Below are 144,179 nucleotides of genomic sequence, written 5' to 3'. Positions count from 1 at the left end.
CTCTTGATAGAAGGCTAATAATTATCTGATTGGAGTTTAATTATGCTCTTGAAACAACAGAAATTGAGCACAAAAATGTCATCTCTACCCACAAAGTGTTAACAGTCATACAAAATGATTATGTTTTCTTAGAAAAAAGTTTTGTGTAAAATTTAAATGTACAGACAAATAATATGGCATAAAATATCAAAAATTTAGCCACTGTCAAGAGAAATATATGTATCTAATTACATTTATTTTACGTTAAATGATGACTGAATATCCTTTCCAGTGACTCCATGCTTAGTAGGTTCTAAAAAATTCATATGCACAAGAGAATTATCCTACTGTCTCCCATCCCACAAAGTGTGTTTAAAATCTATGGCAACTTCAGGATATTTCTCATCATATGGATTGTCAATTTAGAGATGAAATCAAAGATTTGTAGCCTTCAGTTCAATTTAATTTGGTCAATTAAAGTTACTGAGCACACTTTGTGATGCACAATATTGAAAAACTAGAGAAGGTCTCTATGTTACCTATATATGATGGAAAACTTTTATTGAAGTCTCACTAGAAAAAAACTTTCTCTCCTGGGTGCCATCACTTTACCTGTACTAGTTTTGTCTTGTGCATCTCAGAACTTTTGGAGCATCACGGTACTCAGTAACAGCAATTTGATTCATCCTTACCAGACTGGAGTCTACACAGCAGAGAGTGAAGCTACATACCTTTAGTAGGTACAAAAAAGGGACTGGGAAAACTGAACTTTGAACGTTGGAGAAGAAAAGGATGAAATAACATAAAAATGATTTAATACTTTCGGTTCAACAATTTTTAGACTGAGGAGATGCTTCAGAAAATTGAATATCTTCCCAAACATTAACTCCAAAGCAAATAAGGAAGTTACAAAGGAAGACATATCAGCGGAACTATCGCCACCAGAGCCTTCCCCTTCGATATGTCATTCTGATTCTTGAGTCAGATGAAAAGAAGAATAAATTAGAGACAAGACAAGAGATATAAAAGACATAGTAGTATAAATGTAACTTGGCTGCTGGCAAACGAGCCAGTGTAAAAAGCAGAAAATGCACTTCCATGGCTGATATTTCTTTAGCTGCTTATTGTAAAGGTAGCACCATTATTATGATGATAAGTATATCTAGGTGCATCAAAGTTTTTGCAAAGTGAATCATTATGCTTTTATCTTCACAACAATGTCATTTTTTTTTAAACTCCCTTAGCAGTTATCTTACATTTCCTTGATCCCATCTCAATGGTGACATAGAAGAGAGCTGAGAGTTCATCTCTTTCAGCCCAGTCATATACTGTAGGTGCGAAAAATGTCGCCCAGAAAAGACATTCAGCACTTGCTACTCATCTCAGACTTCAGGTCTCCTGGCTCTAAATCCAGTGCTCTAAGGTCATCACCGTGTATGATAGCTTTTTGTTGTCTAGCAATAGGAGCCAATTAAAGGCTACTGGTTCTCTTGCTAATACAGAAAGACACTTGTACTATTTTGTTCACTGAATTCTTCATATTCCCTGATACCCGATTCAAAAACAAAACAATAGCTAGATCACTAAGGAAAAGTAACAGCAGAAGGTGAAGGAGAAGAGAGAAGTAGAGGAAAACCTACAATTATGAAGGCTGATTATTAAGCAAGTCGTGCTGGATTCAGTACCATATGATTTTTTGTATGTAGATAACAAAATTCTAATTTAACCAAAAAGGATCATTTGTTTCTGCTGAGCTTTCCTGCTTGGTTTTAATCTTACTGGATTTTTCCTCTATATTATAGAATCTCTTTATTCATGTAAGGATTCCTAGGTTATCACAATTTCTTCAAAGGTTTGCTGGCATAGAGAAGAAGTATCAATTCCATGGCCTCTGGGTCTAACCCAAAGGATTCTATCTCTGTTTGAGTTTGACAATGCTAGCAAGGAGGGAAGATAATAGGATCTAGATACTGAGAATCTGGGTCACATCATGTTTCTATCACTTCTACTTTTGTGTCCTTACTCAGTAATTTGAGCTTACTTGGTTTCAGATTTCTCAGCTATAAAATGAGGTGTCTTTATCAGCTGACATCCCCTGGTCCAGCCAGCTATAAATTGGTGATTCTATACTCCTTACAAGCCAAATAGCATGTTAGTTGTGATTGAAGTACAATGGAAAAGAACAGAGAGATGGTCCAGAGCCATTTACATGTATTAGCATATATTTACATTAATTGCTTTTATATCTTGATTTTTACCTGACCAGGTTAGGTTCTACCACTTCCCTGGTAAACATGCTGAGGGAAATCTGTTTGTGTGTTTATGTGTATATATGTATATTGGTATATATGTATGCATATATGGTAGATATATATTCTACAAAATCTGCAACTTCAGAATCCTTTGCCAAGTGAATTTTTTCTTTCCTTCAGAACAGACATTGAAGTATTTTTTTAAATTGTGCTTTCAGCAACATTTTGCGTAGTAGTGGAATTTATTTTATGTTTTCTTAATCATTTACCCCCAAACTTTGAATGATTCTAGCAGTATCACAGGATGCTGCTGCCTGAACTTGGTTTATGGGAAAAAACTGCACAAACAAGAAAATATGGTCTAAAAACTGGCAGATAATGGACAAAAGGTAAATTTTCATTGTATTAAAAGTTGTCATGATGATTTCTCAGGTGTGCATTTTCCTATTTGTATTACTAGATGATGAGTCTCCTAGAGGAGACATAATTGTCAACGGGAAGGTTTCAGTTCAATTTAATTTGGCCCATTACAGTTATAGAGCATACATTGGGAAGGAGATTCTGTTTCCCTCTCATCTTGTCCTGCTTTTTCCTTTGTAATAGCCTCAGTTGCTTTAGTATAAATGCATTCCCCTCCAAAGCAATTAATTTTTCCTATATGTGAAAATATATTTTAGAGCAATCTTCTTTCAAAATGCATTCAAAGTATTTCTATTGCCAAAAATAAAGTTTATTTCTGTTGCAAAGAGCTCTTCAAAACTTTCTTATGTGAATGATTGATATGCAGGTGAGAGGAGAAGAGGGTAAGAGAATGGGAGATGTTCTACCAGGCAACCTTAGAAAGCACAATTACAACACACAAATATGGTGTCAAATGTGGAGCTTTGGGAACGAATGATTTCTATGGCTCCTGTGAGCTATGATCTGATCACCTCTGGTGATATTAATGAATTGTATTAAAAGTTTACTCAATTAATATCTATCTTGAATTCTAGCTTTTGGATGATGCCCATCATCCCTTTGGTACCCCAAAGCAGCTGATTTCCCAGTGGACCGAAATGCAAGTTGGCATGTGGTTATCAGAATGTGGAATGAAAAAACAAGTGATGGAATTTGAATTAAAAAATGAACATGTCCTTACACTGGACACTGACCAGCTAAAAGTAAGCTTGAACAATCACTTTTTGTCAGGTGCCATTTCACAATAACATCATGACCCACTGAACGCAACACAGATGTTGCAAATACTGGGATATCTATGTATATTCTCCTCTCTAACCTTTTTTGCTTACCTTTTCTTTCCCAACATCATAATCCCATATCCACGTTTGTAAGGAAACCCTTGTTACCTCCTTCCTAAATGAAGTGCCAAGAAATGCTTATTTTTGAGTACAATTGATTCTAAGCGTTATTTTTACTGGACCTGCCATGTGGTTCATTTCCTTTTACACTGTATAAGTAAACATTGGCAAGTAGACAAACAGTATTCTACTTGTTTCAGAAAGGACGAGAACTGAGGACCAGATCGACTGGCCAACGATCAAATAGATTGAAAGAGAAGGAAATGGGATTGGAAGTAGAGTACACTGACTTTAACTTCTTGCCTCTTCTAAGGTAAGAGGCTATTATAAATTTCTTAGCTTTGTATTCTTTATGGAAATTTCTTCATGATAGATTCAGGGTTGCTCATCTACTTTTGGTGTTCATCTGGCACTCATCTCTCCTTGTGACTCCAAAAACTTCTAGCATGTTCAGTGGCCACACCTTGGCAAACGATCTCAGCAAATGGGCGTGACTAAGTTGAGAGTAACTGACAGGATGCAAAACCACTGATGAATACGGGGAGGGGCTATCCTAAGCACACAAAGAATTCCCAGAGCAGAATGGCTAGACAGGAACAATTTGTTCCAGTGGCCACAAAGGTAGCCGAAGCAAGTGATGTAGAGTATTTAGAACATGGTCAGACAACCAAGATGCCAAGGTCATCCACCGCATCCCAGGCCAGTCATTCTGACTTTTATCTTGTCGCTTTATTTTGATGACTGGAAGGGTGAGGCTGTTCATGTTGCACAGCTCTGCCTCACTTAAAACTAATTCACACGCAAATCAAGACATCATCTTGGGATGGCATTTGTCCACTCTGAAAAATGAGGAGAAACATCTTGAAAACTAAAAATTATCTTTTGATGTGTATTTGTCAAAAGATGAATTCTTGATTATATCAGAAAGGGTGGCAGTGTGGAAGGAAGAGAGAATCTGAAGAATCACTATTAATAGTTTGTTGTCACTAAATGTCAGTTTAAAAATTCCAGATACCACACTCCTCATATAATGATTGCATATCATGGATCACACTTCCACAAAATTTATTTCCATATTTCAAGTTCACTTGTATATGTAGGGTGGTGTTTTTTCATTTGATATAATGGAAGAGAAAATTACACTGATGTAACCTTTCAGAAGCACCAGAGATGCACATTTAAAGAGAGATTTGATGATATTTTTAGAAAGAAAGGAATGAACCCCAAATATGTCGTGCTGTTTTCTGCCACGTACCTGGCCTTCCATGCACTGAAAGTAAAAACCGAAAAAGATAGTGTTTGGTTCAGTGAAAATAGTAGCCAGTCATCTGTATATACTTGTGGGAAGAAAATACCAATTGGGGCAAGAGTTGCTGTTATAAGCAACGTAACTAGCATTCTAGCTGGCATGCAGCAGCAAGCACCCTGACACTTCACAGGTTCTTAAACCTGCTTTACTAAAAGGAAAGCAATTTTTGAGGGATCAACTATCTTCTTTAATCATATATATCAACAGAGAAAATGCAAACAGAGAAATGAAGACAACACACTGGACTTCTGTCTGGCAATAAACGATACATACAGCACAGATCAACAGACAGAATCAACTGTCTGACCATTACATATGTATAATGTTACCGCATAGAGAAACACTAACATCTGAGTTTTCAAAGCTGGGAGAGGGCTGCTTCTTAACATCTTCCCAGATTGTCACCTGGCACACAAACCTCTTCCAAAGAATAAGCCCCCAAAGCAAAACCTCACTCCAGAGTATATACAGAATTTTCATGGTGGAAGTAGAGGCTGCAGGGTGCAGTGGGAGGTCCAGTCATGACCTTTGTGACAAGTGGCTCATTGGAAATTAACAGAAGGTGTAGGCCTTCTTACAAAAAAAGCCTCCCCTAATCAAACTTTCCTTAATGGGCTCCACCTGAAGACAATTAATAGATAGGGAAGATGTTTATCTGTCATTGCCTGTGGTTTTTCACAGTACATTAGCTGGGTGACAAAAATAGGGTGCAGGTTGTTGGGTGTTGTGAATTTGGGCTGGATTTGAAGCTCTTTGTATGCCTGAAGTTATAAAGGCTCAATATTATGAATTCCTGAACACAGTTAGACCCTTTAGGAGTCTTTAAAACCAAGACTCCAAAAGACGAGGAAATATTCTTAAGGAGAATGTGTCACATTCACTTTAAGAGAGATACATAAATTGTTTAGTACAGAACAAAAGGAAAATCCTTCATTACAATATAAAATGCTTTGTTTCTAGCTAGGGATGTTAAATTGTATTTTTTCCCCTTCCTAATCTTTCCTTGTAACCTCCTTTAAAATGTGTAATTGGTGATTTTTTTCAAGTAAATCAAGAAAAGAAAAACTTGGCCATTGGATTCTCTTATTCTTTTTCTTCTTATTATTTTTTTTTTAATTTTAGCAGACTTGGAAATATAATAATAGAGAATGAGAGCTCAGTTTTCTTCTGGTTGTGTCCAAATGGAGTCTATGCATGTCTTCAGACTCCAACAGTCACAGAACCCAGGGACCAACTGTCACATTCTGATCTGACTGGGGAGCCCAGTGGACTTATACCTCCTTCAGCCTGGTCCTTCTGGAGGTCTTCATTTCTGCTAAGTTCTGTGGATGTACCATTCAAGGATATTCTCTCACACAGTATGAAATCTGAGGAAGAGACAGTGAACTGGCAGAGAGAGGGGGCAAGGTGACAAGAACACTAGGCCTCAATACCTAACCATAGCCCATAATTGTTCCATTATCATATATTAGGCACCTGGGTGTGCCTTCAACAAACATCAGGAGCAGATGCAGGACTAGAGTTTCTCAGTCCGGCTACTAATAGGAAAGAAACAGATTTGCCTCATTACCTTATCCATATCATTGGCCCATTGTTACAGAGGGACAACACTGGATGTGGACCACTGGGTCAAAGCTAAAATTTTGAAGATAATACATTCTCACTCCTTGTCTAGGGGATGGTTTCATTATTATGATCTCCTGACCACTGAAGAGGATTATGATTTAGATATGGCCTAAATTTCAATATCTTTAATACCAGAAGTCACAGGGTGCATCTTTAGGAAGTTTGTAGGCTGTTCCCATAGCTAGGCAATCACCTGGTCCTAACAATCAGGTAGCCACAACTGGTCCTTTTACATGGCTTGATCACTGGGCCAGGACTACTTCTGCCTAATTCATCCTGTATAGTCACTTGTAATTCCACCTCATTACTTTGCATAGGCTATAAATCTAGGTAGAAGTGCATACATGTAGAGGTCAATTTTTATTTCAACCTACACTCAATGTAAAAACTCTCAAAGACTCCCAGGACCCTATTAATATATAGTGAAAAAGCCTCAAGCACTCATAACTTCCCTTAGAGGAAACCAAACTTGAGAGTACCTTTAGAATAAGCGGCATTCTGGTGATTTTCTATCTCTCTCATAGGGTCCTAACAGAGTCTTTTCTTAACTCATAGTGCCATCCTGTGCTTTGAATTCCTCCCAAAGGCAGATACTCTTGGGGTATTGAATTCACAATAGGTATTCCATACAGAATAAATGTGGTTGTCTATGAGTATATGACAGTAAAATGAGGAGAGTGCAGATCAGAAAGCCAAAATCCAGAGCTCTGTGGTCAAGAACTAAATACTGTAAGCAGCCAGAAGGAAAGAATTAACATACAATGGTGTCATTTAGGATCACGCAAAATTTAGCAGGTATCATTATAAAAGGACAGAAGGCTCAAAATATGATATTCTGGAAGGCAAAGGTATCTAGGGTTACAACCAGGAATAGCAAAACAGACTCTAATCCTCCAGGGGGAAAATAGCTATTTAATGAAGTAGAGTAATTTTGAGAATCCCTGATTAATGAGTTGAATTCAGCACCAAATAGAAAATTTTACATTCAAGCACAAGACTCAAGAGAAGCATAATAAGGCAAACACTAGTGAGAAATCATAAGGAAGGAACTTATCAAGCTTAAACTGTTTATATTTCTATATGGGAAGATGATATATGCAACCCCCAAGAACTTTATCATTATTAGAACATTTAGAAAAAGTTTGCTTGTACAGAGGGCATGACTGTGAGTATATTAAGTTGAGGTCATGTCAAAAGAAGAATGGAAGGATTAGAAAGAGGGATGCTCTGAGAGAAGGAGAAAGAGAGAGGAAGAATAGAGATAATCATGTTATATAAAAGGAGACACGAGGAAGAGCTTTTACAAAGGAGGAGGAAATGGAGGGAGCAGCAGGAAAACTCTTAAACATCACTCATCTGAACTGGTTCAAGTAGAAATGAAAAAAATAAACGCACACTCGGCTACATACACATACAGTTGGGCACAGAAATTAACCTTATCCAACAGGGAATTAAGCAGGGAAAGGACTAACACAGTTGCTGTTACTGTGTACAGTGTTCTACTAGTTTTACTTACTTTATTTTGCACCAGTTTTTCTAAGTCGTCCCAAGTTTTCTTGAAACCATACTGCTCATCATTTATTACGGCATAATAGTATTCTGTAGCAGTCATGTACCACAATGTGTTCAGGTATTCCCCAGCTGATGGACATCTCTCAATTTTTAATTCTTTGCCACTGCAAAAGAGCTACTATAAGTATTTTTTGCATAGAAGAGCCCATTTTCCTTTTTCTTTGATCTGTTTGGGATACAGATGCAGTTGTGGTGTCACTTGTTCAAAGGGCATACTAAATTTTACGATCAAAGCTCCAAACTTGTCCAAAATAGCTGGACTAGTTTACTACTCCAACAATAATGCATTGATGTTCCAGTTTCCTTTTCGGTCATGTTAGCCAATCTGATAGGCCCCTGAAAGTTGTTTTAATTTGCATTTCTCTAATTTTTGGAGATTTGGAACATTTTTTCATATGACATTTGAGAGCTTTGATTTCTTCATTTGAAATATCTGGTCAGATATTACACTTCCTGAAGATACTTTCTTCCTCCATGAAGGAACTGTCTATCAGTATCAGTTTAGTTTGAAATGTGTCTTCCAGAATTTAAACTCCCCAAGTTAGAACTGCAGATATATATACTTTGTACAAAATATCATGACTCTAATCTGGGGGTATGGGACCTTTGACCTTGAGGACAAATATGGCCTTCTAAGTCCTTGGATGTGTACTTTTGACTGAATCCAAGTTTTACAAAAGAAAAATAATAATTAGTAAGGGGATTTGTTTTGTGAAGTTTGGATTCAGTCAAAGGGCTGCCCTTAAAGCCACAGATTTCCCACCCTGCATCTAACCTACTATATATTCTTGGCATACATTTTTCTTATTGAAATAGGACAATAGTTTGTGGTCTTCACTTCTAGTGCATTATAGTTTGAGCTCTCAAAAACAAAGACTTTCAATAGGATATATAGAAAAGTTCAGTCAGTCGCTATATAACCACTTATGAAGTTCATACTGTGTACAGGTACTTTGCTATGTCCTGGGAAGACGAAGATCAGAAAGAAAGAATGAACCTTCCCTCAGTGAAGTTATAATCAAATGGCTAAAGCCAATGCATTGAGGAAGGTAAGAAACAGAGGAAGAGGATCAAAAATATAAAAACATTTCAAATGGGCCCAACGGGTCCAACAGAGTTTCTAAAACAGTGCTATGTCATTTTCTACTTTCTTAACTTAATAGAATCAAGAAAGGTCTGTGCTCATGTAGCATTCTCTTTGTTTTATTTTCACAAAAAAATGAGAGAATGGCATGGTGGGAGTGGGAGAAGGATCCATCATAGGCAGGATGAAGAAGACCATAGGAGTACAGTAAGGTGGCAGATGAAGGGATCACTAGTCTGAGTGCCCTCCTTACATGGAGATTCTGGAAGGAGTTCAGGAAGAGCCTGTGAATGTTAACCAGGTTTGAGGAGCTTGTGCTGTATTTGTCTGTAAATAAGTCCACACAAATTACAAATTGGGATTCGTGTGACAATGAAGCAAAGGCTTCATCTCACATTCAGCAAACTGATCAAGGGGACAAAAGAAAGGAATAGTAAATATTGAAAAGCACTGTGGAAAGACAGGGCCATCAGCATATTTTTGGTAGAATTGTGAATCAATTCATCAACTTTGGAAAACAATGTACAATTATCCTAATAAAATGACTCAAATGTCCATGCTACTTTACACAGAAAGTGAACTTTGATTGCTTCTATGCCAAAGTGATCATTGTTAATAAAAAAAAAGTTTCCATATACATAATAGCACTTTCTCTGGTAGCACAAAATTGGGAACAAAGGGCAAGCCAAAAAAATTAAGAACCAATTTTGATAAATGTGTGTTATTGAATTTACTTAATTATAAGAATAAATATTAGGAAGAATACAGAGAATTCTGAAAAAATGTATAGGATCAGATGAAGAGTGAAGTAAGCAGAGTCAAGAAAACAATATGCTCAGTGAATACAACAATGGAAATAGAAAAATATAATCATAAAATTTTAAAAGCGCATATTGGAAAATTATAAAGGATGACCATGGTTTCAAAGAAGAAATATGAGAACACTACTACCTTCGCAGATGTTTAGGAAGTCCATGTTTGTGGTATATTATACATATTTTCACTTTTTCCATGAAGCTAAAAAAATACAATTATAACAAATGAAGATGTTCACTATCACTTCTATTATTGGATTATAATGTGTTGGAAATATGTATGATAGCAATAGATAAAAAAAACTGAAGAAACAAGAAGGGAACAAAATTACTTGCCTTTTGCTGATGACATTACGTATTACCTAGAAAAACCTAGTGGGTCAAATAAATATAACTGAAATATTAATCTCACCAAAAAGCAAGATGCAAAGAGCACCCAAATGATCAACATTTCTGTACATTTCCAACAAGATACAAGAGAAAAAATAGAAATTCCATTTAAAAATATTTACTATGTGAAAAATGTTTGGGATGCAATCTATCAAGATAAAGACAAAGACTGTATGCATATAACCAAATACTCTAGAGACGTAAATAAGTGAAAAATATTAATTAAACCTTCAAGTCAAGTAAGTACCATAAAATTGTGATGCAACTTAAATTCATGAACTTAATTGCAATAACAGTTAAATTGGCTTCAAATTAAAATTATTTGTGTAGCTAGAAAAGATAAGAACATAATTCATCCAAAGGAACAAAACGTGAAGAATTTGAAAGGAAATGGGGCAAATACTGAAAGGAAGGAAGGGGGTTTGGCTAAACCAGATCTTAAACGATATTATTTGGTTCTATTTAAGGAATAGAGAAATCAGACAGGGGAACCATTTAGGAATGCAATGTGTAGAAACACATGAGCCTTGTAACCTAGTATTTGATAAATTCAAAGACCTTTGCTGCAAGAGTAAACAAAAATCATTCCTGAAAAAGTTCTGGGACAACTAGACACAGACTGAAATCAGCTTTGGGTAAGATATTTTTTAAGCAGGAGGGCATAGGCCTGAGTGTCTATGGATAGGTAAGAAGGGGTCTGTGACAATGAATGGGAAAAAAAGTGTAGTTTTAGTTTAAATTTAACATTTATTACAATTATTAATTTAAAAGCAAATTCTGAGAAAGGATCTACAGGATAAGATGTTCATGACACAGAAAAGCATTATGAACACCTAGTGTAGGAGATGAGGGACAACTAAAATGAGTTGGGGTACTCTCATGGACAATAGGAGTGGCATAGTTGAAAATTCAACAAAGGAGACTGAGATGTAGCAATAAGAGAGATAGGAGAACCACATGAATACAATATGAAAAATAAAACATCTAGAGAGGAGAATGTGTCCTGGAGAAGATAGTGACCTTCAATATCAGTCAGCATTCCAGCCTGGATATTGTAGCCAGCCCTGAGAGGCCAGAGTGCCAGGAAGAAAACCAAACAAAACAACACAAAGACTTTGAACTTAGAAGCTTTGTGGAACTAGGCTAAACAGGAACCTGAGTTAAGCAGTGAAACAAATCTCTCTCCCCTCCCCAAAGATTCAGCTGGTGAGATGATACCCAGAAAGATTTGTGGAGAACATTGGCATGTTTAACATTTGAAATATATATCACTTTGTACAAACTCATCTAAGTGATTAAATGGAGTAGGGGCACTAGGGGGAACCTTAAATTGATAGGGGAAACATTATTGACAGGGGCTTGAGCCAAAGGTAACCATTCCACCTCTCCAAACCCCACTACTTTCATAGGTAGGGGGAGGGGCAAAATGTAATTTCCCTGACCTATAGGAAATAGGATCACAGTGTCATTGTTATAATTGGATCATACATACAATGAAAGCTAGAAAGGACCTCAGAAGGCATTTAGCTCAACACCCTCAGTTTATATATGAGCAAACTTAAGGCCCAGAGAAGTTAAATTATTTACTTAACCCCAGCTGACACAATTAACAGGCTTCCATGCTCTATGTTTCCTCGGTTTACTCATTAGGACTGTATTGGACTCATAAAAACATTTTGGTAGACTGTTATTTTCTTTCTCCATTTTTTGAAAAAAATGTTGCTTGCTGCTTTAGGTTAGAGGACAGAGAAAAAATTGGAACTCAAAAATCCTTTAAGAGTGAATGTTGAAAGCTATCTTTACATGTAATTGAAAAAAAAATGTGTTGAGCAAAACAACTCATCACAAAACAATCTGATCCTCCTTCCTACCAATATTTCAATATGATTTATGGTTTCCCTATTCTTTTGCCTCAAAGCTCTGTACCTGAATTCTCTTTCATCTCTTGATACTAAGATCCTCAGACAAGATGCTCCACCTCTCAAATGTAGGCATTTTCTGTGGCTATACCCAATGCCTGAAATGTTTTGATATTTCATCTCTGACAAAAGATTCCTGGTTTCCTCCAAGTCGAAGTTAAAAAGACATTTTGTAGAAGGCTTTGGTAAATTGCCCATTTGTGTTGCCTTTCCTTGCTTGATTACTTCACCTATTATCCTGTTGATAACTTATTTACACATAATTGTAAGCATGACAAGTCCTATAACAGACTCTTCAACTCCTTGAGAGTAGAGATTGCCTTGGAAAATCCTTCCTGGTCCAGCTATATAAACAAGGTCCTTGGGCAGTGGGGGCACTTCATAAATATCTGTTGACTTACTGATCAACCTACCCTTTCCTTAGTTGCAAAAACTCACTATGAGCAGATGCTGATGATAAAATCACAGATGACAGAACTGAGATAATCTTCTATTTTCAATTCTCAGTATTTTGGCATAAAACTGTAGAACACCAAGGGCTAATTCGATTTTTGGAAGAACTTTTGTACTTTTATCTTGTCCATTTTTTTATTATCTTTTGGTATTTGATATATTTAAAGAAATTCTATATTTTTTCATTTTCCTTTTTCTCAGTTTGCTTACCTATTAATAAACTTAGATTTCAGGTAAAATTGATTTATAAGAGAATATTTATATGTGTTTATATATATAAACATATATAATGCATGTATATATGTGCATAAATGTGTGTATATATGTGTATGCATATACACATACATATATACGCATACACACATAAATTTTGTTATCTATACAACTCCAGTGGATGTCATACCACAATCTTTGAGCCCCAATCCCAACTGCTGATATGAAGGGTTGCTGACATCATAAAGCATCTGTTCTGGGAGTGTACAGAGCAGTTAAGTAGTGTCAGTCCTGATCTGAGGAGAGCAGAGAAGGAGGTGTAGTTGTTGACCCAAGGGTTTTGAGTTTTAATTTTTGGAAGGTGATATTTAGGTGAACTTTTGTGTCAGACAGCATTCTGGAATTTTCGGTAAGTGTAGCTTTTCTAATATATTATTCATTGTCCCAAAAAGATCTTATATTCAGTAAATCCCAGACTGAATTCCTTGTCTTTTCACACCTCCTCAGAAAAAAAAAAATCTATTAATTTTTTTCTCACTGTTCAGTCATCCGAACTAATAAACTAGTTGCCTTCCATAAATACTAAGAACTTCTTTTCCCTCTCCGTCTAGTCATGTCACAGCCTACCTGTTGATATTACATTATGAAGTCTTTTTCCTTTCCTTCCTCCTTTGTCTTCTGAAGCCTGGATATTTGGGGCACTGGATTATTGTACCTACCAGTGCTTTCTCCACTCACCTGTAAAAGTGATTCTCCAGAAGTAGATCTCAAGTCTGCCTTTTTATTGATAAAATCCTAGTGATTTCCTATCAGACTCCAAGATCAATTCTAAAATATTTTTGGCATTGAAAGCTTTTCAAAAAATCTCTCCTCACTCTTTACACATACATACACAGGCATGCACGCACATTCTCAAACACACACAAACGTACATAAGTCTTTCCAGGATTCTAACAGGATCTGTTCCCCCTTAGCCCTAAGCACTTGTTGTCTATATCTTTTGGAATCCAGGGGCATAGTGTTGTTTGATGTTCCTCAAACTCTGTCAACCAGAGGTGTTCTTCTCATTTTCTCCTCATTTCTGGTATACTCTCCCTTCCCATTTTTGTTTTCAGGTTTCCCTGGCTTTCTTCAAATACAAACTGAAAGCACATTTTCTAGAAGCACCACTTCCAGAATTCTTATCATTACTAGCATTTAAATCTTCTAATTTCTTCAACTTCTACCCCATGTATACATTACTTATACATACTTGTTGGCAAATTGTCTTCCCTGATAGATTGTGATCTCCTTGAGAGTGGCCGTTGTGTTGGACAACCATTCCTGGCCCCAGCACCTAACACAGTGCCTTGCACAGTGAAAACAGTTCATAAATGTCTACTATCTGACTCATTGACCTGCTTCCATATTTATCCAAACACCTTATAAATTCATTTGCAAATGTTGATGGTAAAATCACAGATGACAGAAATGAGGGCTGCTCTCTTTTTAGTTTTTATTGCTTTGATCATGTCACTGTGGAACACTGATTTCATTTTATTTCTCCTCACTTTGTTATAATATTACCTTGTCCATTTCTCTTGATTTTCTTTTGCTATTCCGTGTAGTTAAAGAAATTCTATTTTTAAATTATCCTTTATTTCAGTGAATTTAGCTTTAAGGTCGAATGTTTTCAAAAAAGAATCTCTTTTCCAATTTATTTTCAATTCATTTGCAGTGACACTTAAGTCTTTTTTCCTAGCTCAGAAGTCAACAGAAATATGTCCTTTTAGAAATATGCAGGCTTAGATCTCTTTCTTTAGCATTTAGAATGAATTGTCATTGTTTTCCCGTAAATGAACCTTTCTTCACAGCAGCAATAGCTACTGGATAGGTTTCTGTGGAATATTTTTCTTGTGGGAAGCCTAAGTTCCTCAGAACCAATCTGAGGGAACTTAAATTTTCAGGCACACTTGGATGACCCCCAAAGAAGAAAGTTGCATTTTCAGTTTTATTTGTAAATGAAGTTTTTTCTTCAAACTAAAGAAGTGGTAACAATGTGTATGAAAGAAACATACATCAAGAAATTTAAAAGAAAATTTTGAATCTGGTTTACTCAAAGGGACCCACGTTTCACAATCAGGTCTTGAGTCCCACTCCAAACAGTCAATACGAATTGTTGATGACATCACAAAGTAAATGCTTTTCTTTATCATCATGGGAGCAGGACTGGACCCACTTATCAAAAAGTGGCAATTCTAATCAGAGGACACTTCCAAAATTAACATTTTGGACATTGAGAGACTTTCAGTATCCCACCCATCACTGCCCATGTACTTTTCCTGTTTTCTTCCTTCCTGCTTATCCAGTCCATCCACAAGCCCTTGTCACCCATATTTTCTGTCATTCAGTCATATCATGTCTTATTTCTCAAACAAGGAACTCATTTTTGCCTACAGATCTCCCTGGTAAAAGCATGTGATACAGGATCCCTTTACTGTCCTCCTTATTTCTAGGGCCATCCTGTTGATTTAGCTTCAAATTTATCCCACATATAGATGGTTCATACACAATTGATTGCACGATGTGTCCTCTATTAATCTTTGAGCACGTTCCCTACAGGGATTGCCATTGACCTTTCCTTCCTAGCCCCAGCAACTTAGCACAATGACTGGCAAAAATTAGTAGGTACTTATTCAATGTTTGTTGTTTGGCTAACAAACTTACTAGATTTCTTCTGTACCTCATAACCTTCATGAAACTACTCATTTAGTCAGTCAGGATTTTTGCTGATTTGCCTATAATTTTCTAAGTGATAATATCATCCACAAAGGGGTTCAGGTTATTTTCCTCTCCACTTTGCCCATCTAATGCTTTTTAAGCAATTCTTTTCTTCAGTTAGCTTTTTTACACCTTCTTTTGCATTTGGCTAATCCTAGTGTTTAAAGTGCAGCTTTCTTCAGTGTACTCCCTCCACCCATTTTGTCAACTGTATTTTTAAAGGAATTGTTCATTTTTTCTTCTACTTCTCTTATTTCACTTTTAAAATCCTTCTTGACCTTCTCCAAGAAGGTTTTTGTGCTTGAGACCAGTTGTGAGGTTTCAGATGTAGGTATATTGACAATGTTTCACTTTTCTGAGTTTGTGTTCTGATCTTCCCTGTCACCATAGTAATTCTGAATGGTCAATGTCATTTTTGTTCTTACTCGTCTCATTTGCCTGTTTCCTGGCTTTTAAATTTGAGTTCCCCTGCTGAAGCACAGAGAGAACTTTCCCAAGCTTCTTCTGCTGGGTGCCAGGGTCCTGGTCATTGTCACTGTGTGCTGGGGCCTCAGGGGCTGGCAGTTGGGGGCTGTAGGGACCTGGCAGCTTACCTGGTGTTGAGCCTGGTGTCCTAGTGGTGGTGTTTGTTGAGTGTTGAGACCAGCTGCGGTTTTTCTCCATTTCTCTGGCACACTGAAGAAAGTGGAGGTCTGGACACTGGAGGATGCCTGCCTGCCCTAGGCTGTGCTGAAATCTGGAGGACTGCTGCTGGAGGATCAGAGCATGGGTAGATCTGACCAGTGGGGGATATGTGCCCTCATGGAGTATGCTGGCACATGTTCTGGTCTTCTGAGCTGGAGTCTGCCAGTTCCACTGTGTATGCTAAGGCACATGGGGGGCCAGGGGCCCTGATTTTGACATTTGCCTGCTCCACCACCCTGGGGCTCAGGGTCTCCCACTGGTTTCCTGAGGTGGGGCTTAATGGGAGATAATTAGGGTGCTATCTGTCCTACAATGTGTTCCCCTGTCACCTAAGTGATAATGACCTTTTTGCTGATCTTCCAACTCTCCCAGATTAATAGACTGTTTCACCCTGTCTTTCCACTGGCGCTGCTCTTTCATATTTTTCCTGGGGTATTTTCCCTTTTTTTTTCCCCAGAAGTCAGTGAGTGACTGTGATTTATTGCTTACACTGCCATCTTGGCCTGCCAGAAGTAAAAATTCTACCTGTCGTTTTCAATAAGTAATTGAGTCCCAGTGACAGTGTGGATTAACCTGGTAAAATGTCACTTAACAGCTTTGTACAACTCAAATACAAGCTGATTTAGGACTAATATTTTTTTTTGTTTTCCTCTGATTCCTTAGAATCCCTACAGATGCTTTATCAATATTGGTTAGAGAAAGTGTTAGATTTCAGCTCCCTTTTTCATTGAGAATTAACAATTATTGACTTTATGTTATGCTAACAGATGAGTAACACTTTTGTGTTGGTTAGTGTTCTTTAGGTAACATCACAGTGAGACATCAGTGCAAAAAGAAAGCAAGGAAAGCTTCCACTAATTAATACAATCAACAACTCCTCAGAGACAAATTTTTCTTATGGAATTGCCTGATATTTCTTATTACTCTAAATGATTTGGGGATTCACCTTTGAACTTTCTATCTTACATTTTATTGGAGTTGAAAGTCAGCTAGGTTGCCTAGAGGATAGAGCACTGGCTTTGGAACAGGAAGATTCATCTTCATGAGTTATAATATAGCCTCAGACACTTATTAGCTGTATGCACTGGACAAAGGCATTTTAATCCTGATTGCCTTGGTTCCTCATCTGTAAAATGACCTGGAGAAGGAAACTGAAAATCTTTCCAGTATTTTTGCCATAGCTCAAAATGGATAATACAAAGGTGGAAATGACTGAAAAGACTGGACAACAATGAGAGATCAGGAAAACATTTGTAGATCACCAAGAATAACTGTTATTTATAGCATTCTAGGAACAGATTATAGCTCCTTAAGGCAAATTTTGACTTATATGCTCTGGACCACAAAGCTCTGACATAAAAAGTATTAGGTTTCAACACCTTTTTACATTGGGAATTGGTTGTAATGGACTTACAGTTATGATAACTCATGATTTATCCTTTCCTGTCATTAGTTTTGATCTCTTAGTTAGGGATATTGCCATGAGGAATTCCCAGTAAGAAAAATTCCTCTCTTAATTCATCCACTGCATAACACTTCAAAAAGTTGTTACTTTAGGAATTTTCTTATATTTCAATTTTCTCTAATTGATTTTCTGGATCATATTTAAACCTTTTGTCATTACAGATGATGCTCAAGGGGTTACAAGTATAATTGGTGAATATGAACGGAAAAAAAGATGAAGGAATTGATGAATTCACTGCCCAGGAAAGCCCAAAAGAAAAATATGAATGGTGAGTTTCTAGCTTGTATTTCAACACTTCAAATTGGTTAGAATTTACTTTGTAAAGAGGCCCAAGATAAATACTGCCTAAGGCCAGCATTAAGCAGATTGCAGACACATTTTACAAAAAATTAAAAGAGCAATAACAAAAGTACAAAATGTAGAGTAAGATATGCTATGAATATATTTGGAAAAGCTAAAAAAAAGGTAAGCTATAATAAGTACTTAAAACTCAGTGGTAATTGCTACAATGTAATTTCAAATAAGAACAATCACACTCAATTTTTTAAAGCTCCTTCAAAAGGTGCCTCTACTACTATATTGATCAGTTTTCAGGTCATTTCTACTGTCAGTAAGTTCATAGAATGTACAGGTTCTGAGTCATCATTTTTTTCTGAAGTAACCTGAGTGCTCAATTAACCTTGAGTGCACTGAAGCATCTGCGTCCAATAGGTCTTGAGGTGGAAGGCTTAGGAGACTATCAGTTTCATGCTCCTGAAGCACTTTTCAATTCAAGAACAGGGTGCTGAGTGAAGCACCTGGTTTAGGAAAGGATTTCTTAAAACACGTCAATGAATTTACAGCATTTATATGGTCCAGGCTACGAGCACTGTGAGAAGTTGTCAGAAAGAGCAGAAATGTATTTCATTATCCTCATGAGATGCTCTTGTTTAAGAAAATTTTCTTAGTTCTTTCAAAGAAAATAAAAATAAACCATTCTTGAACTTGGCTCAAAATGTTGAAATTAAAAGAGTCGAAATAAATTTATATTTTAAAGGAGAGATTCTATTTTCTGTTTTTACATCTAAGTCTGAACTTATTTTAGCCCAGTTTCCTTGGCGTCACAGAATTCTTCCTGGATTTTCTATCCTCAAATCTCCTTAGTCCTTTCCCACCTTACTCAGGTTGATGCTTCCTTGTCTCTTCCATGGACTTTGGGCTGAGAAAGTACTAAAGATTTCTGTAGCCTGAGACACAGTTGAAATGGAAGAGAATTCTTCTACAATGTCCTATCAGACATAGTATGTTTGTACTCAATTGGCTTCTCTTTAGTACAGTATATTATAGAAGAAATCATTAGAATTGAACCCTGCAGATCTTAGAGGATCTGGTGGGGATGAGGGCAGTACTTCTTAATAGAATTTAAGTGCTGACCTACATACCCCCTAAAAACAAAAGTGCTTAGCAGGCAGGGAAAAGTTTGTGTAAGAGAATCAGATATGAGAAAAAAAGTTAAAAAGAAAAAAAAGGTTAGGGAATATTGATTGCCTAAGTGTGAGATTTCACTGATATCAGGAACTATCACAGTGAGAAAGTCCTTTTGTCGCAGAATTTGCCTATCTTTTCATCAAACTATAATGATAAATGCCTAAAGCATGTAAAGCTTCAATGAGTTATTCAGTTTTCCAGTAGGAAATACACACGTTAATAAGCTGGAACGTTCCCTCTTCTGCAAGTTACAGAGAGAGGACCCTAACTTTGACTCTCCGTGTGACTTTGGCAGAGAGTGAGAAAACTTTAGTAAGATTCAGTCCTCTTGGCTGCCAATGCAGGGGTCATTTTCAATGGACATATTCTGACTTCTCTTCCAGCAGTAGCACATTCTTTCTTTTTTTCTACCTCTAAAACTCCAAAACTCACCTCACTCTATGACACACCCCTACCTGATAACAGAAACAACTCTTTCTTCTGGTTACCAAGCATATTTTTCAATGGGAAATAGATTTTCCTGGGTTATCTCTATATTGTTAGGTTTTGTAGATTTCTAAAAATCTTCATTTTGCCCATATTTTCAAATTAATGTAGACATCTAGTGATGGAAGTTTTGCCTAGGATACACTGTGAGCTATTAAAAATTAATGATAATATTACATGGTTTCACTTGATACAAGATAACTGTTTTTCCCTGTAGGGGATAGGATAGGTAAGAAAGGATAATTATGAAAAAAATTTATTTTAACAAATAACATTATTGTGTATTTGTCATTATTTTAAAAAAAGGACTTAATATTTACATGACTTTCTGTTCCAGCAAGCAATATGATAATAATGAGTTGCAAAAAACATTGGCCAAGGCCATTGTGGAGATTATGAATTATAATGGTGAGAATAATAAAATTAATTGCTCTTGTATACATTTTATGACATATGTAATCTTTAGAGAGATGGTGAAGATGCAACCATATTTTTACATCACAAAATTCTTGCTAACATGAGATCAATATTCAAAAAGTTTTCATGATAAATTTGAGCAATTCCTCATGTATAGAACTAAATTGAACTTACAATCAGACTTGATTGGGTAAACACATTTTATGTTTACTTATGTAAATATATTCTAGGAAAACAATCCACATGCAGAAATTTCCAAAGGCTGCCCTTATTTATACCAGGAAAATCATCTCCCTTCCTGTAAGGGGAGTTTCTATTGCACCATCCCCAACTCATGCAAATGACCCAAACTTCCAGTACAAGAACTCTCCTTTTAACTACAGTTTGCATAAGCCATACTGTTCAAGGCAACTGTGAATACTCATAGTTATGTGTGGATTAACATTGGTAGATTGGCCTGAGTAACTGCTATCATTCATGCCACTATAAAAGGAAACTCATCAGTTACTTGAGAACGCAGGTTTTGTGCATAATCACTTTACATTTCTTAGCATTTCTGATCAAAAAGATACTTTATCCATTTGGTTATGACTTTAAAATTGATGTCACAGAAAGTTTGAGCTTTCTACCCTTCTGTATATAAGGAATTGCCTAGAATTAACTTTATCCCTATGCTAATTGAAGAATAAATGAATGACTGTTGGAGTGGGGATGATTTCTAAAGAGTCACAATATTCTGAAAAGACATAAATTTTCATGAAATCAACCATGCATCAGATAATTCCGACATTTCTTAATGCTCTAAAAGACTTAGCGGTTCTCATTTCAACTCTCTATTGTAGATTTTATCAGATGTGAGGAAGATTTCAGTGATGAAAGTGAAAATTTTAACACTGCAGGAGACAGGTGTAATCATTGCAGAGGGTGAGCAGCACATTTAGCTCATAGATGCATAAAAATTACCTTTGTACTGAGTGGAAAGTGTCAAGGATAATTTGAGCAGTTTAAGTGCAAAAGAATTAATCCCTTCTCCCTAAATAAAAAATCTGATGGTATATATCTCTATAAATGATCTGGAAAGGTTTACAATATGAGATAATATTAAAATAATATTAGTTTTCAAAATAGAATGAGCCATGGTATAAGGATTGCAGAGAGATGGAACATCCCAACAATTAAATTACTTAGTGGTCTTTTAAAATGGACCTGTCTTTATAGACTGATCAATTCATTATAAGTCTCTGTGAAATCTCACTGTTTTGGCCAGTGTTGCTTCCATAGTTCTGGAGTTCAATGAGAATATGGTATAGTCCTGGCCCTGACTGTGGAGATTGAGTTGATTCCATCCCTTGACAGAAGGTTAATAAGAATCTGTTTGGACTTTAATTATGCTCTTGAAACAAGAGAAAAAGAGCAGAAAGATGTTATCTCTACCAACAATGTGTTAACAGTCATACAAAATGATCATTTGTTTTCTTAGAAAAAGGTTTTGTTTAAAATTTAAATATACTGACAAATAACATGGCATGAAATATCAAAGATTTAGCCACTGTCAGCCGAAATAAAAGTATCTAATTATATTTCTTATATGTCCATGTTCAAGAAACAACTCTGAGTTCCTTCAAAGAAAATACAACACTATTTAAGTTTGCTCCTTAGGCTGAATGATTAAATTGAAAGAAAAAAATTATGATTAATATTTATGCTTGAAAGAGTTCTTCTGTTTTCAGTTATGTGAGAGAATTTAGCCCAGTAACCCATTCAGATTTATCTCCACCCTCGTTTTCTCATTCTTGGCCTTGTGTCATAAAGAGTGATGACTGCAAGTCCTTTCTAATGACTCCATGCTTAGTAGCTACTAAAAATGTATATGCACAAGAGAATTATGCTCCCATCTCCCATCCAAAAAGTGTGTTTAAAACCTATGTCAATTCCCAGATATTTCTCATCATATGGACTGTGCATTTAGAGACAAAATCAAAGACGCCGCTGACTTCTCCACACACTTAAGGTATTGGGAGGAAAGGTAAAATAAATACTAACCTAGGCATCTCCTGTAATAGGGAGGGCTTTTGGTGGGTAGAAAAAGCAAGGATACATTTGAGGTACTCACCTTTTGGAGAGAAAAAGATGTTTGTTATACTGAAGGAAAGTGACATTGCATATACATGAAAAATTCTTCCCAAATTTAAAAGAAAACTTTGTATCATTGAAGTTGATGTTTGGTTATATTCTTGCTGCATCAGAACAGATGTCTAAAGCACATACAATTTTGAAGAATTATTTGGTGTTCCAGGAGCAGATAAGCATGCTTGGGTCAGGAATGCTCACTGTTTTATGAATCTCAGAGATTCAAACTTATATATTCCATATCTAAATAAAACAACAATCAGAAAGGCATAAAATCCAAAGTAGGATACCTCTATAAATATATTTGTAATAAAACGTCACTGCTACAATGATAGTAATAGCACATGATCATCATCCCACCAGATATTTTTGCTTTTTAAATGTTTTCTTGATAATTTTCCTTTTTATATCTCCATGGTTATTCCATGTATTTCTCTCTACCCCTGCCAGAGAGTCACTTCATACAACAAATAGTGCTTCTTAGGGAGAAAAATGAGGGCAATTGATCAATACATTGAAAGATTCTTAAAACATGTGCAATGTATAAGACCTACAGACCCTCCAACTCCAGGGAAGGGTAGATTGGGGTCCTATTGCTTCATTGGGTGGTGCTCCATCTTTATAATTTTGCTACATTCACTTTATTTATTTTTTGGTGTGTGGTTGTTGTCTTTATGGACATTATCGTAATTACTGTGTATATTGTCTTACTGGTTTTATTTACTGCAGTCTGTGTCAGTTCATATATACATATATATATATATATTTCTAAGGTTCTCTGTATTCATTATCCATATCATTTCTACCCATGGAGTAACACACCATTTCATTCATACAACAGAATTTGAGTAGCCACTCACCAATTGATGGTCCTCTACTTACATTCTAATTCCTGGCTACCATAAAAAGTGCTATAAAGAAAAGTGCTATCAACATTTTTCTTGTTATCAATGACTTCCTTGTGGGGAGGGGTACAAATCCAGTAATCAGTCTGAGATTCAAAAGATATGGACAATTTAGTCACTTTATTTTCTTCATTTAATATTGCTTTCCAAAATGCTTATACAATGTCTGAGCTCTACCAATAATGTATTAGTTTGTCTGTCCTTCCACAATCCCTCCAGCACTGATTGTTGCCATGGTTTGGGGGGATGGGTCATTTTTGTCATTTTGCATGGATTGAGGTAAATAAAACCTTCGGATTGTTTTGATTTTCATTTCTGTTATTATTAGTGATTTGAAGCATTCTTTCTGTAATTGGTAATACCTTGTTCCTCTTCTTTTGAGAACTTTGTGTTTATATCCTTATATAAAGGACATATTAAAAAAATATAAAGAGCATATAACCATGCATCCTGTATGTTTATATAAGGATATAAGCATAAAATTCCCAAAAGAAGAAAAGCAAAGTATTGGCAATTACATGAAAGAATGTTTCACATCACTAATAATAAGAGAAATGCAAATGAAATCAATCCTAAGGTTTTGTCTGTATGCATATACATACATGTAGACACACATATATGCATACATAAATTTTATAAAATAACTGAATATTGTTTGTATATGTTGGATACTAAATCTTTACCAGATAAATTTGCTACAAAGATGTGTTTCCCCGTTTGCCAACTTATCATCCTGGTTGCATTAATTTTGTCTGTGGTACATAGTTATCTCCATGTTGTCGTCCCTGTTAGACTCTGAGCTCCTTGAGGGTAGGGGACTGTCTTTTGTCTTGCTTAGTTTCCTTAGAACTGAGCACAGAACCTGTCAGTGGTTAACAAATGTTTATTGATTGATATGATTGAGTAAGCAATGTGGTCCCAACCTCCTTTCCAGGTTTTTGACACACTAGAATTCAGTTAATCTGGCCTTTTTGCACTTCTTCACAACATATATATACTATTTTCTGTCTCTGGGACTTAGTTGCAAATATCCATTGTTCTTAGAATATCTTCCATCCACTTTGCTGCCCAGCTACCTGAAAGGCTCGGATCAAATGTTTCTTCCTTCCTGGAGCATTATCTGATTGCCACAATTGCTAGTGTTTTCATCCTTTCATTACTATTTTGTGTGTTCTCTTACTTGTGACTCCAAGAAGAATGTGTAGTCCCCAGACTCTCGTAAAACCATCTTGGTAGATGGACTAGTCCAGGTTGCAGCAATGTGACAGGCCTCAAACCCTCACTGAGTTAGGGAGATGTCTACCTCAAGCATGCAAGGATTTCCCAGATACAATGGGAGGATGAGAACAATTTGTTCCAATGACAATGAAGGGGGAGCTGGTAGAAGTGCTATAGAGCACTTAGAGCTTAATTAGACATCCAAGACACCTAGGTCTTCCACTGCATCCTGAGACATTATCAAGTATCCTGACTTTGGTCTTGTACTGGACTTCACTGATGATATGTATAGTCAACTGTGGCTAGATGGTAAGCTCCTTGAAGGCAGTGGTCCTTTACTTTCTAATTCATATCCCAGATGCATACCTTCAGTGCTTGTTTGAGCACTTAGAATTACAACATAAAATGATGACTAGGTTACACATTTCTTTTCACAGTTCATTTTCCTGTCAGGTCTAGACAGGATCTCCGTCTGGCTCTTTAAGGCTCTAGGGAGGCCAGTAGTTGATGCCTCCATTCCTGAGGTGACTTTGGTCATTTGGAGTGAGTAGTATGCTGTAGGTCTGGCTTTTAATTGCTTTGTCACCTTCATTTCCAGAGATAGTTCTCTTCTCTGCTGCTCTGCTCTTTGTTAATTGGCTGCCTTGAACTCTCTTGCTCTCTGCAGTAGATTTCTGTTGCCTGTGGTCACTACTGCCCTTGCCTCTCCCACTCACTGCATGTGCACTGCTCTTAATTATCAGTAACTCAGCAGAGGGTCCCAATGGAGAGACGTCATTGGAAGCAAACTTCAGTGGAAGGAACAGAAGCCCACCAAAGGTCTGTGGGCTGTAATTAGTGAGGCAGTGGTAGTAGAAGAGCAGAAGAGGAGGTGGAATAGGAGGAAGAAGAGGAGTAGCCCATTCTCTTTTTTTTGCAAGTGCCTTCAAAGGAACCCTCTACTTTTATGTTGATCAGTTTTCAGGTCATTTCTCCTGTCAGTGTTTGCATTGAAATTACAGTTTTAAGTCAACATATTTTCAAAGTACTCCAAGTGTACCAGAAGGATGCATAAAATTACTGTCACTGACTGAAGTGTTGGGGCTCAATGGGTCTTGTGATGGAAGGCTTAGGAAATAACTGCATTAAAATCATACTTCTGAACCACTATCCAAATCAGGAACCTGGTGACCAGAAAGGACACAAATTCTGCCTGTATGCTTATATTATTAAACCCCATGAAACCTTTGCTATAGGAAAGGGTTGAGATTCCAATAAGTTGATAACACTTAGATAGTTCAGGTTATGAGAACTCAGAGAGGGGGCCACACACAGCAGAAATGATGCTTAGAAGATGTGGATGCTCAAGAAAATTTTCTGACTTTATCCAAAGAAAATAAAATGAAAATAGATTAAAATGGATTATTCTGGAAGTGGCTCTTTAGTTCAAAATGATGAAATTAAGAAAAATAATTGTTTCGAGGTATACTCTTCAGTAGAGGGATTCACATATTGACCTATTTGTTCCCTGGAAAGGGAAGTGCTTGGCAGACAGGTAAGGGCCTAAATATGCATAGGAGCCAGACACCTACCTGACATTAAAAAAAATAGTTTAGGAATGGTAACAGATGACGTGTGATTTCATTGATAGAAGGAAGTCCCCATATAAGGAAGCCTCCCCCAGCACCACTGCATGTTGGCACCACCTTGCCCTCCTCACCACCAATGCAATTTGAGCATATTGCCTGATTATTTTGATAGTTACCTGGCTCACAGAGAGCTTCAATGATCAACATTCAACATTCAAATATATGTTAGATTCAAAAATGTACTCTGCTCTTCCCTACTAAGGTACATCGACTCTTACTCCCCCTGCGAATTTGGTTGGGTTGCTTAAGTTCTCTGGATTCAGTTTTCTAAGGAAGACAATGAGAGTATAAGTCTAGATGGCCTCTTTCTTTCTGTCCCTTCCCAGATCTCTAGCATTTTATTCCCATTCTGTATCTCTCAAACCCTAAATGCGCTCTCCCCACTCTGTGATTGAGTGGGACTTCAAAGTAGAAAAAGAAGCCATTTCATTGGTTCTTGTGGTTTTTCCCTGTTGATTCTTGGATTCATCACAACTCTCTTAACTTCCTTGCATTTGTAAATATCCAGTTAGTTTGTCCACACACCCAAAATCTTACTTACTACAAAAAACTTACTTTAAAATAAATGCTTTACTTACTTAACATTCTCATATGTTTATCAGATAAATTTGCTACAAAAATGTGTTTCCCCATTTGCCTACTTATCATCCTGGTTGCACCTGGTTGCATCCTGTACCACCAGAGGCAGGCTAGACATGTGAGACATACTTTGAATGTGAAAATTATTCTTGGAGATATGGACTGACTCTCCCAGAATGAAGGGGATTCCTCTTCCAAAATCCTTAGATATAAAAAATGATTTTTAGAAAAGTCTTTTGCTCAAATTGGCTGCCATTTTGAAAAAGGGATTTACATTTGTGATGGCAATCATATTAATATTTTTTTGCTGTTTTTGTTTTACTAAAAGTGGCTATGATTGAATAATGTAATTAAAGGTATTTCCTGACAATAGGGTCCCAAGTAGCTTTTGTTTTATTCTATTGAGGCACTGGGTCAGAGGGTTATGCCCTCTGGTTCTGAACAGTGTATAACAACTCTGAGGTGAGGTTTTACTTTGGGGCTTAGATTTTGCAAGAAGCTTTGAGTGCCAGATGAGGTCTCTGAAAAGCTGCTTTAAGGAGCTCAACCTCGCTGCCCCCCCCCCCCCCCCCAGATGCCAGTGCTTCCCTCTCTGGTAACTATGGTAAGACAGTTAGATTGTCTGTTGAATTCAGGCAGAGGAAGCCATGTCTGTTGACTTTGAATTTCTCTGTACTTTCTTTGAAGTTCAGGGTGCTGACTCCCCTGAAGTAGGTGAATGATATGTGTGCTTGGTTAAAGGAATGATGCATGTGCTTGATTAAGGTTTAACCCCTCTAATGTTGCTTTTCCATTTATGAATGCCCATCTGAGAACCTGTGATAGCAGACCCCACTGTGTATGTTGAGGTGCTTACCGATACACTCTTCCTTGTTTTTATTTTCCTGATGAAGGGAGACCCTAATGGGTCAAACAGCCCCCAAAGTGGAACAAGTCTCATCTACTGACAGTGGGGGTAAGTTTCTTCACTTCCTCTTTATTTTTTCTGATTTCAGTACATATGAGATCATTAGAGAACTGTTCAACCTTTTAGTGAAATGAAATCTTAACCAATAAAAACCTAATTCAATGAAGTTTTTCAAAATGACATGTTTTGAAGAATTTCCATCACAAATGAATAATATTTTGTGCTAGTTAGTCTCCAGCTTAGGAATAATTAACAACAACAATCTCTGCAGCATAATATTCAAATTCTATCTCACTCTCAGAACACTAGAGCCTTTTCCTCCCTTTCCCACAAGGATAGGCCAGACATCCCCCAAAGTGGAACAAGACTCATCTACTGAGAGTGGCAGTAAGTTTCTTCATTTCCTCTTTATTTTTTCTGATTTCATTATATGAGATGATTACAGAATTGTTTAACCTTTTAGTGAAATGAATTCTTAGCCAATAGCAACCTAATTCAGTGAAGTTTTTCAAAATGATATGCTTTGAAGAATTCCCACCACAAATGAATAATATTTTATCCTACTTAGTCTCCACTTCAGTAAAAATCAATAATAACAATCTATGTAACATAATATTCAAATTCCATCTCACTCTTATAATGTTAGATTCTTTTCCTCCAGTTAACAACAGAGTTTTTGCTATTCAGTTCTTTCTTTCATGACACTCACCTCTCACCAAACACACTTCGGATGAAATTACCACCAATTAGCTTCCATTGCCCTATCTCCTTTCCCTTTTCATAGGGACCTAGTGCTAAGGGTTAGAGACTAACTCCTGTTAACCTACACAATTAACTGAGTTTACATTTGTGGATTATTGAGATAATTTGTTATTTATGTAATTGAACAAGCAGAATGTTAGCTGCTTGATGATCTGTGTCCTTACCCATCTTTGTTTATATAGTACCCTTGGAAGAGTAGATGTTTTATGCACTTTTCCCAAATTGATTTTAGTTCAGAAAAATAATATGAGAGGTCCAAACAGCTGACAGAAAAAGTTTGAGATTTCAATTCATTCTAACTTTGAGAATATTGAAGCAATTGACTTGTTACTCACTTGCATTGATAATACACGTTATGTGTAATGAAGGCATTCTAAAAATCTGGGTCTGCATCAGTGTAAGGAACTCCCTGTTGTAACCTTTTCCACTGAATCATAAACTCTTCAGAAACTTGGTGCCTTAGAAAATTATCTGGCTTTCTTTTTGATTATCTACTGAAATGGTTTTGTATTTACAGACGAAGGGGGGTTGTGGTTTATAGCTCCTATGACATATCCAGATAATGCTTCTAATAAGCCAGCTCTCACAAGAACTATTGAGAAAGGAGACGCAAGAAGCTACCATCAAGGGTGAGCTTGCATTCTTGCTCAAAACGTTACTAGAATTAGCTCTGCAGGGAGATCCTCGACACCATTCAAAGACATGCATTTTATAAGGAGAGCATCTCTTGGAACGAATCTAAGTAACTTCCAAAACATGGTTCTAAGCAATTCCTATTTAAATTTAAAGGGTGCTGCTACATAAATAGCATTGCCCTATGTTATACACAGCATTTTTGTTTTTAAAAAGTTTTTTACACTGTGTATTTTTACATTGACTGATCTTTGTTGCTTTCAGTAACTCCAAGGAATCTTAAAGTTTCTGCATAAAATTGCTTCTATGGCCCTTCAAATCCAGTGAGAATGTGCGTCACTGCCTTCAGGGAATAAGTCAACTGTGACTTATGAGGAAATGTTTATGAGATGTTGAAGTTTAATTATGCCACTGAAACAGCACACAATTCACAAATAGATTGACCAGAGAGGATGAATCTCTGCCTGCAAGGCATCAATATAAAACAGGAGTAAACAAGTCCTTTAGCAAAGAATTCCACATGAAATTTTACACATTAATTCATATATTTAAGTCTATAATGATTCACAAATTGCCACAGAAAAAATTACAGATCATACCTAATGTCCACATTCAAGAAATACTTTTGAGTCCCTTCAAAGAGAGCAAGTTTGTTTTTGTTTTGAGTTTGCATTCTTAACAACAACACAGAGAAAATAAAATTTTATTATGTGAAACTATTTTCGAAGGAGAGCTATAGTGGTCTATCTCTACATGTGAGAGAGAACTTTTTTTTTAACTCATCTCACTTGGCTGAAAGAAATCATTTCTCTTAATTCCTGGTTTTTGTCCTTTTAGTCCTTTTTCTGCCTCATTCATGCTGGTCACTACATAAGTGAGTGCAGATCTATTATACCCAAGATACGTTTACATAGTAGAAAATTCTCCAAAAGGGTGCTACAACTGAAAATAGGCATGTAATGCCTTTACAACTTCAGGATGTTTTGTCATTAAGCCGTGCAAAAACTATGAGGCTGCAGATTTCTATTATTGTATATAATTATGTTTCTATAACTGTTTTCCCTTCTTCATTATTTCATTTTTTATATTCAATTCATTGCTCTCAGAATGCTGTGACTCCTCATTGGAGTCCATTTTAAGGAGATAAGGAAAAGGGAATTCTAATTATTAATATAGATTGGATCACTTAATGCCTCATTTAATTTCTGTAGGCTCCAGTATCAAACAGGGCAGATAATAAAACAGACAATCTAGTAGATTCTTCTCAGCTCTCTATACCATATATGCCAAGTCTATAATCCAGACTTTCGTTATACTTTGGATATTCTAATAATATTACCTGAAAAAAATCAGAATATGGCTTTTTCTCTCTTGTTCTCTCTGTCCCTGTCTCTCTCTATCTCTCTCTGTCTCTCTGTCTCTCCCATTCTCTTTCTCTCACTCTCTTTCATTCTCACTCTCTCAAATCTCTCCCCAACCACCTTAACTCACCCCAATGCAAAACTACATATATCTCTACATCAATGAACTCCCAATTCCTTCACAATAGTATAGAAATTTTACAGGGTAGATCTAATAAGGTAGTTTTTTCTCTAAGGTAGCTAAAAGATACGAAGCAGAAGAGTGGTAGGTTGAAGTGCACAGAAACAGAAATCCAAGAAAAGAATCAGCAGTGCAACAAAGTGCATCCTTGTTTTTCAGGAAGAAAGGAGTGAGTGATGATCCCAGAGAGGTGGCCCTCTAGGTAATTGATCAGTGTTCCATCAAGTTCTCACCCCTTCACTGCAATGGTCACTCCATTCATCAGGAAGCTCATGAAACCTGATTTAAAATCACAGGAAGATGAGATGTATCACGGGGGAAGGGACAAGCATTTCTCAGGCATGTCTGATTGAATTCCTACCCTCTTATAGTGTAGAAATCAGAAATGACATAAGAAAATAGGTTGTAGGTTCTGATGAAGCAGAATCTTAAAAGTAGAAGCAGTTGACTGGCACAGAAAAAGGGCAAAACGATTGGCCGGAAACAGCCTGTCAGGAAAAGAAATGAAAGGGGGGGGGGGATTAATACAGTGTCTAATCTGTGATCACATGGAAATCACAAACAATCCTTGCCATCGTTCCCACTGTTCTTCGGGATTAGTAGGACTAATTGGTCTATCTCCACAATGGCAACTGCTTGGGTTTCTTAAAATTCCCAGTTTGATATGAACACCCTCCAAATTCTTTTAACATTTAAAATGGAAATGATGACACCTGTGGCAGGTTAGACATTTGAGATATCTTCAGAAAGCTAAAATTATTCTTAAAGACATGTGGTGTGGCTCTTCCATAATCAGCTAGATTCCTCTTCCAAGGGCTTTCCATATGTAAAGAATGATTATGAGAAAAGTCTTTCATATCTACATATTTGTTCTTTTAAAACCAGGATTTCATTTTTAATGGTTTTATTTACTATTCTAGGCAGGTCACTTTAAGCTACAAACCAGAAAGTTTTGAAGATAGCTTGTCTAACGAGAAAGGTGAGTTTCTTCATCTTATTTTTGTTTTTGCTGGTTTCATATTAAAGGCATGGTGAGATTCAACCCTATATTTTTAGGATGGGGCAGAAGTTTATTTTTTTAGCTTTTTTAAGAATTTTATTTTTCCTTGGTTACATATAAAAACACTTTTTAAACATTCATTTTTAGAACTTTGAGTTCCAATTTCTCTCCCTTCCTTGCTTATTGAGGAGGTAAGTAAATTGATATGTTATATATGCATAGTCATGCAAAACATATCCATAATCATCATGTTGTGATAGAAAACATAGATAAGAAATAAAACTCAAGAAAAATGAAGTAAAAAAGTACACTTCAATCTGTATTCAGACACCATCAGTTCTTTTTGTGGGGATAGATAGCATTTTTCATCATAAGTCCTTCAGAGTTCTTTTGGATTGTTTTATTGCTGAGAATAGCTACGTCATTAACAGTTGATCATCTTGCAGTGTTGATGTTACTTTGTACACAATGTATTTCATTTTGCATCAGCCCATAATAGTCTTCCCAGGTTTTTCCTGAGAACATCCTCCTTATTATTTCTTACAGCATAATAGTATTCCATTATTATAATCACATACCACCATTTGTTCAGCCATTACTCAGTTGATGGGCATCCCCTCAACTTTTCTTTACCTCCAGAAAAGAGGCATTATAAATATTTTTGTACGTGTAGGTCCTTTTCCTTTTTTTTCTATCTCTTTTGGGATACAGATCTAGTAGTGGTATTGTTAAATCAAAGGGTATGCACATCTTCATATCCCTTTGGGCATAGTTAGAAAATTGTTCCACAGAATGGTTGAATCAGTTTACAACTCCGCCAACTATGCATTAAAGTCTCTTTTTTCCCACATCCTCTCCAACATTTGTCATTTACCTTTTCTGTCATGTTAAACAATCTAATAGGTTATGAGACAGTATCTTAAAATTATTTTAATTTGCGTTCTCCAATCAATAGTGAGTTGGAATATTTTTTCAAGTGGTTATACATAGCTTTGATTATTTCATCTGAAAACTGATCATATCACTTGATCAAGTATCAATTGGGGAATGACTCTTGTTTTTATAAATCTAAGTCAGTTCTCTATATGTTTGAAAAATTAGGCCTTTCTCAGAGAAATTTGATTCAAAAATTATTTTATGGTTACTATTGCTAATTGTAATTTCCTCAATAATATTCCCCAACTCCATTTATTCTGTTCTTTCTCTCCTTTCATCCTGTCCCTCCTCAACAGTGTTTTGCTACTGGTTACCCCCTCCTCAATCTGACCTCCTTTCCATCAACTCCCATACTTCCTACTTTCCTTCAGGGTAAGATAGATTTCTGTGCCCAATTAAATGTGTGTGTGTGTGTGTGTATGTATGTGTACATGTGTGTCTGTGTGCTATTCACTCTGAACCAATTCTGATGAGAGTAAGATTCACTCACTGCCCTCCACTTTCTCCCTTTCTGCTCCACTCTAAAAGTTTTATCTTGCCTGTCTTATGTGAGATAATTTACTTCATTCTCTCTCTCTCTCTCTCTCTCTCTCTCTCTCTCTCTCTCTCTCTCTCTCTCTCTCACTCTCTCACATTCCCTAATACCTTCCTCTCTCTTGCCTTAATTTTGTTTTTTGATGCCATCCATTCATTTTCAACTCACACCTGAGCCCTCAAGTCTATATATACTCCTTGAAACCACCCTAATAATGAGAAAGGTCTCATGAGTTACGAGTATCATCTTCCCATGTACGAGTGTAAACTGTTTACACTTTTTAGGTCCAATATGATTTCCTGTTCTGTTTGTACTTTTATGTTTATCGTGAGTCTTGTATTTGGAAGTTAAATTTTCTATTCAGCTTTAGTCTTCTCATAAAAAATGCTTGAAAGTCCACTATCTCATTGAATATTCACTTTTTCCATTCAAGGATTATACTCAGTTTTCCTGGGTAGGTGATTCTTGGTTGTAATTCTATCTCCTTGGCCCTCTGGATGATCATATTCCAAGCCCTCCAAACATTTAATATAGAACCTACTAGATCTTAGTTATCCTGACTGTGTCTCTGAAATATCTGACTTGCTTCTTTTGGAGTGCTTGCAATATTTTCTTCTTGAACTGGGAGCTTGGGAATTTGGGTATATTACTTCTAGGAGTTTCCATTTGGAGTCTCAGGAGGAGAGCAGTGGATTCTTTCAATATCTATTTTGTCATTTGGTAAATACCTAAAATCATTTGGTTCTAGAATATCAGGGCAATTTTCCTTGATAATTTTTGGAAAGATTATGTTCAGGCTCTTTATTTTAATATTTATTTATTTTAGTTTTTAACATTTATTTCCACACAATTTTGTGTTCCAAATTTTCTCCCCATTTCTCCCCTCCCCCACTCAATAATGCCTTATATTCTGATTATCTCTTCCCTGAATCTGACCTCCCTTCTATCACACACCTCCCTTCCCTTATCCCCATCTTCTCTCTTTTCTTGTAGGGCGAGATGGGTTTCCATACCCCATTACCTGCATTTCTTATTTCCAAGTTGTATGCAAAAACAGTTCTCAACATACTGTCCTAAGATTTTGAGTTCCAACTTCTCTCCCTTCCTCCCTCCCCACCCATTCCCATTGACAAGTCAAGCAATTCAATATAGGATATGTATGTATAGTTTTGTAAAAGACTTCCATAATAGTCATATTGTATGAGACTAGCTATAACTGCCTCCATCCTATCATGCCCCTGATTTACTCTATTCTCTCTTTTGATATTGACCCTCCTTAAAAGTTTTTACTTCTAATTACTCTCTCCTCCCATTTTCCCTTCCTAGTATCAAAACCCCTACCCTACTTGTACCCTTCTGCCCTACTTTCCTGTAGTGTAAGATAGATTTTCACGCCAAATTGAGTGGGCATGTTATTCCCTCCTTAAGCCAAATGTGAAGAGAGTAAGCTTCACTTTTTCCCTCTCAGCTCCTCCCCTTACTCCTCCATTGAAAAAGTTTTTTCTTGCATCTTTTATGAGAGATAATTTGTCCCATTCCATTTCTCTCTTTCTCCTCCCAATATATTCTTCTCTCACTTCCTAATTTTATTTTTTAGATAAGATGTCTTCTTATTCAACTCACCCTGTGCTTTCTGTATATATATGTGAGTGTGTGTGTGTGTAATCCCTCCAATTACCCAAATACTGAGAAAAGTCTAAAGAGTTACAAATATTATCTTTCCAGGAAGGAATGTAAACAGTTCAACTTTAGAAAGTCCCTTATGATTTCTCTTTCCTTCTTACCTTTTCACGTTTCTGTTGATTTTTGTGTTTCAAAGTCAAATTGTCTATTCAGTTTTGGTCCTTTCATCAAGAATTCTTGAAAGTGGGCGAGGAGCCAAGATGGCAGAGTAGAAAGATACACATGCTAGCTCCTAACCCACAGCCCATAAAATACCTGCAAAGAAGAACTCTCAACAAATTCTGGAGTAGCAGAAGTCACAGAACAATAGAATGGAGGAGATTTATATCCCAGAGAGACCTGAAAGACCAACAGGAAAGGTCTGTTTCACACCAGATGTGGAGCAGAACCCAGCCCTGCCTTGGCCATGCTGCACAGAGAGGAGCAGATCCAAGCAGGCTTCAGGGACAGAATCTCCAGTGGCAGCACAGATTCCCTCAACCAACAGTTGCCAAAGGTCAGTGAAAGGGTCTTTTTGGTTGGCTGGGAGGGGAACGAGGTGTCCCCAGAACTCAGGTCTCCTCAGCAGGCAGCGGTAGAGGCAGCAGTAGATGGGGCTCCCAAAGCAGGCAGTAGCCCCCATCCATTGTTGAAGGTCTCATCATAAACCACCTGAGGGAACTGAACCAGGTGTGTTGGCCCTGCCCCTACCTGAGCAGCTGATCTTAAGCTCACACTGCATAGCAGCCCTGCCCCCACTGAAAGCCTTGAGGCTTGGGAGCAACTCATTTGAATCTCAGCCCCCAGTGCTCGCTTGGCAGAGCTGGAGGCCAGGAGGTTGTGGAGAGGAAACTCAGAAGTCAAGTAACTGGTTGGGAAAATGCCCAAAAAAGGGTGAAAAATAAGACCATAGAAAGTTACTTTCTTGGGAAACAGTTGTCTCCCCCAATCCTTTTGGATGAGGAAGAACAAGGCATACTGTCAGAGGAAGTCAAGGCCTCTGCCTCCAAAGGGAACTTAAAATGGGCTCAGGCAATAGAAGACCTTAAAAATCAAGTTAGCAGCTTACTAAAGGAGAATGAAAAAAAATGCTGAGGAAAATAACAGCTTTAAAAAGAGGCTAACTCAATTGGAAAAAGAGGTCCAAAAAGCCAATGAGGAGAAGGAGGTTTTAAAAAGCAGAATTACCCAAATGGAGGAGAAGGTTCAAAAGCTCACTGAAAAAAATAATTTGTTGAAAGAGAGAATTGAGTTCAGGGAAATGAATGACTATGAGCTAAAGCAAGTAGTTAGTAAACAAAACCAAAAATCTGAAAAAATAGAAGATAATATGAAACAACTCATTAGAAAAATAACTGACCTGGAAAATAGATCCAGGAGAAATAATTTAAAAATTATTGGACTACTTGAAAGCCATGATCAAAAAAAGAGCCTAGACATTGTCTTCCATAAAATTATCAAAGAAAATTGCTCTGATGTTATAGAATCAGAGGGCAAAATGGATATTGAAAGAATTCACCAATCACCCCCTGAAAGAAACCCTAACAGAGAAACTCCTAGAAATATTGTAGCCAAATTTCAGAGTTCTCAGATCAAGGAGAAAATACTGCAAGCAGCTATAAAGAAACAATTTGAGTACTGTGGAAATACAATCAGGATAACACAGGATCTGGCAGCTCCAACATTAATGGATCGAGGGGCTTGGAGTGGGATATTTCAGAAGTCAAAGGAACTGGGACTGAAACCAAGAAACACCTATTCAGCAAATCTGAATATAATACTTCAAGGGAAAAAATGGTCATTCAGTGATATAGACAACTTTCAAGAATTCATGTTGAGGAAAAGACCAGATCTATATTTAAAAATTTGACTTCCCAAGACAAGAATCAAGAGAAACATGAAAAAGTAAACAGAAAAGAAAAATCACAAAAGACTCTCTAAAGCTGAACTGTTTACTACATGGAAAGAAAATATTTTTAACTCTTGAATCTTTTCTCAGTATTTGGGTTGTTGGAGAGATTGTACATACACACACACACACACACACACATACACACAGATAGAGAGTACAGGATGTATTATATCAGAAGAGATGATATCCACACACACAAAAAAGAAATAAAACAAAATAAAAATTAAGGGATGAAGGAGGAAAATTCCGGGAAGAGAAAGGGAGTAATGAAACAGGGCAGGCTATAACTCATAAAAGAGATAAGAAAAATCTTATTCAATGGAGGAGATAAGGGAGAAGGCGAGAGGGGAAAAAATAAAGCTACTCTCCCCACATATGGTTGAAGGAGGGAATAGCATGCTCACTAAATTTGATATGAAAATTTATATCACTCCACAGAAAGTAGGAGAGGAGGCGTCAAGTGGAATGAGGGGAATGTTAGAAGGCAGGGCAAATGGGAGCAGGGAGTCACTAGAAATAAACACTTTTGAGAAGGGACAAGGTCAATTGCAAGGGGGCAGATAAGGGGGGATAGGGTAGGACAGAGGGCAATATAATTAGATTACACAACATAATTATTATTATTGTCTTTTGCAAAATAACTCATATTTAGTCTGTATTGAATAGCTTCCCTTCTTGGTGGCGCTGGGCGGGGGGAAGGGAGAGAAGTTGGAATTCAAAGTATTAGAAATGAATGCTGAGAATTTTTATTGCATATAATTGGGAAATAAGAACTACAGGGAATAGGGTATAGAAATTTATCTTACCCTGCAAGAAAAGAGAGAAGATGGGGATAGGAGAGGGGTGGGGTATGATGGAGGGGAAGGTACGTTGAGAGAAGGAGTAATCAGAATGCAAGGTATTATAAAGAGGGGGGAGGAGGGTGATGGGGAGAAAAATTGGACATGTTACAAAATGAGGCAAAAGCAATTAGTATTAAAATAATAGACAATTAATTACTGAGAATAAATCAATGACATCTTTAGTTTGGAGGAAAGAATTTCGGTCTAAATTTCCTACAGGAAGGTAACCTAGGGTAAAATTTGGCATTGATGGAAAAGTCAAGGTTTTAATGGTAAATTTGATTTTATGATTTTCATTTAAGCAGGAACTAGAACATGTATAGAAAGGCATGTAAGCCACTTAAGACTTGCCTCAAAAGGTGTTCCTTAGCCAAAGTGAAACTGTCATCATATTTGAAACCCGGTTATTGGAACTTACCATTTTTTAGATGCTATAGGACTATTAAGTGACTGTTCTTCTGAGTCTAACTTCAAGTATGGGTAGCAAGAAAGGCGATCTGAGCCTCCAGTCCATGCCAGTAAGCTGATGAGATGCTGGTATGAACTGCATAAGGTGATCTCAAGTGAAGGATGGGAGAGCAGCTGTTCAGCATGGGCTGAGGTGGGATTCTCCTGACTCAATTTCCCCACTGACACCTGGCAGACTTTAAGCCTGACTGAATGCAAGTGGATAATCTAATCCTGCCTGGAACTGACGTGAAGTTGGGGAGATATTGTATTCCTTCAATGTCCCTATTCTTGGTGGCAATTTCCTATAGTCAAAAGATTTATAAGCTTAATACCAGATCTATTCAATTATAAATTATTGGTAGGGGAACATTCAAAGTTGTCTAACAGTAAGCTATTAGGCATAGGATTTTAGACCAACAACGAGTTAGGGTCCTTTAATTCTTAGTAATACTGTGGAGACAATTAGGTCAAGAGCTTGTGAAGTTAGCAACATAAATATTATTTGTGTCTCAGATGGTTAATGTTTTAAAAAAAAATTCTTTTGTGATCCATATTGTAAATGCTTTAAAAAGAAGTATCACCTGATCAAAAGTTTGAATTGCTTTATCTTTTATAAACTGTGTTAAAAATAAAAAAAATAAAAAGAATGCTTGAAAGTCCTCTAAGTCATTCAATGACTCTTTTTCCCCCTGAAGTATTATATTCAGTTTTATTTGGTAGTTGATTCTTGGTTTTAACATTAGTTCCTGTGAATTCTGGAATATCTTATTCCAAGCCTTTCAATCTGTTAATGTAGAACCTGTTACATCTTGTGTTATCCTGAATGTACTTCCACAATACTTGATTTGTTTCTTTCTAGCTGCTTGAATATTTTCTCTTTCAGCTGGGAATTCTGGAATTTGGCTACAATATTGCTAGGAGTTTGTCTTTTCAGATCTCTTTCAGAAGGTGATTGGTGGATACATTCAAAATTTATTTTGCCCTCTGGTTCTAGGATATCAAGGAAGTTGTCTTCAAAAATTTCATGAAAGAGGATGTCTAGGCTCTTTTTTTGATCATGGCTTTCAGCTAGTCCCATAATATTTAAGTTGTCTCTCCCAGATCTACTTTTTAGGTCGGTTTTTCCAATGAGATATTTCACGTTATCTTCTTTTTTTCATTATTTTAGTTTTGTTTTATAATTTCTTTCTTTCTAATAAAGTCATTAGCTTCCATCTCTTCCATTCTAATTTTTAAAGAACTATTTTATTTAGTGAGCTTTTCAACATCTTTTTTCATTTGGCTGGTTCTGCTTTTTAAAACATTCTTCTCATCATCGGATTTTTGTATCTCTTTTACCAATTCAGTTAGCCAGTTTTTAAAGGTGTTGTTTTCTTCACCATTTGCTTTACATGATTTTCTTGAACTGTTCTCATTTCCTTTCCCAATTTTTCCTCCACCTCTCTTACTTGATTTTCAAAATCCTTTTTGTGCTCTTCCATGTCCCAAGTCCATTGCATATTTATTTGGGAGATTTTGGATGCAGAAGCCTTGATTTCATCTGACAGTATGCATTGCTCTTCCTCATCTGAAGGGGTGAAAGAAAATACCTATTCACCAAGAAAGTAACCTTCTATAGTCTTATTTTTCCCTTTTTTGGACATTTTTCCAGCCAATTACTTGACTTTTGAGTCCTTTGTCAAGAGGAGGGTATAGTCTGAAGATCTGTAAGTTCTCAGTTCCTTCAAGACGGCACAATCAAGGGACAGGAGTTTACTCCTCCCTGGCCTATGCACTTGTCTGAGAGCAACCAAAACCTTTTCTGCCCAGAATGTGAGAGTAGAATTCTCTCCCCTCAACAATCTCCAGCTGCACCACACAAGTGCTCTTCCTCACACCAGGGTCAAGCTTAGGGCAGAGAATCAGATCAGGAACTCATATTCCTCTGGAGCTTTAGGCAGAGGGCTCCAAAAATGGATGCTGTGTCTGCAGTGGCTACTGCCAGAGGTCCAGACCATGTTCCCTTATCTGGGATGAAAGAGCTTTCTCACTGACCTTTGAATTAATATTTTCTATATGTAAAAATATATTTTTGAGCAATCTTCTTTCAGAAAGAATTCAAAGTATTTCGATTGCCACAAACAAAGTTTATTTCTGTTGTAAAGTGCTCTTTAAAACTTTTCTTCTTATAAGAATGATTGATATGCTGGTGAGAGGAGAAGAGGGCAAGAGGATGAGAGATGTTCTACCAAGCAGCCTTAGAATGCAAAATTACAGTATACAAATATGCTGTCAAATGTGGGGCTTTGGGATGGAATGATTTCTAAGGCTCCTGTGAGCTTTGATTTGACCTCCTCTGGTGATATTAATGTATTCGAATTAAGGTTTCTCAATACAGTATATCTTGCCGTCCAGGTCTGGATGATGCCTACCATCCCTTTGGGACCCCAAAGCAGCTGATTTCCCAGTGGACAGAAATTCAAGTTGGCATGTGGTTATCAGGATGTGGAATGAAAAAATACATATTACGAGTTGAATTAAAAAAACATAAGAGGTGAATACGTACACTGGACACTGACCAGCTAAAAGTAAGCTTAAACAATCACTTTTTATCAGATACCATTTCACAGTGTTGGATGCAACATAGATATTACAAATATTGGGATACCTGTGTATATTCTGCTCTCTAATCTTTTTTGTTTACCTTTTTTTCAACATCATAATCCCATATCCACATTTTTAAAGAAATCCTTCTTACCTTCTTCTTAAATGAAGTGCCAAGAAGGGCTTATTTTTGAATACTATTGGTTTCAATCCTTATGTTTACTGGACCTGCCATGCAGTTCACTCCCTTTTAGACTGTATAAGCAAACACCGGTAAGTGGACAAACAGTATTATTGTTTTGCATCAATCACATCAGATTTCACTGAAAAACATTTACAATTGTTTTTCTGAAAAACTTCAAAGTCCCATTTCATTGTTAGTAATAAAATTTTTATATTCTTTAAATATGAAGTCCCAGTTAGAAAGATTCTTATGTCAATGGCTACATGTCAATGGCTACCTTGTCAATGGTCAGTGGAACATAATTATTGGTTACACAAAACAAACCAGAAAAAAATTCCACTTGGTTAACTCAGTTCTCACACAACACAATTAACATTCTGGGAGTGTTCAAAGTGTAACTTCCCTTTCAGGATATTTCTAGAATTTCCCTAAGATATATTACTTGATTTGATAAGTCTGATTAAGCTCTGATACCTGACACTCCAGTCTGAAGTCATATGTATCTCATGCAGTATCTGTTGATGAAAATGAAAAAAAAAATTAGACTATTCCACAAGCAATCACATTTGGGCAGTTAGCCTCTACGAAAATCATAACATATAACTGAGAAACTGTATTTACACAGATAATCATGATGTCAGAAATCCCTATTCTCTTTTGAGAATGGTGAGGTACTATGCTAAGTTCTTAATACATATGAGGGTGTACAATGTAATATTCCAGTTCATAAATGCCTAGAAATGTCTAAACATCTACCTGTCCTGACAACCTAAAGCTTGGTCCTATTTCAAGAGGAATGTGGGATGGGGCGGGGGGAGCAGCCTTGTCCCAGCACAGGGAGGTGGAGACTTTTTGCATGCGTTTCTTACCATCAATTGACAAAGTATGGACTTTACAGCTTTTCCTTAATGTTAAAAGGCTTGAGTAGAGACAGAAAAGCAAGGCTGTGTTGTTTCCCTTAATTTTGATTCCCAAAGTGGTCCTCGTTTTTCTTCCTTATGTGCATTGTTTGGCAGTCTGAAAACATTATGAAAATAGCTCAAGAGGTAATATAGACCCTCTATAATTCCCCAAACCTCCAGACAAAAAATTCATTTTTTATTTGGAAGATTGCTTTTTTTGTTTGTTTCCTTTTAGATATGCAATAGGGTCAATAATTTCATCATGTCATTAAAGGAACAAAACTGATCTTTACATGTAGCTCAAAATTCAGTTCCATGATTTTGCTAAACTTTGTGTACAGCATTTTCATCCTCTTATTACATAAGCTTGTCATTTTTAACTGTAATTTTACAGCAAGAGTTTCTTCCTTGGGATCTTTGAACCTGGCTTTTCAAAACCCTGCTGACAGCATTTCACTATAGTTGAATTGCTTCATATTATACAGTGTATTTTCATTCATGAATTTAAAAGCATTACTTTAATAATGGATCCTTTGACAGTCTTCAGGACACTTCCAATGAGGTTTATGACACAAAAAGAGTTAAGAACCCTCAATTAAAGTTGGTGACATCTTGTCTCCTTCATGCTAGCTTCTTATCAAAAAAGGCACATAGAGAAAATAGTTCTTGAAAAGTAGAATTTGGTCTCCAATCTGAGAGTTGGTTAATTTTTTTGTTACTTTTAAATATAAATATGACCCCCATATCCTATATCTTCTCTATGTCACTACTTCATTGTAGGTATGGAAATTCTCTCTGCAATTAGAATGTAAAGTATAAATTGTAGCTTCCTCGGCTTCCTGTCCCCTTTTTTTTAAACCACGGAACAAGATTGTTTTTTCAGCCATAGACAGAGGCCATTTCAGTCATGAAATATTTCCCTCAGGTTATAAAATCTGGCTTCCTCAAGAACGATGAAAAGTTTCATTTTCAGGAGCACCATGTGAAGAATTAGAAACTCTATTTATCTGAATCAGTAAATGTAAAATAACACTTACAATTTTCTTTCCAAAGTGCCTCGGGGTCTCCAACAGAAAAGACCTCAAGAAAATACTGAATATGCTGACACATATTAAGAGATTTCAGATCACAGAAGCAGCTATCCTAAATTTCAATAATGAAATTTATAATAAACAGAGACAACATGAAGAGATGACAAATGGAAAAATATAATCAGCAATGTAATATTTTGTTTTGAATCACCACACTTTCATCCAAATATTGTTATGGCAGAAGATAAGTCATAAGTTGAAAATTGTAGATGTCATTGACAATGTAAACTGTATTGTGCTTCTAAATAAATTTGATTATAACATATTCTCCATATGCTAGACATTTTTTGTGCTTTAATTCTGAAATTTCTTCAGTGTGAATGGAGATAAAAGTAATCCCTCCCCCTCCAACCTAACAGAAGTTGTTGGTGCTTTTGCACCATCTCTGTACTTTGTGACTACGGCTACTGCCTGCTTTAGAAAACTTGCCTTGATCACGAAGTTGTAGCTTGCTTCTAGTCTTAGAGTACTTATTATTTGTCAGATGCAAGACCTGAACCTAAGTCTGCTTCTCAAATCTAATTGTTTCTCCACTTGGCCATGTTAATTGTGCTTCAGAATCCAGAGGTGAACAAGAGGAATAAATGCATTTATCTACACATGTTATAAATCTTTTTAAGATAAAAAGTTACATACATTGTGCAAGAGACCTCCTTTTCCTCATCTCCTTCAATAACTACTTTTACTATCATATTTTCTCCATTTTTTTTTTGAGTGTCTGTGTGTCATGATCTCAATCATGGCTCATGACTTCCTCAGTGTTGCTTTACTTTTATCAGTGTTATAGAATTCAGGTACGATTTTCATCAAACTATTTAATTAAACAAGCTCATAAAATTCACCCCTAAACTTGCAGCTCATTTTCTAATTAATATCTAACCGTTAAGTGTGATAAGTGTGCCCACTCAGGTATTATATATGGGCCATTTGTACATGGGAAATACTTATGGCAAAGCACTCTTTTCAAGATGATGCACATAGAAGGTAAAAGGAGAAGAGAACACATATGTGGAGGGGCAGAGAAGGGCAGAGCAAAAGGATTATCTCCAAAGTATCCTACATAAGGAAAGTGTTGCTCTGTGTGGGGAATCAGTTAGACATACATGATCAGTCTGGATACAATCAGAAAGACAAGAAATGATCATTCCTCGTATATAGTATATATTTTTGATGAGCCACAGTAGTCTCTATTGCACAAAAAAAGGCTTGGCTAAATATCTTTCCATGTATGTGTTTCTTTAGGAAAAGCTATGAAAGGCATATGATTTTCTTCTCTCAAATTCTATGACATTAATATCATATATTAATTTAGATTGTTTTATGGAATACAGTGTTAAATCTTGCTCTTACACATAATGTAAAAAAAGACATAAAAGGTTTAAGAACTAATGATATGAAGATTTGGATGTTTCATCCTATTGGTTTAGAAAACTTATTACCATAGAAATTGTATAGAACATTATGGGTTTTTTAAGGAAGAGGAAGTTTAAGCAATAAATAGCTTATTGACCTCATAATGATATTCTTTCAAAAAGTATCATGAGATCTAATGGAAGTTCTGTAAGCAGCCATTGTAGACAGGCCAATGTAGCAAATTTGCATGCTCTGTATTCTCACATAACAGAAAGGCAAACAGGGGTATCCTGTTTTGTTTTTAATCATCACACTTTCATCCAAATTTTGTTTGGCAGAGGATAGGTCTACGTAAGTTGAAAATTGTAAATAGCATAGGTGTCATTGATAATGCAAACTGTACTGTCTTTCTAAGTAAATTTGATTATAATATACTACCCGTATGCTCTAAACTTTTTTTACATTAATTCTGGAATTTCTTCAGTGTGAGTGAAGATAAAAGCAATCCCTCTAATGCCAATGAAGTTTCCCTGATCTGATTCAGTGAAAATGATAAGTAACTACATGTTCCAACTGGTATGAGTTGGGGTTCTGGGAGAAAGCAAAGCTCTCCATGGCTCTCAGCGAGTTGATTAAATCCATTTCCTACATCCATGGCTTTCACTGGTAGCACCATTTCTCTTTTTACACCTATGTTTTAGTGTGTACTGATATATCCTCCTATATTACTTGTAGTTTTACCCTCACAGTTTAAAAAAACCTCTCATATCCATTTATTCATCTGCCTATCAGTGTATGTGTGTGTGTGTGTGTGTGTGTGTGTGTGTGTGTGTGTATGGAAACAGACAGAGAATGAGAAAGATTTCAATTATGATATGATAAAAAGGATAAATTTAAATTAATTAATTATTCAATAATCATTGTTGTCTGGGACACTGTACACTTTCCCGGATGAATAAGTCTTGCAAAGTCCCAATCAGCCTGCAGGTGAACAAAAATTCACATACAAAATGAAATATTCTTTGTTCTTTGAGAGTTTATAAGTTTCTGTGGGAGGCTGGGGGAGGACACAATATGCATATAAAGATAGAAGTGCACAATGCAATCACCCATAAACATTTGAAGCCCATGATCCAGAATTTTGATTTTCTTCTCTCACACCTTTAATTCTTTTGTCAGTCTCTCTACCTTTCTTAACCGATTCCTTGTTGTGTCACATCTTTCATCGCTGCCCTCTTCCCTTTTCTCCCAGGTCAACATGCCTTCTCTGGATTAACTTTCTTCTTTGAAAGCTTGACTCTGTACTTAATCAGGAAATGTTACATTGTTTCTTCCCTTGCATTCAGGGTACCCCAGAATCTCAACAATGTGAAAAAGGCAAGGAATTATGCAGAAGTCGTCCTGGCCCAGTGATCAAGCCATGTAAAAGGACCAGTTGGGGCTACCTGAGTGTTAGGACTAGGTGATTGCCTAGCTATGGGAACAGCCTACAGGCTCGCTAAAGATGCAGCCCTTGACTTTTGGCATTGAAAATATTGAAATTCCAGCCATATCTAAATCATAATCCTCTTCAGTGGTCAGGAGATCATAATAATGAAATCATCCCCTAGACAAGGAGAATGTAATATCTTCAAAATTTTAGCTTTGACCCAATGGTCCGCATCCAGTGATGTCCCTCCGTAGCAACAGACTAATGGTATGGATAAGATAATGAGGCAAATATGTTTCTTTCCTATTAGTAGCCTGACTGAGAAACTCTAGTCCTGCATCTGCTTCTGATGTTTGCTGAAGGCACACCCAGGTGCCTAAGATATGTTAATGGAACAATTTTGGGCTAAAGTTAGGTTTTCAGGCCTAGTTTTCTTGTCACCTTGCCCCCTCTTTCTGCCAGTTCATTGTCTCTTCCTCACATTTCACACTGTGTGAGAGTACATCCTTGAATGGCACATCCACAGGATTTAGCAGATATGCAGACCTCCCAGAAGGATCAGGTTGAAGGAGATATAAGTCCACTGGGTTCCTCAGTCAGATCAGAATGTGACAGTTGGTCCCTGGGTTCTGTGACTTAGAGTCTGCAGACATGCATAGGCTCCATTTAGACTCAACCAGAAGAAAACTAAGTTCTCATTATCTACTATTACATTTCCAAGTCTGCTAAAATTAAAAAAAAATAAGAAGCAAAAGAAGAAGAGAATCCAATGGCCAGGTTTTTCTTTTCTTGCATTACTCATTCCAGGAGTTTACTGGAGAAATATTATCAATTACACATTTTAAAGGAGGCTGCAAGGAAAGAAAAGGAAGAGAAAGAAATATAATTTTACATCCCTAGGGAGAAACAAAGCATTTTAGGCTGTAACGAAGGATGTTCCTTTTGTTCTAGACTAAAAAATTTATGTATCTCTCAAAGTGAATGTGACACATTCTCCTTAAGAATATTTCCTCATCTTTTGGAGTGTTGGTTTTAAAGACTCCTAAAGGGTCTGTGTTCAGGAGTTCATAATATTGAGCCTTTATAACTTAGGGCAGATAAACAGCTTCAGATCAGGCCCAAATGCACAACACCCCACACTCCACCCCCCATCTTTGACACCCAACTAATGTAATATAAAAAACAACAGGCAATGACAGAGAAACATCTTCCCCATCCATTCACTGGCTTCAGGTGGAGCTCATTAGGGAAGGCTTTTTTTGTAGGAAGGCCTACACATTTTGTTAATTTCTATTGAACCACTTGTCACAAGGGTTGTGATTGGACCTCCCACTTTCCCCTCCAGCCTCTACTTCCACCATAAAGTACCTGAGTTTGTTTTGGCAAGTAGACTTGCAGATATTTTATAGTGTTTACCATCGCTTTAAATGGGATTTCTCTTTCTATCTCTTGCTGGTAGGCTTTGTTAGTAATATACAGAAATGCAGATGGTTTATGCAGGTTTATTTTGTAACCTGCAATGTTGCCAAAGTTGTTTATTATTTCAAGTAGAGTCTCTGGTATTCTCTAAGTATATCATCATATCATCTGCCAAGAGCAATAACTTAGTTTCTTCTTTGCCTATTCTAATTCCTTCTATTTCTTTTTCTTCTCTTATTGCTACAGTTAACATTTCTAATGTGATATTGCATAACAGTAGTCATAATGGATATCCTTGTTTCACCCCTGATCTTATTGGAAGTGTATCTAGCTTATCCCTATGACATAAGATTCTTGCTGATGGTTTTAGGTAGATATTGTGTATTAGTTTAAGTAAGGCTACATTTATTCCTATTTTCTCCAGTGTTTTCAATAGCAATGGGTGTTACATTTTGTTAAAAGCTTTTTCTGCATATATTGAGATAATCATATGGTTTCTTTTACTTTTATTGTTGATATGATCAATAATATTGATATTTTTTCTAATATTGACACAGCCCTGCATTGCTGCTAAAAATCTTACCTGACCATAAGATATTATTCTCATGATAAGTTGCTGTGTTATTTTTGCTAATCTCACACACACACACACACACACACACACACACACACACATATAGCGTGTGCGCGACAGAGAAAGGAGGGGAGGGAGGGAGGGAGGGGGGAAGACAGAGAGCACAAGGTGAGTTGAATAAGAAGGGCTGATACCTAAAACAAGAAAATTAAGGGGTGAGAGAGGAATATATTGGGAAAAGAAAAGAATAAATGGAATGTGGCAAATTATTTTTCATAAAAGAGGCAAGAAAAAACTTTTTCAATGGAGGAGGAAAGAGAGGAGGTGAGAGGAAAAATGTGAATCTTACTCTCTTCACATTTGTCTTAAGGAGGGAATAACATGTTCACTCAATTTGGCATAAAAATCTATCTTACACTACAGGAAAGTAGGGGAGAAGGGGACAAATGGGATGGGGGGATGATAGAAGGAGGGAAAATGGGAAGAAGGTGTAATTAGAAGTAAACACTTTTGGGGAGGGACAAGGTCAAAAGCAAGAATACAATAAATGGGGGGCAAGAGAGTTTGGAGGGAAATATAGTTAGCCTTATAAACCATGAATATTATAATAGTCTTTTGCAAAACTACACATATATAACCTATATTGAATTGTTCACTTTGGCAGGAAGGATAGGTGGGAGGGAGGAAGGGAGAGAAGTTGGAATTCAAAGTATTAGAGTAAATGTTGAGAAGTATTTTTGCATGTAATTGGGAAATAAGAAATACAGGTAATGGGGTATAGAAATCTATCTTGCCCTACAAGAAAAGAGAGAAAATGGAGATAAGGGAAGGGAGGACTGTGATAGAAGGGAGGGCATGTTGATGGAAGGGGTATTCATAATGCAGAGCAATATGGGATGGGGGAGGGGAGAGAGGGAGAAAATTTGGAACTCAATATTTTGTGAAAATGAATATCAATAAGTAAAATTCAATAAATATTTAAAAAAATAAAAATTAGAATGTAGTAAATGGGAGCTAATGACTTATGAGAAACCAAGGAATTACAACACAAAATCAAAAGAATGAAAAAATAGAAGATAATGTGAAATATCTCATTGGAAACACAACTGACTTGGAAAATAGATCCAGGAGAGACAATTTGAAAATTATGGGACTACCTGAAAGCCATGATCAAACAAAGGGCCTAAACATCATCTTTCATGGAATTATCAAGGAAAACTGTCCTGATATTGTAGAACCAGAGGGCAAAATAAATATCAAAAGAATCCACAGATCACCTCCTGAAAGAGATCTGAAAAGAGAAATTCCTAGGAATATTGTTGCCAAATTCCAGAGTTCCCAGTTCAAGGACAAAATATTGCAAGCAGCTAGAAAGAAACAATTCAAGTATTATGGAAATAAAATAAAGATAACACAATCTAGTAGCATCTACATTATGGGATTGAAGGGTTTAGACTATGATATTCCACAAGTCGAAGGAACCAGGATTAAAATCAAGAATCGCCTACCCAGTAGAACTAAGTATAATACTTCAGGGTAAAAAATGGTCATTCAGTGAAATAGAGAACTTTCAACATTATTTAAGAAATGACAAGAGCTGAATAGAAAATCTGACTTTCAAATACAAGAATCAAGAGAAGCAAAAAAATGTAAACGGCAAAGAGAAATCATAATGCACTTACTAAATTTGAACTGTTTACATTCCTACATGGCAAGTTAATATTTATAAGTCTTGAAACTTTTCTCGGTATTTGTGTAGTTGGAGGGATTATATGCACAAACACAAACACACAAACACACATATGTATATGTATATATATATATATATATATATAGAGAGAGAGAGAGAGAGAGAGAGAGAGAGAGAGAGCATAGAGTGAGCTGAAGAGGAAGAAATATCTAAAAAATAAAATTAAGGGATGAGAGTGGAATATATTGGGAGGAGAAAGGGAGAAATGGAATGGGGCAAATTATCTCTCATAAAAGAGGCAAGAAAAAGTTTTTTCAATGGAGGGGAAATGGGAGAAGGTGAGAGAGAAAAAGTAAAGCTTATTTTCATCACATTTGACTCGAGGAAGGAATAACAGACACTCAATTTGGCATGAAAATCTATCTTACACTACAGGAAAGTAGGGGAGAAGGGGACAAATGGGATGGGGGGATGATAGAAGGAGGACAAATGGGAGGAAGGTATAATTAGAAGTAAACACTTTTGGGGAGGGATAAGGTCAAAAGGGAGAATAGAGTGAAAGGGGGCAGGAAAGGATGGAGGGAAATTTGTTTGTACTTCTCATTTGCTTATCATGGATTTTTATAATTTGTCTGTCTGGCCCTGCTCTCTAGACACTAAACTTCCTTTTCTTATTTGAAGACACCCTATCTTATTTCAGTCAATCAGTAAATATTAAATGCCTGTCATGTGTCAGGCACTGTGTTAAACTCTGGAGAATACAAAAAGAGACAAAAAACAGTATCTACCCTCAAAGAGCTAACAACTTGATAATGGAGGAGAAAACAAGCAAATATGTACAAACAAACTATATATGGGATAAACATGAAACAACTGACAGAGGGAAGGCACTAGAATTAAGAGGGATTGGGAAAATGACTTCCTCTAGAACACAGATTCCCAAAGTGGGCGATACTGCCTCCTAGTGGGAATGGAACAATCCAGGAGATGGCAATAATCGGCTCAGGTGCAACTGGGGTGGATGTTGAATAAAAATAAGGGGACAGTGGAAGCACAAGAAAAGAAGAAAAGAAAATTTTAAAAAGTCGTTGCTAAGTGTTTCAGTTGTTGTATAACTGTTAAAGTTATAGTGATTATGTTATTTTCCAAATAAACACAGAAAATGCAAGTTATAACTGGTCAGTGGTCAAGTCTGCTGACAGGTCTTAACAAGCAAGTGTTGGCAGGTGAGTGTGTCAGGAAGTCCAGTATGTCTCAGGAGGAATATGTGCATGTAAGTAATGACTTATTTACAATATGATATTGTACATTTGCATGACATGATATTGCATCATCAAAATTTCAATGCAGGAAAACTCCACAAATTAACAATTAATTATTAAATTTAATATGCATTGTTTAAAAAAATTATATATTTTTTAAATGATGCAAATTAAAAACCTGTTTAAGAGCTCAAGAAAGTAGTTTTCCAGGGAGTGACTGTGAATTTTTATTTTTTTTTTTTTTGTTAAAGAGGCAGTAGGCGCAATAAGTGTGGGAGCCTCTGCTCTAGAAGGTGGGATTTTACGGGACTTGAAGCCTGGGAGGTTTATAATTCTCACAGTGTCCATCACAGTTCTTGTTCAGTGTTTATTGATGATTAGAATTAGTAATGGATTCTAGGCTGACATCTGGGTTCTTGGATGCCTTGCCCTTCCAGGCCCATCACTTATCTGAGGCGAGGTTCAGAGTTCTGGGGCTTCAGAGCTTTCTAATTGAAGCATCTCATTTTAGACCTGAGGAAGCTGTGGCCTGGAGAAGGAAGTCAAAGAACTCTTCCAGTTGGTTAACGATTTTTCTCAGTTAATCTTGTAGCTGCAACTTTGTCGAACTTTTTTCTTGGCTTTTTCATTATAAGATAGTTGGATTTGCTGGATATATTGATATCTTCAAATAATAATTTGACCTCTAGATATTATTGCTTCTTATGTTTCTTATCTCAATGCAGCTGTTACATTTTTGATATTGTGTCTAATAGAAATGTGGAAAAAGTATATCCATTTTTTAAGAGTGTGTGTGTGTGTGAGAGAGAGAGAGAGAGAAAGTGAGAGAGAGAGAGAGAGAGAGAGAGAGAGAGAGAGATTGCCAATTATTCTTTGTTGTGTATTGTGTTGGCTTTTGGCCTAGAGTAGATAGTTTTGATTCTTTGAGGAGGATTTGTGTAGTATGTACTAATTGTTCCTTAAAAATTAGGTAAAATTTTTCTGCAAGTCCATCAGGACTGGGCACTTGGGGGTTTTTTTGGTGGGGGGAGGGAAGGGTACTTTCTTTATGGCTACATCTTCTTACTTTTCTGAAATCTCTATCTGGTTCTCTGTCGGTTTGGATATTTGGCATATTCTTGATATATCTGTGATCTCTACTTTTTAGCGTTCTCACTTAACATAGGAATGTGTCCTGATCATTTTTATTCTGGTTTTGCTGTGATTTCACCTTTTGTACTTCATTAATTTGTTTTTCTGCCCTCTTAAGCAAATTGGCTAAAGTTGTATCAATTTTATGTCTTAAAAAATAACTTTTAGTTTCATTTATCTTTTCTATAGGTTTTTTCAGTTTATTTCTCATTTATTTTCAATAGCTGCTTTTGCCTATTTTAGGCTTGTTTATTATTGACTTTCTAATTCTTTTCAATATATGAATTTGTTAATCCTTTTGTTTTTCAATAAAGAATGTTTTTAGGGATATGATTTTTACTCTAAGGATTGCTTTAGCCACTTCCTAGAAATTTTGGTACATTGTTTAAATCTTTGTCATTCTATTGTTTCTATGATTTGTACTTTGACCCACTCATTATTTATATAAATGTATATGTTTGTATATAAATATTTTTATGTGTAGAAATTTATGTGTAGAAATATATCAACATGTATCCTATTTCTCCCTTTTTACATCTGTTTGCAATATTTCCATGCTAACACTTGGTTGGTTCTATATAGTGCTGAGATAGTGTATATGTGCATAAATGTATAATTACATATTAATGTATTCCTTTGCAGTCTCTTTAGAAATTCTTTAGTCCCTTCCCCAAACCTTAAACCTACTGCACTCTAAAGCCCATGCATTGGACAACACGAGGCCCCTGCCCAAGCTCCACTTAAGAGCTGTTTTCTGGACTCTCCAGGCTTAAGAATGATTATCAGTTATAACTGTTGCTGTTTCCCTCCCAGCCTGATGCAGTTATTTTTCTTTGCCTCATTAAGGGTGGGCGCTACCTCACCCTAAGCGAGTACCTGAATAGATTGTGGCCAAAAGAGGCCAAGGTCTCCCATTGCATCCTGGGCCATCTCCAGTTGTCAGATGGTTCTGGAGGAGAAGTGAGGGTGGTGACCTTGCACAGCCTCCCTGGCTCCAGACAAAGTCAAGTGCTAGTCATGTCATCATTTCTCTGGTGGCATGGTCTTCTTTAGATGGTGCAATCATATATCTTAGCTCTAGTTATTTCAACAATTTGTTCAGTTCTATATTTTCCTCTTTGTTTATTAATTTCGGTTAGACTTATCCAAAAGTGAGAGAGGGCCATTGACATTTCCTGCCACTATTGTGTTACTTTGTATGTCTTCTTGTAGTTCAGTTAATGGTTCTTTTCTGATTTTAGATATTAAACTATTTGGAGCATGTAATTTGCATATAATATTGAATTGATTTATTGTCTATGGTTCCCTTGAAGATAAAGTAGTTTCCTTGTTTATCTCATTTTCTTTTTTGAATATTTGTTCTTGTTTGTCTGATAGCATTATAGATTTCATTATATTGGATTGGCTTGATGTATAGCAAATTTTTTTCCCAGCCGCTAGTTTTTATGTGGTGAATGTTTTTATTTTTAAAGTGTGCTTCTTATAAGCAACAGATTGTGAGGTTTCTTTTCTCTTATCCAATCCATCACTCTTGTTGGATTTTTAATCCATTCACATTGAAAGTGATTAGATTTATGAGATGACTTCGAATCTCCATTTGTCTATAATATTTTTTTCAAACTCATATTTTTCCCTCTTCCTGTAAACATAGCATTCAATCCCTTCAGTTATTTTAGCTTAATCTATTTTAAAGCAACCATGTTCCTATTTGCTATCTTCCTCTAATCCTTAAACTTCCCCTTCTGTTTGTTATCACTTTCCCTATTTTGGGAATTTTGATGTTATTAGTTCCTTTTTCTTGTTTGCTTTTATCTAGTTCTTTGTTTTTCCCCTCCCAGCCAGGTAATCCAGTAGAACCCCCATCCTCTCTTCTCCTTCACTTTGTTTTGATAGTTTAAGACGTTATGGCTTTCTGCACTTTTCTCTACCAGCTCTGGAACAGCGTGTTGTGGTTCCATGTTCTTCTCAAAATTCGCAGTGTTCTCTGTATCATCAGGTGTTGATTCATTTTCCTGTGTCTTGCAGTATTGTTCATAGATGCCTGAATTCTTTTACTTGATCTGGAGGACATTTTCCTTTCTGTTTTTAATGTCTGTCCAGTTGATTTATCTCCTGATATTTATGGGTCTTTAAATGAACTATCTTCCTCCTGAGATTTTGGATAATTTCAGTCTTTGTAGTTTATTTCCCCCTACACTCAGGTTCTTACCCCTCTCCTTTGATGGGCCTTTTCTCTCAGACCTAATGGAATGCCACAAGACCTCCCCCACCCCCACCCCATGTATCCTGCTCCACTTCTGTTCCTCAGTTCCCTGGCTCAGCTCTATAGAAAGCTGCCACTCTTTGCTACCCTCATCACCTGAGCATTATTTCTGCTGTTTGGATCTACAGGTCTCTAAGAGGGAGTGGGGGATGGGTGTGGAGTCTGATGTAGGGGCCATGGGTCAGTTTGTGAAGCTCCACTATGAGAGATGTAGAGGTTGGTGGTGGAGGGGAGGTGTTTAGCGATGAGGTGAAGCATTAACTTTCTCCACTCTACCTTGAGTTTTTACCTTATTTGGGTTCTTGGTGTCTTGGACTGTGGAGACTGCTGAAACTGCTTTATTTCTGGCTTAGAATTCCTTTTTGAAGGAGGTTTGAAAGGTCATGAGGAATGGAGAAAATATCTGATTTTCCATCGTGTTGGTCACATGACCCAGAAATCCCTGCTCTGATTTTTTGTGGTGGTGGGCATCTTTTCCGTTTATTCATCTTTCTAGTCTTAACTCCTGAATTGGAGTTGTTTTTTTGTTTTTTGCCAGAGCCAGGCTTTTAACCAGCCTACTTTTGGGGTGGGGTATATAAACACCTTTTTAAGTGACTGCTGAAAGTTTCTTTTGAGAACCATTGGAAAACTGTTGCTTCGTACTCTGGCGATTTTTGTCGTTTATACATTTTTCAATTTTTTTCAATTTCTTTTTTATTTTTGGAGGACTGTCTTTTGTTAGATATTTAATCCGAAGACCATCCTCCTCCCACCTTCTTTCTAGTTTTTCTTATTCTTGATATGTTACTTTTAGTTGTACTAAAGCTTTTTGTTTCTCTATTCAGACTTGTCTTATGTTATCCAAATGATGGATGGTTAGGAATTTTTCCCTTATATTTCTGAAAAATGCAGTCTTCTCTTAGCCTTTTCAATGGTATGACTTTTACATTTGTACTGTTGATCTTTTAGGAATTTATGCTGTCTGATTTAAAAACCCAGAGATTTTAATCTTTCACTTTCTTGTCTTTAAAAGCAAAATTTGTAATATTTTTCAAGCAGTTTTGTTGATTAACATATTCCTTTCCAAGTCATTTGTATTTTGGGATATGTTGAACACTAGATTACTAAGTACATTTGGTTATAAATCTTTTCTCCTTCACTGTTTGACTTTTCTGTCGTTTTTCTGGTAACGTCTAATTTTGATCGTTATTGCTTTATGCCATAACTTGAGATTCAACAGTGCCTCAATCCTTTCCTAACTTAACCTTTTTTCATGATTTCTTTTGGTATTAGATGTTTTGTTCTTTCATATTAATTTTATTATTTTCTCTAGAAAGTGTAACCCATTAGAATTTTGACATAGCATTAAACGTGTAGATTATTTGTTGTATTGTTATCTGAACATACACTTGTATGACCCACTTATGCACATGGAGTACCTCTTAATGTATATTTAGTTTTTTTTATTTCCACAAAGTTCCTTTTCTAATTGCATGCTCACTCCTAATTATTTGTTACATTTTATTGTTTTTTAAAATGGTATTTCTCCTTTCAGTTTTTCTTAGTTATATGTGTGGCAAGTGTGTATGGAGAGTTCATTTGAGTGAGGAAGCTCTCTGGAGCCTGGGAGATGTGAATTCAAGTCCTCCATCCAGCCCAGGATGGCTGAATGGGCCACTTCACATGTTCTTTGAGCTCTAAGCAGCTTTCTAAGATCTTCAGTTTCAGAGAAGGTAGCAGCCTGTATGAACAGTGGACATTTCCTCTAGCCATGAAATCTGAGACTGAATCTCTCTTCCTATATATCTTTTCATTAGCACATGCATCAGAGAATCATAGAAGGGGAGAGTTGAAAAGGATCTCAGTGGCAGTTTAATGCAGGCCACAGAGGAAAGGAATCTTCCCTGTATCATACCTGACACATGGATTGTGTAGCCTCTGCTTGAAGACCTTGAGCGTGGAGTTCCAACCATTCCACTTTTGGGCGGTTCTCATCATTAGCAGATGTTTCTTGTCATCCAACTGAAATTTGTCTGTGTGTAACTTGTCCCCATTTCTCCTGGTCCTGCCTTGAGCCAAACTGAACAAGTCTGGCCCTCCTCTGTATGAGTCATTTAAATGGTAGAAGACAGCTATCATTTCTCCCTTAAGTCCTCTTCTCCAGATTAAACACATCCATTTCCTTCCATCAGTCTTCACGTGATGTAGACTTGGGCTCCTTAACGTTCCTGATGTCTTTGACCGCTTCTGGCTTGTCAATGTTGCTCTTTAGCTGTGGTGTCCAGAACTGAATATGATTCTCCAGATGAGGTCTGATGATGGCTGAGTACAAAGGGACTCTTACCTCCTTATTCCTGAAAGCTAGTTCCCTTAATGTGGCCCAGAATCCCAGTCCTTTTTGACTGCCACCTCACACTACTGACTTATGCTAACCCCTGGATCTTTTGAGGAGTTACTTGCTATCAGTCTCTTGTCTCTCCATTTTCCATTTGGGTAGTTGGTTTTTTTGTACCCAAGTTTAACTCTTTGGTACATTTATCTGTCTTAAATTTCATCTTACTAAATTCATTCCCATGCTCTTTCTTGTCACAATCTTTTTTGGATCCTCACTCAGTGGTTCAGTGGGTGAGCTGACTATTTGAGCTTTGTGTCATCTGAAGAATTAATGAGGATATCCAGGTCTTTATCCAAGTCTTTGGTAACAATGCCAAGCACATGTCCCTGGGCCATGACACTCCTGCAGCACTGATCCTGAACCATTAACAAATTCTTTTTGAGGATCCATCCAACCAGTTCTGGGTTTATCTAATTGTATTATCATATATTGCACATTTCTACTTTTATCCACAAGAATATCATGAGTTATTTTATCAAAGGCTTTCCTAGAATTCTAAGTAAATTATTTCCCTGGCATTCCTCATTTACTAGTTAAGTAATCCTGTCAGAATGGAAAAGAGTTCCCTCTGGCATGCCATGTTCCTTACCGTCTGCACTCCCCTCTTTTGTTTCTGGGAGAAAAGCTCTGCAGCTGAAAATGTCGTTGTTGGTGTTCTCCTTCCCCAGCCTAAGCATGCCCAATGTGACTTTTACAGGCCCATGTGTGTGCCCATATTTGTCCTCTATCTGCTGACCTGGCCGCCATCTTCAGCACATTTCTTTGAAACATCTAAATGGCTTAGTAAATTTCCCTGTGTCTACATCTCCCTTTTTAGACATGTTTCATTTTTCTCCACAGTGGAATGTCTCCTCTTTTTGTCCTTAGAGTTTTCTTATTGAGCATTTTTCCCATTCCTCCTAGACTGATTTCCTTGAGGCAGTCTAGTCCCATGAGACTCCACCTATCTTTTCTCTCTTTGAAATATATTTCCCAAAGTCTAGGATTCAAGTCAGATGATAGCCATGTCTTCTCCTTCTCCTTCACAAATGTCTTCCCAGAGTTGACATCATATCTATTCTGGCAACCACTTAGAGCTAACATAGCAAATAGCTGACATTTATATAGCCTTGTATGCTGGGCACCATGCTAAGTGCTCTACAGTGATCCCGTTTGTTCTTCACAAGAACCCTGGGAAGTAGTGTGGTTATTATCCTAATTTTACAGATGGGAAGAATGGGGTAAATAGAGGTTAAAACATGACTTGCCCAGAGTCATGCAGTGTTGGAGGCCACATTTGAATTCAGGTCTTCCTGACTCCGGACCCAGAGCTCTACTGACTCTGCCACCTGGCTGTCCACTTACTCCATATTAGTGAAAATCCTGTCTATAGTAGAGCTTCCTCTTGTTGGTGCCTTTATATTTTGAAGGATGAAATGATTACTGAGGCACATAAAGTTATTAGCTGCTCTGTTTTTGGCAAAGAGGGAAAGCTCCAGCAGATGCCTGGATCCTTGAAGTGTCCCTTTCCTACTATATCCTGTGTCTTTGCCCTGCTTGTTATCTCTCTCCCAAAGTCTCCATCTCTTTGCTCTTTCTGTCAAGGTAAACTCTAAGGTAATCTTCAAACTCTAATTGTAATGTTCAATGGGGAGTTATAGCAAATGACTTCTAAAGTACCCATCTCTTCTAACATTTTAGGCTTCTAGGACAATATGTGGCATGACAAGTTTGTTCTAAGATGGTATGACATTGTTCAACCCATTGACTTATAATTTGCAGCAGGTAACATTCTTTTCTGTGATCTTTATGATGAGTTATCAGCATCTATTCCTAAATTGTACCTCTTGGATGAGAAATACTGGCTCATTTTTATCACATTATACCAAAACAGAAAAAAAAACAAAAGGAAAAAGCAGCATTCAGAGATTTCCATGTGATCCAAATCAGCAATTGTCAGAATTTGAGTATAGCTGTGGTGACTGAATGTTTCCAGATCTGTTCTCTCTTAGAATAGCCTCTGTAGTCCCAGGCAGTCCTCAATCTCAGACATATATTGATCTCATCAATTAAAGTTACATATTACTCTTTTTAAATTAAAATTAAATTAGCTTTTAGAGTTCTTCAAAAGTAATCTCCATGAAGTACCTGCTTTTCAGAAATGAATGAGAAATTCTATTTAGAATTTTGAATTACCACATAAAGAGCCCTCATCATATTCTGGAATTTGGAGAGTCCTTGATTTAGCTATTTAGGGAAATTAGAAATAGAAAACTTTCTGTCTCTTCCCTTTGAGAACTATACATAGTTAATCCTCTTCCTGCCCTATTCCTGACAAATGGAGCCCAGTGAAACTCATGGATGGGAAATGATCAGGACAGCAGTTGTTATCCCTGTGAAGACGAGATGGAGAGACACTCTGAATATTTTGTTATCCTTCTCTCAAATTTGGCAGATTTGGGGGTGGGCATCAACAAAAGTGACAATACTGGCTAGATGAACATGGTCCTACTTCTTTTTCCTATGATTTTCAAAGCTGCCACAATTTGGTTCCGATACAGATTTTCTCAAAACTGAAAGCCTGTACTTAAGGAGTTCCAGAGAAAATGTCATTCCTCATTGCTACTGAAACTGCCCTTCCAACAAAGTGTTGCTTATTTGGGGAATTTTATCCTGAGTCATTGATTCAGCATGGGACTGAAGGTGAATGTCACATCGGACTTCATGACTAAGTCTTATTACTTTGCCACTCTCTGTATGTGGCAGGTGAACTCTTTCAACCTATTGTTAGCTAACTTATAGAAAAGCCAGAAGCATCCTAATTCTTTCCTCTCCACCTGGCATTTTAACTGTACTTAATTATCACTGAAGGCACTTAGGTCTTTTCTAAAATCTGACTTGCTTCTTCCCAATGATTAATTGTAGAAACCTGTTCTTTGAAAGAGAAGTAATTGGTGCTCTCCTTAATCATTTTAATCCTATTGCTTTAGAAACATCTCCATGTACACATTTTCTTCTCTTGGTAATCAATCTTTCCAATAAATTATCATTATTGTTGCACATCATATTTTCTCATCAGCAGTTCCCAGATCAGTTCCTATCTAGAATATATTTTTCCTGATGGAAAAGTTGATTTCATCCACGTATGATGCTAATAAAAAAGTTTCATTTTTGTATTTGATATGTGAAATTGAAAAGACTATATCTGACTCAAGTAGAAAATAACTCTTTTAATTTTCTTTCCAAAGAAATTAGTCTTCAGAAATGCCAAGAAAAAGAAGGTTTTCCTCAAGGAGATAAAAAACTCAAAAGATATTACCAGATCCCAGGTGTCCTGTCCTGGCCAATAATGCTGAACACCTTACAAGGACTTTGGGGTGTGTACCCTTGGATTTTTAGAATCTGCTTCTCCATTTTCATTGCCACACAGCCCAGGATCTCTAATTTAAAAAAGGTCGAAGTGTGGATTGTGTGGAAGTGTCCTCTGGATCCTTAAGATGGGAAGAGTGCCTCATGCCTGGTAAGGTCACCTACAACATGAACTCATTGACCAGTTATCAAAGGAGACAGTTTATACAGCAATCTTTGGATTGGGATTCTAGATAACCGAATATAGGTAATAGAATAGATTATAGAATAGACCCAGACTAGCTGATTGCCACTACTGGGAGTGTATGTGCTCTAGCAAATGCATTACCAACTCTGGGCAGGTAGAGATCCATACTAAACATATTTTGGAAAAGACTAGCTGGATGCAAGTAATCCATAATAATCTCAGTGTCCTTAAATCATCAAAGGAAGTGGCATGGGTGGAGGGTCTATGAGAATCGATTGGCATCTAAATGTAGTAGAAGAAGCTAAATGAATTACAATGTTCCAGAGATGGAACAGATGACCATCTGTGCCAACTAGAGAAAGGGAAACAAATACCAGTCTAAGAAGCACAAACTCTAAGGCAAATTAATTCACCAAATTGATCTTTAAAAAAAAGTTTCAGGATAAAGAAAAATCTAAACAAAACGTCACTGAGAAGAAACATCTGAAAAATTAGGACTTATTTCAATTGAAAATCTGAAAAAAACATATCCTATGTAGGAAGTGAGATTCCCCATCTATACCAGAAAAGTAGCATGCATTTAGACAAAGCATAATGGTTGACAGATAAACAAGAACACTGCATTTTGCTTAAAAATAACAGAAGCAGTGAAAAAGCATCAATGTTCAACAAATATGCTCCAACATATAAAGTTTCTAAACGTATAAGGGGAAAATGAACTGTTACCCCATGGCCCAAAATGTTTAAACCACCAATGTAGTAAAATGTAAACATCTCTCAAAGCTGGATAAACCCAAAAATGAGAGAAAAAGGAAAATGAGAGAACCCAGCTGAGTGTTGGAGATACTAGTTTTGAAAGACTTGTGATCATCTCTTCTTAATGAGAATATTAAAGAATAGAAATCAGAAGTACCTCATGGCCCTGACATAAAGCAAGTGAACAGAGATGGTCAAAATAAACAGGAAAATAGGAACATGAAACTCATCCTTCCCATACAATAACAGAAGAAAAAAAAAAACGTTGTGAATGCTGGGAACACAAGCAAACCTACAGACCTAAATGGAGCCTTTCCATGACAAGCTAAGTTGTGAGTAATTCAGTGAAATACAGATCATAGAAATAAGTACGCAAAAGAAAATACATTAACCACATCTATTACAAGCAGTAATAAAGATATAATTATGATACGCTCAGTAACGAAAGGGTCAAAGACTAAATCACCAAAACAATGAATTCAGTTTGGGAAAGAGGGTGGAAAAAGTGGAGCCAGCTTACCCACCTTGTAGGGATGCAGCTACAAGAGTCCTCAGAGGAAACCTGTCTCAGACAATGTACAATCGGAACAGACCAAAATCTCTGTATTAGGACTTGACGATGCAATTGGAAAACGTCACCTCCCTGTCCCTGCACCTCAGAGGAGCCCCAGACTGGAGCAGCGCCCGCCCCTTCTGCGGTAAGCCAGGCTCCCCACATCTGCTCCTGCCCGTTCAGGGTTCCCCACCCCACCCCCGCACCTTTGCCTCTCGCTGTGCTGGAGGCTGAGGCAGAAGGGACTTGATCTCCCTGCAGTCCCCGACCCATATCCTTGCTCTAAGCCCAGGACCTCCCAGGTGGATGGTGCACCTACCCATAGAGGGCATCTTGGTCCAAGCAGCAAGCTGAGAACCTGAGAGCCACAGCCCAGAGGCTGATGTGAATGATGGGATTGCTTTCCTGGGGAATGTGAAAACCAGCTCTAGGCCATGGTCCCGGTGGTTTGCTGGGAATTGCCTGGCAAAGGAAGATTACCTGCGGCTGAGGATGACAAGCCCTCAGGTTAACTAACTTCAGTCGAAGTGTGAAGAAAGACTAACCAGGAGTGAAGCAGGGTGTAGAACTCGAGATGGGTAGTGTGTGGAGGGAGGGATGGAAGGGAAAGGGGTGGGGAGAAGGGGGCTTTAGAGCAGATTGCCTGTAGACTTCCAGTTTCTGCCCTTAACTGTAACAACCCAAAGTTTCTAAGGCTAAGTGGGCAGTATTCACAGCAGATCAGGACAGGCAATGAGAAGGGCCAGGGAGTGAGATGTCCTGGAATCTGTCGGGGTACTGCAGGTCGCTAAGGTTTCTTTTCTAGTTCAGGCTGCCTTCCTTGATTACACTTTCAGGCCATTAGTAGCAGAGCAGGCAGCAGGGAAAAGAGACCCATTTGGCTCTGTTGGTCTCTGAGTGCTATCTCCTGCAGCTCCCCTGATCCAAGGGAATTTGTTTCCTCCTCTCTCCATCCCATTCCTTACTTTCTTGGAAGTATTCAACATTCTGAAAATGTGACCCTCTATATCTTAGAACACCCATGTGGATGGAGCCCAGGGCTGGAATCAGGAGCACCTGAGTTCAAATCTGACCTTAGACATTTGCTTCTGCTGTCTCCCTGTGAAACTCATTGCAACCTATTTGCCTCAATTTCCTCATCTATGAAATGAGCTGGAGAAGGAATTGGTAAACCACTCCAGTAGGTTTGCCAAGAAAACCCCAAGTGGGTTTGTGAAAAGTGGGACAAAATTGAAATGACTGAACAAACATATACATATGTGCATACGAGTGTGTATATAATTGTATACACGCATACATGCACATACCTATATTCTCCATCCCTAGTGTCTCCCCTAAGCTTCAGTCCCAAGTCATCAATTGCAAGTGAACTGTTTCAAACCTGATATCCAAGAGATCTTAAATTCAACATACCCAAGATTGAATCTATGATATTTTCCTTCTTGTAGATTTTCCTATTTCTGTTGAAGGCATCACCAGGATCTTAGATTCCTAATCTCAGCTTTACCTGTGACTCCTCACTCTCCCTCACCTCACACATCCTATCACTTGTCAAATCTTGCTGATTTACCTTCACTTCACAGTATCTCAAATTCAAGTCCTTCTCTTCACTTTCACAACTTCACCTTAGTTCAGGCTTTTACCACATGGGATGGAGATGATTGTTGCAGCCTCCTTGCTGCAAGTCTCTCTTCTATCTACTGTCCATCCTATACCCTGTTCCTGAAAGTATTTTCCTTAAGCAGAGATCTTCCCATTTGACTTCCCTATTCAACTAATGCTGTGGCTTTTGGAATAAGACAGGCATTCTTCTGTTTACCTTTTAAAATCCTTTATGAGCTAGTCCCAGTCCATCTTTCTGTCCTCACTGGCTGTTACTCCCCTCCTGCATGATGGGATCCAGCCAAACTGTCCTCTCTGCTCTTTACACACAACAATACATCTCCCATTACCATGGCTTTTTTCAGTGGCTTCCCACATACCTAGATTGCAGTCCCTCCTTATTTCTAAGAGAATTCCTTTATTACTGTGGATCTCAGATCTGGCTCCCTACACAGTCTCATCAATGTTTACTAATGGTTGGTTGTCTTTAGTTCTAGAAGAGGACTGATATGACATCACTGTGCTAGATTCAACTGATAGTGTATCCAACTGTTGCTGATCAGACCAATATAAACTCAGAATGTCCTACCACAGGTTGTGGACAAATAATCCATGTGAATGTTTAGTGTGGATCCTCTAAATTTGCACATCTTGTGTTTCTTTTGAGACAATTCAATTTGGCTTTGCTCATAGAGCACAGCACCTTCTGTGATGTGGGCATGCCATGCTGAGCCGTCCTGTGCCAGTGTCTCCCATATCACACAATCAGTTCCAAAGTTCTTAAGACCTTGAAAGTGTCCTTGTACAACTTCTTCTGACCACCATGGGAATGGTGGCCCTGTCTGAGACCTCCATAAAATAGCCTTTTAGGCAAGCTTATATTTTACTTTCAAACACTGTGGCCAGCCCTTCACAATTACATTCTCTGAAGTCAATTTTGAACACTTGGCAGTTTTGTTTAAGAAAGGACCTCAGTGTCTGGTATCTTATCCTGCCAGGTGATCTTCAGAATCTTCTTAATAAAATTTAAATGGATAAGATTCCATTTCCTGGCATCACATTGGGATACTGTCCAGGTTTCCCAGATATACACCAATGGGGTTAGCACAATGGATCTGTAGACCTTCATTTTGGCAGTCAGTCTAATACCTCTTTTCTCCCACACTATCCTTCCAGGCCTCACAAACATGCATCTAGCTCTGGCAATGAGTGGGTCAATCTTATTATCAGTGTCTACATCCCTGAAAAGTACACTAAAGAGGTATGTGAACTTCTCCACAGCAATCAAAATGACTCCATTTGCTGTAACTTATGGTTCTATGTGTTGATGGTTTGCTAGGGGCAGAGCACCTGGGCTTTCTTGGTGTTAACTGTTAGGCCAAAATTAGTGCAAGCAGCAGAGAATGAATTCATACTTTGTTGCATCTCAACTTCAGAGGCTGCATTGAGTGCACAATCATCTGCAAACAGAAAACTAGGCACCAACACTGCCTTCACTTTGATCTTGACTTGTAGCCTTTTCAAGTTGAAGAATTTAACATTAACCTTGATGGTGTGTTCATGTTCACTGAAGGCATTTAACAGCATGACTGAAAACATCATGCTAAACAGCATGGGAGCAAACACCCAGCCGTGTTCCACTCCACTGATGACTGGGAAAGTCCAAAAGAGTTGTCCATTATCCAGAACCCCAGTAAGCATAATGTCATGAATGGACATACATTGCTTATGAATTTCTCTAGGCAACAGAATTTGTCTTAATTTTCCATAAACTTTCGTGACTGTCAGTATCAAAGACCTAGGTCAGATCGACAAACTTTATGTACAGACATCTGTATTGCTCCTGGCATTTCTCCTAAAGTTGGTGGGGAGCAATCACCATTCCTCAGCTGTTTTCTGAAATCACACTATTCTCAGGTACATAACTATCTACCAGGTAGAGGATGAATCTATTAAGGAGGACTCTGGCAAGGATTTTGCCAACAATGACTAAGAGAAAGACCTCTCCCCTCCAACTATCCCTGGGATTGTTGAAGGACAATCTCTTTCCTTTACCTTTATCGAGATGGACAGTAGAGGCATCCTTGAATTCCTAGGGAATGAGTGCCTCTTGCCACATAACATGGAAAATTTCTGTCAGCTTTTGTATGAGCAAAGGACCCTCTACCTTGTAAATCTCAGCTGGAATAGAGTCAGCACCAGGTGCTTTGCCACATGAAAGAAGCTTAATGGCATTCAAAACCTCTTGTTCAGTTGGAACTTCATCTAGGAAGGGATTGACTTCAATCTGAGGTACTTGGTTAATGGCTTCAGCACTGATTGATGACAGTCTTTTGAAAACAATACAGGAATGTTCAGCCCATGTCTCTAGGATCATATCGTAATCACTAATCAGTGTGACTCCATCAGCAGTGAGGAGTTGAGATGTACCAGAGGTCTTTGGCTCATAAATAGGCTTCAGGTCATCATAGAAGCATTTTGGATTGTTACTATCAGCATAAAACTGAATTTCATCTGCCTTTTTACTGAGCCAAGAATCCTGCATCTCTCTAAGCTTTGCTTGCATTTTACTTTTGATGGAATTACATGCTACTTTCTCAGAGAAGGATCAACTATCCTGCTGAGAGTTTAAAACCCTATAGAGTTTTCATTTTATCTTTTAGCAGCTTCTGAATTTCCCCATCATTTTCATCCAAACAGTCTTCATCTTCACGAGTACTCAGACCCACAGAGGCAAATGCAGTGCTGCACACAAGATCTCTGAGAGCTTCCCCCTCCTTTTCTGCTCCACTGTTGCCAATTATGTGTTGGCTCAGCTTTCCCTCCAAGCTAGAAACAAAGTGTTCCCTCTTAGAGAGGAGCTCTAATCTGTTGACATTAATTCTTCTGCTAGTTGTTTTTGCCTTGGGGCTGCCGCTAATGTTGATTTTGACCATTTAGCTTAGAGAGGATGCCTATGATCAGTTTGACACTTGGTGCCATGCATTGCCTTTATCGCTCTCACATCCAGTCCTTCTTTTCTCCTTATAATCACATAGTCTATTGAATGCCAGTGTTTGCGGTGAGGGTGCATTCATGAAGTTTTATTGTGTTCAGGTATATGGAAGACAGGTTGATGATGAGAAGGCTATGATATGACCATTGCTGTTGCTGTTTCCAACTCCTTTGTTCCCCAGGGCTCCCTGCCCAATCTGGTAGTCTGGGCCTACTCTAGCATTAAACTCACCCAGAATTATAAGCTGGTCCTCTTTTGACACATCGATGATAAAAATCTCCAGCTCTTCATAATTTTTTATTTCATCAGGGTTTGTCATGGTGGGAGCATAGGAACTGATGATGGTGGCATGACATTTTCCTGCAAGTGTCAGTCATATTGTCATGAGTCTGTCCTGCACTCCTCTTGGGAGGCATACATGCTTGTTGAATGGATTATTTTGATTGCAAAACGTACACTAACTTCACAGTGCTCCCCTTCACTGCAGCCACTCTAGAAAAACATGTATCCAGCTTCAACTTCAGCAAACTAGCCTTCATTTGCCAGCCTTGTTTCACTCAATGCTGCTATATGGATGTGATACCCGCTGAGTTCTTTTGCAACAAGAGCTGTTCATCTTTCAGGTGCATTGAATTTTGAATTTATGCTGTCAGTAAGTGTGCTCACATTCCATGGGCCAGTGGTGAGTGGCATTGTCTTCACAAACATTTTTATACTTTTTTTGGTGTTTTAACTGCAAGGTGGAATCCCTACCTGCAGAGGGAATCAGTCCAGGTTTAAGTAAGGAGACAATTTTTAGGGCACCTTTTCTAGAACCTTCCTTATACCAGGAGATGAGCAGTGGGATCCTTAAAAGACTGCTCAGATACCCAGGGAGCTGCTGAATCCCACAGTATTTTTCAGTGAGAGGACGACTCTATAACCTGGGCCACCTGTGTGTAGTACTGTGACCACCTCTCTCAGGATATCCACTTTGAGATAAGTAAAAATGGTAAGATATAGTTGATATCTTCTGATACATGCATAAATTGGATTTAAGTGAGGCAGAGAGACAAAGTCTCTCCTCCAGTGTCATCACAGTCCAGTGGCAGGACAGAGTCAAGATGATTGGTGATGGCTCAAGATGCAGTGGAAGACCTTGCTATCTTCAATGTCTAACCAAGTTCTAAGTGCTCTACAGCACCTGTTTCAACTGCCTTGTCCACTGCAACAGTGGATCCTCATCTGCCTATTCCACTAGAGGAATCCTTCACATCCTTGGGTAGAGAACCCTCTAATTCACCAACCTCAGTCCCCATGGTTACCCTCAATCTGGTTTAGCCTGTTTGTCAAAAATGTTTACTGCACATTACAGCTTCTTGGAGCCACAGAAGTGAGTTAGGTGGAACAAGTGAACAGAAAAGGTAGAAAACAGCCCTGAAGTAGACTCAGAAGTCTTCATACCAGAGGTACTAGTCTTTCCTGAACACACCCTATACCCTTCAGTCTTTCCTAAGCAATAGTGAGCATCAAATTCTATAATGGGCTGGTGGAGTCATAGATTTGCATCTAGAGAACACTATGGAGATCATTCAGCCTAAACTTCTCTTTTTACATATGAAGAAATTGAAGCACAAAGGTGAAGGAACTTGCCTAAAGAACCCAGATAAATGGCTAAGTTGAGATTATATCCAAGGCTCTCTCTGCACTGCACCAAGCCCAACAAGAAGGGGCCCAATAGCAGGAAGAGGCAGGAAGTATGGTGGAAACAGCGCTAGACGGAGATTCAAAGTAGGTAGCTAGACAGTATTTGAGTAGCTTGATTGAAATTTCTCCCATCTGGGCCCCAGCCCTTCATCTCTAAGAGAGGAACAATATGCTCATGCCACCTAGAGAGACAGTATGGATCGAGGAGAGGGCATGCTGAATTTGCAGTCCGGAAGATGTGGATTCATCTCCTGCCTCTGAAATTTCTAGCCATTTCTCTAAGTCTCAGTTTCTCTTCTGGAAAATGGACATAACTGTACACATGGAACCTGTTTTCCAGGGTTGTGAATCTAGTCTATCAATTGCCTTGAAAAGCTTAGTATACTCTATACATTTCAATTCTTATTCCTGCTGAAGAGACAGTATGGTCTAGTGGATATACCACTGACTTCAGAGTGAGAAAGAACTGACACAGAAGCTATGTGACCCTGGGCAAGTGACTTGACCCTGTTTGTCTCAATATCCTCATCTGTAAAGTGGTCTGGAGAAGGAAGTGGCAAACTACTCCAGTATCTTTGCCAAGTAAACTGCAAATGGTTTGAAATGAGTGAACACCAAAAAGGTCAGTTTTCCTGACTTGCAAGGGCAAAAGGAATCTTTTGTTCAGGATGGCCGTACATGAAGAAAAGCACAGATATTCCTTTCCTTATCCTTCAAAATTACCCATATCATGGATTTTTCATAAGGACCAGCTGGGAGGATCTATGAAAAGAAGCAGTAGCCCAAAGGCACAGCAAGAGGGGTTTCTCCCAGCAGCTGGTCACCTTTCTCTTCCACTTTCTAGATCACCAGCCCCTCACATACTAAAGGGTATCCACAAGCCCAGCAGGCATGTGTCTCAGGGAGCCCTCTTCTTCCTCAACACTAGCTCCCACTGCTCAGCCCTAAGCAGGCACTGGATGCTCCTTCTTCCATGTCTATACTCCATCTCCACAGTAGGCCCCCTGACCATCCCTGCTTCTTCCTGAGCTAATACTTTGAGCTCCCCACCAAATTTCAGACTCATCATTTCCTTCATCTTCTTCATCACCCTCACTGGTCAAAGATCTCCTGCTCTGCCATTGTTCTCCAAGGTCGACCAGGCCTTACATTCCATCCCATGTCCTGCCTGGGGCTTTCTATCTACTCTGAAGCTGGAGTCTCCCTTCACTAGAATGGGAGCTTCTGGAGAGCAGGTACTTCCCCTCTTTTCTGTTTGTATCCCCAGCACTTAGCAAATGAAGGCTGTTCCATGATCCTATTTCATTTCAAGCATCTAAAGCATTTGTAATAGTAAGGCACTATCTAAATGGGAGCTGGTCTGGTTATCATCAACATGGAAGAGGTGCTCAAAGAAAACAATGTTTTGGGCCTAAGATCAGTCAGCCAAATAATGTCAAGCAAATGTTGGCAAACTGGGAAGTGCTATGTGAAGTATAAGAACAGTTCTGTCAAGACCAAAGATAATATCCTGAACTGAGGTAGCCAGAGCAAGCCTTCAGAGCCAAAGAGAGAATGAATGAAAGTAGAAGAAGGGATCACAGCCTAAGTGAATAATGCAGTGCTTTATTTGTATGTCTAAAAGGTTCTGATGTTTCTGACACCACAAATTTTCTGAATTTCAGATAAACATAACAAAGGGACTCCAGATAACATCACTGGGGACCTCTAGGGAATGGACCACATTGTCAGATGTAAAGCAATGCTGTGCTTTTCTCTTCCTTTCTAGCATGACACAAATGTAACTTCCTTCCTTCTTTTCTTCCTTCCTTCCTTCCTTCCTTCCTTCCTTCCTTCCTTCCTTCCTTCCTTCCTTCCTTCCTTCCTTATGATACAATGAAGCTGCTAGATACATAGCATTGTCTACCTATATTCCCCTCAACCCCCTTCCTAGTTTGCGTCTCTAACACTTTTCCTTGATGTTCTCCCAATCTTTATTTTCTCTTCCTTTGACATCAATGAGGAACCAAATGAAGGCATTTTGGCAAGACAGATAAAGAGAAAATTTTGAGAAGATATGTGAAATAGGTACAACTCCAGAAGATCTATCTACATTAATGCTTGGAATCCAAAAAATGCAAGCAACCTTGGAGAAATTTGCAACCACCTCTTTCACTTTTGCTCCATTGAGTAATAAGGAAGATTTTCTTTGCATCCCTCTCTATGCTGTAAATGGAGGAACTTGAACATAGTTAGCATGGATGGAAAAGACTCTGACTCACAACGATCTGACTCTTTTTATGTCATTCACTCATACTCAAGAAAAACAAGAATGCCAGAAGAAGAAGAGACATTCAAGGCCAAAGGGTATGTTGACCTGAAATGGCAATGTGCAGCCAATGAACAGACTTGATAATTTTGTGGACTCATAATATTTCCCATTTCTTTTTTTTTAACTTTTTAAAAATTTTATTACTCAAAATCCTTTTTGGTTTTCTACTTCTTTTTTGACTCTTGAAATGAAGCTCAGGACTACTGATTTCTGAATGGAGAGAAGTAAATAGTTATTTTCTTCTCTGAAATTTTAAGATACACACACATGTATGTATGTGTGCATGTACACATGCACATACGTTTGTATAGACACATATACACATATATTCATTCTTGAGCTCTCACATGTATTTGTATTTTGGTACCTGTTAGAAAAGACAGTAGTAACTTCCATCTGGAAAATTCTCTGACTACTCTGAAATTAACTGTTTCACATTCCAAACGTCTCCAGGTTGTCCATCAAATTCCATAAAACACCTTCCCCAAATGTAAACAAGTTTAGGTTAAGGTATGGGTGCTAGCAACATTCAAATACTATTTTTCAAAATTTTAATCTCAGTTAAAATAATGATCATATGCATAGTTTTCTAAAAGAAACATTAACATTCACAAAATAAATTAGATTACTATTATGTCACAATTTAATAGAATCTTTAATCTTTATCAAAGTGTTACATGATCATAATTTTTTCATTAAAGGTCTAAGAAGTGCATTTGCCCTGGTCACTATTAAGTTACTCATAAAATTTTTAATCTTGTTTTTAACAAAAACTTAAAATGGAAGCCAAAACCCTAACTTAGTGACATGAACATTGCATAAATTAGTTATTTTCAGGGGAAAAAAATATTATTAGTACCAAACCATACCTTACATGGATTCGATTGGAATGCTTTTTTATTCGTGTCAATAACTTTGAATGATTAACCATAAACATGCAAAGCCCTCTTGTCTGAATGAAACTTCCTCTCCTGATTTCCTTTTTCCTAGACTTTACTTAGACTGGGAAAGTCATTCATGTTGAAGCTATTTTCTCTAACCTGGCATTTCTAAGCAGTATCTACAATTCACACTAAAGAAAGATAAAAGAATGTTATCTCTAACACACTGTTCTTACTTGTAGAGAAGTTCTAAAAAGAAAGGGGACCAAATACCGCACCCTAACAAGTGTCCAACTCATTCCTTTTACCAAGGCAAGACAAGTGAAGTGATGCCATCTTTGGAGGGCTTTACCCCTTATGTGCCACACCCAGGGCCTCAGACCATGTCACTCAATGATGCCCTGGGCTTTCATTTGCCTATTCTCTGGACTACCTGGTCCTGCTAGCACCGAGGGCAGCGATTGTTCTGTTTCACCCACAGGGACATATGTAGCAATTATGGAAGGAATGGTTACACTCTCCCCAAACCACAACACAATCTTCTTGTTTGTTTTCAGCTTGACATCTACGACAGGCATCCATCACCTGGACCCGACAGATAGCTCACGTATCGCACTCCACATCCCAGCTCCACATGGCCACTGTGTTCCACTTCTTGAGGAAGAACATCTTGTCACCTGTGGCCTTGGAGCCTGAACTGCCTGAGTATGAGGCTGACATGCTGGGCTCCTCTCAGTCCTCCACGTTGGCCATGGTGGCATGGGCAGGCCTGGCCAGCTGGTGGAGGAGAGGCTTGGGGCGAGAGAGTCGGGAAGCTATAGTGGCGGGGCTGAATCTCCTTGAGAGAGGCTAATATTTCCCATTTCTTTGGTAGACTTGCATTGAAGCAAAATGAACTTGGCCCATGCATCCATATGTACACATATAAAGACATGCAAAAATGCCTGTGTGTATGTATTTACCAAAGTGCATATATGTATATACAAAATTATGTATATAGGACTAATCCTAGCAGAGGCCTACTTGTGATGGGAAACAACAAGGCTTTTCCAACTGGCTGCCTTTTTATAAATTCCCTGACTGTCACATTTAAAGTCTTGACCTAGACTGTTCTGGATTGAGGGTAGTGGAATGTGGCTCTGCGAACACTTGGATACTGGTATGGTTGGAATGGGGAAGGTGCAAGAGGAGGAGGAAGAAGAGGAAATTTGGGTACTGTTATGTAGTGATGCCATCCCTAAGACTGATAAGGATTGATATCCACAAAGCCTACCACTGCTGTTTCCACATCATTTGCTTCTCTTGCTCATCTAAATACCTTCTTTCCTTTGGTCTGGAGCCAAAAGCGAAGTAAGGTTTGTCATACTGAACACATTAAAGGTGAACTGCCTTCACCACTGTCTTCTTAGCAGATTCTTTCCAATAGCTCCTTCCTCAAGAAACTGTTTAGAATAGATTTGTATTCTCCAAAGTTCAGGAAGTCTTCCACTGGGCCTTCCCCATTCTGTGCCTCCCTATGGGTAGAAGGCAGTGTCCTCATAGTATTTTTCTAATTTGGTAAGAACTTTTTTTTTCTTACAAAAGATATCTTGTGCGAGTGTGCCCTGCATACACATCCTCCCAGTATCTGCCTCTTCCTTCACCAGACAAGCCAAATTGTCAAAGGAGACAAAGAAGGCAAAACTCACATATGTGACCTGAGATTCACCAAGATCCACAGTTTGCCACGTTGGCAGGTGTCGGTATCTTGTACTGCTTGTCAGCATTAGAGCCATTTTTTGCTGGAAAACAAGGGCAAAACGATTTCTTTGCATTTGGAAAGGGGCAGCACATGATAGTTTCATTTTCTGGGACATTTTCTGATTCTCACGGATGATTTCATCCCCTTTCCTGCCACAGCGAATACCATCCATGCTATTTGCTTCTAGGTTTTGGGAGGAAATTCGAAAATCTCAGCCATTTGAACGAGGTGAGGCTATTTCTTTTTGTGCATTAGGAAATAGATGTGCTATCTGCCAGGCTAAGCGGTCCTGCTTAGAGGTTCACCCACCATCTCATATGCTAAATGAAATTTTCAGACTACAAATCTTTGTCTTTTGTGTCTTCAGGACACATTGAAGTGCAGGTTCTCTCGTTGCCTTGGAAGCTTAACAGAATAAGAGCTGCAAAGTCCCAGGCATAAGAGTTGTGACATTAACATTGTTTGATATTAATGTGATAATAATTATAGCTTTGGTGACTTGGGTCATCATCTCCTGCCTTGTTGAGTTCCTTTCCTGGCATGGGAACGTTGTTTGTGTCAGCTGCCCACAAGACAGAGGCAGTTGAAGCACTACCCTTGAGTGAGGTCTGTCTAGAGCCAGCAGTAGGTAAAGAAAGACATTCAGCATGTCAGGTAGGCTCCACTGGAGCTCTGACTGGGAGATGCCACTGTAGAAGTAGTACTGCAAAATCCAGGAGGACAGTGGAGGGGAAGGGGAGGATTTGGGTATTCTGTACAAGACTAAATAGACATTTGGCCTGAGGCCTCTGGAGTTTGGGGCCTAGTTTTGAGGTGAAGTTCAGGAAAAGAAAACTAACCAAAACATGGTCACAGTCATGTAGGAGTAGTAGAGGAAATGGATGAGCAAGCATCAGGAAGAGTCCTGGAGGGAGAACTCTCCTCCTGGCTCCTGCTTTAAGGACTTGTCCCAGATGGTCCTTGAAAAGTAAAATGGGTCCAGTCCTAGGGCTGCAGCTACTCCTGCCCTTTTCTGCTGGAGGCATGGTTGGCTCCAGGCAAGCTCTACTTCTGCTAGCCCTAGTTGGGCTCCTGCATCTCCTGTGCCCTGTCCTGCCAGCCCCAACACCCTACCTCCCTCCTGCTCTTTGGGCCCAAAATAAGAACATAGCAGACAATCACAATAATGACTATAGAGTATGGGAAAGAAATGATGTTTCAGTTGCTCTCCACATTGTACTCCTCCAAGCCATCTATATAGTTATGGTAAAGAGGGTTGTTTTTTTGTTAGGTTTTTGGACGTAACTAAGCTTTTTCTTTGGTATAGGGAACTCTAAATTAGGAAACCTTGTGTAACAATACAAGCTAACACCAGCTCTATGAAATTTGCCCTGGAACTGAATTACCTGGGCTACTGAGTGGTTAAGTATTTTCCCAGAGTCACACAACAGATGTGCATCAGCAGCAGCACTTGAATCCCGGTCTTCCTGACTTTAAGTCCAACTCTTTGTTCACTTGGCTATAAAGATCATAATAATAAGCAAAATGAGACGCTTAATAATTATAAAAATAACAGTAAGCATACTGATAATAGCCACCTTTTCTAACTTTTACTTTTCTAAAAAGTATGTATAGCTCTTGTAAATAACACAGTGCCTAGCACTTAGTCAGCATAATAAATGTTTATTGATTGAGTGAATCCTGAAGATGATGCAAACTAGCGGATAAGAAGAAGCCTCAAAGCCAGGAAGATGATGGGTCAAGTAAGGGTAAATGTTTAACAATTCTCTAAAAACTTTCTTTTTCATTTGAATTTTTAACATTTTCTCCATCACTTTCTTAAGTCTTGACAATAAAAGTAAATCAGGCTTTTGATTTGTAGCATTTACCAATTTCTGAGTTATAAACCTGTGCATTGAAAATTTAACAATCAGTTTTCATGAGCCAGTACAAGCAGGGTCCAATATACCCTTAGCAAGCCCCACTTCTTATACATACCAAACCAGAGATAAACAAAGCTGAGAAAAAGAATTTGAAGAATGAATTCCAGGCTCCTTGTGACTTCACCTTGCTCATTTGCTTTGTTGTTGCTTTTCTACTCTCTGCTTTTTAATCAAATTAGCTAAAGGTTTACCAATATTAGTCTTTCAAAGAACCAATTTTTTAGTTTTATCATTTCTACAAGTTTGTTTTTGTTTGTTTCTGGTTTATCTCTTATCTAATTTTTAATCTCTTCCTCTTCCGTGCTTATTTTAGAAAGGGCATGAACATCCAAGGAAAGGCAATGAGAATGATGAAAGACCTCAAGTTCAGACAACATCAGAATTAAAGAAACTAAGAATGAAACTAAGAAAGAAACTAAGAAACCACCTAGAGAAGATTTAGGTTGGACATGATAATAGGGTTCAAATATCCAAAGGATTCTCATGGGAGGAAAGATTTAGACTTGTTCCACTTGTCCCCATAAGATAGAGCTAGAAACAATGAAGGGAAGTTGTCAAAAGGTAATCTTAGTCTCGTTGTGAAAAAAAATCAACCTTAGAAATAAAACTATCTAAAAGTTGAGAGAATATCCTAAGGAGATAGTGGGTTCTCCCCCCAGTAGGAAAATAAAGTCAAGAGACTATTTATTTTTTAACATTTTATCTTCAATGCCTTGCACAGAGGTCAATAGGAGGTCAATAAATGCTTTTAAAATTGAATTGAATTTATTGTATCTCCAGCTATTCCAACTGCCAGTCATGGAAAGACACAGAATAAGAATTAAGATATCTAGACCTCTATGGAGAGGACAGAAATGAAGACTTATAGTCCACTAGGTCAGCAAAAAGCATAGAACCACCCTGGAAGGTTACAGTTGGTGACTGGGTTCCATGACTGTTGGAGAGGTGGGGAACTTTAGCTGTACTTGCCCTTGGGGAGCAACAAACTAAAGGAAAACTGACCTCTCATTATGTATCATTCAAATCTCAAACCATTAATGAGTTCTAAAATGTCAGGACAAGAGTCCTATTGCCTTCAGATTCACATTACAAATCCAAGGTATTGAAATAAGGAAAGATCTCCAACTTCAAATGCTAAGTTAGGTAGGAAAAAGAGAGTAAAGAAAGAATTTTCCCCCTGTGGAAAGAAAATAGATCTTCTACTCAGATATAAGCTCTTACTTCTGATCTGAACTTAGAAAGTTAATATTTCTCCTCCCTTCCTTTAATAAGATAAATATTTATAAAAGTGTACAAAGGTACAAATTATCGATAAGTGCAAAGAGGTAAAATTCAACTGTGTATAAAAGAAAATTAGTACTTATTAGAATTTCCTCTCCTTCTGGAGAACATTTACTTCTAATTAGTCGACTAATAGCAAGTTCCTACTTGATTCCTCTAAATCAAAGAGAAAAAAAAAAACCTTGAAAACATGAAATAGGAGATTTTTCACAGTGGAAAATGACAACAATGATTAAAAAAAACCCATGTGTAAAGGTCACCAACAAGGTACTGACTTCTTTTAATTGAACTATTATCACATTATCTATATGGCCTAGAAAATTCTGTAGTATCTCCATTAAGCCAAAGAACATAAAAAATTCATTAAATTTGGGATAAGTTCTGTTTGCTCTCTTTTCTTTCTTCCCATCCTAACACACACCATTTTATTATGCCCCCAACATATTTATATATGTATATTTAGGTTTCAAGTCAAAACTGGACTAGCCGTATAGCTACCTTTTTCACTACTCTCAAGTTTTCCCTGGATTTCCACCTTGAAAAGAAAGATCATAGTCTTATTGGTGCTCCCAAGTTCAACTACATGTCTTAAGGTTAAATCTATATTAGTACAACTACCTCCATCATCATTCTTGGGGTTGTCTTATCTCTATCCTCAGAAAATGACATTTCCTTTACTACATTTTCTTTCTATAGTCTGTGAAATAGATTCAGTCTCTCAATGCCTCTTGGGTATTCTGCTTGGCTTTCCTCTCTGTCAGATATTATAGGAAAGTCTTTCCAGTCTTGGTGCAAGTTACGTGTTGTTACTGTTCAGATTTTTTTATGCATGGCATTTTCTTTAACTTGACCAAACATTACTCAAGTCAAGTCATTTAGCTTTATTAAGCACTAACTATGCTTAGCAATGGGGGACACTAAGAAAAGTAGGAAAAAACAAAATACCAGTCCTTGCTTTCAAGTTCACAGCTTAAAGGGGGTGACAGCATGCAAATCATTAAGCACAAACAACATATAAAGAGATTAATTGGGAATAGTCTAGGAGGAAAGATTAAAGTGGACTGGGAAAGACTTGTAAGAGGTGGGACTTTAGATGAGAATTGAAAGAAGTAAGAGAAGTTATGGGGTGACACTGAGGAGAAAGTTCCAGGTATCTACAAACACATTCTTTCTTGACAATTGACTGAAGGAATTAGAAATGGTTATCCTGAGGAAGAGATGACTTAGAAAGGGAAGGTAGAGCTGTAGTCAGATACTTATAGTCCTTTCACATGGAAGAGGGATGAAATGTGTTTGGCTTAGTCCTGAATAACAGAAATAGATGCAAAATGTCATGTTTCAGTTACATGAAAGGAAAACATCCCATTAATTAGAACTGTCCAAAAGTAGAATAGGGTATCTCAGGATATACTATTGTTTCACTAAATGTCTTAAGGAAGAAACTACATAGCCCCTACTCCAGGATTTGGAGAAGAAATTCCTACTCTGTCCTCTGTCTAGATGTTCTCTTAAGTACGTTATTCTAGTGGGATTAAACTCAAATAGAAAAGGAATCACCAAACCATATGTAAGGATCTCTGTGGGCTACATATTAACTAGAAAATCCACATATTATTGTAACCTATGTTCTATTGTATTTTGTTACTTTGTTAAATATTTCCCAATTACAATTTAATTTGGTTCAGCCATTTTTTGGTAGTGCTGGGGGTCATGTTGCTGCTTCTGGGCTACATATTTGATAGCCCTGCCTTATGCTTCACAGAAAATATAATTTCAATTAGGATTGTTCAGTGAACTATAAACAGGACTCATTCAATAATTGTCTATTGAATACATTATTACTAAGTAGAAAATTATAAGGCAAAAATAATCTATGTGACTGAAAAATGATTAGAATTAGGATCACACTATGTTATCTAAAGATTCAAACTTTAGGAAATCTTTTAGTAGCTAATATATAATCCATCAGGTCAAAAAGGAGACCTTTTTACCCCTGAAGCAGTGAAAAGATAGTTCTTTCTGATGTCACACCTTTCTATTTAAGTCCTACTATCTTTACTGAGGGAAAGGAGATGTTTAGGGTCATATCATGTTGTTGAGCTCATACTATGTTAGCTTTTATGCCTGTCCAGCTTTGTCTTAAAGGGGAGGGTATAAGAAAGCCATACCTTTCGGAATCCTCCAAGACTGTAGCTCAAACCTACCTTATCAATTTTAACTCACACACTGTTTTATGTGCCTTCTTCAACTATCTTATACCATCCTCAAAAAGACTGTTACTGTTTTCTGAACATGTTTTTAGAAAGCCACACATCTGTTTGCCTGAATGATTATTTTGTGGAGAACTCACACAAAGCAAGCATTCCCATGGATATCATAAGAAGCAATACATGGACTCTCAAAGTCTCTCTGAAGAACTTTGGAAATGATTGTGTGGCATGGGAGACATTGGCAGAGGACCATGCAGCTTGGAATGCCCACAGCAAAGATAATATTTTGCTCTATGATAAAAGCAGAATCGTAGTAGCTCAGAAGAAACATGAGATGAGCAAATTTTGAGACATCTCATACAAACTATTTGTGACTGACCTCTAGTAGCGCCTTCTCAGCTCATATTTTTCTGATCATCCACAGTCACATACACTGTACTATGACCCTGACACAGTGATGCCATTTTGGTCTTCTTCAATTGTGAAGGACAACAAAGCATTCCCTGAAAATCTCATGCTTCCTCACGTCTGAATACTTGCTAACAACATTCCTTAGCCGGGAATACTCAACCACTCTGTGTGGCCTTGTGCAAATCTTCCCCTTTGTCCATGAAGGGGGTTCTTCATTCTTTCTTTATTCTTCACAATCCTTCTAGAAATAATCTCTATCTCCTCTGATAGTTGTGCATTTCTTGTGCACCTATTATTTTTCCTACTTTGTATAGATTTAACTGTGTAATTTCTCTTTTCTACTTCATTACCCTTGTGGAAAGGGAAAGTGTCTTTTAAAAAAAATTTCTTTTTGATACAAACCAATGACTTTGTTAAAATTATAAGAAAAGAAACAAAAGAATGAAAGTGATTCAATTGTATTCAGGGCTCTTGAGATAAACAACTTGGGATCATAGAAATTAAAGTTATAGAACTTCAAGGCACCTCAAAAGACATCTAGTTTAAGCCCTTTCCTTGCCCCAAATCACCCAGGTAATAAATGTCCGAAGTGGGATTTGAATCCAGGTCCTCTGACACCAGAGCCAGTGCTGCTGCCACTATATCATGGAATATTTTTCCTATCAAAGATAAATTAGTCTAAGCTAAATAATTCAGCAATCCCTTCCTGAGGAGCTACTGTATAATCTTCATTCATACCAACCAAAATTGTTAGTATTTTTTATTTCCCTGAACTATGAACTGTTTCTTTGAGGGCATCTGTCTAAAAGTTTTCCAGCTAACACATTAAGACATGAATAATTTATGACAATGATCTTTATCCATCTCAACTTCCAAAATCCATGAACCACTTTCCTAGATTCCTGAAATGTCCTCATTTTAGATTAATTTCTCTTTGGCAAAAATTTATAAAATGTAAATTTACCTTGGAGAGGATAAGTGGCACTTATAAGCTTAGACTTTGGGATTACAACAAGTCTGTTTGAAAGGAGTCTGGTGAAAGTAAGAATCCTAAGGAAATAAAGATACAGAATGGGGAAGGAGAAAGGAATTAAAGAGATAAGGTTAACCTAATTAATAATTTTGCCCTGAACTGAATACTAAATCTAACCATAGACTCCTCTCTCACACACTAGATGTGTGCCCATGCTTGGAAAAATTATAGTTAGGCAGGCGAGTTTGTGTGCTACAGTAAGTGGGAACTCCCAACTCAATCTTCAGAGCTAGTACGAAGTGATTTCTTGGATAGTTAGTTTGCTGTCTGATTCTTACCCATAGGTATGCATGGTTCTTACCCTATCTGAGCATCTCCTTAACAGCAGTGGCTATGTCTTATTTATCTTTGTTTTCACCACAGTGCCTAGTTAAATATTTGCTGAATGAATCAAGGGAAGAGGTTCTATGGTTAAGGGACAATAGTCTATGCTGGTACACTGCAGTAACACCATTTAGTTATAAGGCATAGCAGAAAAGGTAATGTTGCAAGTATTTTGTGAGATCATAGTGGTAGGACTGACAGAAACCTCAGAAGCCATATAGTCCAGTTCTGTTTGCCTGAGGAAAGCATGATCCTGCCAGCCTTTTTAATTGGTTCTCAAGTAGCTACCCATTCTACCTTAGCGGAACCAATTCTTTAACAAAACTTTAGGATGGGGGATGGGAATCTGAGATAAGGTGATGAAAGTCCCAGAGCTGTACCTAAGCAGTGACTCTCAACTGTCAAAATAGAAACACTAATAGGTCATTGTATAGGGTGTCCCTGCAAATGTCAAAACCTGACCTTCCTGGACTCCTTTCATAACTTCTTCAGATTCAAGGGAAAACTTCCTTTCTCTTGGATGTTTAAATGTGATATGGAGCCTCTTTTATCCTTGACAACCATAAAACTCTGGAGACAACCCAGGAAAGGCACAGGCTTAATAGAACCCCCTTAAAAGTAGGAATTCACCAGTGTGTACGTGTGTGTGTGTGTGTGTGTGTGTGTGTGATGAGAACTGCAAGGCTTGAGCTTTCCAAGGAATCATGCTCCATATGAAGATGAAGTGAGAAGATGAATCAAACATTTAAAAAATAAAGACTGGAGATTTGAGAGTGGTGTAAACTTTGAGTGAAGTGCCCTGGTCATTTTTTCTAGTTTAGCTGCAAGGCTTTGGTAAAATCAGAAAGGGAGTAAGAAGAGCTTTTTTTTTCTTGAATACACTGAAATAGATAGAAATGGAAAGCACAGTGCAAAATTCAGTGGTAAAGAAAAAAGACTTGGGACAGTTTCAACAGAGGAAACAAGAAATGGGCAAGACCCCAAAAGATAAGGGCATTGTGATTATACAGCTAAGCTTTGTCAGTGTTCAGTCTAGGGGTTACATTGGTCATCCCTATTTTCATAAGTCATCCATGAGCAAGTATCATCAACGTAAATAGGTTTAGCATGGTAGGGGGTAACAATGAGGATTGTACCTTACTAGCAATAGCTTTCTTTGAAAAAGAAGAAAGTATAGCTATGTACACACATGTTCATTATCTTCCACAGCTGCTTCTACCTTCTTCCCTCCAACAACTAAAACAAAATATCATTCAAACTGGTAGCCTAGTATTCTCACTGACTTTTCCTAAGTCCCTTGAAATTAAGATGAAAGAGATTTATAATAGAACTCTACCAGATCCCTACCCATCATTTTCTATGTTCTTCCCTCTGAGGAAAAATCTACCAAAAGTAATGCCATATACTTTAAAAAACAAAGCAATTTCAAAAAAGAGATATGAGTAGCTCCCTCACATCTTCATTGCAATTCAATCAGAAAAAGTTAAGAAGTTTCAAGGTGTATTTACCTGTTTCACTAGCAAATCAGACTGGCAATCATGAAATAGGCACCCAGTAGTAAGTGGTAGAAAGTTGAGGAAAAGGAGGACTCAGGACTTAGCCAGGTATGTATTTCTCTAACCACAAATCCTCACCTTTCTCAACATTTATCTCTTGGGTCTTTGATTTTCCTAAGGTCTCTGCTGCTCCAAAACTACCTTATTTCTCATTAAGGTCATATTCAACTCTTCTATCCTTTAAGAAATTGAAAACCCAATATTTTCACACATAGAATTTTATCAAAATAATTCTTAATTTTTTGGAAGATATTCAAAACAAGCTAAATTAACAAGGTCAGCATTAATTTATCAATAAGTTATTTCCATTTTAGACATAAAGGATCAAGATGTGAGCAAAAAGTCATGGGAGTAAACTGAATCTTTTTTTATTCTGTGTCATAGATTTTGAATGGATGCCTAAAGGCATACAAGTGACTTGTCATTGACAAAACTCATATATGTGGACTCAGGTCCCCTGATTCTCAATCCACCACCCACTACAGCACCCTACTCTGAGTTTTTTTTCAATCAGATAAAACCAAAATTTCAGGATAAAAAAATAGTACCTGTTTTTTGAATATACTGCTTGAATCACAATTATCAAACTCAGCCCTACAATGTCACTATTCTAGTAGCCCAGGTTTACTTATGTTTTGTCAAATTACATCCATTTGTCAAATCATTGTTAATTATTCTGTAATTAGCAAGTGTTTACTCTAATTTCAACGCCTCAAATTAATAAAGACTAAGATCAATATGATATGCTATTCTTTGATATTTTAGATTCTTCAGGAATGTTGCTTGTTCTTTATTATTTGCTCACATTTATATGTTTCCTTAAGACTTTCAAATAATTTACATACAATATTTCTTGGGATCTCTATAAGGGCCCTATGAGATAGATATTACAGGTATTATTACATACATTTTACAGATAAAATTGAGACTCAGAAAATTTAAATGTTTTGACATGCTGTCAGTTAGCACCCCAACATACACAGGGGGACCTGCTACCACAGGTTCTTAGATCTACATTCATTAAAGGAAAGTGACTTTCAAGGAGTTAACAATTACTTGAATCAAGCACAGGTATCAGAGAAAATCAAAATCAAAATTTTAGAGAAATCAAAAATCAAGAGACAGAGCTTCCAGATTGCCTGACCACTAACATACATACATCTTTACCAGGGAGAGAAACACCAACATCTTGGTTTTCAAAAAAAAGCCAGGAGGGGGATGTGTACTCCTTAGTGGCTTCCCAGAGACTCATCTGGCACACAGACCTTGTTCCAAAATCTACCCTCACCCTCAAAGTATTTATACACTTTTTATAGCCAGAGGGCATAACTCTCTCACTCAGTGCCTCAATAGAAAAAAACAAAAGGTACTTGGGATGCACCTCCAAAATAGCTCCCCTAATCAAGCTTTCCACAATGGGAAGGCCCATCAATGGGTGGGAAAGATCCTCCCAATTCACATTATTCAATCAGAGACACTTTTATTAAAACAGCAACAGCAAAACATCCTAATTTGACTGCTATTACACATGGCCATATAGTTAAAAAGTATCAGAGATGGACATGAAGTAAATCAATTGTGTCAAAAACACATAGACACATAAGCAAAAGTTGACTCAGTTCCGTGAGTAAACAAGTGGAAAAAAGTGGATAGATCGATCCAGTTTGGCGGCCAGTGACCAAAAGCAAGTTGAATCAATATCTCTCTTCCATTTCTCAAACTCCTTGGGAACAAAAGGTTGTCTTCTGACCCCACTACTGAACTGAAACTACTGCCAGATTCAAGTCCTTTTTTAAAGTCTCCCTCCTGAAGCCTTTGAGACTGGTGACCATTCCTGACTTCATGGATATTCTCTCCTCTCTGTGTTCAAGACTAAGTTAAGCACTAATTTGTACATGGAAGTCTTCTTGACACTATCTCTCTTGATTCTCCTCCTGTCTCTATGATTACAATTTACTTGCATCCTTTACTGATTTGTTACCCATCTCATGCCCCTTAACTGTGGATTTACTGTCCTAGACACTTTTTCTTCTTTCTCTTAAACTCTCTCCAGTAGTAACTTCATAAGTTTCCATGGGATTGATTATCATCTTCGTGCTATCAGATCTATATATCAAGTTTCTCATCTGAGCATTAGTCACATGTCACCAAATTGATATTTAGACATTTCAGAGATGTTTTCAGATATGTCATACTGATCATATCCAAAACAGAATTCATATTTTTCCCCAAACCTACCACTTTACCAAACTTCACTATTTTTTCAAGAAACTGCCATCCTTCCAACCTCCCTTGTTCATAATCTTAATGCTGTCTTTAACTCCTGACTCTCCCTCCAAATCCTCCCTGCTCAATCTTTCTGTTCCTATCTCCACAGCATCTCTTGAATCTAGTCCTCTTCTCACTACTCACACTGCCACCACAATTGAGGCCATTATTACCTCTTGACTGCACTATTACTTCATTCTTCTAATTGGACTCCCTATCATAGATCTCAACTCCAATCTATCCTCTACGCCAAAGTGAATTTCCTTAAGCTTACGACTGACCATATTACTCTTCTAACTCAAACTGCAGTGGTTCCCTGTTATTTCAAAGAGAGACTAGAAACTCATCTGTTTGACACTTACAACTTTTCACTACTTGGCAGCCACCTGTCTTTCCAGATCTATTTTAAATTATCCCTATTCCCATACTCTATACAGTAACTATTTCCCAAGTTTGAGACATATTTCCTCACCTCCACCTAAGAGAACCCTTCACTGCCTTCAAAATTAAACTCAAGAATCATGTTCTACATGAAACATTTCCTTATCTGTCTTAATTCCTCCTGCCTTCCCTTGCTAATTACCTTGTATTTTGTATTCAGTCTATGCTCATATATACAAATATGTCTCACTGTACTCTAAGAAGGACTGGGACTTTTCATTTGACTTTTAGTTGCAACTTCCTATACGCATTGTCTACATCATTGCATATGGACTCTTTGAGAGCAGGATCTATCTTGCTTTCTTATTTGTATTCCTAGCACTTAACACTGATGGAAGCACTAGTAAGTACTCTGCACCCAATACACAATAAATCATTTTATTAAGTCATAGTATGGAAGCTCCTTGAGAATAAGTACTTTACAATTTTATGTCTTTGTATTTTCAGTGCCAAACACAGTGACTGGAATATAGTAGTAGTGAGTCCTTGTTTTTCAGTTGCCTCTCATTCTTCATGACACCATTTGGGTGCCTCACTTTCTCCTCCTGAGCTATTTGGATCCAGTGACCTGGAGACAGACCAGGATGCAATGGGAGACCTTGGCCTTTTAGGCTAAGGCCTTTTCAGGTAGTCATTTAGAGTGAGGTAATGCCCATTCAGTGAACAGGTCTCTTTAAGAGGTAGTCAGGTAATGGCCCCTTTAAAAAGTAATGAAAAATAAATAAATAAATCAGCTGGGAGGGCTAGAGTCTTAGGACCCGCAGGGTTCTTGTTTCAAAGAGTAACAGTTACTATTGACATTCACTCTAATCCAGGAGGGTTCAAAAAACACCTACTGAGGAGAGCTTGATGTTGCACCTGCGAGCTTCAGAGTGCCCTGCATTTAAAGTTTTGGGAAAAATAAGAAAGAAAAGCAGCAAGAAAGATGGACAGACAGAAAGAAAGAGAAACAGAGAGTGAGAAAGAAAGACAAAAAAGGAAAAGACAGACAAGATATAAATGTACCCAGTAAACCCCAAGTTAACTGACAGCTTCTGGCCACCAAAATTTACCTTTTTTTAAAGAGGAATAGGAAGGGGAGAGGGAGAGGTTGAGAGAGAGGATGAGCTGAGTTACCCAGGTACCTGGGTCCCAATTCAGGCAGCTCAGTCTACTCAAAGGTTGTGTTCCTTCATTTTCAAAGAGGATCGTGACATCAGAGATATGATGACATGACTTGCAATTGATTTTGTTTTGAGTGAGGGAGGGCTGTGTAAGATCACCAGCCTCACCTTCTCCTCCTCAGTCATCTGGAACTAGTGATCAGATATTCATCAGAATGACTGGAGATGGCCCAAGATGCAATGGGAGACCTTGTCCTTTTAGGCTAAGGCCTAAATGAATGAAACACTCTCTACTTGCAAATTGCTTAGGGAGGATGAGTATAAATAAAAACATATAGAATAAATATGCATGTACTAAATTCAAATAAAAGCAAAGTAATAAAATATGAGAGACAAAGAGTAAGAGCACTGACAGTTGAGATTAGACAAGGTTTTATGTGGAAGATGGTGACTAGGCTGAGACTTGAAGGAAGACAGGGATTGTGTAAGGTAAAGGTAAGGAAGGAGTGTATTTCATGCATAGGACACAGCTTGTATACAATTACAGAGACTGGAGATTGAGTGTTACATGTGAGGAATCAAGAAAAGTTCAATTTGGCTAGATTGCAGAATGAAGAAAGGGAAGCTATGGATCATGAGAGTAGAGAGACAGCTGCAGGTTGAGTAGTGAAGGGCTTTAAAAACTAAACAGAGTTTTTATTATCTTAGAAGTGGTAGGGAGTCACTAGATTCACTTACCTGAAGTAATACACTTACATTTATACTAAAGGAAAACCACTTTGGAATCAATGTGAAGGAAAGAATGAATTAGGGAAAGATCTGAGACAGTGAGACTGATTAAGAGACTATTACAATCATATAAATAAGAAGTAATGAGATCGTGTGTGTGAGAATAGGCAGGAGGGGGCAGATGCTGGAGATGCTACAGAGGTAACAACCCAAAGATTAAGAAACTTATTGAATATGTGATGTGACACTGAGTGAAAAGTTGAAGTCAATACCATGATTATGAACCTGGAAAATTAAAAATGGCAAGCTAGTCAGTCAATAAGCCTTTATTAAGTTCATACTTTGTGCCAGATTCTGTGCTACGGTCTGAGAATAAAAAGGCAAAAAGCAACACGTTCTCGAGGGACTCACAGTCTAATAGGGAAAACAATACTCTGCAAAGAGGATATATTAAGAATAAATTGGGAAAGTCTCAAAGATATTAAGATTAAAAAGAACTGAGAAAAGTTTCTTATGGAAGGTGGGATTTTAGCTGAGCCCTGAGGTCAGGGAAGTCAGGAGGTATAAATGAGGAACAAACCAGGGAAAATGACTGATTTCATTTTTGATGAATAGAAAAGAGGTCATTTTCACTGGAGGGAAGAAAACTGGAAAAATAGGAAGGGATCAGGTTATAAAGGGTTTTACAGGATTGTATATCTGAATCTAGAGGTAATAGAGAGCCATTGAAGTTTACTGTATGAAACTTATGATTTAGGAAGACCATTTTGACAGCTATGTGGAAGATAGAATGAGCCAGGGAGACTAACCATAAAGCTTTTACAATAATGCAGGCATGAGGGCGGTAGCAATATCAAAGGTCAAAAAGGGAACATATATACAAGAGATGTTAAGAAGGTAAAGATCAATGGAACTTGGCACAAAATTGGATACGATTAGTGAGAGTAAAAAGTAGACCAAATCACACAGGCTGAAAATCTGAGTGACTGGGTGGATGGTATTACCTACCACAATAATAGAGAAATTAGGAAGAGGGGAGGGAGGGACTGGGAAGGAAAAGAGAATGAATTCATTTTTGAATATGGTGAGTAAGTTTAAGATGTCTATGGAACAGTGTTGAAATATCTAAGGGAAGACTGGCAGTGAAAGAATGGAAGTCATGAGACAAGTTGGAGAGAATAAAGACAAAAAAAACAACAACTCAGATTTGGCAATAAGGACATCATTGGTAACTTCAGAGAGAACAGTTTCAGTTGAATGATAAAATCTGAAGATAGACTGCAGAGTTGATGAATGAGTGATAGGTGAAGAAGTGAAGGCAACATGTGTAGATAGCTTTTTTCCTATCTAAAGTCTGAGACAGGGAGGAGAAATATACGACAATAATTTGAAGGGACTGAAGGATCCATTGAAGGTTTTATAAGGATGAGGGAGACCTAAGCTTGTTTGAAGGCAATAGAGAAGGAAAATAGCAGATAGAGTGAGGATTTTGCAGTTGCAATCTTTCTGAAAGCTCCAACTATGAGAGAGGAAGAATAAAATCTTTGTTTATTATTGTGTTACTATTGATGACTTTTTCTAATTCAGTTAATTTTTTTCTTTATTCATTTAGATGCTCTGCCATTTGTTGAATCAATGATGAGTACTGATATCTGTTCCTCCTTGTTTCTTTGAGCATAACCTTGTTTTTCTCCATCAATATTATGAAATGTTATTTTTCCTTTGTCCGCAATGATTTTGGATTTACTTCTCACATATTGAAAAAATTATAGCCACTCATTTTGGTTGTATGTGTGCCTTTGTTTTTGGCTATGTTTCTTGTAAACAGAAACTTGTGAAGTCTAATTTTTTAATTCATTCTAGTAGTCTCATTTCTATTGGATTTTTATGTCCATTCACTTTTAGAATTCATAAGAGTTAGGTTGGAGTTTTTCTCTGTTTCTTTATATTGTTTTATTTATTTGATTATCTTCATTCCTTCCTCTTTCCAAGTTTCTCTTTCCAAAACACTTTGGTCTTACGATTAATTTTCTTTACATTTTGCTGCTACTCTGTCCCCATAGGTTTTCAACACACACACACACACACACTCACACACACACACACACACACACACACACACACACACAGTCTTTGCAGAAATAGAGACATACATAAATGGAGAAATATTAATTCCTAGAGAGTAGGTTAAGCCAATATTTTTTTTAAATAATCACAATAATACATAAATTTGTTTATTAGGTAATGTGCCATTCTAACTCTCAAAAGAATATTTTATAGACCTAGACAAATAATAATCAAATTTACATGGAGGGACAAAATATCAAGAGTCTCAGTGGTAAAAAGTAGTTAGCAGTCATTAAAAAGATTTGGTACTGGTTAAAAGAGAGGTATAGCAGTGGAACAAATAAGGTACACAATATAAAGCAGCAAAATCAGCTGAATATTGTTTGATAAACCCATAGCCTCCAGTTACTGGGTGAGGGACGACTATTTAACAAAAACTGCTAGAAAAAGTGGATAGTCCTCTTTGCAGATACTAGATTTAAATGAACACCTCACATCATACATCAAAATAAATTCCACACTGATAAATCTACTTAGATATGAAAGGTCACATCACAAATAAATTGAAGAAGCAAAGGAGACATTATCTTAGATATCTATGGATTGAAGATAGCATAAATAATCAAATAAGTGATAAAGAAGGAAGGAACAATTTTGATTGTGTGGTATTAAACAGTATTTCCTAAAAATAAATCCAATATAATAAAAGGTAAAAAGAAAACAGGTAACTGGGAAAATAATCTCTACAAACATCTCTTATTTCCAAGATACATGAGAAATTTATTCAAATGTAGTAAGACAAAGAATGATGACTTAATAGGCAGATGGTCAAAGGATATGAACAAGCACTTTTCAAAGCTATTAGCAATCAGAGAAAAATATTTTATTTAGATCACTAACAATTACAATTACAAAATGTAATTTAAAAATGCAACTTTGAGGTTCTAGCTCATACCTATCATTCTGGCAAAGATAACAAAAGAGAAAATGACAAATGTTGGAGGAACTGTGGGAATCCAAGAACACTGCTGGTGGAACTATGAATTTGTCCAGATATTCCGGAAAGCAGTTTGGAACTAGGCCCAGAAAGTTATAAAACTGTGCATATACTTCATTTCTGCTATTCCTTCTAGGGTTATACTCCAAACAAATCAAAGAACAAGGAAAAGGATCTAGATGTTAAGAAATATTTACTGCAGCTTTTTCCATAGTAGCCCAATATCAGAAGCTAGTAAAGTAACTTCCTATTGGTGAATAGTTAAACAAAATGTGGTATGTGAATATAGCTATTATTATGCCATAAAACATATGAAATGGACAATTTCAGAGGAAACTGGGAAGACTTTTGTGAACTGATTCTGAGCAAAATGAGCAAAGCTAAGAGAACAATTTATACAATGATAACATCATAGATGAAAATTCCTTCACAGGCTTAGAACTCCGAGGAACACCATGATAAACAGCAGGTCTAAATGAATGATGATAAATACTTTACTTAACCTCCTGAGAGAGAGATAATGAACTTAAAATGAAGAAAAGGACAAATTTTGGAGTATGACTAATGTGAATATCTGTTTGGCGAGAGTATGAAGATTTGTATTGAGGAAATTTTTTATAAAATAGTCATTGGAAAGAAGGGAAATTGGGAAGGATAAATTAATTTTAAAAAATCTTGTTAAAAAATTAATACCATCTCAGAGATTTAGTTAGCCCAAAGCCTACTGTCCAAACCACTGATATAGCTTCCTAATCATCTAAGTGAAAAAGACAGCTTATGAGGAATAGGGGTCCTCAGCACTGGCACGTATCTCTGACTTGTTACACTACTACGGCAAATGTAGTCAGAAAAAGCTATGCCCAAAAGAAACAATTATGTATTTTTGCTAAATATGCATTCTAAGCCATGTTTAAGTAAATCTCCAAAAGAGTGCTCGATGTTCTAGAGGTATCTCATTTCATTCCAATTCTAATCCTAAATCACTGAACTAACCTAGAACATATGCATACTTATTAATGAGGTTTTAAATGTTTATATATATTTCTACAAAAGTCTCACATCTATGCCTTATGATGGCATGAAGATTTCTCTGAGTTTTTGAGGTTATGTTAGTAGCGTAGAAGTTCTGCTAGGTTCTACCAAGCTTGATAGGCTTTGAGTATAGAATTTATTTGATATTTTTTATGCCTGTAATCAGACGACAAGGTTGGGTAAGTTTGAACAAGATGGTCAATAAGAAGATTGTCTGTCACATGATGAATTTTTCTAAGGAGGAACCACCCACAAAAACTCTGTATTAATGTTATTGAGTTATTATTAGTGGTAGTAGTAGTAGTAGTAATGTTATTGATATGTTTTACCTCAGGTGAGAGAGGAATTCTTATAGGAATCTTTATTTTTTTTATGTTTTTTTATTTATTTTTAGCTTTCAACATTCATTTCTACAAAATTTTGAGTTCTAAATTTTCTCCCCATCTCTCCTCTCCCCTCACCTCAAAGCACTTTGCCTTCTGATTACCCCTTCCCCCAATCTGACCTCTCTTCTATCATATCCCTCCTTTCCCTTATCCCCATCTTCTCTCTTTTCTTGTAAGGCAAGATAGATTTTCATACCCCAATACATGTATTTCTTATTTCCCAGTTGCATGAAAAAACAATTCTCAACATTCATTCCCAGAACTTTGAGTTCCAACTTCTCTCCCTTCCTCCCTCCCCACCCATTCCCACTGAGAAGGCAAGTAATTCAATATAGGCTATATATGTGCAGTTTTGCAAAAGACTTCCATAATAGTCACGTTATGTAAGACTAACTATATTTCCCTCCATTCTATTCTGACCCCCATTTATTCTATTGTCTCTTTTGACCTTATCCCTCCCCAAAAATGTTTGCTTCTAATTACTCCCTCCTCCCATTTGTCCTCCCATCCTACTTATCCCCTTCTCCCCTACCTTCCTGTAGTGTAAGATAGATTTTCATACCAAATTGAATGTGCATATTATTCCCTCCTTAAGCCAAACGTGATGAGAGTAAGCTTCATTTTCCCCTCTCCCATCTCTGCCTTTCCCCTCCATTAAAAAAGCTTTTTTTGGTCTCTTTTGTAAGAGATAATTTGCCCCATTCAATTACTCCTTTTTTCCCAATACATTCCTCTCTTGTCCCTTAATTTTATTTTTTTAGATATCATCCCTTCCTATTCAACTCACCCTGTGCTCTGTGTGTGTGTGTGTGCGTGTGTGTGTGTGTGTGTGTAATCCCTCTAACTACCCAAATACTGAGAAAAGTTTAAAGAATTTACAAATATTATCTTTCCATGTAGGAATGTGAACAGTTCAACTTTAGTAAGTCCCTTATGGTTTCTCTTTCCTGTTTATTTTTTCATACTTCTCTTGATTCTTGTGTTTGAAAGACAAATTTTCTACTCAGCTCTGGTCTTTTCATCAAGAATGCTTAAAAGTCCTCTATTTCATTGAATGATCGTCTTTTCCCCTGAAGCATTATACTCAGTTTTGCTGGGTAGGTGATTCTTTGTTTTAATATTAGTTCCTTTGATTTCTGGAATATTGTATTCCAAGCCCTTCGATTCCTTAATGTAGGAGTTGCTAGGTCTTGTGTTATCCTGATTGCATTTCCATAATAACCAAATTGTTTCATTCTAGCTACTTACAATATTTTTCTCTTTGACCTGGAAACTCTGGAATTTGGCTACAATATTCCTAGGAGTTCTTCTTTTTGGATCTCTTTCAGGAGGTGATCAGCGGATTTTTCAATATTTATTTTACCCTCTGGTTCTACAATATCAGGGAAATTTTAGGACAACTAGGTGGTGCAGTAGATAGAGCACCAGTGAAGGAGTCAAGAGGACCTGAGTTCAAATCTCACCTCAAACACTTGACACTCACTAGCTGTGTGACCTTGGGCAAGTCATTTAACCCCAATTGTCTCATCCTGGGTCATCTTCAGTCATCCTGATGAATATCTGGTTACTGGATTTACAGGGCTGTGGAGGAGAAGTGAGGCTGGTGACCTGCATAGCTGTCACTCTCTAAAAACAACTGTGCAAGTCTTGTCATTATTTCTCTGATGGCATGGTCCTCTTCAGCAATGCAGGATGAACACATCAGGGCAGTTTTACTTGATAATTTCATGAAAGATGATGTCTAGCATCTTTTTTTGATCATGGCTTTCAGGTAGTCCCATAATTTTTGAATTGTCTTTCCTGGATCCATTTTCCAGGTCAGTTGTTTTTCCTATAAGATATTTCACATTATCTCCTATGTTTTCATTACTTTGGTTTTGTTTTGTGATTTCTTGGTTTCTCATAAAGTCATTAGCCTCCATCTGCTCCATTCTAATTTTTAAAGAACTATTTTCTTCAGTGAGCTTTTGAACCTCCTTTTCCATTTGGCTAATTCTGCTTTTTAAAGCATTCTTCTCCTCTTTGGCTTTTTGGTCCTCTTTTGCCAATAGAGTTAGCCTATTTTGGGAGGTCTCCTTTAGCAAGCTATTGACTCACTTTTCATGATTTTCTTGCATCTCTCTCAATTGTCTTCCTAATTTTTCCTCCACCTCTCCTACCTGATTTTCAAAATCCTTTTTGAGCTCTTCCATGGCCTGAAATCATTGCATATTTATTTTGGAGGTTTTGCATGCAGAAGCCTAGACTTCTAGGTCTTCCTCTGATGGTAAGCATTGTTCTTCCTCATCTGAAATGATGGAAGAAAATACCTGTTTGCCAAGATAGTAGTCTTCTATAGTCTTATTTTTCCCTTTTTTGGGCATTTTCCCCAGCCAGTTACTTGACTTGGTCAAGAGGAGAGTATACTTTGGGGACCTGTAAGCTCTTGGTTCCTCCAAGGTGACACAATCAAGGGAGAGGAGCTGACCACTCTTCTGGCCTGTGCTCTTATCTGGGATCTACTGCAGGCTTTTCTGCTCAGGATCTTTGAAGCTGTCTTTGGCATTTGTGGTTTGAGCAATCAAGGAAACACAGCTGCTGCTGGAGATTCTGCCCCAAAGGCCTGTTCCAGTTCTGTTCCTGCCGATGCTGGGAGGTCAATGCTGGGATGTGCTCCACTCAGAGACTGGAGCGATGGAGCTTTTCTGCCCAGAATCTGCGAGTAGGTTTCCCTCTCTACAACTGCCTCCAGATCCACCATGCCAACACGCTCCTCCTCATCCCAGGGAAGCCACTTAGGGCTGAGATCCAGATCAGACACTTGATTTTTCCAGGGGCTTCAGGTGGAGGACTCCTAAAATGGATACTGAGCTGCACTGGAATGTGGTCACTCTGGGGCCAGAAGGCATTCCCTTCTCATCCAGTTGAAAGCACTTTCTCACTGACCTTTGAAGCTGTCTTTAACGTTTGTAGGTTGAGTAATATGAGAACCTCAGGTGTTGCCAGGGATTTTGCCCCTGATGCCTGCTCACATAGTGCAGTCATGGCTGTGCTGTACTCCAAGGGCTGCACTCTGCTCCGAGCCCAGTGTGATTTCTGTATGCCTTCCAGATTGTCTTCAACTGGAAATCTCTTTCACTTTGTCGTTTTGTGGCTTCTGCTGCTCTACAATTTGTTAAGGGTTATTTTTTACATGTATTTTATGGGCTATGGGGGGGAGAGATACAGTAGCTTCATCTTTCTATTCCACCATCTTGGCTCCACCTCAGGAATCTTTAAAAGTACTGATAAATGCTGGAGGAAACATAGAAAAATTGAGACACTAATACACTGTTGGCACAATTTTGAACTGGTCCAGCCAATCTAGAGAACAATTTGGAACCATGCTCAAACGAATATAAAACTGCATACCCTTTGACCCAAAAATACCACTAATAGGTCTGTACCCAAAGAGATTTTTTTTAAAAGGGAAAAGAACCTATTTGTACAAAAATATTTATAGAAGTTTTTTGTTTGTTTGTTTGTTTTTGGGATTTTTTGTGGTGACAAAGAATTTGAAAGTGAGGAGATGCCCTTCAAAAGGGAAATGGCTGAACAAGTTGTGATGTGTGAATATAAGAAATGATGAGCAGAATGGTTTCAGAAAAACCTGGGAAGTCTTATATGAACTGATGAAAAGTGGAGTGAAAAGAACCAAGAGAACATTTAACATAGTAACAGAAATATTTCAAGTACGATCAAGTGTGAAAGACTTAGCTACTCTGAATAAGACAATGATCTAAGATAATTCTAAAGGGCCCATGATGGAAAATGCTAACCACATTCAGAGAAAGAACTGATAAACTCTAAGTAGAGATTTAAATGTACTTTTTTCACTTTATTTTTCTTGGGGTTTGTGTATTTTCTTTGCAACATGGCTAATTTGAAAATGTGTTCTGCATGACTTTACATATATAATCAATATCATATTGTTTGTCTTCTCAAGGGGTAAGAGGAGCAGAAGGAGAGAGATAATTTGGAACTCAAATTTTAAAAACTGAATGTTAAAATCTCTCAAAAATGTAATAAAAATATTTAATGAAATGAAAGTAGATCAAAATTTTTAAAAATCCACAAAAAAGAGAAGTATTGAAGTAAAAAAAAATTAACCTTAATTATACCTAGAGGGTATTAGGTGTAATCATCAGGTAAAGTCATTTGCATTTCAACAATAACTGTCAAAACCACATAGATGTGCCACAACAAATGAGAGTAGAATTGGTCATTAGATGAATAGCACGAACCTCAATCAGTAATCTGAAACTTAACCCTAACTCAGCCCTAATGACTTCCCTACCCATTAACACTGACTTTTAATAGAGAGAGAAAATAAGGGTAAGATGAAATTGTCACAGTTTAAAGCAAGAGGAGAGGGGAACTAGAATGGTATGATTCAGAAATGTGAGTGTGAGCTTGTGAGTGTGTGAGTGTGTGTATTAAAAGAAAGTAAAAAATCATGGGAGAGAGGAGCTTTAATTATAATTTTGGTTACTATTGCCATGATTGGAGAGACTATGAAAGAGAGAAACAGGAATCATAGAATTTCTTGGAGACTAAAGTAGTTAACTGTCATATGTGGGAAAGATTCAAGAGAGATTTCTTGAGAGAACTGAATTTAGTTGTTCAGCATTGGTGAAGGTATCATGAAGAGAATTCTCCACTGGCTTTACTGAGTCTGGAAAGAGCCAGAGAGAGTTGGGCTGTATTTCCAGAATTCAGGAAAAGTCCTCAGCTGCAGTTATGGTTAGAGGTGAATCTGGCTACGATCTTATGGCGACTACTTTGCTGAAGTATTCTATGACTTTCTATTGTTTGTTATGGTGTTAATACATTGCATGACTGATAACAGATATTTGTCTAAACCTAAGAGATAAGGGTTTTAGAAAGAGGGGAAAGAAAGTTTATAAGGGAGAGAACAGAAGTGCCTATGGTGCACTCAGAGCTCTGTCAAGCACTTCACAAAATTATTTAATTTGATCTTCACAACAACACCGTGAGATGAGTGCTATTTTTATCTTCATTTTACAGTCGAGAAAAATAAGAGGCATTAAGTGAATTGCCCATGGTCATACAGCCAGTAAGTATCTGAGGCTGAATTTGAACTCAGATCCTCTTGATTCCAGGCCTAGGGTTCCATCCAATATCCTACAGAGCTGCTTTAAAAAAAAGCTTTTTTTTTCAGTTTACTTAATAAACTGGAGTAGACTTAGAACTAACTGACTAATTAATGATGCTATGCATTTCAAGTAAATTATGAGGAAGGAGCAGAACATGCCCTTCTGACTGACAGACTTAGAACTCAGCATGAGAATTAGGAGGGAAATGAATCAATAGTTAAAGAGAAGGAAGATCATTCTAAAAGTATATCTTAAAAGTATGCCACTTATGCCTATCTAATATTCAGGGTCAATTCTTCTCGTGAAAAAGAGACTAGGCAAATTTCCATAATAACATGAAACTAGGTAGTATCTGGGAAAGGCAAGGGACTTTCATTCTGTTTTCCTTTGTAAAACAAAAATAAAATTCTCAGGGAAATTCCCAAATCCCCATTGATTTATATAAATCTCATCTAGATTTTTAAAAACTAAAGTTAAGGAATCTTATAAAGTAGTCATTTTGTGTTCAAGTTTTCCCATTTTGGTTCTTAGAAACTGCATCAATTTTCAGCATTTGAATTTTTAAAAAGAATATAACAATCAATTTATGCAAAGTGAGTGCTGTTTTGTTCAAATCTATATTTAATCTCCTTAACCCCTAATTTTCAATTAATAAATTTGGAATCTTTTCTTTTTTGTTACCAAAAGCCTCAAAAACTATTTGGAATTGGAGGTTTATGTCTTCTACCCTACCTAGAGAAAATCTTTGAGGGACAATATTGCTAGTCATGATCCCACCTAACTGGAAAACATCACATAGGTAATCAGCTTCAAGATAATTCACCTCAGGCAACCTTTAGGTAGTAATAGCATGATTTTAGAAACCAAATTAATAATGCATGTGTGGAAATGCTTTCCACCTACAAGATGTGTATCATGTATCCCATAAAAGACAATAGGAAATTTTATTAAGGGAGAAATGTATGTAAAACTACTGCAAATACATCAATAAAGCAAATTGACTATTTTAATATACTTTGTATTAAAATGTGTGGTACCAAGTGATTTAGGCAACTTTTTTTTTTTTTAGACAAGCTTTTTGTTGATCTATCAAAGAGCTAGCTGTCATCCTACTTTAGTTAGTGTGGCAATGGGGATCAATAGAAGTTCAATGTATAGGCATTGCACAAGGTTAGACAGAAAGGCAGGGGAAAGGGGGACATGTTTAGGAATGGATACTGGTGGAGAATGGTGTGAGCAGTTGGGAGGAGTGGAGAATGAGGCTTTCCTGGATTCCATTTTCTCAACACAGATGCCTGTCCTGATTGGGAGATTCAGTTTCTAAAGTGGGAGGTAGGTGAAGGAAGGGAGGTTATGACAAGACAACTCGCTTCATTATTATTAATTAGTTCCAACATCCCTTTGATTTGTTCCAAAAGAAAGCAAGTAGACAGTAAATTACTGGCCTAGGCTTGAAAATATTTAGCTTACCTGACCACCCTGTTACACATCCTTCTAAATGAATTCAATGCACATTTGCCCCCTATGTACTTAGTTGGGTTGTATGGATTCCTACTAGGAGGACAGGGGTGAAGGAGCCAGGGATAGGTGAAAAGACCCAGGGCAAAAAAATCCAAATGACCAAGAAACAGCACTGAAACTTGGCAAAATTGTCAGGGGCTGGGGGGTTGGAATAATGTGTATCAAGACAATTGATTACTCACAGTTTACTACTTCTGAGATATGGATTGTGAAAATGCAACTCAGAATGAAGGCAGTGCAGCACCCTCCCAGGATCCTCATTGTGAGAAAGCCCAATACTCAAGTTTGCATGATGGTGTATGTACTGCAAGTCTGTGCTGTTGCCCCTTGAACTGTTTCTGCTTCTGCTTCTGCCTCTCCTGCAACTTCTTCTTTATTTCCTTTGTCCCAGAGTCTCAGAGCAAGACAGCAAAACAGTGGTATGCCAGAGGGAAGGAGAAAAGAGGTTGCCAGCAAGGTCCCCTACCCCTGCTGGGGAAATGGATAAGAGTGAGATGGGATCCATCCCAGAAAAAGGATATTTTCTAGGAAACATTTCAGTTTGTGGGGGTGATGAGGCATGGGGAAAGTGAGCCTAGTAAACAGAGCCCTGGTATCTTTCCTACTCTTGAAACTAGGTCAAAGCAGTCTGTTCAATGGGGTGCTTGGATACATGTGTTGGGTCCTAATTCTAAAATCACATTTCTCTTTAAAAATCACATTTCCCAGGGGCAGAGCCAAGATGGCGGCATGGAAAGACGCACATACACATAGCTCCGAACCTACAACCCATAGAACATCTGTAAAAAGGAACCCACGGCAAATTCTGGAGCAGCAGAGGCCACAGAACAGTGGAGCGAAGGAGATTTCTGTTCCAGAGGGACCTGCAAACCTCTCACAAATGGTCCTTCATTCCACAGACTGGGCACAGCAGACTGGGAGCCGAGCACAGCCCTGCCGCAGCCGTGGCACCGAGAGGAGCAGAGCCAAGCAGGCTGCAGAGACAGAATCTCCAGCGGCCGCGTGGGTCTCTCCACCCACAGGTGACGGGGGTTGGTGAGAGTGTCTCTTTGGCAGGTCGAGAGGGGAGTGGGGTGCCCCCATAACTCAGGTCCCCTCGGGAGGCAACAGCGGAGGTGGGAGTAGATTGGGACTCCCCAAACAGGCAGGAGCTTGGATCCATTGTTGAAGCTCTCTGCATAAACCCCCTGAGGGAACTGAGCCCCGTGTGGCAGACCTGCCCCCACCTGAGCACCTGAACTTAATCTCACACTGAATAGCAGCCCTGCCCCCACCCCAAGCCCTGAGGCTGGGAAGCAGCATTTGAATCTCAGACCCCAAGCACTGGCTGGGAGGATCAGGAGGCAAAGTGGGTGTGAAGAGAATATTCAGAAGTCAAGTCACTGGCTGGGAAAATGCCCAGAAAAGGGAAAAAAAAACAAGACTATAGAGGGTTACTTTCTTGGTGAACAGGTTTCTCCTCCCCTCCTTTCTGATGAGGAAGAGCGGTGCTTACCATCAGGGAAAGACACGGAAGTCAGGACCTCTGAATCCCAGCCCACTAAATGGGATCAGACCTGGGAAAAGCTCAAAAAGAGCTCAGAAAATTTTGAAAATTATGTTAGAGAGGTGGAGGAAAAACTGGGAAGAGCAATAAAAGACTTGCAAGCAAAGTATGAACAGCAGGTCAGCACCCTGCTAAAGGAGACCCCAAAAAATGCTGAAGAAAATAACACCCTGAAAAATAGGCTAACTCAATTGGCAAAGGAGGTTCAAGAAGCCAATAAGGAGAAGAATGCTTTCAAAAGCAGAATTAGCCAAATGGAAAAGGAGATTCAAAAGCTCACTGAAGAAAACAATTCTTTCAAAATTAGAATGGAACAGATGGAGGCTAATGACTTTATGAGAAAGCAAGAAATCACAAAACAAAACCAAAAGAATGAAAAAATGGAAGATAATGTGAAATATCTCATTGGAAAAACAACTGACCTGGAAAATAGATCCAGGAGAGACAATTTAAAAATTATGGGACTACCTGAAAGCCGTGATCAAAAAAAGAGCCTAGACATCACCTTTCATGAAATTACCGAGAGGGGCGGAGCCAAGATGGCGGAGTAGAAAGACGCACATACACATAGCTCCGAACCCAAAACACATAGAATGGCTACAAGGAAGTAACTCACGGCAAATTCTGCACCCAGAGGCCACGGAACATTGGAGCAAGGGAGATTTCTGTTCCAGAGAGACCTGCAAACCTCTCGCAGGGGGTCCTTCCCACTGCAGACTGGGCGCCGGGACTGGGAGCTGAGTGCAGCCCTGCCATGGCCACGGCACTGAGAGGAAAAGATCCGAGCAGGCTTCAGGGACAGGATCTCCAGCGGCCGCACAAGTCCCTCCACCCACAGGTGACGGGGATCGGTGAGAGAGTCTCTTTGGCGGGTCAAGAGGGGAATGGGGTGCCCCCATAATTCAGGCCCCCCCGGGAGGTAGAAGCTGAGAGGCAGCTGCAGACCAGGACTCCCCAAGTGGGCGGGAGCCTGGATCCATTGTGGATTGTGGAAGGTCTGTGCATAAACTCCCTGAGGGAACTGAGCCTGAGAGGCTCTAGAAGGTCTGTGCATAAACCCCCTGAGGGAACTGAGCCTGAGAGGTGGCCCTGCCCTGACCTGACCACCTGAACTTAATTCTCACACTGAATAGCAGCCCTGCCCCCGCCAAAAGCCCTAAGGCTGGAAGCAGCATTTGAATCTCAGACCCCAAACGCTAGCTGGGAGGATCAGGAAGCAAGGTGGGTGTGAGGAGAATATTCAGAGGTCAAGTCACTGGCTGGGAAAATGCCCAGAAAAGGGAAAAGAAATAAGACAATAGAAGGTTACTTTCTTGGAGAACAGACATTTCCTCCCTTCCTTTCTGATGAGGAAGAACAATGCTTACCATCAGGCAAAGACACAGAAATCAAGGCTTCTGTGTCCCAGCCCACCCAATGGGCTCAGGCCATGGAAGAGCTCAAAAAGAATTTTGAAAATCAAGTTAGAGAGGTGGAGGAAAAGCTGGGAAGAGAAATGAGACACATGAAGTCAAAGCATGAACAGCAAATCAGCTCCCTGCTAAAGGAGAACCAAAAAAATGTTGAAGAAATTAACACCTTGAAAACTAGCCTAACTCAATTGGCAAAAGAGGTTCAAAAAGCCAATGAGGAGAAGAATGCTTTCAAAAGCAGAATTAGCCAAATGGAAAAGGAGATTCAAAAGCTCACTGAAGAAAACAGTTTTTTCAAAATTAGAATGGTACAGATGGAGGCTAATGACTTTATGAGAAAGCAAGATATCACAGAACAAAGAGAGAAGAATGGAAAAATGGAAGATAATGTGAAATATCTCACTGGAAAAACAACAGACCAGGAAAATAGATCCAGGAGAGACAATTTAAAAATTATGGGACTACCTGAAATCCATGATCAAAAGAAGAGCCTAGACATCATCTTTCATGAAATTATCAAGGAAAACTGCCCTGAGATTCTGGAACCAGAGGGCAAAATAAATATTCAAGGAATCCACAGAACACCGCTTGAAAGAGATCCAAAAAGAGAAACTCCCAGGAACATTGTGGCCAAATTCCAGAGTTCCCAGGTCAAGGAGAAAATATTGCAAGCAGCTAGAAAGAAACAATTCAAGTATTGTGGAAATACAATCAGGATAACACAAGATCTAGCAGCCTCTACATTAAGGAATCAAAGGGCATGGAATAGGATATTCCAGAAGTCAAAGGAACTAGGACTAAAACCAAGAATCACCTACCCAGCAAAACTGAGTAGAATACTTCAGGGGAAAAATTGGTCTTTCAATGAAATAGAGGATTTTCAAGCATTCTTGATGAAAAGACCAGAGCTGAAAAGAAAATTTGACTTTCAAACACAAGAATGAAGAGAACCATGAAAAGGTGAACAGCAAGGAGAAGTCATAAGGGACTTACTAAAGTTGAACTGTTTACATTCCTACATGGAAAGACAATATTTGTAACTCTTGAAACATTTCAGTATCTGGGTACTGGGTGGGATTACACACACACACATGCACACATGCACACATACATAGAGACAGAGTGCACAGAGTGAATTGAAGAGGATGGGATCATATCTTAAAAAAAAAATGAAATCAAGCAGTGAGAGAGAAATATTGGGAGGAGAAAGGGAGAAGTTGTATGGGGCAAATTATCTCTCATAAAAGAGGCAAGCAAAAGACTTATTAGTGGAGGGATAAAGAAGGGAGGTGAGAGAAAAACATGAAGTCTACTCTCATCACATTCCACTAAAGGAAAGAATAAAATGCACATTCATTTTGGTAGTAAAACCTATCTCACAATACAGGAAAGTGGGGGACAAGGGGACAAGCAGGGTGGGGGGGATGATAGAAGGGAGGGCATGGGGAGGAGAGCGCAATTTGAGGTCGACACTTATGGGGAGGGATAGGATTAAAAGAGAATAGAAGTAATGGGGGACAGGATAGGATGGAGGGAAATATAGTTAGTCCTATACAACACAACTATTATGGAAGTCATTTGCAAAACTACACAGATTTGGCCTATATTGAAATGCTTGCTTTCCAAAGGGAAGGGGTGGAGAGGGAGGGAGGTAAAGAAGGTGGAACTCAAAGTGTTAGGATCAACTGTCGAATAATGTTCTTGCCACTAGGGAATAAGAAATACAGGTAAAGGGGTATAGAAAGCTATCTGGCCCTACAGGACAAGGGCAGAGAAGGATGATAGAAGAGAGAGCAGATTGGTCATAGGGGCAATTAGAATGCTTGGTGTTTGGGGGGGGAGGGGATAAAAGGGGAGAAAATTTGTAACCCCAAATTTTGTGGAATTGAATGTTAAAAGTTAAATAAATAAATTAAAAAAAAAAAAGAAATTATCAAGGAAAACTGCCCTGATATTCTAGAACCAGAGGGCAAAACAAATATTGAAAGAATCCACTGATCACCACCTGAAAAATATGCAAAAAGAGAAACTCCTAGGAATATTGTGGCCAAATTCCAGAGTTCCCAGGTCAAGGAGAAAATATTGCAAGCAGCTAGAAAGAAACAATTCAAGTATTGTGGAAATACAATCAGGATAACACAAGATCTAGCAGCCTCTACATTAAGGGATCGAAGGGCATGGAATAGGATATTCCAGAAGTCAAAGGAACTAGGACTAAAACCAAGAATCACCTACCCAGCAAAACTGAGTAGAATACTTCAGGGGAAAAATTGGTCTTTCAATGAAATAGAGGACTTTCAAGCGTTCTTGATGAAAAGACCAGAGCTGAAAAGAAAATTTGACTTTCAAACACAAGAATGAAGAGAAGCATGAAAAGGTGAACAGCAAAGAGAAGTCATAAGGGACTTACTAAAGTTGAACTGTTTACATTTCTACATGGAAAGACAATATTTGTAACTCTTGAAACATTTCAGTATCTGGGTAGTTAGAGGGATTACACACACACTCATGCACACACACACACACACACACATAGAGACAGAATGCACAGAGTGAATTGAAGAGAATGGGATCATATCTTAAAAACATGGAATCAAGCAGTGAGAGAGAAATATATTGGGAGGAGAAAGGGAGAAATGGAATGGGGCAAATTATCTCTCATAAAAGAGGCAAGCAAAAGACTTATTAGTGGAGGGATAAAGAAGGGAGGGGAGAGAGAAACATGAAGTTTATTCTCATCACACTCCACTAAAAGAAGGAATAAAATGCACACTCATTTTGGTATGAAAACCTATCTTACAATACAGGAAAGTGGGGGATAAGGGGATAAGCAGGGTGGGGGGGATGATGGAAGGGAGGGCATGGGGAGGAGGGAGCAATTTGAGGTCGACACTCAGGGGAGGGACAGGATCAAAAGAGAATAGAAGTCATGGGGGACAGGATAGGATGGAGGGAAATATAGTTAGTCCTATACAACACAACTATTATGGAAGTCATTTGCAAAACTACACAGATTTGGCCTATATTGAATTGCTTGCTTTCCAAAGGGAAGGGGTGGAGAGGGAGGGAGGTAAAGAAGGTGGAACTCAAAGTGTTAGGAAGAACTGTCGAGTAATGTTCTTGCTACTAGGAAATAAGAAATACAGGTGAAGGGGTATAGAAAGTTATTTGGCCCTACAGGACAAAAGAGAAGATGGAGACAAGGGCAGAGAGGGATGATAGAAGAGAGAGCAGATTGGTCATAGGGGCAGTTAGAATGCTTGGTGTTTGGGGGGGAGGGGACAAAAGGGGAGAAAATACAGAACCCAAAATTTTGTTTAAATGAATGTTAAAAGTTAAATAAATAAATAAATAGATATTTAAAAAAAAAAATCACATTTCTCCCTAGCCTCAAGACACTATCCCAGACAGTTTTTCCCAGTCCAAGGACACAGCCTGCCCCAGCAACAAATGTTCTCTCCCTTCCTGCTACGGCAGCAAACCGCTTGTATAGAGCTTATTAATTTGAACCAACTATGTACTGGCTGAATGTGCTGTGCACTGGGGCATTACAGCATTTACCACTCACTGACCAGTTCCATGCATCCTAGACTTAGATGTACATGTACTCTCTTACATTTATCTTGTCTAAAAAGACTTGGATGAGAGCAGCCTGTTGTTCCTGAGTCAATCCTGACCCCTAATTAATTGATGGTTCAGGTGTAAAACCACATGCCAATGGACTATTTTCCAATGAATCTGGGATAAAACATCTGCATGATACACACAAAAAAATGTATGTTCCTTTAAGAATGTTAGTTACCACTCCTTATCCACTCTGTAATCCCACCCTGAATCACCTAGTCAGCATATATGGCACATGTTATACTGTAGAATATCCTATATAAAGTTAACCCCTGCCCCTCTAAGGTTGCAAGTCCCCTAAGAACTCTTGCCCACTGGAAAGCATAATAAATCTTTATTTTGACCTCAACAGTGCTTGAATCTGCAAATTCATTCCAGGTATTCTGGTCTTGTGGGGGTCTCCCACCCCCTTCCATCCCTCAGGCATTCAAGTCAAGGTAAGCTTCCCTTCTCTTCCCCTGTCCCTTAAGCTTCCCAAACACCCCATCCTGTTGACTTATTTTTCCCTTCATATATATCTTAAGTTTGGTTATATGAAAGGATAGCTGCAAAGAGAAGTTTTTTTTAAAGCAAACAGAACACTGAAAACATTTCAGCAGGAAAAATTTTCTAAAGCTACTGAATCTGTTGATTTCTCAGGAGTCTGTAATTGTAAAGGTGTTCATGGAAACAAAATAGGTAGTCCTGAAATGCACTATTGTGTTATTCCATTTATTTAGTCCTTTCTACAGACTTTGAAATTTAACCTAGGAAGAGATCAGCCAGTATTTTGCACAAAACAGTCCCTTTAGGTATCCTTACTTGTTGACTTTACTATTGGCAAAGAAATTGAAATTTCTGATTAATTGTCATTCTAGGTTGCATAGGTCAATATTAAAGGACTAAAACTTTCATCCTGAATTGGTGTTTTAAGCTATTGAATTACTGCTTCAGTTCCAACTTACAATGCAATAGAACATTTAGAAAATAGAAGGAAAGGAACAGATAGGGAAATCACTAACATTATCAGTATATCGAAAAGGAGGTGGCAAAATAAAAATATCAATTTTAATGAATTGTTTAAAACAAGAAAGTATAGGCAAAGACCTATACTACAAAAATCCTAATTTCCTCAGAATCTTATTCTTTTCAGTTTATCAGGAATCTATATAACTCCTGCTCAAAGTCCCCATTACTCTAAATAATCTTGTGTGTAAGAGCTTTTCTATCTATTGTTAAAAAGTTAATATATTTACTCATTTTGCAGAATCGATATAACAGGATGCTGATAATTTAAAAAAGTTGATGATACGATTGTAATCAATCTCAGTAAGATCTAGTTCAGCCTTTAAATTCTATGACCCAAGACTGCCTATACTATTTTTCTTTTATAAAATTAAGTGTTTTTTTTAAAAAAATATTTATTTCCTCTTCTTCCTACCTACTTCATCACCCACAAATTAAAGAAAATTCTCATGATAAATATATTTATTCCAACAAAATATTCTTCATCATCAATTCTCTAGAATCACGACTGATTATTTTGCCTATCAAAATTCTGAAGTCTTTCAAAATTGTTCATTTTTACAATATTATAGTACAAATTGTTTTGCTGGTTCTGTTCATTTCCTTTACATTCATACAAGTCTTCCCAGGTTTCTCTGAAACCATCTATTTTATAATTTCTTATAACACAATGAGATTCTTTTCCTTTCAGGTATCGTTATTTCTTCATCCATTCTCCAAATGATGGCCATACCTCCAGTTTCTAGTTCTTTACTACCATAAAAAGAGAAGCTATAATATATTTTTCTTCACATAGATCCTGTTCCCTTTTCAACCTTGTTAATAAACTAAATTACCAGTAGTCCTAAGTATAGTGCCTGAAATTTGTGACAAATATCCTTTGACATGGAACTGTGGTGAAAGATGTTTTCCTTCCAACTTCCTAGTCAATAAAAGTAATAGAATTAGGAAGGAACTAACGTTTTAACACAGCACTTGGAATTAATGTCAAAATTGCAGGCATTTTGTACTTTCCAAAAAAAGTTAGGAATTTTAGTCATTTAAAAACTCAACAGTGTGTGTAGTAGCAGCCACAGAAAACATATGGTACATTAGGCTGCATTAACAGAAATGCACTGTTTTTACCATACCTTGCCTTGGTTAGTCTACTCTAGAGTATATTGGATTGTTCACATTTGGATGAAGTCTTCAAGCAGAGGCTAGTTGACTCACAGAATGAGATAATATGAGAGTCAAAAGACATCTTAGCCCCATTAGTCCAATACAGTCTGAAAATAAATCCTTATACCAGGTATCTGACAAATGGTCCTCCAGCTTCTTCTTAAATACCCCCAAGGAGATCAAAAGGTCACCACTTCAGAAGGCTGCTCATTCATTTTTTATCAGTGTTGATTTTGTTTTCAATTTTCAACAATTCTATAAGTTTTAAATTTTCTCCCCATTCCCCCTCCTTCATTCCCCAAAATGGTATGCAATCTTATATGAGCTCTGCACACATATACTTATTAAACACTTTTTCACATTAGTCATGTTGCACAGAAGAATTAAACAAATGAGAGAAAGCAGGAATAAAACTTAACAAAACCAAACATAACAAAAGAGAAAATATTCTGCTTCATTCTGCGTTCTGACTCCACAGTTCTTCCTCTGGATGTGGATGGCACTTTGCATCATGAGTCCCCTGGAAATGTTTTAGGTCCCTGCATTGATGTGAAGGACAAAGTCATCAGAAAGAGTCCTCCTACACTGTGGCTGTCACTATGCATTGTGTACTCCTGGTTCTGCCCACTTCAGTTAGCATCAGTTCATATAAGTCTATCCAAGTATTTCTGAAATCTGCCTGTTCATCATTTCTTATAGCACAATAGTATTTCATTGCGTTCATGCAACACAACTTGCTCAGCCATTCCCCAATTCATTGGCATTCCTTCAATTTCCAATTCTTGGCCACCACAAAAAGAGATATAAATTCTCTTGTACATATATGTCTTTTTCTCTCTTTGGAATACAACCCGAGAAGAGCTCTTGCTGGGTGCAAGGGTAGGCACATTTTTACAGCCCTTCAGGCAAAGTTCCAAATTGCTCACAACTCCAGCTACAATGAATTAATATTCCAACTCTCCCACATGTTCTCCAACATTTAGCAATTTCCTGTTTTGTCATGTTAGTCAATCTGATAGTGCCATGTGTTAACTCAGAGCTTTTTTGATTTGCATCTCTAATCAATAGTGATTTAAAGTATTTTTTATATGACTATAGATAGCTCTAATTTCTTCCTCTGAAAATGGCCTGTTCATATCCTTTGACCATTTACCAATTGGGGAAATGACTTCTATTCTTCCAAATTTGACTCAGTTCTCTATATATTTTAAAAATGAGGCCTTTGTTACAGATAGTAGTTGCAAAAATTCTTTCCCTATTTTCTCCTTTCCTTCTAATCTTGGTTGGATAGGTTTTCTTTGTGCAAAAAATTTTCAGTCTAATGTAATCAAGATTATCCATTTTGCATTTCATAATATTCTCTGTCTCTTGTTTGGTCATAAATTCCTCCATTCTCCTTAAATCTGAGAAATAAACTATTCCTTGCTCCCCTAATTTGTTTACGGTATCAATCTTCATTCCTAGATCACTTGCCCATTTGCATTTTATTCTTGTATATGGTGCCCGGCAATAGTCTATACCGAGTTTCTGCTGTAATATTTTCTAATTTTCTCAGTAGTTTTTGTCAAACAGTAAGTTCTTATCCCAGAAGCTGGAGTGTCTGGTTTTCTCAAACCATAGAGTGAATATACATTGACTACTGGGACATGTGTACCTACTGATCTAATCCTCTATTCCTTAGCCTTTATGAATTGGTTTTGATGATTTCTGATTTATAATACAATTTAAGATCTGATATGGTTAGGCTACCTTCCCTAGCATTTCATTTTATTAATTCCCTTGATATTCTGAACCTTTTGTTCTTCCTGATGAATTTTGATGTTTTTTCATAGCTCTATAAAATAGTTTTTGGCGGTTTTATTGGCATGACACTGACTAAATTACATTTATCATATTTAAATATATTTATTACATTAGCTTGGCCTACCCACAAGCAGCTGAGATATTTTCTAGTTATTTAGATCTGACTTTATTTGTGTGAAGTGTTTTGTAATGGTGTTCATATAGTTCCAGGGTTTATTTTAGCAGGTAGACTCCCAAATATTTTATAGTGTCTACATTAACTTTCAGTGGGATTTCTCTTTCTATCTCTTGATGTTAGACTTTGTTAGTAATCTATAGAAATGAAGATACTTAATGCAGGATTTTTTTTGTTTCTCGCAACTTTGCTAAAGTTGTTTATTATTTCAAGTAATTTTACTTGATTCTCTAGCATTCTCTAAGTATATCATCATATTATCTGCAAAGAGTGATAACTTAGTTTTTCTTTGCCTATTCTAATTCCTTCTATTTCTTTTTTTTCTCTTATTGCTAAAGCTAACATTTCTAGCAGCCTATTGAATAACAGTGGTGATAATGGAAATCCTTGTTTCACCCCTGATCTTATTGGAAATGAATCTAGCTTATTCCCATTACATATAATGCTTGGGGATGGTTTTAGGTAGCTGTTACTTATGATTTTAAGGAAGACTCTTATTTATTCCTATTCTCTCCAGTGTTTTCAATAGGAATGGTGTTATATTTTGTCAAAACCTTTTTCTTCATTTATTAAGATAGTCATAGGATTTCTCTTAGTTTTGTTGTTGACATGATCCATTGTGCTGATAGTTTTCCTAATATTGAACCAGCCCTCCATTTCTAGTATAAATCCTACCTGATCAAAGTGTATTATTCTTGTAATAAGTTGCTGTAATCTATTTGCTAATAGTTAAAATTTTTATACCTACATTCATTAAGGAAACTTGTGTATAATTTTATTTATTTTGGCTCTTCATGGTTTAAGTATCAGCACTATATTTGTATCATAAAAAGAATTTGGTAGGATGCTGATGTCTGCTCATTTAACTTCTGCCATATCTAATGATTAAAACTTTGTCCAGCATGTTGTAGTGGAGATCCTTGCTCAAGATATAATTGAATGGAGAGTCCCTTTTTAATTTTGACTGAGGTTCCATTATTCTAGTACTTTCATTCATTTAACCCATATACATTGGCATGCAAGTCCAGGTGTAGGCACTGATGAAGATACCAAAATGTATCTTGATCTTCTGTCTCTTCCCTCAATTAGCTTACCACCTAATAAATGAAGAAAATTGTATGAGCAAATAATAATAAGAAGTAGTATATGATAATCATGTGAATGGTATAAACAAGATGGTACAGAAGTCCATAGGAAGAGGAAAATATTTCTGAATGTATGATAAGGGTTTAATGAGCACCTTAAAGGATTTACTGGAATTTTGAAAGGCAGAAATGGGGAAGTGATGCCCTTCTAGATGGAGAAAATCTCATGAATTGATGTAGTATAAAGGTGATGCAGTCTTCAGAAACATCAAGTAGTGGAATTTAGATGCAGTGGAGAGATAAATACAGGAGAGTAGTAATGGGTGCTAGCCTGAGTCTACGAGCCCAGGAAAATCAGGACCCTGGGTTGGAGTACCCCTGATGTCTTGGTTTGAAGAAGAGTCTGTGAGGAAGAAAAGAAATAGCATCAGTGCAGAGAGAGATGATAACAAATGCAATTCACTTAAAAATTTTTCCCAAAGCTGTTTGTGAACCTCAGAGATACTTACATCTATCTACTTCCTCCCCTTCTGAATACATTAAGATGCTCTATTTGATATAAATATCTGTGTGCTGTTTAATACTATCATATTACACATCTCATTAATTTTTCATGGGTTTAAGGACAGGAGTAGTAGAGCTGTTATTTAATAGTTAAAAGGGGGAAAAGTGAAAATTAGGCCCAAATGTCACTTGCACTAGCTAAATAATTGCAAGATTTTTTTTTGGTGTGGTTGTGGTTGTTGTTCCCTTGAATTCCCAAGCAGGCGGCTTCATTCCCAATTCTTTTAGCACGTTCTCATAGAGCCTAATTGTCCATTGATTGAATTGTTGAGATCACTGAACAAAAAGAGCCATGAAAGAAACAAAAAGTGACCTCTAGGGCCTTAGGTATTTTGGGTTTGAGGCAAAATGAAAGGATATCTGGAAAATAATGGACAAAGACAGTAAGAGTATTGAGGAACAAAATCTCTGCCCTGCCCAGCTGTTTGTTTTTTTTTCACAACAGGTTCTGGCAACAGGGGACGTACACTCCAGTTGCCTAGCTGAATGAGGGCAGAGCTATGATAGCCAGCCACTCAGAGCACCCCAGTCTATTAACAAGGTTGAAAGGGGAACAGGATCTATGTGAAGAAAACTATGTTATAGCTTCTCCTTTTATGGTAGTAAAGAACTAGAAACTGAAGGTATGGCCATCATTTGGAGAATGGATGAAAAAATATTGATATCTGAAAGAAAGAGAATCTCATTGTGTTATAAGGAATTATGAAACAGATGGTTTCAGAGAAGCCTGGGAAGACTCGTATGAATATAGAGCGAAATGAGCAGAAGCAAGCATTTCCATAACATAGTACAGTAAAAAAAGGTGATTGTACAGGAAACTGCACATGTACTACGCACAACAGAATTGTCTCATAAATTACTTTTTTCCTCAATCCTCCCCTGTACCCCCACCTTAGAGATGACTATGATTAGACACAAATAGGTATATGTATCTAAGTGAATATATATATATATATGAATCTCTATGTATGTATGTATATGTGTATATACTATATATAAATAAAATTGTGTATATATATATGCATATGCACATTCACATACGTACTTATACAGATATATACATACATACATGCACACATATATTTCTATTTGCCAGTTCTTTCTAGGAACGCAGGTAGTGTCTTTCTTCATGTGACCTATACTCATTATAACTTGCTCAAGTCAACACTGCTGATGATACAGTGTAAAATGTTCTCTCTTTTCTGCTCATTTTTCTCTTTATGATTTTGTGCAAGTTTTTTCATGTTTTTCTAAGGTTGTTGAGCCCAATACTTTTTTATAAATAGTTTTTTTCAGTTATATGTAAAAATAGTTTTCACCATTAATTTTTATAAGATTTTGAGTTCCAAATCTTTTCTCCACCACTTCTAAAGATGGCAAACAATCTGGTATGGATTATATGTGTGCATGTGGTGATGTCACAAAGTTGTTTCAATTTTCATTTCTCTGATCAATAAAGATTTAGAGGACTTCTGTCATATGACTATAGATAGCTTTAATTTCTTCCTTTGAAAATTGCCTGTTACATCTTTCTAAAATTTATCAATGGGGAATGATTTGTATTCCTATAAATTTGACTCAGTTCTCTCTATATTTGAGAAATGAGATCTTTTTCAGAAACACTAGCAGTAAAAATTTTCCCATCTTTCTTTCTAATCTTTTTGAATTAGTTTTGTTTGTGCAAAACCTTTTAATTTTAATGCAATCAAAATTATCCATTTTGCATTTCATAATGTTCTCAATCTCTTGTTTAGTCACAAGTTCTTTCCTTCTCCATAGATTTGGCAGGTAAACTATTCCTTACTCTCCTAATTTACTTATTTGCTTTTATTTGCACTTTATGTCTAAATCATGTATCCATTTTATTGGTCAAGTTTCTGCCACATGGTTTTCCAGTTTTCCTAGCAGATTTTTGTCAGAGAGTTTATATCCCAGAGGCCAAACTATGGGTTTAGTAAACAGTAGATTATTGTCATTTAGTCCTTTGTCTTGTGTAGCTATTCTAGTCCTCTGATTTATCACTCTGTTTCTTAGCTAAAACCAAGTAGTTTAGATGATTGCTGCTTTATAATAGAGTTTTAGCTCTGGTATGGCTAGGTCACTTTCCCTTGCAGTTTTTTTTCATTAATTCCCTTTATGTTCTTGATTTTTTGTTCTTCCAAATGAATTTGGTTATTATTTATTTCTAATGTTATAAAATAATTTTTGGTAGTTGGATTGATGTGACACTGAATAAATGAATTAATTTAGGTGGCAATGTTATTTTTATGATATTAGCTTGGCTTACTCATGATAGTTAGTTTTCAGTGGTTTAAATCTTACTTTGTGTGAAAAGTGTTTTGTCATTGTGTTCACAATATTTTATATTGTCTAGTTATTTGAAATGAAGTATCTCCTTTTATCTCTTGCTTTTGAACTTTCTTGATAATACATAGAAATGCTGATGATTTATATGTTTATTTGATGTCCTGCGACTTTGGGTAGGTGTTAATTATTTCAAGTATTTTTTTAGTGGATCCTCCAGGATTCTCTAGGTCAGCCATCATATTATCATCAAAGAATAATACTTTAGTTTCCTCATTGTCTGGTTTAATTACTTCACTTTCTTTTTCTTCTTTTATTGCTGAAGCTAACAATTCTATTACAATATTGAATAATTGTGGTGATAATGGACACTGATGTTTCGCCACTGATCTTACTGGGAAGCTGTCTAGCTTATCCCTATTACAGATAATGCTTGCTGATAGTTTTAGAAAAATACTACTTACCATTTTAAGGAAAGCTCCATTTATTCCTTTCTCTTTTGTGTTTTTAATAGACATGAAGGTTCCATTTAGTCAAAAGCTTTCTCTGCATCTGTTGAGATGATCATATGATTTCAGCTGGTTTTGTTATTGATATGGTCAATTTTGCTTATAAGTTTTCCTAATATTGAACCAGCTCTGTATTCCTGGTATAAACCTTGTATAAGTCCCACCTGGTCATAGTGTATAATTGTCCTGGTGTAAATTACTCTAATCTCTTTGCTAATGTTTTATTATTTTTTCACATAAATATTCATTAGGGAAATTGGTATACAACTTTCTTTCTCTCTTTTGGTTGTTCCTGGTTTAGGTATCAGCACCATATATGTGTAATAAAACAAATTTAGTAGGACTCCTTTGCACTTTTTCCAAATACTTTATCAAGAATTTTAATTAGTTATTCTTTAAATACTTGGTATAATTCATTTGTAAATCCATCTGACCCTGGAGATATTTCCTTAGGGAGTTTATTGATGACTTGTTCAATTTCTTTTTCTAAAATGGGGTAATTTATTTTATTTCCTTTTCTGTTAATCTGTGCAATTCACATTTTTTGTTAATACTCATCCATTTCACTTAGATTGTCAGACCTAAGGGCATACAGTTGGCAAAAAAGCTCCTAATTATTGCTTTAATTTCCTCTTCATTGCTGATGAATTCACCCTTCTCATTTATGATACTAGCATTCTGGTTTTCTGTTTTCTTTTAATTACTCAAATTATCCTTAGGTTTATCTATTTTCTTGTTGCAGATTTTTTTTTTTTTTGTGCAAAAGAAGCTCTTAGTTTTATTTAGTAGTTCAGTAGTTTTCTTTCATTTTTATTAATCTCTCCTTTGATTTTCAGAATTTCTAACTTGGTGTTTAATTGAGGATTTTTAATTTGTTCTCTTGCTACCTTTTTTAGTTCCATGCCCAATTCATTGATCTCTTCTTTCTGTATTTTCTTTATGTAAGCATTTAGAGATATAAATCTTCCCCAAAGTACTGCTTTGGCTGCATCTCATAAATTTTGGTATGTTGTTTCATTATTGTCATTCTCTCTTTGAAGATTATTGATTGTTTCTATGATTTGTTAGTTGACCCACTCATTCTTTAGGATTATATTATTTAGTTTCAAATTAATTTTTAATCTGTCTCTCTATGATCCCTTATTGCATGCAATTTTTATTTCATCTGAAAAGGCTGTGTTTAATATTTCTGCCTAGGATTGAGCTTTTTGTGCCCTAATAAATGATCAGTTTTTATGTAAGTGCCATATACTACCAAGAAAAATGTGTATTCCTTTCTATCCCTATTCAGTTTTCTCCATAGGTCTATGAGAGCTAACTTTTAAAAAATTGTCTTCACCTCCTGAATGTCTTTCTTGTTGATTTTGTGGTTAGATTTGTCTAGTTCTGAAATTGTGAAGATAAGGAACTCCATGAGTATGTAGTTTTGCTATGTATTTCTTCCTGTAACTCACTTAACTTCTCCTCCATGAATCTGAATTACTATATGACTTGGTGCTTATATATTTAATATTAATATGTAAGGTTCAGACAATGTTTACTCTCTTCTTTCCCTCTACTATAATAGATCTTTCATCCTTCTTCATGTGATATAAGTTACTACATTCTGCTTCTTCCTTTACTCTTCTCCCAGTACAATACTTTTTCTCATCTCTTAATTAATTTTCTCTTATCATTAAATCAAAGTCAACTTCTACCCACACTATTTAAAGTATATTCCTTCTAACTGTCCTAATAGAGATACAATTCTTAACAGTTACAAGTATCATTTTACTATGTACAGATGTAAACAGTAAATTTAACCTTATTGACTAATGTGTTTTGTTTTGTTTTGTTTTCCTTTCTGATTTACCTTTTTATGCTTCTCTTGTGTCTTGTATTTGAAGATCAATTTTTTTCTTCAGCTCTGATGTATCAGGAAAGTCTGAAAGTCTGCTGTTTCATTGAAAATCTATCCTTTCCCCTGAAAAATTATGCTCAGTTTTGCTGGGTAGTTGAATCTTGATTATAATCCAAGTTCTCATTTGCCTTGTGGAAAATCATATTCCAAGCCCTATGATACTTAAGTGTAGGCTCTGGTGTACTGTGTAATTCTGATTGTGGTTCCTTGATATTTTAAATGGTTTCTTTCTATTTGCAGCATTTTCTCCTTGACTTGAGAGGTCTGGAAGTTGGCTGCAGTACTCCTGGGAGTTTTCAGTTTGGGATGTTTTTTGGATGTGACTTTCAGTGACTATTTTCTTTCTGGTTCTAGGATGTCAGGCTAATTTTCCTTGATAATTGCTTGAAAAATGATATCCAGGCTCTTTGCTTAATAAGGGCTTTCAAGTAGTTCAATAACTCTTAAAATATCTCTCCTGGATCTGTTTTCCAGGTCACTTGCTTTTACAATGAGATATTTTACATTTTCTTCTATTTTTTCATTCTTTTGATTTTGTTTGACTGATTCTTGGTATCTCATAGAGTCCTTTGCTTGTACTTGCTCAATCCTAATTTTAAGGAATTATTTCCTTCAGTGAGCTTTTATAGTTCCTTTTCCATTTGGCCAATTCTAATATAAAAAAAATAGAAATGCATACTATTGCTTTAAAAAAAAGTTTATTTGAAATTTTTTTTCTCCAGCTACATGTAAAAATAGTGGCAAACTTTTATTTTTAAGGCTCTGATTTGCAAATTCTCTCCCTTCTTCCCTCCCCACCTACATCCCCACAATGAGAAAAGGCAAACAGTTTGATATATGCTATACATGTGTAGTGATGCAAATTATATCCATAATAGTTATGTTGTGAAAGAAAAGAAAGACAAAAAAAAATTCTCAAGAAAAATTAAGTTAAAAAAGGAAGCTTCAATTTGTATTTAGACACCATCAGTTTTTTCTCTGGGGATGGAAAGCCATTTTCATCTTAAGTCCTTCAGAGTTGCGTTGGATCTTTGTACTGCTGAAAATACTTAAGTTATTCAAAATTGTTTATTTTACAATGTTGCTGTTACTTTCTACATAGTACATTTTACTTTGCTTCACTCCATGTAAGTTTTCGATGTTTAACTGTGAGCATCCTGCTCATCATTTCCTGTAGTACAATAGTACTATTCCATCACATTCACATACTACAACTTATTCAGTCATTCTTCAGCTGATGAGCATCCTCTCAATTTCCAATTCTTGGCCCCCAGAAAAAGAGCTCCTATTAATATTTTGTACATACATTTCCTTTTCTCTTTTTTAAAATCTCTTTTGGGATACGGACCTAGTAGTAGTTTTTCTAGGAAATATGGTATGCATGGTTTTACAGCCTTTTGGTCATAATTCCAAATTGTTCTCCAGAATGGTTGAATCAGTTCACAATTCCAACAACAATGCATTAGTATTCCAATTTTCCCACATTTTCTCCAGCATTTATTATTTTCCTTTTCTGTCATATTATACAATCTGATAGGGGTAAGGTGATACCTCAGAGTTGTTTTAATTTGCATTTCTCTAGTCAATAGTGATGTAGACCACTTCTTTCATATGGCTTCACATAGCTTTATTTTTCTTCATCTGAAAACTTCTCTTCATATCATTTGACCATTTATCAAATGTGAGTTGGAGTTTCCCCCCTCTCCCCCCGTGGCTATAGACAGCTTTGATTACTTCATCTGAAAACTGTTTATATTTTTTATCATATTTCATTTGGAGAATGGAACATAATTTTATAAATTTGAATCAGTTCTCTATATGTTAGAGAATTGAGGCTTCTATCAAAGAAACGTGATTCAAAATTTTTCAGTTACTATGGCTAACTGTATTTCCTTCCATTCTATCACCCCCTATTTCTTCTATTATCATTTCACCCTATCTCTCCTCAAAAGTGTTTTACTTCTGAATACCCCCTCCCCCAATCTACCCTCCCTTCTATCACCATCCCCCATTCCCTCTTATCCTGCTCCACTCCTACTTTCTTGTAGAGTAAGATAGATTTCCATATCCAACTGAGTGTGCATATTATTCCTCCTTTGAGAATATTGTGATGACACTAAAGTTCACTCATTCTCCCTTGCCTCCATCCTCTTCCCCTCTAGTGTAGAAACTTTTTCTTGTCTCTTTTATGTAAGATAATTTACACCCTTCTACTTCCATTCTCGTTCTCCCAGTACACTCATTTTCCCCCTTAATTTTATTTTTTTAGATATTCATCCCTTCATCTGCAACTCACACCTGTACCCACTCCTACAAACCTTATTAATGAAAATAGTCTTATGAATTACAAATATCATCTTACCATGTAGGAAAAGCAACTTAACTTTATTAAGTATCTTATGATTTCCCTTTCCTGTTTACCTTTTTATGCTTCTTTTGAGTCTTATATATGAAAGTCAAATTTTCTATTCAGCCCTACTCTTTTCATCAAGAATACCTGAAAGTCCTGTTTCACTGAGTGCCACATTTTCCCCCTGTAGTCATATACCCAGTTTTGGTGGGTAGGTGATTCTTGGTTGTAATCTTAGCTCCTTTGCCCACTGGAATATCATATTCCAAGCCCTGTCATCTTTTAATGTAGAAACTGCTAAATCTTGTGTTGTTCTGACTGTTGCTGTACCATGCTTGAATTGTTTCTTTCTGGCTGCTTTATCCTTGACCTAGGATCTCTGGAGTTTGGATATAATATTCCTGGGAGGTTTTTTTCTTCCTTTTGGGATCTCTTTCATGAGGTGATCACTGGATTCTTTTATTTTCTATTTTACCATCTGGTTCTAAGATATCAGGGCAGTTTTCCTTGATAATTTCATGAAAGAAGTCTTTTTTTTTTTTTTTTTTACCAAGGCTTTCTGGTAGTCCAATAATGTTTAAATCATCTCTACTGGATCCATTTTGTAGGTGTGTTGATTTTTCAGTGAAATATTTCACATTGTTTTCTATTTTTTTCATTCTTTTGGTTTGTTTTTCCATTTCTTGATTTCTCATAAATTCATTATGATTTTTACATTCTGATTTTTAAGGAACTTTTTTCAGTGTGCTTTGGACTTCCTTTTCCATTTGGCCAATTTTACTTTGTAAGGTATTTTTCTCATTGATTTTTTGGTCCTCTTTAATGTTTGGCCTAGAATGTTTTTTAAGGCCTCACTGTCTTTACCATTTTTTTTTTGGTCTCCTTTATCAATTTGTTGACTCGTTTTTCATGATTTTCTTGCATCACTCATATTTCTCTTCCCAATTTTTCCTCTACCTTTCTTTCTTGATTTTCCAAAAACTTTTTGAAGTCTTCCATGGCCTAAGAAAAACTCATATTTTTCTTGGAGGCTTTGGAAGTAGGAACTTGGATTTTGTTGTTTTCTTCTGTGTATGTGTTTTGATCTTCTTTATGACCATCATGACTTTCTTTTTTGTTTGTTTTTTTTCCCATTGTTTGCTCATTTTTTGAGCCTGTTAGTTGACTTTTAACTTTGTTAAGGTGATGCTCTGCTTCCATGGTGGAAACTGCACTGTCTAAAGATGCTTCATGGGTTCTGTGCAGCTGTTTTCAGAGATCTTTCTAAGGAGCCTGTAAGCTTTCAGTTCTTTAAAGGTGGTATGATCAAAGAGAGACCTTTTTTACCCTCTTGATCTATTCCCTGGCCACAAGCATTCATCTCTGCTCTGGAACTGTGAATGGTCCCCCCTCTAATGCTGCAACAAGCTTTGCTATGCCTCACCCTGGGAATGCCACCCAGGATTTTGACACAGGTGCAAGTATGGGCAGAGCAACAGAATCCTGCCTCAGTGTTTCCTCTCACCAGTTCTACTTTTAAAGAAGTTGTTTTCTTCAGTGGATTTTTTTCCTTTTGGCTAATTCTATTTTTTTTCACATAAAATATGTAGTTATTTATTTTAATATGCATGCTGTTCTTGTTTTTCTTTATTTTTTTAAATTAAATTTTTATTTGTTTTCAGTGTTCTACAATCACATCTACATATCTTAGATCTTTTTTCCTCTCCCTCCACCTCCCTCCCCCCTCCCTTCTCACTCTCTCCCTGAGACAGCATACAATTTTATACACATCCTACACATACATTCCTATTAAATACATTTTTGCCTTAATCATGTTGCATAGAAGAATTAAAATGAATGGGAGAAATCAAAAAAACAAAAGAGAACACAATACAAAAGAAATGGCCTGCTTCATTCTGTGATTGAATACTATTGTTCTTTCTCTGAATGTGGATGGGATTTTGCCTCAAGAGTCCATTGGGAACTTTTGAAGTCATTGCATTGCAATGAAGTACTATACCAGAAAAATTCCTCACACACTCTGATTGTTGCTGTGTACAAAGTTCTGATTCTTCTCCTTTCACTCAGCATCAGTTCACATAAGTCTTTCCAGGCCTCTCTGAAGTCTTCCTGCTCATCATTTCTTGTAACACAATAGTATTCCATTACATTCATAAGCCACAATTAATTCAGCCTTTCCCCAGTTAATGCTCATCCTCTTAGTTCCCGGTTTTTGGCCACCACAAAGAGAACTGCTATAAATATTTTTGTACATGTGAGACCCTTTCCTATTTTTATGATCTCTTGGGGATACAGTCCTAAAAGTGGTATTTCAGGGTCAAAGGGTATGTACATTTTTGTAGCTCTTTGGGCATAGTTCCAAATTGCTCTCCAGAATGTTTGGATGAGCTCACAGCTTCACCAACAATGAATTAGTGTTCCAACTCTCCCACATCTTCTCCAATACTTATCATCTTCTTGTTTTGTCATATTAGCCAATCTGATAGGTGTGATGTGGTATCTCAGAGTTGTTTTGATTTGCATCTCTCTAATAAATAGTGATTTACAGCACTTTTTCATAGGGCTACTGATAGCTTTAATTTCTTCCTCTGAAAACTGCATGGTCGTATCCTTTGACCACATATCAATTGGGGAATGACTTGTATTCTTGTACATTTGACTCAGTTATCTATATGTTTTAGAAATGAGGCCTTTATCACAGACACTAGTTGCAAAAATTCTTTCCCAGTTTTCTGCTTCCTTCTTAATCATGGATGCATTAGGTTTAGTTGTGCAAAAACTTTTCAATGTAAAGTAATCAAAATTATCTATTTTGAACTTCATAATGTTTTCTATCTCTTGTTTAGTCAAAATTTCTCCATGCTCCATAAATCTGATAAGTGCATTATTCCTTGTTCCACTAATTAGCTTCTAGCATCATTTTCTATACCTACATCATGTACCCATTTTGACTTTATTCTTGAGTATGGTGTCAGGCGTTGTCCTATGCCCAGTTTCTACTACAATTTTATCCAGTTTTCCCAGCAATTTTTGTCAAACAGTGAGTCCTAATCCCAGAAGCTGGTGTCCTTGGGTTTTTCAAATGGTAGATTGCTATATTCATTGACTACTGTGTCTTGAGTACTTCATATATTCCACTGCTCTACCCCTGTTTCTTAGCCAGTACCAAGTGGTGTTGATAATTGCTGCTTTATAATACAATTTGAGATCTGGTAGGGCTAGGCCACCTTCCCTAGCATTTCTTTTCATTAATTACCTTGATATTCTGGAACTTTTGTTCTTTCATGTGAGTTTTGATATTATTTTTCCTAGGTTTACAAAATAATTATCTGATGGTTTGATTAGTATAGTACTTAATAAGTAAATTAATTTACATAGCATTGTCATTTTCATTATATCGGCTCAGCCTACCCACGAGCAACTGATGTTTTTCCACTTACTTAGATCAGACTTTATTTGTGCAAAAAATGTTTTGTGATTGTGTTCATATAGTCCCTGGGTTTCTTTTGGCAGGTAGATCCCCAAACATTTCATAATGGGTACCTTAGCTTTAAATGAGATATCTCTTTCTATCTCTTACTGTTTGGCGTTGTTACTAATATATAGAAATGCAGATTTTTATGGGTTTACTTTGTAACTTGCTACTTTGCCAAAGTTGTTTATAATTTCAAGTAGGTTTTTACTTGATTATCTGGGATTCTCTAAGTACATCATCATATCATTTGCAAAGAGTAATAACTTACTTTGTTCTTTGCCTATTCTACTTCCTTCAATTTCTCTTTCTCCTCTTATTGCTACAACTAACATTTACAGTACCATATTGAATAATAGTGGTGATAATGGACATCCATGTTTCACTCCTGATGTTATTGGAAATGCATCTAACTTATCCCCATTGCAGATAATGCTTGCTGAAAGTTTTAGGTAGATACTACTTATTATTTTATGGAAAGTTCCATTTATTCCTATGCTTTTTAGTGTTATCAATAGGAATGTATTTTATATTTTGTCAAAAGCTTTTTGTGCATCTATTGAGATAATCATGTGGTTTCTTAGTTTTGTTGTTGATATCATCAGTAATGCTAACAGTTTTCCTAATATTGAACCAGCCCTGCATTCCTGGTATAAATCCTACCTGATCATAGTGTATTATTTTTGTGATAAGTTGCTGTATTATTTTTGCTAAAATTGTATTTAAATTTTTTGCATGTATATTCATTAGAGAAATTGGTCTATAATTTTCTTTTTCTATTTTAGCTCTTTCTGGTTTAGGTATCAGAACCATATTTGTATCATAGAAAGAATTTGAGAGGACTCCTTCCCTAATTTTCCCAGATAATATATATAGTATTGAAATTAACTGTTCTTTAAATGTTTGGTAGAATTCACTTGTAAATTCATCTGGCCTTAGAGATATTTTCCTAGGGAGTTCATTGATGGCCTGTTCAATTTCCTTTTCTGAGATGGTGTTATTTAAGCATAAACCTTCCCATTCTGTTAATCTGGACAATTTATATTTTTCTAAATAATCATCCATCTCATTTAGATCATCAAATTTGTGGGCATAGAGTTGGGCAAAGTAATTTCTAATTATCTTATGAATTTCCTCCCCATTGCAGGTTGCTTCACCCTTTCCATTTTTAATATCGATAATTTGGTTTTCTTCTCCATTTTTTTTTAGTCAAATTGATAAAAGGTTTATCAATTTTATTGTTTTTTTCATAAAACCAAGTCTTAGTTTAATTTATTAGTTCAATAGTTTTCTTAATTTTATTAATCTCTCCTTTTGTTTCCAGTATTTGTAATTTGGTATTTACTCGGGCATTTTCAATTTGTTCTTTTTCTAGCTTTTTCAGCTACATGCCCAATTCATTGATCTCCTTGTTCTTTATTTTATTCCTGTAGGCATTCAAAGGAATAAAGCTCCTCCTAAGAACTGCTTTTGCAGTATCCCATAAGATTTGGTAGGTTGTCTCATTATTGTCATTCCCTTGAATGAAGTTGTTGATTTTTCTATGATTTGTTGATTTATCCCACTCATTCTTTACGATTAGATTTAGTTTCCAATTAATTTTTGCTCTATCTTTCCATGGCCTGTTATTACATATAATTTTTATTGCAATATGATCTGAGAAGGATGCATTCACCATCTCTGCCTTTCTTCACTAGATTGTAAGGTTTTTATGCCTAGTACATGATCAATTTTTGTATATGTGCCATGTACCACTGAGAAAAAGGCATATTCCTTTCTATTTCCATTCCATTTTCTCCAAATCTATCATATCTACCTTATCCAGAGTTTTATTCACCTCCTTAACTTCTTTCTTGTTTATTTTGACATTAGATTCAGAGAGGGGAAAGTTGAGGTCCCATACTAGTATAGTTTTGTTGTCTATTTCTTCCTGTAATTCCCTTAACTTCTCCTCTAAGAATCTGAATGCTCTACCACTAGGAACATATATGTTTAATAATGATTTTGCTTCATTAACTGTGGTGCCTTTTAGCAGGATATAGTTTCCTTCCTTATCTCTTTTAATTAGATCTATTTCTGCTTTTGCTTTGTTTGAGATTAGGATTTCTACCCCAGCTTTTTAATATCTGAGGAAGCATCATATATTCTGCTCCAACTTTTTACCTTTACCCTGTGTGTATTCCCCCCTTTCAACTGTTTCTTGTAAACAACATATTGTTGGATTATGGTTTTTAATCCATTCTGCTATCCATCCCTATTTTATGGGAGAGGTCATCCCATTCATGTTCACAGTTATGATTACCATCTGTGTCTTTCCCTCTATCCTCCTTGACCCCATTTGTGCTTTTAGTTCTCCCTTCTCCCTTCCCCTACAAAATGGAGTTTTAATTTTTGACCATCGCCTCCTCAGTCTTCCCTTCCTTCTTTCAGCAGCCCTCCCTTTTAATCCCCTTTACTCTTACTACTTCCTCCCTCCTTTTAACCTCCCCTCCCTTTTCTTTCCCCATTTCCCTCCTACTGCCTATAGAGCTAGTTAGATTACTATACTTAACTGTTTGTTGTTCTTTCTTTGAACCAAATCAGAAGAGAGTAAATCTGAAACAATGCTAATCTCCCTTCCTTCGTTCCCTCTAGTGTAATATATTTTTGTGCCTCTTCCTGTGATGTAATTTACCATTTTCTGCCTCCTCCTTTTCATATCTCCTGTTAAAATCCCTTTGCATTATTAAATCACATTTTTATCATTACATCATTTTATTTACACCCATTATCTCTATCTATGTATATCCCTTTTATATAACATGATGAATATACAATTCTCAAGATCAGCCAGTATCATCTTCCCTTATAGGGAGGTAAAGAGTTTGCCCATAAGGAATAACAAGTTTTTCCCCCCCTGTTTACCTTTTCATGCCTCTCTTGAGATTTATGTTTGAGTTCTGGCCTTTTCAGCAGGACAGTCTAGGAATCCCTTATTTCATTGAATGTCCATCTCCTTGCCTATGCTTAAATTTGCTGGGTAATTGATCCTTGGTTGTATTCACAACTTCTTTGCCTTAAGGAACATTACATTCCTTTTATCTTTTAATGTAACAGCTGCAAGATATTGTGGGATCCTGCTGTAGCTCCTCAATATTTGAATTGTTTCTTTGTGGCTGCCTGCAGTATTTTCTCCTTCATTTGATAGTTCTGGAATTTGGAAACAATATCCCTTGTTGTTTTTTTTTTTATTTGAAATCTCTTTCAGAAGGTGATTAGTGTATTTTTAGATGACTATTTTTAACCTTTGGATCTAGGTTATCACACTTTGCAGATAATAAGATGATATACATAGAGAATCCCAAAGAATAAAGTAAAAAACTACTTGAGATAATAACCAACCTTGGCAAAGTTGCAGATTACAAAATAAACCCACATAAATCATCTGAATTTCTATATAATACTAAAAAAAAGCCCAACAGCAGAGATAGAAAGAGAAATCCTACTTAAAACTGAGGTAGACACTATAAAATATCTGGGAGTCTATCTGCCAAAACAAACCCAGGGACTATACGAACATGATCACAAAACACTTTTTGCACAAATAAAGTCTGATCTAAGTAAGTGGAAAAACATCAGTTGCTTGTGGGTAGGCTGAGCCAATACAACCTGTCAGGTAGAGCACCAAGGATCTCTACTCCACTTGGCTGGCAGACTATAGTCTACTTCTTTTAGGGAGGCAAGCAACCCTGATTCCTGTAGGAGGGAAAGGTGATTGACCACCTTAATGATCTGGTTTAAATACAGTTTTATGGAGAATGTGGGAAGGGAGATAGGGGAGATATCTGGTAGTTAGAAGATGTCTTTATCATACAGATTAGCAAAGAGCATAGGAAAGGGGGAAGAGGGGCTGTGCTCCAGAGTCCATACAGACAAGCAAAGAGAACAAGAAAGGGGTGGGAACAAGTTGTTCAGGAATACCAGGAAAGCACACAAATAAGTCCATGGTGGGTGACATCAATGCATAGGCTTCTTTGATCAATTTTCTGGCAGTCACATCCTGTATCTTATCTCATATCTCACATCCTGCATCCAGCTTGCCCCACTCCTGCGTGCCCCACAAAAATATTTTTTTCCAGATATCTAGTGGTAGTTCTTCAGATAAAATTACTCTTTGGTAGTCTAATTAATCATTCTCTTCAGACTTTTCACTTTTTTCTGTGAGGTTCTTTTCAAATCCTCCCATAAACAGAGTCCACTCAGTGTTCCTTTCTCTGGGATCTTTAAATTTGGGTGCTAGTATAACATCTTGTCTTTGCTCTCACACTGGTTATTGTTTTTCTTTCATTCTTGAAGAGGGACTATGACATCAGGGAGGTGAAGTCATGCCATGCAAGTGAACTGGATTTAAGTAAGAATGGACTATGTAAAGACACCAGCTTTACTTTCTCTTCAGAGTCATCTGGGTTCAGTGGCCAGACACACACCAGGATGACTGGAAATGGCCCCAGAGGCAGTATAAGATCTTGGCCTTTTAAAGTTCAGTTCTTTTACAGCTCTCATTTTGACTGAGGCAACTCCCATTCAGTGATTATGACTAGGTTCAAAAAAAGGAGGCAAAAATGACCTCTTTAACAGAGGAAAAAAAAAATCGAACTGGAAGGGGAAGAATTTCAGGGTTACTGGTCCCTACAGAAACAGTTCCTATTTACATTTATTCTGAGGCAATTGGGGGCCAAAAGACTAACCAAATAATATTTGGCCTGGGACCTGTGTTTGATTTGAGTTTAAGGCCAGTTGTTTTTCTTCCTTCTTTCTTTTTCTTTTCTTTCTCTCTCCCTCTTTCTCTCCCTCCATTTCTTCTCTCCCTCTCATTTCCTCTCTCTCCCTTTCTCTTTTTTCTTTGTTCCTTCCTTCCTTTCTCTTTTTCTTTTCTTTCTTTCTTCCTTCCTCTTCCTCTTTCCTTTCTTTCTTTCTTTCTTCCTTCCTTTCTTTCTTTCTTTCTTTTTTTCTTTCTTTCTTTCTTTCTTTCTTTCTTCCTTCCTTCCTTCCTTCCTTCCTTCCTTCCTTCCTTCCTTCCTTCCTTCCTTCCTTCCTTTCTTTCTTCTTTCTTTCTTTCTTTCTTTCTTTCTTTCTTTCTTTCTTTCTTTCTTTCTTTCTTTCTTTCTTTCTTTCTTTCTTCTTTCTTTCTCCTTGTTCCATCTCAGAGATCCCAAGATATCATGAGGTTTACAGGCATATTTCTTTCTTAAGAACTGTGCCTTAAACCCCAATCATTCTGGCTAACCTGAGTGACCCACAATAAGTCCTAATAAAGTCTGAAAAGGAAAATTAATTAGACTATGAAAGAGTAATTTTATCTGAAAAACCAGCACTAGGAGTCTGGAAACAATTTTTTTTCCTTAAATAGTGCAGGAGATACACTAATTGATGTGAGGCAGACAGGAGTGTTACAGGCAGATGGAGCAAGCTGGATGCATTAAGTGAATTATGAGGCAAGATACAGGATGTGACTGCCAGAAAAGAGATCAAACACTATGCATTGAAACCCTGCACAATGGACTTAATTGTGTGCTTTCACAAAACCACCTTTTTCCAAAATAAATTGTCCCCTTCCCTTTCCTGTTGTCTTTGCTTATCTGTATGGACTCTGCAGCAGAGCCCCTGTTCCTTTTCTATTCTCCTTCCTTATGTGTATGATAAAGGCACCTCCTATCTCCCCCCTTCCCCTTCCCACATTCCATAAAACTGTATTTAGGTTCCGGAGAGACCTGCAGACCTCTCGCAGAGGGTCTTCACGCTGCGGACTGGGCACTGGGACTGGGAGCTGAGTGCAGCCCTGCCGCGGCTGCGGCACCGAGAGGAACAGATCCGAGCAGGATTCAGGGATGGGATCTCCAGCGGCCGCACAAGTCCCCCCACCCACAGGTGACAGGGGTCGGTGAGAGAGTTTCTTTGGCGGATTGAGGGGGGGAGTGGGGTACCCCCATGACTTGGGCCCCCTCGGGAGACAGAAGCTGAGGGGCGGCGGCAAAGCGGGGCTCCCCAAGCAGGCAGGAGCCTAGATCCATTGTTGAAGGTCTGTGCATAAACTCCCTGAGGGAACTGAGCCTGAGAGGCGGCCCTGCCCTGACCTGAGCATCTGAACTTAATCTCACACTGAATAGCAGCCCTGCCCCCCGCCAAAAGCCCTGAGGCTGGAAGCAGCATTTGAATCTCAGACCCCAAACGCTAGCTGGGAGGATCAGGAAGCAAGGTGGGTGTGAGGAGAATATTCAGAGGTCAAGTCACTGGCTGGGAAAATGCCCAGAAAAGGGAAAAGAAATAAGACAATAGAAGGTTACTTTCTTGGTGAACAGGCATTTCCTCCCTTCCTTTCTGATGAGGAAGAACAATGCTTACCATCAGGCAAAGACACAGAAATCAAGGCTTCTGTGTCCCAGCCCACCCAATGGGCTCAGGCCATGGAAGAGCTCAAAAAGAATTTTGAAAATCAAGTTAGAGAGGTGGAGGAAAAGCTGGGAAGAGAAATGAGACACATGAAGTCAAAGCATGAACAGCAAATCAGCTCCCTGCTAAAGGAGACCCAAAAAAATGTTGAAGAAAATAACAACTTGAAAACTAGCCTAACTCAATTGGCAAAAGAGGTTCAAAAAGCCAATGAGGAGAAGAATGCTTTCAAAAGCAGAATTAGCCAAATGGAAAAGGAGATTCAAAAGCTCACTGAAGAAAATAGTTCTTTCAAAATTAAAATGGCACATATGGAGGCTAACAACTTTATGAGAAAGCAAGATATCACAGAACAAAGCCAGAAGAATGGAAAAATGGAAGATAATGTGAAATATCTCATTGGAAAAACAACTGAACTGGAAAATAGATCCAGGAGAGACAATTTAAAAATTATGGGACTATCTCAAAGCCATTATCAAAAGAAGAGCCTAGACATCATCTTTCATGAAATTATCAAGGAAAACTGCCCTGAGATTCTAGAACCAGAGGGCAAAATAAATATTCAAGGAATCCACAGAACACCGCCTGAAAGAGATCCAAAAAGAGAAACTCCCAGGAACATTGTGGCCAAATTCCAGAGTTCCCAGGTCAAGGAGAAAATATTGCAAGCAGCTAGAAAGAAACAATTCAAGTATTGTGGAAATACAATCAGGATAACACAAGATCTAGCAGCCTCTACATTAAGGAATCGAAGGGCATGGAATAGGATATTCCAGAAGTCAAAGGAACTAGGACTAAAACCAAGAATCACCTACCCAGCAAAACTGAGTAGAATACTTCAGGGGAAAAATTGGTCTTTCAATGAAATAGAGGATTTTCAAGCATTCTTGATGAAAAGACCAGAGCTGAAAAGAAAATTTGACTTTCAAACACAAGAATGAAGAGAACCATGAAAAGGTGAACAGCAAGGAGAAGTCATAAGGGACTTACTAAAGTTGAACTGTTTACATTCCTACATGGAAAGACAATATTTGTAACTCTTGAAACATTTCAGTATCTGGGTACTGGGTGGGAGTACACACACACACACATGCACACATGCACACATACATAGAGACAGAGTGCACAGAGTGAATTGAAGAAGATGGGATCATATCTTAAAAAAAATGAAATCAAGCATTGAGAGAGAAATATATTGGGAGGAGAAAGGGAGAAATGGAATGGGGCAAATTATCTCTCATAAAAGAGGCAAGCAAAAGACTTATTAGTGGAGGGATAAAGAGGGGAGGTGAGAGAAAAACATGAAGTTTACTCTCATCACACTCCACTAAAGGAAAGAATAAAATGCACACTCATTTTGGTATGAAAACCTATCTTACAATACAGGAAAGTGGGGGATAAGGGGATAAGCAGGGTGGGGGGGATGATAGAAGGGAGGGCATGGGGAGGAGAGTGCAATTTGAGGTCGACACTCATGGGGAGGGATAGGATCAAAAGAGAATAGAAGTAATGGGGGACAGGATAGGATGGAGGGAAATATAGTTAGTCCTATACAACACAACTATTATGGAAGTCATTTGCAAAACTACACAGATTTGGCCTATATTGAATTGCTTGCCTTCCAAAGGGAAGAGGTGGAGAGGGAGGGAGGTAAAGAAGTTGGAACTCAAAGTGTTAGGATCAACTGTCGAGTAATGTTCTTGCCACTAGGAAATAAGAAATACAGGTAAAGGGGTATAGAAAGCTATCTGGCCCTACAGGACAAAAGAGAAGACGGAGTCAAGGGCAGAGGGGGATGATAGAAGAGAGAGCAGATTGGTCATAGGGGCAATTAGAATGCTTGGTGTTTGGGGGGGAGGGGATAAAAGGGGAGTAAATTTGTAACCCAAAATTTTGTGAAAATGAATGTTAAAAGTTAAATAAAAAAAAATAAAAACTGTATTTATATCAGACCTTTAATAGACCAAGTTATTGCACTGCATCTGGGGCCATGTCCAGTCATCCTGATGTGTATATCTGACCACTGGACCCAGATGGCTCTGGAATAGTGGAATTACTAAATTTGCATAGCCATCCTCACTTAAGTTCAATTCACTTCCATGTCATAGCATCACCTCCTTGATGTTATTATCCTCTTTTAGAAAAAAAGGATAAACAACAAATTCTCATTACAACTGGCCATTAAATAGTTTTCTTATCTTACATCTGAATAACATTTTTTGTACAATTTTTTGCACAAAAATCATTCTCTAGTTGCCTTATGCCCTCTTTATAACAAGGACTTATTAAATATGTTCCGTGTTTAATGCACTTTGCTAGCCAGTGCAAAGATAAAATGAAAACCAATTCCTGCCCTTAAAGAACTCAATATATACATAGATAATTAACTCCATGATAATTTGTGTGGGAAGAAAGCATGTGGAAGTCTTCTTATGGGAGGCAAACCCTGAGCATGGAGGAGAGAAGGAAGCTGAGAATTTTTTCGCTAGCCAGAAGATAGAGCATCTGTTCACAGCATTCAGGACGGTACAAATTCACAGAGGCAGGAGATAGACTAGTTTGAATGAAAGGGGCATAGATTATGTGGAAAGGGAATTGTGTGAAATAAGTCTAGCAAGGTAGGCCACAGCTGGACTCAGAATGGTTTCAAACATCAAGTTAGAGTTCATAGTTCATCTTAAAAGCAATAGGGAACCAGGAATATTCTTGATCAGGGAAAGTCAGGATGAAGTTTCGGGAAGATTATTTGGACAGCTGCAATTGCTGTTGGGTGCCTAATAAAACAAATCTTACCATCGCTTTTAATTGTCTCTAAGTAAAAGACTACGTGTCACCCTCCCATTTCTTGTATTTTCTAGTTTTATTCATAGTACAATTTTCTTGACATGGTTCATTTCCTTTGGTGGAATGTTGACTTCTTGGTCCCCAATTAAGGATCTCATATTTAGTTTCTAAAAATGACATGACCTATAGTATCATCTGCTATATTTTTTTTGACAGTATATATTACCATTATTACAGAAGTGTAAGGGACCAAGTCCTACTTTTTACTTTGCATTGTTTCATGGCATTTACATTTAGTAGCTAACCTACTTTTGATAAACCACTCTATACTAAGCTTATCTTGGTCTCGAGTGACATAAAATTCAGTTATTCAGACCATACTTTCCAGCACAGCACAACCCCAGAGCTTGTATACTTAGATTTTGAGGGCAGGGAATGTTTAATTTCTGTCTTTATATTCTAGCATTTAGCATAATGTCTTGTATACAAAAATCTTGAATACATCTTTAATAATACATGGAGGACAACTTGTTGGAGAACTCTTAATGATTGTTGATTGAATTTTAAACGTAAAGCTAGTTCTACAGTACAGTGAAGCATTGTAAATGTACATTGGTGGAAGCACACCATCATAGTTTGATTCAAGTGTCTACTAAAAGCATCCAAATCTTTGATTTGGTTCCATGCAAGAACTATAGGTATAGAAACAGATTTGTCTTTATTACAAAAAAGTCTGATGTTTGAGATATAGTTTTGTCAGGCAAATTTGAAGTGATATAAAAGTATGTAAAATATATTAAAAGCAGGGAATTTTCTTGCCATTCCAGTCACCCCAAAGAGATCACCAATTGCTTGGCCTTTCAAAAATTTTTTCAGAAGCATGAATATAAATTAAAGAATTAGAAATCTTTCTTTTTCTAAGGGCCAAGTTTCTCCTTTGCACCTTGACTTAGAGTAGCCATCTTAAGAATATTTAGATTTGTTTTTCTAGTGAAATCACAAATGAATCTAGTATTTCAGTTTTAGAATTTATCTGAATCATTGTGAGTTGAGTTAGGAATAATATTTCTGAATAAATCAGACCTCCATGTACTGTAGCAGTTCAAAAATAGTAACATTTTCATTTTAACATATAAAATATGATAAATTTGCATCACATAATCATAGTGAAATCAAACTCTTTTACTTTTGAGGATTTTGTTATTATTTTAAGCAAGGGAATACGAAGAAAAGAGTATTATGTAAGATATTTAGGTTTTAAACACACCACAATGTATCTTTTAATTTCCAGTGTGTATTGTTAACTTTGAGTTTTAAAAAAAAATAACATTTTTCATTGAAAGAGTCAAATGTTTATGTTCAATATATTTCTGTTCATGGCATCTTTAAATTTGCATATGTGCATGTATTGTATTAATCTGGAAACACTGTTTAAGTAATTATTGTCTCTAATGTATGTTTCTAAAGTCAATTCTATCACTGGATTGTGGGGACAAACACAGCACATATAAGTTAAGAAATAAACCTCCAAATACTAATTTAAACATGAGTTTCACCATTTTTTACTATTAGACCTTCATTTGCCAGAGAAGCTAAAAAAGTCATTTTTTAAATCTCTTTTACTCCTTGCTGATGTCTACCAAAAAGGAGCAAATTCCAAGTGGAAAAATTAAAGACAAAACTAACGCAAAAAAGATAGTTGTGAATTAATTTGTTTGATTTGTCATTTGGTGTATCACCAATATCCAATGGTCACTTTAAAAATTCATGGTCAAGGAAAATTCTTAGTTGAGCTTTGATGTTTGGCATTTACCTTGATAAAAGTGTGAATCTAGCCCCATTTTGGCTTAATTTCTCATAAATTTCATTTGTTTCTACAAGTGAATGTGTGTGTGTGTGTATACATTAAAAATACAGACTTCTCATGAGAGAAATCGTTAGCTAACTTGTCCTATAAGTTTTACGAACTCATCTTAGAAAATTACTATTCCATTTATGATCTATCATTTCTTACAGATGCTTTCATTCATGACTGCCAAGTGCAAAACCTAAAACTTGTGTCATATTTTGTGAGCAAAGAAGACACAATATATATACTTAATGAACTATTAGCACCTTTTACAAGTTGTATTACTGAAACTTCATATTCCCTAATGTTATGATTTCTGGCAGCATACGCAAATATTATTTGTATTAATGTGCAAATATTATGTGACCCTTGAAGTCACCATTTTATTGTTTTGTTTAGGATTTATAACTGTTGCTTACAGATTTTCCCATAATACAGATATAGAGGAGTCAGTAATTTGAGGGAAAAAAAAGATGGTCATGTGAAGAGAGCAGAGGCTTCCACAACCAAGAACTTTAGAGAAACTGCTTATTGTAAATGAGTATTATATTAGACTAATAAAGTTCCTTTAAAGCAAAAAGTGAAACACTGCATAATTTTAACCTTCTAACAAAAAAAAAAGCACCTACATTTAACTTCATAGAAAGTCATTTGGAAAAAGGCAATTGTTTCTCCCTTCCTTATGTGCTAAAAAAGGAACTCAAATTTGAAATTGGCTCTTTATGAGTACAGATTTTTTTCTTCTCCATATTTGTTACAAGTATTTTGTACTTTCACCATGTTGGATGGCTTAATAAATGTTTGTAGATTGATTGATCTTGAAATGTCTGAAGAAAAAATATTAAATTGTAATTTATCTTTGGATTAATGGCAATCATGTATTAAACAACATTGTGTTTATTTGTACATTAATTGTACTCTAAGTTAAATGTATTTACCATGCATTAAAAATTACTCACTTTAGATTCAAAAGAGACCATGAAAAGGAAGATGTAAAGTTAACCAAACTAAATCTAGGCCATCTTTATTAAGGAACATCATTATCATTATCATTGCAGAACAATGACTTCTGAATAAATAGATTTTTACCTGATAATGTTTTAATATATTCATTTTGTGTGAATGTGTTAAACATCTCTGTGGGCCATTTGAACTCAAATAAAGGAGTCACTTTTGTCCGTAAATGAATAAGAATTTATTATGAAGTACAAAATAAGACATGTTCCCCTTGTATCTCAAATGGTCCTGCATTTCTCTGATAGTGCTGTACCATTTCTGTCAAAGTGTGAGGCAGTATTGGAGAGCAACTTGGGAGTATTTGAGAAAGCTGATAGTTACTTATCTCTTCATTAGCATTGAATTCACTTAAAATAGCAAGCAAGTTTGAATGTTAAGTTAGTTATTTTATATAAGTAAAGCTAGACTATCTTCCAGCATAACTGTAGTTCAAGAGAAAATAATGTATTTTGTGGTATCTTACTAGGCTAATTTACTAGGATATAAATGGATTATTGAAATAAAATGATGCATGTTTACTGCATACCTTTTGATATTATGTTAAAAAAAAAAACAAGCCAAACTTAATACCAGATACAGACTCGGGCTTTTATCAGAGTGGTTGAAAGTTTTGTTTTGTTTTGGTAGAAATACTTAAGAAAATGTGTTGATCTTTTTTGCAGCTCCTTTCCTCTCCAGCTTAGGGTTCTCTGGGTAAAGAATGCCATGTGAAATTAGAAATCAAGGTATGAAATCTGGATTAATTACGTCTTGGTTTCTTTTCTTTTTATACAGATGGAAAGCCCCTTCCACCACTGGCTAAACATCAAACATTCAGCAGTGATACTGATGAGTCACCCCATGACAAGAATGACAAGACATTGGTGGCTGTGTTAATTGTTTTCTACAGTTTTGTTTTAGAGTTTGCATCAATATAATCTGTTTTGCTGTTTTCTGTTGATTGCCAGTATCCACATTTTGTTTTGGTGGAACAGATTTATTTTGACAAATATAACTGTACAAGTAGGATATGTTTATATGGCATTGTAAAAGTAGTAGATTATTCTTAAAGAATTCCTGCTTATTTGCCCTGATATTTGCATACTGTATTTTTTATAACAAACTTAAAATTTATTCTACACCACCCAAAGAGAATTTTTTGTTTTTTGGTGAACTGTTTCCTCTGGTTTGAAAGCAATTTGAAATATTTTATTGATAATACCTTTTTTAAGTAAAATTATATTCTCATATTAAAAGTCATTTAAATAATTCTCATATTTACAATACAAACAACAAATTATTTCAACGATCAACAGTGTGGTAACACTTTGCCTCCTTTCAAAGCTATATTACCTCTTTGAGGCATCCCTCATTTGTTTTCAGTACAATTTTTTTAAAATTGCAGTACCTTAATTGCATCAGAATCTAATGCAGCTTCCAAAAGACATCTTACAGCCAGTCAGTTGTAATGACACTGAGAAAATCTGGAGCAATAAAAACAAAATATCTTGGTGAAATATTACATTCTTCAAATAGTATTTCATGAATAGATCACAAAATAATATATTTTCAGATTAAAAATTTGTATAATATCATATACATTAAGTTAAATATTATTTTCCATATGATTCTATGATCATCATACATATGGGAAGATTCAGTTACATGTTTTATTGGCATATATCAGTTTTATAGTTAATTAAATGTATAGTTATATATAAACTTAAACCACTTTTTTTGGTTAAAATTAGGGCTTTTTAACAGTTTACATGTGAGGCAGAAATTCATTATTATCTGACATAAAAACATTAGTGGGTGTTTTTAAAAAACTATTATATGATAGTAATTTACTTTTAATATTGTAACCAATAGTATTTTAATTACACATTTTACATTACATTTTAATCACATTTTAATTACCATGGTTTAGTCTCTTGAACTGTCATGGATGTAGCTTCATGGAACTGTAGTCCTGACTAAGAAAGACTTGAGGGGGATCTTTTGTACTTTTAAAAAAAACAGATGTCATGTATACCATACTTAGTAAGGAAAAAGCCTTCTATTTCAATACCATTTCCATAGAATGTGAAATCTGAGAAATAATCCAAATCCAGTAAGACATGATTCAATCGTGGATTGAATTATAGAGTTTGGAAATTTTATTATTATTATTTATTTATATTAGTAGTACTAGTTTTAGTATTATTATTATTTACATAAAACATATAACAGTGTTATTTCCTTGTATAATGGAACAAGTTATCTTAAAAGACATTTTGTAAATGTAATTGGACTTGAATTATTAATGCTTGTTTCATTGTCTTGTGCTGAATTTACACTCTTTAAGACTATCATGGTTACACACAATAAAGCGATACTTGTCAATTTGGTTTGTTTTGTTGTATTTTATCTGTAGTATACAAACATTAGTTATGCAGTTTGAATTAGTTTACTTTGTTATAGTAACTTATTGTTGTGTTATTTAAAATGTTTTCTCCAGGATTTTTTTTTATAAAGATGTGGAGAAAGAGCTAAGCTGTTGTCATAGGCAAGTGAAAAAGGCGTCACAGCATTTTAGAATTCTAGAAAAATCGAGGAGTCTATTCTTTGAGTTTTGGCATAGAGGGTAAAGCACTGAGCCTGAAGTCACAAAGACTCATCTTCCTGGCTTCAAATTTGGCCTCAGACACTTAATGGCAGGATGATCCTGGGCAAGCCATTTAATCCTGTAAATAGAGCTGAAGAAAGGGCAAACCACTCTAGCATCTTTGCCAAGAAAATTCCAAATGGGATCGTGAAATGATTGACAACTATGACTAAAGTGATATTCATGATCTATAGTATCTGTCACACTTTTAAAGTCATCTTAAAGATACTTAAGAGTTTTAAATTATCTTTTTAAAGTGTTGACTGAAAAGAATGAATTCACTTAACAATTTTAAATGAGCTTTTAGCCAATTATAGAATAGATATCCTAGTTTAAGAATATACCATTCTTTACTTGAAGTGATCCTTAAATGGTTAAATTTACCTGACAACAATTTTCCCAACTGGCTATTGTGCATATGCTTTACCTTGTTTCAAGCTAAAGAAATATAATCTTACCAAGTTCGAAAAGCTTTATGATACTGCCAAAAATTAAAGAATTAACTTTAAATACTTGTAGAAATGTTGAAGTAGTTACACTATGTTGAATTTGCATTGGCAAAGACCTTTTAAACTGAGAAATTTAACATGAATATCTCAAATACCAGGTACATCTACTTGACATTAATTTCCTTTTTATGTTAATACTTTTTTAAAATTTAAAATTTTATCTTCTCCCAATTATATATGAAGACAACTTATAACATATATTTTAAAGAATTTGGAGTTACACATTCTCACTCTCCATCCCTTTCCTCCCTCTTCTTCTCTCCCCGCACTGAGAAGGCAGGCAATTTGATATAGGTTATACATTGCAGTCATGCAAAACATGTTTTGACTTTATTTTCTACAAATATATCAAGTAAAACTAGCTCTTCCCCTCAATTATTGTTGTCTTTAGTGCTAATTAAATGTCTTTGATGAATAAAACATTCTATGTTACAGATTGTTACTGTGAATTTGGGACTACTGACTTTATTTTTTCATGGATAAATACAAATCTAGGAGATATTTCTCCCTTTAATCCCCCACCTAAGAGGAAATGAAAGACAGGTCTCTCAAGCCTTATACTAAAGCACAGAACAATGAAAATTTAATAGATGTGCAATATATCCAAAGTTTACATTTCATTGTTCCTTCCAAGTAATAATCTTTTCACTACTGGATCCTTACAATCAATGAGATACATACCAGTTTCTAATGCCTTATTTTCCACTGTAAAATAAATCATTTGTAATGACTTTTAAAATACCACATTTCTGTACTAATAGCAGAAAAGTATCAGTAATATAATTTCTTGGAATACACAATTTCCCTTCCATTCCAGTAGCATATTTTGAAATTCATGGAGTTTTTGTTTAATGCTTCACAAAGAAAATGGCTTCATTCTGTGATCTCATTTAGGGTAAATCTAAATCTTTGTCAGAGACAGCACTTGATGAATTAATTTTACATAAACAATCTACATTCATTTTACTTTCTCAGTCACATAATATATGGACATAATGAAATATATATGTTGTTCATTATGTCACAGTCTAGAGATGCTGGGAACCCCGAAATTCAGGGGCAAAAGCACAGATCCTGTCTGGAAAGAATTTGACTTGAGCCTTCTTTCATTTGGAGAAAAGGTTTATTAAAACAGTGGCTGGAGTGAGCAAGGCTCCTAACGAGTCTGCAGTAGTGGTCAGATTTTAAGAATCTGAGCCTCTGTGACACTTGTATTGACATCCGGGCCTGTTAAGTAATCTAAGCACCTTAACAGAGGCAAGATGGACCTTTTGTACAGTAAGATTGTGGAAAGATCTGGTTGTGACCCAGGAGTGGCCAAGTGGTCTAGGGTGACTAGGAGGTGATGAAGAAGAGATCTAGATGGAATTAAGGAGGGCCCTTCTAGAGTGGGGCTAGAGGAACAGGGCCACAATAAAAGGATTTTCACTTGGGAAGGGCCGAGGTCCCAGGTGAATGCCAGGAACCTGAGCCACATAGGAAAAATCCAGGGCTTTTTAGGGGTCCATCATTAGTACACCATCAATTAGACATTATTTATGATACCTTTCTATCACTGAATATTCTTCGATTTATCTTTAAACTTTTTACTATAACTTTAAGGAAGAAAAGGAATTCATCAAGAGGAGAATGGGAACATGGGAATGTTCTAGGCACAGTCTGGTCACATGAAAGCAGGAAGGGAGCACAATGGTATTATCATTAGGCATCTATGTACTGCCCAATATGGCTGGAGAGGTGGTTTGGAGCTAGATAGTGGAGATATTTAAACAGCACACTAAAGACTTGCTTTGTACCCTCTAGGCAGTGATCCCCTATGAAAATGTTCTCTAGACAGTGTGAAATTCTTGAAATTTTTCTGCAGAGCAGTGCAATGATCACAATTATATGTTTTAAAAGATATTTTATCATGTAGAGGTGACAAAGTGGATAGAACGCTGAGCCTCAAGTCAGGAATATCTGAGTTCAAATTTGCCTTCAGACATTTTGTAGCTGTGTGTCCTTGGGGCAGTCATACTAATTTTTTTGGCCTGTTTCCTCATCTGTAAAATGTGGGTAATAATAACTCCTACTTCCTATGATGCTTGGAAGGTTCAAATGGGGTAGTATTTAAGTATTTGACTGAGTGCCTGACACATAAGCACCAAGTAAATGTGAGCTGCTGTTGTTATCATTATTAATTGATGGATAGGAGGGCTATTAGCCTGAGAAGTAAAGAAGACTCAGACTAGGGGGGATAACAATGTGAGTGTGAAGCAGGGGGCAGCTCCAAGAGATTTTGCTGAGGCAGACTCACTAGGTCTTGATAACTGATCAGGAATTAGAAGAGAGAAGAATGAAAGATGACTTGAAAGTTTACAACCTGGGTCATGGCAGTGCCATTAACAGAAATTAGAGAAGAGGGAGGGACAAGTTTTGGAGGAATTCAATTTAGTCATACTATGTTTAAATGTTGAGAAGAAAATGAAAATGGAAAACATTAAGGAAGCAAGATCATTGTTTTTTGATGTGTATGTTTTTACCATCGGGTCCTATTCCTAGGTTTGTTACGTATCCAGTAGATATCTGGATATATGATCCATATCTCAAAAAGAGAGGTCTGGACTAAAAGTAGATCTTAGCAATGTTTGCATAGAGGTGACAATGTGGCAGTGGATGGGATCAATAAAAGAGAAAAGGGTTATGGACAGAACACTTTGTATACCTCCTCCTAACCTTTAGGGACATGAAAAGATGAATTGTCTAGCCAAAATGCTACACTGTAGAACCAAGATACAACGATTTCATGCAAAGGAAAGCAGACAGTATCAAAGAGGAAAGGTACTCAGTGTCCAAAAAGAAGGTGGAAACTAACATAGTTGGGATCATTGGAACTGACAATGTGGAAGTGGGTAAAGATCCCGGAGAGCATTTTCAATGGGGGTCATATCCACGTTTTAGCTGGTTGAAGAGGGAGTGTATGGTGAAGTAGTGACTTTAGATTACTCTTCCTAGGACTTTATGGGTGACAGGGAAAAGAGATGCGGGAACTCATCTTGAGCATCGGGGTAGCAAGATTAAGGGAAGGATGTTGGGTTTGTTCTCCAATGATAGGGGACGCTAGCATATTTATGAGGAGGAGAAAGGGAGTCAACATGAAGAATCTGAAGATAGAGCCACGGTCCTAAAAGAGAGGAGGGTTGGCAACACGGGCATCAATGAAGCAGCTCTGGCAGCGGAGCGAGCGGCTTGTTTTCTGAAACCAGATAATGAAAAGTTTTCGGGGCAGGTCAGGGAGCTCCATGCCCTCTGCACATGGATCCCCCCTCAGCAGCGAAGAAGGCTGAGGTGTAAGTCAATGCTGGTACACAGAGAAGGAGCCATGAAGGACCTCGTGGGGAGGTGTAGGACGGACAAGAACCGTGTCACCTGCGTGGAGCAAGGGAGCAGCCCTGGGGTGGGGGAGATAAAATACACGTCTGCCACCCCACTTGTTACTCGTCCTTCCTTGCGGTTCCACAATTTCCTTCATCTCTCTAGAAGCCTCACTCCCCGCTCCTTCAGACAGGAAACAGCTCACAGCCAAGGCACTGCATGAGATCTGGGAACCAGAAGGTGTGCGGGGAGGGGCATGGGCGGACACGCGGGGAGGGGCACGGGCGGACACGCCGGGAGGGCAGGCACCGAGCGGCAGCTACTTCAGGGCTCTGTCTCAGTCTCCGGCCTGGGCTCCGGGATCGTCACAGCATGGGGTGAGCTCGCAGCTACCGGAAAAACAGGCCCAGACACTAGCGTGCCTGTGTCCGCACTGCCGCCCGCCCGGAGGCCGCACGCTGGGGGACCCCGGGCCCTGCACCCCCTCCGTGCGCGGCGTCCCCATCCAGGCCCGCCCGTCCTCGTGCCCGCAGCGTCAGCGCCAGCCTCCGCACACGGCTGTTACCGCTTTACGTCTGCCCGGTCTCCTTTAACTTGATTTTCCGTTCCCACGTTCACTCTCCTAGGCCTGAGCTCCCAAGCTTTCCTCCCTCCGCCCCCGGCGGCACGCCGTCCGCCACGGGGCACGAACGTGCAATTCCCCGAGACTCAAGTCATGACGTCAGGGTCGGAATAAAGGGGGAACACAAAGAGATGCCAGCCTGCTCCGATCTGCCCTCGGGCCCTGGGGGCAGGCAGCGCTTTCCAGAGACACCCACCGGGCACGAGGCGGGTCGGGGGACACAGAAGGAGGCGGTTTGGACCCGGAGGGCGGACCGCTCACCCCACTTCACGAGCAGGCGGGACTGCCAGGAACGGGACAACTGGGTCCGCACTGCCGCGGTCCGAGGCGAACCAGCGCCATGGCCGTGACTCCGTCTCGCCCCCCCGAGGGAGACATTGAAGGTAAAGGAGGCTTCGCTTCCCCCCTACTAGGTCTTCTGTCAGGTTCCGACGCCCGCCCCGGAGCTCCCGGACTTCCACCGGACAACAAGGAGCCGACGCCGAACCTCGGACCCGCACCCAAGCGCTCTCTCCCTTTGACTCTGCTTCTCTCGTGACACTTCCTGGGGGAAAGCCCAGAATCCGCTCCCCGCGGGGCTGCGGCGCTCGGGGGTGACGTCACGCACGTTCGCCCGCGTTTCCGAGAATATCGCGGGACCTGGAGGTCACCACGAGAGGTTGGATTTCACCGGAAGGAGTAGGAGCGCGAGAGGAGGACAAGGGGCGGGGCGGGGCGTGGTCTGGGCGGAGGGGATCGCGACTGCGCAGCCGTGAGCTGCGGCGCCTTTTCCGGTCTCGGGTTCGCCTCGTGGGACGGTGCGTTCGGGTTCGTTGAGACCCTTCGGAACCTGGCTGCGTGTCCCCGCCGAGTCGGCCTGGTCGGGCCCTTCCGGACGGGATGGTGCTGAGCCGGGTGAGGACCACGTGCCTCCCCCGGCATAAGGGCACCCGTCCCCGCGCTGGGGCCCGCTTTGGAGGCCCGACTCCCTCACGTACCCTGGGAGCTACGGCCGGCGCCTCCGGCTTGTAAGCGGCCGCTAGCGCCGGGCGGAGAGCGCCGGCTTGGCGGGGAGGGAGGTTCTGCCGTGACCCCGGGGCCCCTGCCCCTCCAAAGGGAAGACCGTATGGATTACCGTATTATGCTTCTGGGCAGCCGAATGGCCTTGGAGTCAGGAAGGCTCGGTTGGTGACCTGGGCGAGTCACTGCCTGCGAGTCATTGAAAACAGTTTATCAGTAGTTTATTTGCGTGTGTGTGTGTGAACATGAAACCATCCCGGTCTGCCTCAGTCATTCTCCTTGTGTCTCTGTCCCAGCTGAGACCGCGGTCAGGGAGGAAGCTCACCAAGCAGGTGTGTAGAGTTGTGCTGGATCACCTGGAGAAGGAGTACGGCAGAGAGCTGGGAGATGCATGGAGGACAGTGAGGTTGGTATGAACGTGAAAGGACCGGGGAATTATAGTTGGGAATTGTGCGTCCTGTGCAGGTGGGACTGAAGTGCTGTGCTTTGTCTTAAATGCGAATGGGAAGTAGGAACTAGGTGAAAAATTAGGAAGGTCTTCTAGAGAAATGAGAATGACCTAATTGGAAGCAGATTTTGAGTCATTGTGTTTCTGACTACGTTTAGCTACTTGCTTTAATTCCTGCTGACACCAGGAATATTCAGTGGTTGATTAACCGGCTTAATAAACATTTTCATATTTTAAAGTGTCAAAGTATCACTTAATTCCTGAAAATATGAAATACTATTCTGAAGACAATATCGTCTTGTGACTTATTTTTTTTAAGTTTCCCTTCAAAGCACTTTATCTTTTTTTAATTAATTTGTTTTCAGTTTTCTACAATCACTTCTAAATGTCTTAGATTTTTCCCCCTCCTTTTCCCTCCTTCCCCCTCCCTGAGACAGCATGCAGTCTTACATAGGTTCTACACATATATTCTTATTAAATACCTTTTCACCTTAGTCATGTTGCATAGAAAAATTAAAATGAATGGGAGAAACATGAAAAACAAAACATAATACAAGATAAAATGGTCTACTTCATGCTGCGATCTAATTCCATAGTTCTTTCTCAGCATGTGGAAGGCATTTTGCCTAAAGAGTCCATTGGGAAGTTTTTAGGTTCTTGCAGTGCTGTGAAGGCTAAGTCTACGGGAAATATTCCTCCCACACTGTGGATGTTACTGTGTTCAAAGTTCTCCTGGTTCTGTTCCTTTCACTCAGCATCAGTTCATACATGTCTTTCCAGGCCTCTCAGAAATTATCTTCTTCATCATTTTTTATAGCACAATAGTATTCCATTACATTCATATACCACTACTTGTTCAGCCATTCGCCAATTGATGGGCATCCCCTTGATTTCCAGTTCTTGGCCACCACAGAGAGCTGCTATAAATATTTTTGTTCACATGGGACCCTTTCCCATTTTTATGATCTCTTGGGGATACAGTTGTAGAAGCCAAATTAATGGGTCAAAGAGTATGCAATTTTTATAGTACTTTGGGTGTAGTTCCAAATTGCTCTCCATGATGATTGGACCAGCTCACAGCTCCACCAACAATGAATTAGTGTTTCAACTCACCCACATCTTCTCCAACATTTATCATCTTCCTGTTTTCTCAATGTTAGCCAATCCAGCAGGTGTGATGTGGTACCTCAGAGTTATTTTGATTTACATCTCTCTAATCAATAATGATTTAGAGCATTTTTTCATGACTATAGATAGCTAAAATTTCTTCCTCTGGAAACTGCCTGTGTGTATCCTTTGACCATTTATCAACTGGGTTATGACTTGTATTCTTGTACACTTGACTCAGTTCTCTATATATTTTAGAAATGAGGCCTTTATCACCGACACTAGTTGTAAAAATTTTCTCCCAGTTTTCGTCTTCCCTCCTAATCCTGGTTGCATTGTGTTTGTTTGGGCAAAAACTTCTCAACTTAATATAATCAAAATGATCCGTTTTCCACTTCATAATGTTTTCTATCTTTTGTTTGGTCAAAAATTTCTCCCTTCTCCATAAATCTGACAAATACACTATTCCTTGCTCCCCTAACTTGTTTATCATATCAATCTTTATATGTACATCAGGAATCCATTTGACTTTACTCTTGTGTAGTATGGTGTCAAGCACTGGTGTATGCCCGGTTTCTGCCCCACTGTTATCCAGTTTTCCCAGCAATTTTTGTCCAATACTAAGTTCTTATCCCAGAAGCTGGGTTCCTTGTGTTTATCAAATGGTAGATTGCTGTATTCATTGACAACTGTGTCTTGAGTACCTAATCTATTCCTCTGGTCTACCCCTCTATTTCTTAGCCAGTACCAAGTGGTTTTGATGACTGCTGCTTTATAATAAAATTAGAGATCTGGTAGGGCTAGGCCACCTTCGCTAGCATTTCTTTTCACTAGTTCCCTTGATATTCTGGACTTTTTGTTCTTTCAGATGAATTTTGATATTATTTTTTCTAGCTCTAGAAAATAATTTTTTGGTAGTTTGATGAGAATGCCACTGAATAAATAAATTAATTTAGGTATGACTGTCATTTTTATTACATTGCCTCAGCCCACCCATGAGCAACTGATGTTTTTCCACTTATTAGATCTGACTGTATTTGTGCAAAAAGAGTTTTGTAATTGGGTTCATATAGTCCCTGGGTTTGTTTTGACAGGTTATATGTTATATATATGTTATATTATTATATTATACTGTCTGCCTAGCTTTAAATGAGATTTCTCTTTCTAACTCTTGCTGTTGGGCTTTGTTAGTAATATGTAGAAATGCAGATGATTTATATGGGTTTATTTTGTAACCTGCAACTTTGCCAAAGTTGTTTGTTATTTCAAGTAGTTTTTTACTTGATTCTCTGGGATTCTCCAAGTATATCATCATGTCATCTGCAAAGAGTAAGAACTTAGTTTCTTCTTTGCTCATTCTAATTCCTGGGGCAGCTAGGTGGTGCAGTGGATAGAGCACCAGTGCAGGAATCAGGAGGACCTGAGTTCAAATCTCACCTCAGACACTTGACATTCACTAGCTGTGTGACCTTGGACAAGTCACTTAGCCCCAATTGTCTCATCCTGGGTCATCTCCAGTCATCCTGATGAATATCTGGTCACTGGATTCAGATGGCTCTGGAGGAGAAGTGAGGCTGGTAATCTGCACAGCCCTCCCTCACTCAGAAAAACAAAAGTCAAGTGCAAGCCATGTCATCATTTCTCTTTTGGCATGGTCTTCTTCGGCATGGAAGGACGAACACACTTTCTAATTCATTCAGTTTCTTGTACCATATTGAATAATAGTGGTAATAGTGGACATCCATGTTTCACTCCTGTTCTTATTGGAAATGCATCTAGTTTATCCCCATGACAAATGATGCTTGCTGATAGTTTTAGGTAGGTACTGCTTATTACTTTATGGCAGGTTCCATTTATTCCTGTGCTCTCCTACGTTGTATTTTGCCTGAAGCTTTTTCTACATCTATTCAGATAATCATATGGTTTGTTAGTTTTTTTGTTGATATGATAAGTAATGCTAATAGTTGTCCTGATACTGAACCATCCCTGCATTCCTGGTGTACATTCTACGTGATCATAATGTGTTATTCTTGTGATAAGTTGCTGTATTTTTTTGCTAATATCTTATTTAAAATTTTGCATCTATATTCATTAGAGAAATTGTTCTATAATTTTCTTTCTCTGTTTTGGTTCTTCCTGGGTTTGGTCTTCGAACCTTTTTCTATCAGAAAAAAAAATTTTGTAGGGTTTCTTCTTCCCCAGTTTTCCCAAATAGTCTATATAGTATTGGAATTTACTGCTCTTTAAATGTTTGATAGAATTCACTTATAAATCCATCTGTCCCAGGAGATTTTTTTTCCTAGGCATTTAATTGATGCTTCTTCAATTTCTTTTTCTCATCTCAGAAATAACTCATCTGGGGTTATTTAACTATTCAACTTCCCCTTCTGTTAATCTGGGAAATTTATGTTTTATTTAAATATTCATCCTCTTCATTTAAATTGTCAATTTTGTGGCCATACACTTGATCAAAGTAATTTTTAATTATTGTTTTAATTTCCTCCTCACTGGAGGTTAGTTCATCCTTTTCATTTTTGGTTTTGATAATTTGGTTTGCTTTTTTTTTTTTAATAAAAATGACCAAAAGTTTATGAATTTGATTTTTTTTTATAAAACCAACTCTTAGTTTTATGTATTAGTTAAGTAGTTTTATTAATTTCAGTTTTATTTATCTCCCCTTTAGTTTTCAGTATTTCTAATTTGGTGCTTACTTGGGGATTTTCCATTTGTCCTTTTTCTAGCTTTTTCAGCTATATGCCCAATTCATTGACCTCCTCTTTCTCAGTTTTATTCATGTAGACATTCAGTGATATAAAACTTGCCCTAAGAACTACTGTTGCAGTGTTCCACAAGTTTAAAGAGGTTGTCTCATTATTGTCATTCTCTTGAATGAAGTTGTTGATTGTTTCTATGATTTGTTGTTTAACCCTATCATTCTTTAACTACTTTTCTATTGAT

At 37.4% G+C, this 144,179-nt stretch overlaps 1 protein-coding gene and 1 pseudogene across 4 annotated transcripts; one reads left to right on the top strand and one right to left on the bottom strand.

The window, feature by feature from the left end:
- Nucleotides 1-51,697: 51,697 nt before the first annotated feature.
- Nucleotides 51,698-71,163, bottom strand: LOC140512537 (RING-box protein 2 pseudogene; annotated as a pseudogene).
- Nucleotides 71,164-74,802: 3,639 nt separating this feature from the next.
- Nucleotides 74,803-133,971, top strand: LOC140512536 (uncharacterized). 4 transcript variants are annotated; one of them, XM_072621687.1, is made up of 5 exons: nucleotides 74,803-75,172; nucleotides 97,276-97,589; nucleotides 103,528-103,586; nucleotides 125,215-125,384; nucleotides 132,331-133,971. In XM_072621687.1, exons 1-5 carry the CDS (start codon nucleotides 75,084-75,086, stop codon nucleotides 132,356-132,358), a joined length of 660 nt encoding a protein of 219 aa, XP_072477788.1. In that variant the 5' UTR covers nucleotides 74,803-75,083; the 3' UTR covers nucleotides 132,359-133,971. The 4 variants fall into 4 exon arrangements, 3 of the variants coding, with proteins under 3 accessions (XP_072477788.1, XP_072477787.1, XP_072477790.1); XR_011969790.1 differs by lacking the exon at nucleotides 74,803-75,172 and having other exon boundaries at nucleotides 87,361-97,589; nucleotides 103,502-103,586; XM_072621686.1 differs by lacking the exon at nucleotides 74,803-75,172 and having other exon boundaries at nucleotides 87,361-97,589.
- Nucleotides 133,972-144,179: the final 10,208 nt, after the last annotated feature.

Source organism: Notamacropus eugenii, chromosome 6, assembly GCF_028372415.1.
Source record: "Notamacropus eugenii isolate mMacEug1 chromosome 6, mMacEug1.pri_v2, whole genome shotgun sequence".
Taxonomy (NCBI): Eukaryota; Metazoa; Chordata; class Mammalia; order Diprotodontia; family Macropodidae; genus Notamacropus; species Notamacropus eugenii.
The sequence above is the reverse complement of the archived record's forward strand: the minus strand, read 5'-3'. Positions and strand labels throughout refer to the sequence as shown.

Bases quoted from the DNA above. Each gene is read 5' to 3' on its own strand.
- LOC140512536 (XM_072621686.1), top strand. From the start codon at position 97,127: ATGGGGAAAGTGAGCCTAGTAAACAGAGCCCTGGTATCTTTCCTACTC. The intron at 97,590-103,527 runs GTGACGGGGGTT...AATTCATTCCAG, and splicing joins GTGGGTCTCTCCACCCACAG to GTATTCTGGTCTTGTGGGGG. The intron at 125,385-132,330 runs GTGACAGGGGTC...CTTTTTATACAG, and splicing joins ACAAGTCCCCCCACCCACAG to ATGGAAAGCCCCTTCCACCA.